This window comes from Apteryx mantelli, chromosome 14 (genome assembly GCF_036417845.1).
Source record: "Apteryx mantelli isolate bAptMan1 chromosome 14, bAptMan1.hap1, whole genome shotgun sequence".
NCBI lineage: Eukaryota > Metazoa > Chordata > Aves > Apterygiformes > Apterygidae > Apteryx > Apteryx mantelli.
Window position 1 is genome coordinate 7,437,816 of NC_089991.1, and position 133,963 is coordinate 7,571,778.

At 56.5% G+C, this 133,963-nt stretch overlaps 3 protein-coding genes across 7 annotated transcripts; all 3 read right to left on the reverse strand.

The window, feature by feature from the left end:
* Nucleotides 1-842: 842 nt before the first annotated feature.
* GRPEL2 (GrpE like 2, mitochondrial) lies at nucleotides 843-14,771 on the reverse strand. Its single transcript, XM_067304792.1, has 4 exons — nucleotides 14,689-14,771; nucleotides 7,868-8,036; nucleotides 6,873-6,954; nucleotides 843-5,189 (listed from the first exon to the last, which is right to left on the reverse strand). Exons 1-4 carry the CDS (start codon nucleotides 14,763-14,765, stop codon nucleotides 4,834-4,836), a joined length of 684 nt encoding a protein of 227 aa, XP_067160893.1. The 5' UTR covers nucleotides 14,766-14,771; the 3' UTR covers nucleotides 843-4,833.
* Nucleotides 14,772-17,852: 3,081 nt separating this feature from the next.
* On the reverse strand, nucleotides 17,853-50,068 carry AFAP1L1 (actin filament associated protein 1 like 1). Of its 3 annotated transcripts, XM_067304573.1 has the most exons (19): nucleotides 50,019-50,068; nucleotides 29,516-29,644; nucleotides 28,143-28,226; nucleotides 27,610-27,707; nucleotides 27,041-27,152; nucleotides 26,183-26,281; nucleotides 24,921-25,132; nucleotides 24,369-24,548; nucleotides 23,109-23,195; nucleotides 22,715-22,808; nucleotides 22,409-22,561; nucleotides 21,326-21,537; nucleotides 20,690-20,835; nucleotides 20,185-20,263; nucleotides 19,942-20,056; nucleotides 19,468-19,632; nucleotides 18,954-19,132; nucleotides 18,539-18,667; nucleotides 17,853-18,076 (listed from the first exon to the last, which is right to left on the reverse strand). In XM_067304573.1, the coding sequence occupies exons 1-19, from the start codon at nucleotides 50,032-50,034 to the stop codon at nucleotides 18,053-18,055; spliced, it is 2,313 nt and encodes a 770-aa protein (XP_067160674.1). In that variant the 5' UTR covers nucleotides 50,035-50,068; the 3' UTR covers nucleotides 17,853-18,052. The 3 variants fall into 3 exon arrangements, with proteins under 3 accessions (XP_067160674.1, XP_067160675.1, XP_067160676.1); XM_067304574.1 differs by lacking the exon at nucleotides 23,109-23,195; XM_067304575.1 differs by lacking the exon at nucleotides 17,853-18,076 and having other exon boundaries at nucleotides 18,556-18,667; nucleotides 19,468-19,616; nucleotides 20,021-20,056.
* Nucleotides 50,069-54,965: 4,897 nt separating this feature from the next.
* ABLIM3 (actin binding LIM protein family member 3) lies at nucleotides 54,966-119,903 on the reverse strand. Of its 3 annotated transcripts, XM_067305004.1 has the most exons (23): nucleotides 119,480-119,900; nucleotides 83,713-83,850; nucleotides 80,846-81,029; nucleotides 80,219-80,331; nucleotides 77,116-77,242; nucleotides 76,819-76,912; nucleotides 70,857-70,944; nucleotides 68,246-68,304; nucleotides 67,800-67,871; nucleotides 67,212-67,367; nucleotides 65,706-65,735; nucleotides 64,924-65,053; nucleotides 63,906-64,004; nucleotides 62,250-62,300; nucleotides 60,279-60,413; nucleotides 59,941-60,005; nucleotides 59,417-59,564; nucleotides 58,554-58,583; nucleotides 57,903-57,961; nucleotides 57,228-57,288; nucleotides 56,438-56,445; nucleotides 55,745-55,825; nucleotides 54,966-55,207 (listed from the first exon to the last, which is right to left on the reverse strand). In XM_067305004.1, the coding sequence occupies exons 1-23, from the start codon at nucleotides 119,490-119,492 to the stop codon at nucleotides 55,094-55,096; spliced, it is 2,055 nt and encodes a 684-aa protein (XP_067161105.1). In that variant the 5' UTR covers nucleotides 119,493-119,900; the 3' UTR covers nucleotides 54,966-55,093. The 3 variants fall into 3 exon arrangements, with proteins under 3 accessions (XP_067161105.1, XP_067161104.1, XP_067161103.1); XM_067305003.1 differs by lacking the exons at nucleotides 54,966-55,207; nucleotides 55,745-55,825; nucleotides 56,438-56,445; ... (1 more) ...; nucleotides 57,903-57,961; nucleotides 58,554-58,583 and adding an exon at nucleotides 63,413-63,495 and having other exon boundaries at nucleotides 59,448-59,564; nucleotides 60,279-60,398; nucleotides 119,480-119,903; XM_067305002.1 differs by lacking the exons at nucleotides 54,966-55,207; nucleotides 55,745-55,825; nucleotides 56,438-56,445; ... (1 more) ...; nucleotides 57,903-57,961; nucleotides 58,554-58,583 and adding an exon at nucleotides 63,413-63,495 and having other exon boundaries at nucleotides 59,448-59,564; nucleotides 119,480-119,903.
* Nucleotides 119,904-133,963: the final 14,060 nt, after the last annotated feature.

Below are 133,963 nucleotides of genomic sequence, written 5' to 3' on the forward strand. Positions count from 1 at the left end.
ATCTTTAACATAAAATATAATCTTACCCCCAAAAGGCCATTTATAAACAAACTGCAAAGGCCTTTTCGAATGAGAAGTGCACAGGGACATTCAGAGCTTCAGGAAAACAAGGAAAGTGAGGCCCACTGACACAGAAAAAACTGTTACTAGAAAAAGCCAAAATCAGGAATGGAGGCCTGGTCATTACTATACTGTACAAAGGTCTTAGAGAATGAGGAAAGGGAGAATCAAGTAAGTCTGTTGCAATCACACACCTACAGAGAGCACCTGCCACTCTCTCCAACAAATTCATGAAATCATAACCCACCAGTGGATACCATAAGCTTTAATGCACACTGTATATTAAGCCATCTGAAATGAGCTGCCGTGGAGTATGCCTGCTAAAACATACCATACACAAAATAGGGAAAAATGCAGTAAAGTAAAGCTATGAGAGAACAGAACAGTAAAAATAAATCAAGGTATCAAATATCTCAACTCTCAGCAGAGTTCTGCAGAATGAAGCATCCAATGCTGGCAGAGAGCATCACTCTACACAATGGTCTATGAGCAGACTTCTTAGGAGCAGAAATGAAAGCAGGCAAGGAAGTATCAGAGAATGACATGTCCTGTTGGGGAGTTGATCAGTGCAGAAATCTCTGACAACTTACCTGTGGAAGTAAAGATGACCCAAGCATGCATACGCACCTTTCTTGGAGACCAGCTAAAGGTTTTCTAACCAAATGTTCAGCAAAGGTGTCCACTGCCCTAGACAGTACAGCCAGATCTGGAATAGCTAGAAACAATCCACGGTCCCATCCAACTCAAATGACAGTCAGAATGAGAAACAGTTTGAGGCAAGGGAAAAAAAGAAAAAAGAAATAACTGCATTTTTTTTTTATTAGCAAATGGACAGTATCTGGACATCTAAAAGAAATCAGCCCATTCCAACATTAACTCAAATGTTGTTGTCAATTATGTGCACCACTCCCACACTTCAGTCCTTCTCTTTCATACAGCCAGAACCTTTGGGTAAATAAGAGCACAGAAACACAAAAACATACAATATATACAGGTTTCCCACCAATTAAGTGGACTTCGATTTTTGGAGATTAGCAATGCTTTGTTCATTTGACTTTGCAAGAAATATCAAAACATCTTGCATTTTAAAATAAAAAAATACTACAATATTCACAATAGAACTTAAATACATTTTTTTAAAAAAATTAAAGGACTGCTAATAGCCATTGATTTATCACAGCTGTTTCAACAGAAGCTCTACTGATGAAGCACTGAGAATTTAAGGTTCACAAAGTGACATTCACATTCTGTACTGCTCGTGATCAGAGAGTTAAGACGCTGCCACACATGAGACAGTGCCACTGAAGACTCATCCAAGAGTTCAACTCAAATTATGTCCCACTGACAGGATATGGTAAGGTCACAGAACAGGGCAAATGCCTGTGTACAGCATGGCTGCGTTTTCCAAGAGCAGCAATGTATCTCCACACATCACTGCATACATTTGTTATCTAGCTGCCTGCACTCCCAGCTCAAGTTCTTCAGTTCAAGGCTGGCCTAACAGAGTGGAAATGACTAACATGTATGCAAAACTTCCCCTCTTCTGGTATTCCGCCCCTTCTAACAAACTCCTGTGTTTTATTAAATAGTCATTGAATAAAGTGACTGGAGAGAAAAAGCTTATGGGCCAGATTCCTCTCTGGTGTAATTCTGGAGAGTGCAACAAGGAACCTGTCCCACTGTGCAAGCTTTACACAAACATGGAAGACAACAAGGGACTGGTATCTAGAAAAGAGAAATTTGATCCATCCTTAGACAATCTTATCCACAATAAAAGGGATCATTAAGTGTGCTTGAAAGGCAAGAGGATCAAATTTTGTCTGAGAAGTCTAAATTCTGTGATGGAATCCAGGTTTGGTTAGTTCATTTTCACTTCACAATTGAAAGGAAGCAGAAAGCTAGGACAAACAGCAGCAACAGCATTTCTCTCTTTGGTAGTTTCTGTAAAAAAGTCTTTAAGTAATGGGTAAATCTTACAGTAACCATCATAAAAGCCTGTTAAGATCCTGTAGAAGTTTCATAGGGTTATAAAGTTGGGGCATAAATTGGGAAAATAGCTTGCCCATGATTAAACAGGCCCTGTGGGAGGGTAAGGAAGAGTGTGCAGGAACCCTGACCCCTTAGATTTTTGTTCTAGCCAAACAACAGTACCTCAGTGAATTCAGATCCCAGAGGCAGACCCTAAATCAATAACCTCTCATTACAGATAGAAGGTGTTTCAGAGTGCATTTTAGGGTATTTCCTTAAGGCAAAAAATGGGTGATTACTAGTCAAGGTGACAGGAAGGCCTGGTAAATAGTCCAAAGATGGGCTAAGTAGATGTACTACACTTTAATAGTCAAGTGGCTGAGCGGGGTCAGTGTTAGAGAGGCTTTGGATCTGATCACTTTTAGTTGCACACTAGAAGTCTAGCGCAGATAAGTTGCAATCTTTTTATAACTGAAAACCACTTGTTACATGAAATGACTTTGGTTTTGCTCAGTTCCTTATATATAAAGGTTTACATTACATGTTAGTTTCCATAACCAGCTCTCCTCTCTTATCTGCAAAAAAACTCAGCTGATATACCAGGGATGGAAGAGGCAGAAGAGAACCTAATTGCTTTTTCCAGCCCAAGATGCAGTTTCCTCAGAGCAGGCTGCAGACAGTCATGAAGCTGTATGGCAAGGCTTGCACTGCCACTTTTCATATTGTACCTATCCTCTGTCTTGAGTAGCAGCATCACCTGGTTACCCAGTCACCATGTATGACCAGCAAAAAAAAAGAACAGAACAGAAAGTCCGGTATTTCTCTAAAATTTCCAACAATGTAGTAAGAACTGAACTGGAGACTTACTCAAAGGGATCTAATGCTGCCATGGAGCACTGTTCCGGGGTTGAAGTCTCAGGTACCTGCCTGAAAACCTAACTACTCAGAGGCACAAAACTACACTTCAAAAAGCATCATTAGAATGCAGGGCGCTCTGAGTCACCCACATACACTTGCCACTAAAGCAGCTTGCATGAGGCATATGAGAAGAGAAATGTCCATCTTTCTTAAAATTCTGGAATGACAATCAATAGGCTGCATATGTTCTACACAATCTCCCCACGTAAAAGATTGTTCACAGCTGCTAACTGAAGTCTGCTTTATTCTTGAAGTCCATCACAAGGATTATGCAACTGAAGCCTGCAAAGGAACAGGTGAAGAATAAGCTTCCTTCCAAACCAGTGATGGCACCCACCATAAAGAAAGCAGTTTTAGAAGCAGATCTCAAATAACTTTGTCAGGCTACAGATCTAGTTCCAGGAAGCAAAAAGGCAAGAATTAATGAATCAGTAAGAAGCAACCTGCAAACACAACCATTCCTGCCTTTTTTTTGTGTAATGCAGACCATAGTCAGGTTTGTATAATTCTTCTGTCACTGTACTGCTCATCACTCTCCAAAGGGTTAAATTCTGACTTTACTCAGTGACATTGAATTCTTTCAGTTTAGACGAATGGACTCCCAAGGCAAGAGGACCACTGGGAAATACATATGCCATACTGTGACAACAACATGCCTCTAACTAGGAGGATGGCTTCAGGTCAGCTTTCACTTTCTCAGCCTTCTGCTTCTCTGCTTTCTTGTCACTGTTGCTAAAACTGGTTCAAGGACACTTGAGACTTTTAGTAGAAAAGACTTTTGTCCTTCCTTCCTTCAAAAAAAAATAATATTTACCACAACCAGGCAAAAGTAGAATCTGAATGTGAACTGAAGTTAGTGTTATTTGAGTACTATTATTGGAGAGCTTGAGAAAATAAAATAAGTCCAGATTTCTTACTTAAGGGCATATCTCCATTCTGCCAGCAGCGTCAAAGAGTATACAGTTTATCATGCTTGGAGGCTGCACAAATATTCATCAAGGAAGAGATCTTACTCTCCTCCAAAATACACTTTTTGGTTGGAGAAGGAGATTTGAGAACAGATTTCTATGCTCCACCAAGGACCACGCCCTATTTTACCCTTCAAAAGAGGGAGGCAAGCTGAAATTTTACCTGGAGAACAAATACGAACACATTAAAGTTTGACATGACCATGACAACTGAATTCTCTTTAAAACCTCATCAATATTCAACTATAGTATAAAAGAAATGTCATTAATTCAGGACTGCTTTCCTGAAAAGAGAGAAGAAAAATTTGGCTCTAAATGCCATTTCAAGTGATCATCTTCATCGCCACCTGAGGGATCTGGGGACAAGGGAAGACACCAAAACCAGCCTGATAATAATACTTTGCACTTTGAGCTTTTCCTCGCCTGAGTGCCTTGCAAAGAAAAAGCCTCACCACATCCCTGTGAGGTAGGTCAATAATTATTAGTATAGCCCCTTAATACAGATAGGGAAACCGAGGCAGAGAGGTTACTTGCCTAAAGGCCACAGGAGGAGTCTGTCTCAGAGACAGAATTAGGAGACAAGATTCCCTAGCTCTCTGATAATTTCTCTTTCTCTCATATCCCCCCCTTCCCCATAAAAGGTTTAATGGAGACTTGAAATCAGCAACAGGGAGAGGGACTACAGTGCCACATCTATGACAGAAAAAGCAGGACTCCTACTACTCCACATGCTCCAAAAAGGAACATTAAATATACAAGTACCTTAGAATTAATGGCAAAATAACTGCACACATTGTAAAGAAGCCAACATACAATATAAACCTAGGTTAATAAATAAAGACATGCAGCTGCAGTTGTCACTGAGCGCCAAAGGGTCCTCAGCTCATTAAGGTCCCAGATGCCAATGGGTAAGCCCATGTCATTCCTGTGACTCTACTGCCACACCGACGAGTGCATGTCTGATAGTGCGCCCATGGAGTTTATAGCCATCCTGAGTCACCAGCGCTATCGTGCCTGGCTGCATTCCCTCGGCTGGTACATGGCAGACTATTTCATGGTCATATGGATCATATTTGCCACCAACAGGGTTCATCTTCTGAAGGCCATGTTTGGCAAACACACTTTGCAATTTGGCCTCTATGAGAGAGAGGCCTTCATAGATTTTCTTTAAGGTTGGATTTGGATTACTAGGCTCCGCTTCTCCTGCGGCACTCTCAGCAGTCTTCTCCAAGATATCGGCTACCTCCACAAGGTCCTTGCAGAAACTCTGGATCCCTACAGGCACAAAGAAGCAAGAAGTAAATGAAAGTTAGTTTAACTATGGAACATACAGAACTGCAGTACTAATGGCAGGCACAAAGCCACAGAAGTTTGAAAACATCTTGAAAGCTGTTAACTAGCTTCAGCTTCAGTGAGAGTGAGTGGTGCTTGCCTCTCCTGTAGCCAAAGCTTTAGTATTATATGCGTAGTATCCTAGTATCCTCCCCAAATTAAAGTATATGCAAGAAAGGTATATCTATAAAGAACAACAATTATATAGTCTGCCTGATAAAGCAGAGTAAGATTATTGGTATTTCACTTCAAGAAGTTCTTGTGACTAAGACTTGTGATTTAGAACACCCTCTTACACAGCTCCAAGGAAAAAAATATTTTGCCAAACAACTCACATAAATGTCCATGCACACAGAAAACAAATAAAATGGGGGGAAGCAAAAACAATGCATGACCATTCGAAAGTATATCCACAGATTTACTCACAAGTTAAAACTACTGTGGAAGGACAGGACAAAATGGTCCTTGGGTTGGCTGTTCTCAAGTTATGCAGTCTTTTTCATTAGAAAACAAAGTTTTTTAATATTTTGGATTCAGGTTGCACACATTTCCAGAAGCAGCATGTTACACAGTGCAATAATTTCAAGAAAACCAGCCTCCCTCAATTACACAGGTAGCATAACTGACTTATGGAAAAACACATAAGGAAAACAGAGAAAGAGAAACAATAACTTGGTGCCGTCTACACTTGCATATGCATGTTTAAACATGCATAGAAGGAAAAAAGCATGAAGGAGAAGGAAGTTGCATAGGAGCAGCCAGAAGCAGAAGCACCAGTGTTTTAATGCTCTACAGAGCCCCATGCTTCGCCCCACGAGCAACTTCTAATAAAGAACCTCATTTTTCTTCAAATCTAAAGCACATTACATATAAAATGTCAAACAGTTCAAAAAAACAAAACCAGCAAGGCAGGTCATCTAGGATGACCTCAACAGCTATTTTATAGCGCTGTGGGTGGAACAGAAAGAAAATATACAGCAGCTCTAATTTGAAGCTACTGGAATTAGCTAAAACTCTGAGATTAATGCATTATGGAGAATAAAAGTTTCTCATTCTCAGAGATGGTGCTGGCAGACTGCAATGATTAAACAGCAGTTTTTTCCCTCTTCATTTGTTTAGTACATCAGTTGCTAAAGCTACAAATCCAGCTCACTTTATCAATACCAAAACATTTATTAGGGAAATTTTAAAGAATATTTGATACAGAAATTGACAACCTTTGTCCCAGGCAGGACCTACCTCACAAAAACTAGAGCAGAAGAGGAGGGGCTCTTAACACAGTAAAAGAGACCACAACCTGATAACACAGCTGAGAGTACAGAATATACTCTCCAAGCGTCAATTCTCAATATACAGAAGAAACTGTGATTTCAGTTAAGTGCACCAGACCTATTTTAGTAAAATAAGATAACAAAACAGTCACTGAGGCAAACACAAAATGACACGGCTGGACATACAGAAAAAATAGCTAGGAAGCCCAGACACCCGTCAGCCAGGCCAAACATCACGCCAGACTTTAAAATGAACAAGGGCAGGAGAATGCAGAGAGAAAAGCTGTTGATCAGCGTTTTATGCTCAGGCAGGCAGGCCACTGCAGTAAAAACAGCTCTGCCTCACTTTGCTTACCAAAGAGTTTGGCATCTTCCACAAATTTCTGTGTTCTCCTCCGGACATTCTCAGAATCTGCCAAAGCTTTCCGGTATCGCTCCTGTAACCATAACAGTAAGAGGAGATGTCAGACAAGGAAGGAAAACTGATTTCCTGACAAGTTTACAATCCCTTAGAAACTGTTTAAAAAGAAGCCACTTCATGTAAGAAGATTGTGCAGGGCTCCAGAGTTCTCACTAGAACATGCACACCCAAGTTCCTCTCCTTACTGATTAATCAGCACAACTGCAACTCCCTCAAAGGGCCCAAGTCAAGGCCTGAAGCATTCAGGACACAGCTCGGCTGAACACTGCATTGTCAGGCTGATGCTTTTTGCATGACTCACTCTGCAGCTATTGAGATGCTCCTTTCTCTAGCAGGAGAATTGGCAGTCTTAGCAACAGATCTGCAATCAGCTGATTTATCTCTTGGTGCAGTAGATCTTATTACTCTCAGGGCAATTATTTCCAGAATTGTCCAGTGCTGCGATATTTAATCCTCTCTTCAGTTAAATCCTTTCTTGAAAGTCCCTATAAAACAATTCCCACCATTTCCACCACACCACTGTAACTAAGGATGATTTCCCTTCTCAGACTATCTGGATCCACGATGTCACAGTATGTGACTAATTAGGACAAAACTACTGCCATTCTCCGTGTACAACGACGTGAAAGATTTGACCAGACCATCTTGAGCATACAGTTTTGCCATGCAGGATCAGACTGTCAGGATCTGCCTCCTAGGAACTACTGACAGATGGTGTTTCTGGGGAAAGCAGAATGTAATTCTTTCACAGTGCACCCTCTCACAGCTAGAGCACAGCCACTTTTACGGTGCCACAGTGCAGTGGTGCTGGGTGCATGTTACAACGCTTACAGAAGAGGCTTGGGATGAAAGACAGTTTCCTGTATCAAGAGGACTGAACGAAAGGCATAGTGATGCCATCAGCAGACAGACTCCAGTAGCATACTCACAGTTAAATCACGGACTTGTTCTTCCAATTTGATGGCTTTGTGCTCTAAGGCACATTCAGAAAGCGGATGCTTCGGCTCATCATGGGGATCTTCTGGGCCACACTCATCTCCTGTACTTCTCTGCTGAGCTGCGGTGCTGAAGACAAATGAGGAACCCCTGAAATGTAACCTAGTGACAAAAAGAAGGAAAAAAAGTAAGTAACAATGGGTCAAAAAGAAGAATTCCAGTTTAGTGTCATCACTAACAGTAGGATCTCTTTAAATAGGTAGGTAGGATTGCCGATAAAATTTTAGCTCTTTTCAGTAAAGACAAGCAACTAGCACAAAAACGCAGAAAATGGATGTTTTGAAAAATTCTTTTAAGACTCACATGTCACTGCAGAAGCTATATGTCACTTCTCTGACATACTTTGAAAGGAGTCAGATTTTGACAGGAAAGTAAGCTATCAGTCGCATTTTAGGTAACATCCCAATACAGGTGGTCAATACAGGACAGTAAACTCCAGAAACATTTTTGCAAAGTAGTCTTGGAAAGGAGGCAGATAACACAGAGCTGGTTTAAACATGATTTCTGAAAAACAAGCATTCTGAGCAAAATTCAGCAAGATCTGCAAACCCACAGCACTTGTATAAGATACACGGGCAGAGCTGAGCCTACTTCTCTAAGAAGGTATGGTTACTGCAAAAGGTAACTCACACCAGGGGAGCGGCTGTGGAATTCAGTGAAGCAATTTAACAATCTTGGAAGGACATACCAGAGTCCCAAACTGCTAATTAACAGGATTCAATTCTGGGATGCTCTGTTATGTTTATTCTCCTGGGTGCACACAGACATAATACATGGGGTATTCAGTTTTCTTCCCCCTGAGTGAAGAGGAGGAGAGTTTTGAGCCTTTTGCCAAGCAGTTTCTTTTACAAAGTAACAATTGCTAGACTGTACCCAGCTTCCGTGTCCACTGCACAAAGAACAGTTAAAAAAAAAAAAAAGGGAAAGAGAGAGAAAGGAATTATCCAGTACATGATCAAGTTTTGTGCATCCTAGATGTTACTGCATGTATTCTGGAGCCTTCTGCCAGAATCTTCACAGCTCCATTAGCAGAGCATGAAAAAGGGATGGAATGCATCAACTGAAAATTGTCACTAATATACTTCAACAGTTTTAAGCACTTCAACTATTTTTAGCTATACTGGCAATGAAAAGCAGTCCTAAAGGCAAAACCAAAATAAGCTCAGACCTCAAGTGTTGAATTCTAACTTTGTTTCCAATGACATTTTCATGCCAGTATACTTTTCAGCTAAAAAGCATACTTGTCAATGGTTCGTATTGGTAGAGCAGGAGGAGGTCGTCCAGGAGATTGATTCTAGAACTTGCAGGTGAAATTACAAAACAACCAAGGAGTCAGATAATTAGACTGTGGTGTATGAACACTGCCTAGGTGCCTAGAGCTTATCCCATATTGTAAAAATCTCACAAATTCCCCCCAAAATAGATAATAGAAGTCAGGCTGAAAACAGTTTTGGTCAAAAGATGATGAAACAACAGCAGGCTAGACATTATGAAAAGTAAAGAAATATTTATCACTTCCTTCTGTACTTTATTTTCTCAAAGCACTTGGGTACTAGTAATAATGCTGTCAGTCCAAGAGGTACACCAAGAGTTTTCACTCCCCCTTCTACAGGCAGGATACCAAGACAGTGAGGCACCACCTGCTTTTACAGAACTGATCTAGACAAAACCCATTCACGTCAGAAAGAGACCAAAGCCTCAGCCTACCTCCCTCCCATACCTTACACCAAACACAGAATTTGCAGAAGAAAGTTCAGTTTACTTCCAAGACAGCTCCATTCAGGAAACATTTTAGTATCTGCTTAACAAGGAAGGGTGTCTCCTTTCTTAGGAACACCTGGCCTCTTCCTCAGAGCAGGGCTTTCAACATCCTCTTTAAGAGAGGCGTTTTGGATATACTAAGCGCATACCTCTACTGAATACAATGCAGCATGGTGCAGAAATTACTGCACTGGCACTGATGCAAACTTGTATGTTTATACAGCACAATTCAACACTGCATGGAGATACTAAGTTGGGCCTCTATCAATATAACTGAGTTCATGTTACCAGGCCTGCACCATTAAGCTTTCTTCCTTTTGGGGGAAGCTATATTGCTTGGGTACATTGTTGCAAAAGTGCACTACTTCTGTTTCTGGATCTATCAAATTGGTCATGAGACTTAAGTGTGGTTCAACAATTCAGCTAAGCTGACCTAACAGCCGCAACTGCAAAAGATGGGCTGCTGCCTTTATTCCAGTACTGGAACTGAGCAGTTTCTGCAGAATGAAGGTTCAGGGAGCTAAACCAGCAGAAAACGAACCCTACAAAACAATGAAAACAGTTTCCTGTCTATATCCCTGAGAAGGTTTGCTGAGAGATGAGTGCAAGTACCAGCAGAAAAGAGAAGACAAACATGTGAAGCCTGGAGAGACATGGGAGGGAGAGCAGTGGGAAGGGAAGAGGTGTTGACACCTCTTTTGGTTCATAGCCTGGGCTTAGACTGATTTATTTGGCTGGCCAAAGTCCAGTCTAAGAGATTTGTATCTGCTCAAAGACCACTAAGCACATCTTACCACTCCCTGCTTAAGTAGCCCAGATGTTTCCTCATTTTATCTTTAATACAAGGTTGCTAAAGGTCCCATGACACTAATGACAAACTTCCTTTTCCCACCTGAGTTATATTTGCATACGATTATTTATTAAGTAGGTGCTTAAAACACGATCTGTTTGTCAAACCACACCTTTTCAACACATAACACACCAACTACAAATCAGAAGATACTTTTGCTAAATCCATTTGCTCTGAAATAGAATGTTCCTTGCACTAATCTTTAAAGAACTAGGCTGCTTTCAAAATATGGACCCGCCATTGCAATTCCAGGTTCCAGGAGTGCGGACGCAGAAAACCCCCCTACATTTTAACCACTGCTGCAGAGATCTGTTTGGGGCACAATACTCCATCTTGAATGATTTTTAAGATGCCTGTCACTGTGGCATTTTATATGCTTCCTAAATATAGATTTGCTGGAAACTATCATCAACATACAATAGTTCAAGCTTTAACAAATGTTGCATAGGGAATCAAAAACTTTCACAGTATGTTCAAGACTTCTCACTGTACAGGTTTCATTTGCTTCACTGAACTGAACTTTTATTAAACATACTACCAACGGTGGTTTAAAGCAGAAAAGAGAACACATTGGGTTTTGTGTTTCTTAAAAGTTACAGAATGCTAAAAGTAAACAATTCTTTAGAAAAAAGAAGTATGCCAGCTAAATCTCTCATCCTGCTAGTATAATTGTCTAGATACACTAACTAGGTTTAGCTGGCTGATTCAACTTCAGATGTCAGTCATAAGTTACTGCACTCCTAGGTAAGTGTTTTCATTTCACTATATGCTTCTGAAGGAAGCGTCATATTATTTTTCTCATGCAAGCATCCTGAGTAACAATTTCAGTAACGTGAATTGTTAGGATAAAAGCAGCTCAAGGATTTTGTGCTGCAATGGAAACTATCTCAGTAAAAGATAGATAAGAAGACAGATCATGACCACTGATCCTGCCAGCAACGTTACAAAAATGTAGTTAGTTTGCCTCAGTTACAAGGCGAAAGGGAATACTTGTAAATAGCAGTGGCTCATTATTTTGGAATTCAAATCAACAAACAGGCAGCTGTTATTCACAGTTTAATTTTTAAAAATAAATTTTGGTTTGTTGATTTGTTAACATAGTACTTTTCCAAAGCTATAAAAAGGAGATTAAACCGGAGATGAGGAAAGAGAAAGTCTCCCTTTACCAAGCCTTCCAAAAAAAAAAAAAAAAAAAAAAAAAAAATCAATCAATGAAGCTTTAAAGAACTGTAAAGTTTCTTTGTAAAAAAAAGTCCATCGTAAGAATCAACTGCAAACTTTGTACTTAATCATCTCCCTTTTCATTTAAAGAGCTGCAGGGATGGAAATTAGTCATGCTACAGATGCAACAAGCTGAAACACAGCTGAGAAAGCAACTTTGCTAGACACCTCACAGGTGAGACATCTGCAGTTTTAGAAAACTATACAAATGAATTAACTCTTTTGCATCCAAGAAGCAGAGCTTAGTGAGTCATTTCCCTTTGCAAGTGATTTACACTACACAAATGGGTGTGTTTTAGCGTGTAGGAGGAGAAGGGCATGGACGAGCTGATGCTTCAGCTACAGGGACCTGCCTACGTGAAGCAGAGAGTTGCTTGCATGGACTCCTTTTTTCAGCTAGTGAAACCAAGTCACAAAACACTCCCCCATGCAAAAAAAAGCCCCAGCTATCATGTGTTGGTTAAACTAGCCTGCTTTAAGTGTTGCTGACAAGAAGCAAGAACCACAGACCGACTCCAAAGGAAATCCTTAAGAAAGACTATTAGGCAGAATTGAAAAGGCCGCTCAATTTACTCCTTCCTCAAAGATGAAGGAAATACTCTGCTAAAAAGGGCAAGCACTATTTACAGTGTGTCCACTGCACTGTGCTGTAGCTTCTAAACAATCTTGATAACAACTGTCCTAAAAATAGGCAGAAACCCCACTGGAGGAAGTCGAGACATCCTGAAGTGACAGACATGGGGAAGTCCCAGAGGGTGTGAAGAGACTATAAACTGAGCTGGTGATTCAAAGAAATTTATGAACTAATGTCAGAGAAGGGCAAATAAATAGAAGTAGAAGAGAACTTGATTGCAGCCATATGGTTTAAGACAGTTGTCCTTAAAGATTAGAATTTAATGATAAGAATAACAGGTCTGTAGTCAGAACCAGAGTATCATCTCACTTTCTAGAGCACAGGAATGATACCCCCAAATCCCAAACTCACTCTTTCATGTACTCTCTGAACACAAGATTCTATCTCAACTCCTCCTAAAGCACTCCTGCTCCTCCTCCCAATCAGCATGACAAACCACACATTGCTGAGATACACAGAAACACCTCCATTAGTGTTTAGATCAGATCAGGAGTGTGCTTTAGAGAGGAATCTCCTAATTATCTCCACTTACTGTGGTCTGTTTCATCATTGAACGATGTCAGAGAATACTATGTGGATTCCCTTCGCATGAAACCAAACTGGAGAACAAACTTCAGGAGCACACCTCAATGCATGATGGCTGTAAATGGGCAGTGACCCAGATTAAAGTTAGTCCAAAGTAAGAAGTCTCTGAAACATGCACAGCATGGATGTCTGGTCCTCACAACTGACTGTTTTGCTATAGAGACCTGCTCCTATTGCAATGCAGACACATCCAGAGAGTACTTATATATAAAGATTCATTTCACACTGGTGGTAGGTTTTGGCTGTCCTTCATGAATTATGCTTATTCAGCTTCCATCAGGCAAAGTCAAATCTATTTCAAACTTGCTGCATATTTAGAGAGGGTCTACATATTTAGAACAGTTTTTGCAAATATAAATCGTATGAAAGAAGATTTCAGACGCACATCTTTACATCTTGTCCCAAACATAGTTGCTTCTATTACATGCTCCAGGGTTATTTTTTCGTATTTAAATCCTCTTTTAGTTTCTTTCAGAGACAAAACTCTAGAATAAATTAATAAGCATTTTGTGCCTTTTCAGCTGCTTGCATTTCACTGAAATAACCAAAACAGCTGTTATGGATTTCACTGCTCTTTCATAAGCCATATTCCACATGGTCTGAAAATATGACTGGACACTTCTTTCTGTCTAAATATTGACAAAATTAAGTTGGCCCTTTTTCCTTGACCATCCAAAACACACTGAAACCCCTATTATGGTATAGGAATTGTATCATTACCAAAATTAAAACCTGAGGGGCACGTTAAATATACAGTACATTAGTACATAAAAATTAGACAAAACTCTATCACTCTTTATCAAAGGTCCAGGAGTTCTTATGAGCAACTAAGGGCTCCTTAAAGAGAAGGTAAGTTATCCATAGATATGTGAAACAGCAGGAAACAAGGGCAGAATGTGACTTGCTGCATTTACCACAGGGACATTTTCACCCGAAAGTTTTACCCTTCCAGGAAAGAGCCTGCTTACTGAGAACACACCACCCCTTCCTCCTTTTGCACCAAGTCGTTATGGGTCAGCTGAACAAACTGCACAAAGCATCAGGTTCTCCGCATCCAGGGAAGGGAAGACGTGCGGGAGGGCACTGAGACGGGTGGGCCATTTCTGGCTCCCTTTGGAAACAGCGCAGTTACACCTCTTCCAGCGATACCGGCAGATTCCCGGCGCTAACAGAGCTCTGATTTCCTGCTACCAGGCAAAGATTTGCTTCTAGTACCGACGTCTCCTACGGCACGGCGCTGCGTGCGTCAGGTTTCTTCCCGTTCGCTGGGCGCGGGAGGAGGCGTTTGAGGCCCTCACACGAGCCCCTGAGGCGCCTCCGGGGAGGCTCAGAGCAGCAACCCCCGGCACAAGCCGCCCCGGCGCCCTTCCTGCGGCGAGCACCGGGCACGGCCGCGCCCGCAGCACCAGCCCCCGCCGCCCGCACGGCCTCTGGCCCCGGCGGGCCGCGGCGAAGCCGGGGCAGCGCGGGCCCCTCGCACGGCGGCGGCGGCGGCGAGGCGCCACGGAAGCGGCCCGATCCGGTTCGGTTCGGTCCGGTCCGGCGCGGCGGCGCGGTGCCACGTCTCGCGCCGAGCGTGCCAGGGGGAGGGGTCAGCGGCGGCCGATGGCGGGGGGGGAGGGGGAGAGAGCCCCTCACACACACACACACAGACACACTTTCGCACACGGCGAGGAGAGACGCCCCGCCGCCGCCTCACGTACCTGCCGGGCCGCCGCGCGCCGAGGGAGAGGACGGGCCCGAAGCGCTGCCGCGCCGCCCGCAGAGAGCGGGCCGCCATCCTCCCGCCGCCTCGCCGACTGCTCGCGGGCGGGAGCGGCGCGCCGCGGCGTCGCCCGGGAACTACAGCTCCCGGCAGCCCCCGCGGCGCGCCGGCCCGCCGGCGCCGCGGCGACTACAAGTCCCGGCAGGCACTGCGGCGCGCGGCCGTACGGGGCGGGTGGGCGCGCGCGCGCGACTGCCTGGCTGCACGGCGCGGGGGGGCTGCACAGCCTGCGGTGGGAGGTTGCGTGGCATGGCACGGCCCGGAGCAGGGTGCATAGCCCCGGGGTGGGGCGATTGCATGGCCCAGGGGGTGCACAGCCCTGAAGGGATGCCCGACCCGGGTAGGAGGGATTGCACAGCCCCGAGCAGGGTGCATAGCCCCGGGGAGGGGGGGGATTGCATGGCCCAGGGGGTGCCCAGCCCTGGAGGGATGCACGACCTGGGGAAGGGGTTTGTACAGCCCCAGAGGGGAGGTTTGTAAGGCTTGAGGGGATTGCACGGCCCGGAGTAGGGTGCACAGGCCCAGGAGGTATTGCATGGCCCAGGGGGTGCACAGCCTTGGAGGGATGCACGACCCGGGGAAGGGGTTTGCACAGCCCTGGGGGGGGGGGTTGTATGGCTCGGGGGGATTGCACGGCCCCAGCGGGGGGGAGTGCATGGCCTGGAGTAGAGTGCACAGGCACAGGAGTTATTGCATGGCCTGGGGGTGCAGCCCTGGGGGGATACACGACCCAGGGAGGGAGGATTGCATGGCCTGGAGTAGGGTGCACAGCCCCAGGGGGGGATTGTGTGGCCCAGGGAGTGCACAGCCCTGGAAAGGTACACGACCTGTGGTGGTGGTGGGGGGAATGTTGCACAGCCCCGGTGCGTGGGGAGTGCACATCTTGGGGGGCATGCTGCGGCTTAATGGAGGGGAAGGAGGCCCCATGCAGCGCAGGCAGCTCTCCAACAGCGAGTGCACAGGGCAGCCCATGGCCAGGGCAGCCTTCATCCACCTGCCCGTGGTCCAAGAGGGCAGCTTGGAAACCGCCCATCACTGCGGCCACAGCCGTGGCCCCCGCTCAGCCCGTGGGGTTGTGTTGCCACTCCCGCTGGCCGAGATATGCAGCAACGACTAGCCCCGCGCCCAGCGTGTTGGGGCAGCTCACTACATGTAATTTATTCTTGTGTGAACATCAAAAATAGTCCTAGCACACTGCTGCAACATACATCAACACCTGGTACTCAGTGATTTACAGCAATAAAACCCAACTGCAACACAACAAGGTTTTGGGTTGGTTTGTTTTTTTTTAGGCTTGTTGCAGCCCCACGGTTTGATCTCTTTGCTTGCGCCTGCTGTGCTTCTGCGCAGGGACTGCAGCGCTGGCTCTCGGGATGCTGCCGGGCAGCACAAGTCCCAGAAGGATGCGGCCTTGACTGCGGCTGGGGCTGGACGCGGCGTCAGGGCCACCCCGGCTGCCGAGCAGGGTGAGGGGTGTAGCAGGGAAGCGATGTGACAGGGAGCAGGTTTTATCTCTTGATTAATAAAGAATGAAGAGGACTGATCTAAGGCAGAAGGAATAGTTTTTCTTACCTCACAGCAAACAAATGGAGTATTAAAAAAAAAACCCCCCTGCTGTTGGCCGAGCGTGCTTTTTAGCTGAGGACGACCTCAAAAGAGGCTCCAGGGAGCAAGCGGGCTCTCACAAGCGACGGTGAACTCGCTCTGCTGCCCTGCCTGGCGGCACAGACTCACCCTTTCTTGACGTGGGAGAGGAGATGCTGCGGGAGAGGCTTTTACCCGTTTCCAAAGCGCGAGCTGACGCGCGGGTTGGGGAAGGCAGCGGCAGCCAGTGCCGGGATGCTACGGCGGGAGGAGGCGCGCTGCCCGGATCTGGCCAGGCGGTCCCGTGCCCTGCTCCCTCGGGAGCCCCTCCGGGTCGGGCCGTTGAAAGCTAAACCCCCAGTGCAGCCCCTGACTCTGAGCTAGCTGCAAAACTTAGTCACTGACAATCTCCGCTACAGGCGGAGGAGAGATTCACCCAGTCACCCACCGCCAGCAGTCTTTGCTGATAAAGATGCAAAATGCACTTACCACGCTCCCCTCGCACCTACCCGAGACAAGTGCTGCCCTTTTGCTTTATTGCCAGCAGTAATTTAGCCAGTTTGCTCGCTACAGCCAGAGAAAGGGGCTTTCCAGTACCAGCGCTTTTATTAAAACCCGCTTACCCAGTTACTAAAAAAGAAAGTGCCTTGAAGCAGTGAGCACCAAAGGTTAATTGTGGCAGTAGTTGGCACAAACGGGTGAGGGGCCTGGTCCCTTGTTTCTCCCACAAAAGCCTGTGCTTTCCCCTTTTATTCCTATCCCTTGTTTCTGCCTGTGCTAAATCACCTTCCACTATTTCTTTTTTCAGTCCCCTGGTCTGAAAGCACTTTTTATTTTTCTTTCAAACATCCCTTTGCTCCATTTTGACTACATGCCTTGGCAAACGAAACGCCCGACCTCAGTGGCAGCACTGCGAAGGCACCGTGGGCCAGGAGACGGTCTCGGTCCTTTTCCCGCTGCCCAGAGCTGGCAGGGGGCTCGGGCAGAGCGCGCCGAGCTGCATCCAGCCTCGGCCCTTTGCAGCGCTGCTCAGCTGTTTAGCAAGGGTGAAAGCTGCCTGCTGCTCGTTTGCTTTCAAACGCTGACACCGGAGCTTTGCTCCCTCCCAAAGGAAGCAAGCTTGCCCTGACCCTTCCGACCTGGAGGACCGGGAGGAAATATTGGACAAGGTCGCTCAGTTGAAGGGCACGTGATCGGCCCCTCCGGAGCCTCGCGTCCTCGGCTGCTCATGAACCCCGACGCTGCGGCAGCCAAAATCCCCCAGAGAGAGTCCGTGGTCACTTCGGAAAGCCTCAGGCTGGCCGTCAGCCTCCCCCGGCCAGCACACACCGAACCCCGCAAATCCGAGAGCCCGAGGCAGCCGTGCCGACGGCCAGGCCGCCGTGCTCCTCAGCACCGGGGCAGACACGCGCCTGGTGCCAAAACCCCGGCCCCGTGCGGGACGCCCCGGGCGATGGGTTTCCCCGCTGTACGCAGCCCTGCCCCACCAAGGATTCCCCTTCCCCACCCGCCTCCCAAATCCCTCTCCCGCCCCCCTTCCCGCAGTTTATCATGTTGCCCACGCGACAGACGCTGCTGCAACGGGGGGGTGCGGGAGGGCGCCTCTCCCGCGCCCCCCTCCCAGCGCCCTCCGAGCTCCTCGGAGAGAGGGGGCTCGTGGCTCCTCGGCGAGTCCGGGTCCGGCGGGGCGCTGCAGCCCGGCGTTCCCGCAGCCTGGCCTAGGTCTGCTTCTTCTCCCATTCCTGCGAAGAGGAGGACGGAGACGACGTTAGAGGCCGACTGCTAGGGGAGAGGACGGGCGTCAGCCTCCCGCGGCCGATGGCGGCAGGAGCAGGTTCCCTTCGCCGGACGCTGCGCAGAAGGACCAAAGGACCCCGACCCGTTGAGCCCCTTGAGGCCTCCTCCCCTCCGCAGGGGCTTTGGGCCATCCCAGCATCTTCAAAGGCTGCGGTCACTGCTCTCATGTCCCCCAGGCAGCCCTGCACCTCCCAAATCTCTCTGCAACCTGGGCTCGGGCCAGCAGCGAGCGCAGCTGAGCCGGGCCAGCCTTGCCCCAGGGCACCCTGGCAGCACCCCTCGCTTCCGTGGTAAGGAGCAACCCGAGAGAGTCCCCCAAGTCCCCAAATTTCATGGTCAAGCAAGGGGGGGGGGGACGAAGGCTGAGATTTCCCAGGGAGGCGGGGAGGGGGGGAGCGAAGCGGGACCTTGGCCTTCCGCAGCACATTCCCCTTGTTGGCAGGGAGGATGGACGGACTCCTCTTCCTCATTTCAGCTGCACAGTTAACGGGGACCGAGTGCTCAGGGGCGCTCCCATTGGGCTTGCTGGCCGCTTCCTGTGGAAAAAAGAGGCAGAAGGAGGAGAACTTAGGAAAGCCGGGAAGCAGGAACAGAAAGAAAAAGAAAGAAAAAAATAAAAAAGATGGGAATACACAAACTGCCGCAAGGTTGAAGCTGATGCTGAAGCCCTGCAGCCAGGACTCTTCACTTCCCACCTCCGACCATCACGGGACGAAGCAGCAGAGAGGTGCCCTCTTCCCCACGCGCTGCTCCCCCGGCACCCCGAACGCGTTCGCCCTGGGAAGCCAGAGCTGCGGCAGCGAGGAAGGAAGAGCTCCGTACCCCGTTCTCCGCCTTGCCGGTCACGGCCAGCCCCAGGGCCGGCCCTCCCGCCAGCGACTGCTTCAGCCGCTCCTTCACTTCGGTCAGCTTGAGCTCCAGGTCGACGCGGCGCTCCTCCTTGTGCCGGCACTGCTCCTCCAGCTCCGCCACGCGCTGCTCCAGCTCCTGCAGCTTCTGCCCTGCTCCGCGCACGCCAACGCGCCCAGCTCAGCGCCCGGGCGGCCGAGGACGCGGGGACAGAGGTGCCAAGCCACCCTCCCGCGCGAGGACGCTAGATGGGGCTGCCGGCCCGGGCGCAGCGCTGCAGCCAGCCCTGCCGAGCGAGCGTCCCAAGTGCCACCGCCGGCACCTGTCCCCGTCCCACCCGGCCGGTGGGCATCACCCTCCCGGCGCGGAGCCCCAGGGCACCCGGGTGGACAGCCGTGGGGCCGGCTCGGCACGGCTGCGGCCGGGATGGGGCTCGCAGCCGCCCCAGCGCCTTCGAGCGTCCCAAACTCGGACGGCCCCCACCTACCCGCGCTGCCCTTCGCGGCTTCCCGCAGCTCCCTCTTCTCTTTCCGCAGCAGCACCAGCTCGCTGCGGATCGCCGCTTTCTCCTTCTCCAGCTTCTCTTTCTCCGTCAGAAACCTCCTGGCGTCCTCCTCCGCCCGGTTCTTCCCGTACCTGTACTGGTTGGCATCTGCGTGGACGGGGAGAGGCTGTCACGAAAGCTCTGGCCTCAGAAGGGGTCTGAGCGCGGCCCCAGCTACGTCGACGCCTCCCGAGCTGGGCTAGCACGGCTCAGCCCGTGAGCCGCCCGGCCCCGGCGTTGTCCAGCCTTGTCCAGCCCTGGCCCGGCCGCAGACGCCCGGGCTCATTGCCCCGCTGCGGCACGCGGGATCGCGTCCTCCCTGGGGAAGGCGGGCTGGAGGCTCGCAGCAGGCTCCCCGCTCGGAGGCCGTGGACCCGGCCGGCCACCCGCCCGCCCGCGCGGGCAGACCCCACTCACTCGACGCGTGCCTCTTCACTTTGACCTGCGGGTCCACTCGCCGCGACTTCTCGCTGCAGGAGGAGGCATGGCGCTTCACCTGGGCTCCCGCCGGCCGGGCCGGCTGCTCCTCAGCCTGGAACGGGGACGGGAGAGAGTGCCGAAACACCAGCGGGGCTGTCACAGCCAGCCAAGGCTGCGGGGCTCCCGGGGAAGGTCACTAGCACGGTGGTGGGACACGGCGAGCCCCCACGCCACGCTCACCTGAACCTTCTCGTAGGGGACATCATCGTAGACCACACGGGAGGAGTCCGTCCGGCTGTCCTGGGAGGAGCTGGCCCACCTGTGGGAGGGAGGAGGAGGGATGGCTGGTGTGTCAAAGGCTTCCTTTCCAGGCCATCTCCGCCGGTCCCTCAAAGGGCCCTTTGATCTCCCACAGCTTCCTAGATTGCTCTCCCAGCTACGGGCAGGGGCCCAGATCCAGTTGTGAGCGCTCGCCCTACCCTGTGCAAACATGCACATCCTTCATCAGTGCTGCTGTAAACATCTTCTGCCCTATCCTGCCCGAGGGAAGCTGCCCTGCTCTGGGAAGTGCCAACTCCTGGGACGCCAGCTCTCCCCTGAGACCAGGGCAGACCACCGCCCAGCCCGTGCCTTCTCTAGCGAGCACGCAGGGCTCAGGACCACCATCCCGGCCCCAACCCTCGGCCTCTCCTCAGCGCATCCTCCCCTTCGCAGCCTGCGGCATGGCGGGAGGAGAGCTCCTTACAGATAGGAGTGCCTCACGGCCGTCACGATGTTGGCGATCGTCTCCACGTCCACGTAGTCGTAGTGCAAGGCCTCGGGTGCTGTCTTGGAGCCCGTCTCCACCAAGAGGAGGCCCAGCCAGCGGCCCAGATCTTCTGAGCAGCTTGCCTGGGGGGGGGGGGGGAGAAGGAGAGGCTTGGGGTGTATGCCCGGCCCTGGGAGATGGCCTCTCCTTGTGGCCCCCCAGCCCGTCGGCACCCCCAGAGCAAGGTGAGAAAGGGCTGCAGCAGGCCCCCGCCTCGCTCCTTCCTCCCAGCACGAAACCCCACAGCGGAGAAGGGCCCTCCAGTAGCACGATGCATGTGCACGGGGGTTAGGAGGACCCGAGAGAAAGCAGATGCACAGGAGGACCCATTCCCCAAACCCCCAGCCCCCTGCACCCCCTACCCTGCTCCTCCACCCCCCGCAACTTGCCTGCTCTCACCCCTTCTGCCTCCAGCCTGCAAACACCAGCACGGCTGCCCTGCGCTTCATTAACATGCTGGGGAGGCGAGAGCAAGGCGCTGCACGCATGCAAGCTTTATTCATTCCAGGAAGGGTCCCCACTCTGGATCTGGGCACTCCCCCTCCTTTTGGGACCCTACCCGCCCCAACGCACCTCCAGCGCGGACACCTCCTGCCCATTGCGAAGGATGCGGAAAGCGAAGGGGTGTTTGGGTCCCAGTCCCGGCACCACCTCGCAGCCCCGGAGGACAATGGCATTCACGTGGGTCCGTAAGTCCGTGCGGTCCTTGTGGAAGTACAGGGTGTTGCCCTTCAGGCGACACCAGCGCTCCTTCCAGCACTGGTTAACCAGGACACTGAGGTAGCCTGGAGGAAAGCCAGAGGGAAGGGTCTCAGCACCTTCTTGGCAGCACCTGGGCCACAACTATGGCTGGTGGAGGTGGGAAGCGAGAGCCACAGAGTCCATGTGGGCAGCCCGGTTCAGCACCCCCCTGGCAGCTTCTCTCCATGCTCCAACCCTGCTGTGCTCACCAGGCTGTTCCTCCAAGGAAGGTCGGTGGTGAAGAACTCTGCTTTCAGCAGCGAGAGCTCAGGTGGGTTTTGCTTTCCCTACAGCTTGTCCTCATGCAATGCAAACCCTCTTTGCTGTACTGTACTGCTCTGTCCTGTGCTGGGACTGTATCTGAGGACCTCAGGAGATCACAGGATCTTGGTCCCTCTCCTTTTAGTTGTGAAACTCTAATCATATTCTCAGCAGAAACCTCTCCTGAGGCCCAAAGCGGCTTTGCCTGAGTGAAGACTGACAGATTTGGTTTGCACCCGATAAGCAGGAAGAGTGATGAGGACACCACCGTCTCTGGTGTGGGGCAGGGTTTAATTGAGACAAGGCCGTCTGGAGATTATGGCCCAGATCCAGCTCTCTACTCAAGGGCAGATCGTTTAGTGCTTGTGTGCCTCGGTTTCCGCACACAGAGCTGTGGACTTCTGGGCCCAGGTGACGTGCCAGCTCAGCGCCGCACAGTCGCACAAGTCTGTTTTCTGTGTCCCTGAGGACAAGGGGTGACCTGGACCAGGCAAAGCTCTCCATGAGCTTGATGAAATTTCCCTCGCCCCACAGCATTTCCCCCCTGCCCTGCCCTCCATACGGTCCTGCTGGCAAGGAAAGGAGGCCAGGTCTACACCGGCCCCCGGCCCCCGCGGGAACTGAGTGCCCGTTGCTGCCCCAGCCCGCACGAACCACAGCAGGGGATGTCCTCCTCCGTGGAGGAGGTCTGCGTGTCCTCGGGGGAAGGCTTCTTCTTGGAGAAGCTGATGATCCTGGTGATCTTCCTCCCCGCTGCCCGGCTCATGGAGCCCTTCAGGTCAGCCAAGCCGCTCTTCTTGCCTTTCCCTGGGAAGGAGAGCGGCCCCGGTGACGTTGTGCGACCGCGGTGTAGCCCGGCACCCCCTTGCACACCACCAGGCTGCTCCCAAGCATTGGTGCATGCAGCAGGCCCCACGGCCAGGAGGAGAAGCCCGTCGTGCCGACGGCATGGGGCCTTACCGTGCTCACAGGGCTCCCTGCGGGCCGCGGGGGAGCAGGTCTCACCCGTCGCCACGCTGTCCGAGTCGGAGGTGTGCTTCTCCTGCGACAGCCGCTGCGGGGAGGAGCAGGGCAGGCGCCCGTTTCAGCGCGGCCAGCCGCGTCCCACCGCCGCTCGCCCGCCTTCGTCCCTCCGGCACATGGGCTGGGACGTCCCCGATGCTGGGGAGCCCCGCGCCCTCTGCCCGGGAGCCCTGCAAGCCCCGCAGACCTGCCGCGAGGAGGAGGAGGAGGGCTCCTTGCCCTGCGCCAGGAGCTCATCACCTTGGTCCAACCTCGGTGACAACAGCCTCATACGGCACCTCGGCCGGTCCCCGACCCCCTCCCTCCTCGGCAGGGCAGTTAAAAACGCCACCTTGTCCAGGTCCATCTTGCGCAGCATCACTGGGGACGTGGGGGCTTCCAGCCCGCCCGCTCCCGCGCTGCTCGCCTCCTTGATCACCTGCGGAGACAGGCGTCTGAGCAGCCGCTCGCACGTCCCAGAGGGACAACGCCGTCTCCCCTGGATCGGCGAGCGCCAGCCTCCCTGCCCGAGCCGAGCCAAACTGCCTGGAGAGCGATCCCTGGCCCCGGAGCACCTGCTCTGCTCCCTGCTGCCATCCAGAGGGGATGGCCAGCCTCCGGGCACGAGGATGGGACAGCGTGCTCCGTTTGGGGCGTGAATCCCTCGGGTGAGTCCAGTTTGCCTGGGGGATCGGGCACAGTTTGGCCCCTACAGAAACATCACCATAGCTAAGATGGTCAGACATTGGGATGACAACTCGTCTGGCGATTTAGGAGGAAAGGGATTTGGGTGCCAACTTGCACAAAGCGCCTCCAGCACAGGAAACCTCCCAACCCCTAATTTAGACAGGCACAGCGTGGCTTGCCTGGGCCACATAAAATGACCGGGTTTCCCATGCTTCGGGCTAGCACCCTGCGTTTGTGGCCGGTCAGGAGGCTCTCGAGGAAACATCCTGGCAGGACACAGCCGGCACAAGGGCCGTCCTTCCCGCGCCACCGCAGCGCATCGCTTCCCATCCCCGCTGCGGCTGGGGCGCAGAGGGAAGTGGGGAGCCCCGAAGGGCGAGCGGGACGCCCTGTGTCTCCGGGCACGGCCCCGCAGGCAGCCCTCCTGCCCAGCCAGAGGAGACGGTGTCCGGGCAGCCCCCAGCTCTGCCCTGCAACGGAAGGAGCGGGAAGCAGGGGACGAAGTCTCCTGCTGCTGCTTGTGGGAGAGGCAGCACAAAGCCCTTTCGCACCCCACCGGCTCAGCCGCAGAGCCGGTCCCTTCTCCGGCAGGGCCTCCCGCCCCAGAACAAAGGCAGGAAAGGGCTGCGGGGAAGGGGAGGGGGCGAACAAACATCCCCACCCCGCTGCTGCCTCCGTGCGAGGGGCTCGGGCTGTCAGCGCAGGAGACGCCTGGGGCCTGGGAAGCGGCTGGCCAGCTCTCACCACGGCCGGCCGGCCGGGGCTCCCCGTCGTCGGGAGCTGATAAGAGATGAGACGAAAGCTCCTTCCCCCTCCAGGGAGATAAGGCCTTTCCCAAGGGAGCCCGCTCCCCGCTCCGGCCAGGGACGACGGGAGCCGTGTCCCTGCGGGACGACGAGCAAGGAGGGGAAGGCAGCCACGGTACCTTCAGCCACTCCTCAGCCTGCTCCTTGCTCTGCACGGCCAGCACCAGCGCCTCGGCCCCCGGCAGCGAGAAACGCAGCTCGTGCTTCTTGCGCCGCCCGTCCTTGGGGACGTAGATGACGTTGCAGGTGCCCAGGGGCACTTCCACATGCGGCTGCCGGTCTTTGGAGCTTTTGTAGCACTAGGAGAAGCAAAGGGAGCCGTTCTGGGCCCAGCCAACCCTGCCTGCCCTGCTGCCCTGTCCAGGCAGATCTGGGCTTCCCTTGCAGGCTCCCAAGCACGTGGCACAGATGGAGGCGGCTCAGGCTTTGCAACAGACAGTTGCAGAAGGGCTGCGGGACCCCCTCTCCCTTCCCTCTGCCTCCCAAATCATGCCCCCAAAGAGGGGAACCCTTCATTTGCTCGCAAGGGAAGCGAGCTCCTGCTGTGGGATAGTCTCAGTCTTAGGGCAAGCTCTTGGTTAGGGTATCGGCATCTTCCTTCAACCTCCCTTCCCAGCTCCCACGCCCAGGTTTCTCGCCCCTCCCTCGTGTCCCGCTGGCGCCGGGCTCACCAGCAGTTTGTTGTCCCGTATGATGGTGAGCTGCTTGGCCCATTGTCCAAAGCGCTTCTTACGCAACAGGAAAGCACAAATCCTACAGTCCTTCACCAGGTTCATGGAGGCTTCCTCTGACGGCCACTGGTGTGTCAGCTGCTGGCCCTTCCCCTCCTCCTCCTCCTCGTCGTACGACTCATAGGAGCTGCTCATTGCATCCGAGTCATTGTCTGGAAGGAAGCATGCACGCAAGTCACCCCCGCAGGGCACCCCAGAGCTGCATCCCGAGCAAGCTCTCGCACTACCAGGGTCCCCTCTCCCCGCAGGCTCCAGGACAGAGCTCAGGCTGCACACAGGGATGGAGGGACTCCACGTCATGCTCTGAAAACAGCAGCGTTTTGACCCCAACTGTTTCCATTTCGCCCATTTCCCTTCCATATTACTCATGACGCCTGTGGGCCAAAAGCCAAACCCAGATGCATCTGTCTGCTTCTTTGCAAGCCTCAAGCTTTTAAAATGTGGATTAAACCTTCCACCTGCAATGTAGGATCATGCACTTGCCCTCTGCCCCACGCCTCCCAAACACAGCACAGAGGAGCACCATGCTGCAGCCAGTGTCCCAGCCCACCTCCTCCGTGGCACAGGGAGCTCGTGGAGGTCACGGCAGAGCTGGCTGCGAAGGTAGGGACTCCCCTTGCTGATGCTGGGAACAGACAGAGCACTCACTGCATGCTTTCCGCAGGGCGAGAAGGAGCCCTGCTCGCGTGCCAAACAATACTCCAAGCTCTTTCCAGGCTGCTGGGCAAAGGGCCTCTGACATGCGAGAGGTCCTCGGAGCCTTAACCCTTCTGGCATTCAGACAGGAGCTGGAAAGCCTCCATTTGCATGCAAAGTCAGTGGCTAGAGATGGATACCTTTCCAGAAACTTGTATGTGGAGAACAGCTGTGTACTTATACACCAAGATAAGAGTCAGGCTGCTGGATCCCTGGACACTCTGTCAGACCTTTTATGGATATGACAGCTAGCATCATGGGGTCCTAGAGCAGCCTGGAGGCGGCTGCACGCAGGCATGACCAGGAGCAACCCAGGAAAGCCCAGCGTCTCCCCTGTCCTCTCTCCCTCTCTATATGGAGGCACTTGAGCGTCACAGCACAGACGCAGTCGGCCCTGAACTCTGGACCAGACCTGCAGGATTTGCTCCTGACTGCTCAGGCCCATGTCACAGGGCCAGACTTTGCCCAAATTCTCCCCTCCCCACTGAGGGCACCCAGACACTTACAGGAGTTTTTTTGCTCCCCGTTCATCCTGGTGACGGGATAGTTGCTGTCTGCATCCTCATAATATCCATCTTCGATCGAGTTGGGGGGGCTGGAGCTGTCTGCAGAGGAAGCAGAGGGCAGGCGGGCTCGTGAGGTGGGACAAACCCGCACCCGGCTGGGTCGGAGCAGTGGGGACTCCGCGAGAGCTGCGCTCACTAACACGCACATCCGCCCCCGGCACAACCAGTGCAAAGGAAGCAGGAACGTCTGCTGGTTAAAGCAGGATGTAGAGGGGCAGCGGAGGGACGTTAATGGGGATTTTACCCACTAGATACTCTGGAAAAGCCTGGGCACCTCTTCCCATTCCCCTGGGCCTGGCAGAGGAGCGCACGCTGCCCAGGCACCCCGCCAAGGTGCCAGGCGCAGCCGCGGAGGGTCCACGCACAGGGCCTGGGAGCGCGCCATCGCCCACCCCTCTGGCCACCTCCCTGCTGGTGGTGTGACCCCAGCTCTGGGCAGCCGGGCAAGGGGCTCCAAGCAGATACCCCAGCTCCCAGCCCGCAGCTGCCCTGCCGGGAAGAGACGCCTGGCATGTCAGAGCATCGGTCCTCCCACGGCCCGATGTCTCCTCATTGCTCTCTTTGCATCGAGCCAGAGCAGACAGCTCCCTGCAACAACAGTGCGGTGGGATGGAAAGGAAGCGGGACAGGAGGGACGTGGGGTGGGAGCAGCAGCGTTTCCTTCTCTGGGACGAGCTAACAAGCCTGCCGAGGGCCTCCTTGCTTTCCTATGCTGGGAGAGGAGACTCGGAGCCCCTCTGGGATGCAGGCATCCAGCTCATGGGACAGTTCCTCTGCCGTCCTGGGAACGGGACTTACTGCGGGATGTGATGTACTCTGGGGCCTTGCCCGGGCCCAGAGGCAGGGCTTCCTCGTAGTAATCTTCAGGTGGAGGAGTGGTGGGCAGTGGTGGAGGAGGGTCCACAGCAACCTACAGCAGATACACCACAGGCGTTAGCCAGGCTGCAAAGACAAGTTGCGAGTCCCCAGAAGGGCTGCCACCACGGTGAGGGGCAAAAATGGGCCATATCTGCGTGGCTGGAATGACAGCTTGTTCCCAGAGGGAAGGGGCAGGACAGGGATGCCACCCTGTATACAACCGCCACGAGCCTTTCCCCAGCAGTGCTGCTGCCTTTTACCCCCATGATGCTGCCTGCTCCTCCTCAGGCACCAGAGAGGTCCACCTGGCTGCGGAGCCGTGCCCGGCTGCAGCTGCTGGGGGCTTTGGCAGCACCCAGCACAGCTCCCTAAGGCTGCCCCAGCACCCTGCTGCGACCCTGCTCTCCGCCCCGGCCTGGGGTCTCAGCCCCAGCCACCACCACCTCCCGTGCTGGTGCCTAGGTTCTCCAAGCAGGTCAGACCTCGCAGGTGGATATCCAGTGACTTACATTTTTTGCTGGCTGGCTCCTCGCAAGCTCCAAGCCAATGCCATCACTGGCGTCCCCATCCTCCTCCTGCATGTCCTGGAGATCCCGCAGGTCACAGTCTGGCCAGGGGTAGGGGGAGACCATGAAGGGAGCAGTGAAACCCCAGAGCCAGCCTCCCCAGCCAGGCCCTTGGGAGAGCTCCCAAACCATGCTGGCACCTGCAGCCCTTCACCAGGAAGGTGCTAGGAGAGGAGCACGGCTGACAAACTCATCCAGGCTGGGGTGTCTGTGAACTGCCCCGGGGCCGCACAGCCCTGCAAGCAGCTACGGAGGAGCGGGAGCAAGCACCCGCAGTGACAGCGCCCACCCTGCGCCGGGCACGAGGCCACAGACGTTTCACCCGCTTCCTTCAGAGGCGCCCCGAGAGCTTCAGCTCCCAGCTGGAGGCGTGCGGGAACCCCGGGGTGAGCACGGCACCCGGCAAGCGCTGCGCCCCAGGCAGAGGGGGCACGGCACGAGGTGCCACTCCGCGTCCGCCACGCGGCCGATCGTACCGAACTCCTCGAAGAGAGACTCCACGAAGCTGGTGCCATTGCTCAGGGACGCCGTGTTCACGTACAGGTAGTCCACGTCCTTCCCTGGGGAGGGATGGGGGAAGCTCTCAGCATGGAGATGGGGCCGGATGGCTGGGGCAGCACCAGCACCTCTCCTCCCTGGCAAGTGCTACCCAAGGACATGGGCCAACTCATCCTCATCCAGACGGGTTGCGCCAGCCGCTCTGCCACGGGGAACTTCTCTGCATGAGGTGTCCGGGGAGTGGAGGAGCCGCCGGGGAGCGCTGCCAACCCCACCCGGGGAGGGAGGCAGGGAGGTGGGGAAGGCTTTGAAGCTCCCAGGTGCACGGCCCTTGCAGCCTTCCCATGGAAAGCCCTGCGCTCAGCAGAAACTGGGAGCAGGAAGACCTCTGCGAACCAGCATTTCCACAGGAAACGCGGAACAGCCTCGGGCCAACCGTAACAGGGCTGCACAGCCCGGCACGCAGCCCCTGCGCCGGGCCCGTTTGCTCCCGAGCCAGCTGATGTCGGCTCCCGGCGTGCCAGCCAGCCGGACGCACACTCGCCGCCAGCGCTCGGCACCCGAGACAGGGTGTGGGGGGCTCCCGGGAGGAGCAGGGGCGGCTGCTGCAGAGAGCGGCCAGGAAAAGGAGAGGGGGGCAAAACGCCCCTGAGGTGGCCGGGAAGGTGCTTGGCATGAGAACCGGAGGGCTTCGGCCCCCCTTGCCTGCAGCTCCCCCGGCTCGCCAGGTGGGAAGTGGCTGCAAAGACGAGGAAGTTCATCCATACCCAGAGGGCTCCCATAAATCACGGGGAGAGAGCCAGCGGAGCGTGCCGGCTCGCGTGCGATGCCGGCGTCTGTGCTGCTCAAGGGCAGCTGGAGGACTCCCTCCACCAACGGCACCGCCAGGGAGACGCATCCCCGCTGCCGCCGGACAAGAGAAGTGCTAGGATGCTCTCCGGAGGGGACGAAAGACAGGTGTGGGAGCGCGGCGTCGGCACCGTGCCAGGAGAGCAACCCGTGATCATTCCCACCACCTCCACCTCGCCGTCCCCTTATGCTCTAGCTCTGGTCAAATCCCACTGCAAATTATGCCAGAAGCGGCCCTTCCTCCTGCCGCGGCGAGGATCCCACGTGGCCAGGCCAGCCTCCTGGGACACCACGGCAAGAGCAGGTGTGGGCATCAGGCCTCCTCAGCTGAATAAGCTTTTCCCCTGCCCTGCTGTGGCTTTTGTGGCCAGGCCCTTCTGCCCAGGTTGCCACCCCAGCCGTGCGGGTGTGCTGCAGAGCTGCCACACTGGGGACACGCGCTGTGCTGTCCCTGGGGACGGCCGCCAGGCCTTGAGATGCAGCACGAGCCGGATGCACTGACCTGGGGGCGGCTGCAGCTTCTGCAGGATGGTGGAGACGGCCAACTTCTTCTCCTGCGTCGTGGAGCTCAGGTACTCATGGTCCAGCAGTTTGAGCAAGACGCTGAGCTCTGGGAGGAGCTGGTCCACCACTGGGAAAAGCAGGAAAAAGCCCGTCAGCTAGGAAGGTGTCGCAGCCCTGGGCTTCACCCCAAAACCCCCCGCGCAAGGGGCAGGGGCACAAGGAGCAAAGCAAAACAAGGCGCAGGGGTGTCTGTATTTCAGAAGCAAGAACACACAGCTTGGTACACAACCCAGACCCCTCCAGCCCTCCCTTGGGCACTCAGAGGAGCCCCAGCCTCCCCGCTGCAGCAGCGGAGGCACAGGGTTATGAGCAGAGGCAGCCGTAGGAAAAAGGGGATGCAGGAGGCCAGAGACACTTTCCAAGCCAGCCCAGAGGCCTGGCACATTTTCATCCACCTCCTGGCTCCAAACTGGGACAAGATCACGGATTTCGCTATCTTGTCCCTGGAGTGGGTTTCTCCCCTTTTCACACCCAGACGTGCAATGCACCGAGTGCCGGGGCATTGCCAGAGATGCTAAAATAAATAAGCAAAAGAGTATGTTCAGATTAAGACTAGACACAGCAGGTGCTCAAGAGGGGCTGCAACATGGGGAAGACCCCACAAGAGCTGCCCCACAGCGGCCGCCCCCACACAGCCCCAGCACAGCTTGGGCGGTATTTGCCAAGACCGCGCACACTTGTCCCACGCACACGCTCCTCCGCCTGCCCGTGGGTGCCAGGACACCGCCTGCTGAGCCCGCTAACGGAAACGTGAGCTCTCCGGGCTGTCGGATCACTATCAAAGGGCTCAGCGCACGTCTTCTTCCGTGCAGATAAAACTACGCCTCTGTCCCCCGCTACAGCATCTCATCGCTGCCTGGTGCCCCCTCGCTGTGACGAGTGCTGTGTGGTGACAGGTGGAAAGAAGTCTCTGCCCCAAACCCCTGCCCAAGGCGGGCAGCCCAAAAGGTGCACGGGGAGGGGACGGGGCTGCAGCAAAGGCAGGGTTCTCCCACCCCGGCTCTGCATTAAGGAGTATTAGCTACCAGCTTCCCAGGTAGCAGAGAAGAGCACTTGGCTGTTTGCGTGCTGGTGCCCGCCCGCGCTTTCTCCTTGCAGGAAGGCTCCCCGGCGCAGCGCCCGCACCAAGGGGCAGCGCGTGGCAGCTCCTGCTCAGCCATGTGGGTTGGCAGCCACCGACCTGCTCCAGGCTCCCTCAAGAGGCAGAGCTCAGCCCGAGGTCTCGAGCTCGCTCTTCAAAGCTCTGCCCCAAGAGCCACCCAAGGGAGCAACAGACCCACAGACCAGCACCGGTGCTTTAATGCCACCTATGAATAGCCCCAAAGCAAAGAGGTTCAGATGGGCTGAGCTTCTGACCTAAGAGGAACGGCACCAGAAACCATCTCTCATCGGCTTCCCAGTCGCTCTGCTGGGATCCAGGTACCCCCAAGCTCTTGGGAGCTAGTTTGGAGCTAGTGCAACTCGCCTCCTAAGTCAGCCCAGGAGACAAAAGCAGGCAGGAGGCAGGAGAGATGGTGAGAATCCAGCAGAAAGAAGGAAAGGAAGAATTTGCAGTGAATCACCATCACAGGCAGAACATGTATTGCAATGAGGATCTTCTCTTTGGCCCAGAGATTCATGGGCTTGCTTTTACAAAGCAAAAGCATACTTCATCACTAGGATTACGCTTACAGCACGGAAGGTTGCCTCTGCCTGTAACGCTTAATTCCAGAGAACATTTGGGTGTTTGCATATCAAAATGGGGATACAAAACTTGTCACCTAAAGCAGTGTTTTCTGTGCTGGCAGCAGCTGGCTGACAACGCGGGGAGAACGTGTTGGCCAGCGGTGGCTGGGGAGGGCTGAGCAGGTTGAATTCTGGACTCCAAATCTCTTGTGAGCTTCCCCACCCCCAGTTTTGCATGCGCATCGGCATCCTCAGCCCAGGCCTGTTCCTGTACTTTACTCTGAGATTAACCATTGAGAAATAACCCCCTAAATATACACGTTGTCTCCATGCCCAGGATCAGAGCCAGGGCTCCCAGGGGAAAGCCCTGGGGAGGGGAAGGGAAGGAAGGAGGAAAGGAAAGGCATTGCCACTCGCCAGCCACTGCCGCTGGCTCAGGGCCACGGAACAGCATTTTCTTGGCTTTCCCCGTCATGACGGGAAGAGCTCAGTGCACAGTGGGGCTCGGCAGCCCCCGAAGAGGAGCCTGCCCAGCCTGTGAAGCATCTCCCCCAGTCCTCTCCAGCCCAGCCCAGCCTCTCCGCTGCGAGGGCCGAGCGCCTTCCCCAGCCCCGTAACCAGACCCCCTGGAACTAATCCGGGACCGGCTTCTCAGCTGCTCCGACCCCCCTGCTCCCAGGTCTCATTCCCTGACGTCCTCCGAGCAAGACAAGGCAAAGCAGAGCTGGATCCGGTCGTGGGGACCGCACACCCTCCCGGCTGGGCCCTGCTGGACAACGGTGCCAGGCAGAGCACAGCCGCGGGGCCCGTCAGCTCATTGAGCGATGCTCTGGTGATATCTACAGTAGCTCTTCCAGGATCAAAAGCCTAAGACAGACAGCCCAGATCTGAGAGGCCAAGCTCAGGGACACCAGCAAACCTGCAGCTTTGGAGGCTACAGAAGGGGGTGTGTGTGTGTGGGGGGGGAACAAGCTGCTGTTTCTTCCAGTGCAAGCGTGAGCAAGATCCCTTCTCTTGGCAGGCAGCAACCAAAAGCCATCGCAGCAGAGCTGAGGCGGGATTGCAGCTGGCTCCAGGTCTCCGGGGACAGGGGTGGGAGGAGAGGCCGGGGTGACCGCAGAGGCAGCTCCGACGTGCTGACTAGCGGGGACGGTTAGCAAGGAGGGGAGAGCGCACAGGGAGCACCAGGACTGGGCTGGACACGCTTTCCGGGCAGTATCCACCCCTCTGCTGCCCCTTCTCCCTCTGCCCACACCGCTGGGGTCTTTCCATCCCCGGTGATGGAAACTGAGAGTGCCAGGTATGCGACCTACGGGCTTTTGGTGGCACGTCAAAGCAGGCAGGACAAGCTGCCCCACAGCTGTGGGGCTGCTCCTCCAGCAAAGCAGAGAGGGGCGGCAGGGAGGGCAGGTACCCGGCGCAGGATGCTGTGCTCTTAGACATGTCAGGATCCTCATTACTCATGTTCGTTAACGATCTCTGGCTACCCAAACACCACATCCACTCCGCCCAGCACCCATCCAAGACTGGGCTGCTGCGGATTTGACCCAGGATTTTGGTGGCGTGGGAGGGGACGGTTGCTTCCACCCCCGTGAGCCACAGGCCAGAGCAGGGAGCAAGTCCGCTGGGAACAGCAAGTGGAAGCCAGCTGCAAGTTCAGAGCAAGGCGGGGACAGGCTAACAAGAACGGCTGCTTTGCAAAGCTTTTTGGCTGAACAGGAGCCCAACAGGAGCGGGTCCCCGTTCCTTTCCGCAGCCAACCAGCGACCTTCCACCTGCCCCAGCACCTCGCCGTGCGAAGGCAGAAAGGGGGCAAAGCTCCTACGCCATCGTCGTGCCTCCCCCAGGAGACCGAGGGCAGCAGCGGCAGCCCTGCTCCCTGAGCGCTCCTGGCAGGGGGGGACATGAGGTTGCCACCCAGCTCCTCACCTGCCCCCACGGTGCAGCTGCTCCGCCGGGGCCCCGGCTGGCTGCACCGGAGGCGGCTGTGCCGAGGGAGAGAGCCCAAGCACCTGCGGCAGCATCGCGGACGGGGGTCTGCCGCAGAGCAGGCTCTGCCGAGCCGAGCCCCCGGGCTCTCCTCCCCACCGGGGCCGGGGGCCCACGGGTCACCTGGCGAGGCAGCGGTCTCCAGCCCCAGCCCACCGCCGCCCCAGGACGCGAGGCAGGATGCAGCTCGCGAGCCTCTTCCTGCCGCCAGGCCTCTATCTGCACAGACCTTCTGCTTCCTCCTCCCTCCCCAGAGCCAAGCTAAACATGAACATCAGCCCTTTCGTCCAGCTTCGCCACCATCCCTCTCCTACGGGTAGGCCAAAACGGGCCAGGTAGACACCCAGGGAGAGCGAGGAGCCTCAGCACAGCTCCAGAAAGAGCAGGCGAGGCTGGGGAGCCGGCAGCACCCGCCAGCCTGCGGGAAGGAGAGCGCAGCCGCAGAGGGACCAGGGCTTCCCGTCCCCGTGAACGCTGCTGAGCTCCAGAGCTGGGGAAACACCACCCAGCAGGTACGGAGCCGAGGAGCACAGGTCCCACTGGCACTCTGCTCAATGTCCCCGCCAGCACGTGCCACCAAGGGCAGGGAGCTGCTCCAGCCATGTGAGCGCCTCATGCGTGTGATGAGCAGGGAAGTGCTCAGCTGCCGTCGCCCTCTCCTTACCCCTGCGGAGAGTGAGGGAGGGAGGAGGAGCAGCTCCTCCCTGCGATGTTTGCGCGGTGCTGCACGCCAGCGCTGCGGGGGCAGGATGGGAGCACACTCCCCACGCAGCAGCGCAGCGATGGTTTCCAGGCCAGGTGAGACATCCGCCTCCTGCCTTCCCCAGGATGCAGCTGCAGGGCCTGGCAGGGTGCTGGGCTAGCAGGGGACAGGACGGGTTGAAAAGCAAGGTGCTCCCCTGTCCATCCAGCACCCACTTATTGCTAAGCCCTCTGCAAGGATCTAGGGGGGCACTTAGACATCTTCCTGGTATCCCAACGCAGCACAGCTCAACAGGCTCCCAACTGGCCATGGATTCCCCTGGAGGAGATGGGGACCATGCACGTGCCCTACGCACACCACGCTGAAGCCTAGGCCCTGCTGCCCATGGGCATCCCCATTCCCACTGCTTGCAGGACCTCTCCCATCACAGCCACCAGCTTGGGCGTCAGGGTTTCAGCCTAGCCGAGGGCAAAAGGGCAAATAAATTTCTATTAATAGTCACAAAGCTGGCACTGTGCGCTGCGAGAAGGGCTAGGAGACCCCCGCGCGCACAAGAAGCGAGCGCGCCCGATAAGCAAGGTTTGTCGCCCGGCATTGCAGGCTGGTGAGCTCATCAGCAATGCCTTGACCGACGGCTCCGAGCCGGGGTGCGCGGAGCGAAGAGCGCGGGGCGAGTACTGAAGGCTCCTTTGTTTTCCCCTCGCTGAGCTGTCCCCTCCGTCTCCCTTGTTAAACACGCACCGAAACGCAAGGGGGGTGAGCCAGTCAAAGGGGCCTGTGATCCGAGAGGAGGGCACGCGGACCGCCGAGCCGAGCCTGTGCCCGGGGGAGCGGAGGAAGGGAAGGAATTAATTTCCTATGCTCGTTAGGCTCCCAGCCCAGATAAGGTTAGCGAGGTGGCTGCAGGAAGCAAGGGGAGAGCGCTCAAGGGCTGCTGGGCTGGGGGGCTTACCCCCACGCGCATCCCTTTAGCCCCACAGTTGGGGCAGCGGCACTGGAGGCTGTAAGGGGCTGGTTATCTGCCATCTCCAACACGAGCCCTGCACCGTCCTCCTGGAGCCCTCCCGGAGCGGGCAGGGGGCAATGGCAGCAGAACACCTTCCCACTTCAAGGGGCACCGCTATGACAGCATCGCCCCTTTGCGCAGCTTTCGGGAAGCCAAGGGCTGTTGCCCAGAGGGTGGGTGCCTTTCCACTGGAGACCTCTCAAGAACTCGCCCAGTCCAAAATAGCAGGATCCCATCATGTTCGTCAAAGTTTGGGTGGGCCCCAACCCCAACCCTCCTTCTGCCTCCTCCCGGGAGCCACGCATCCCACATCAGGCAAGAAGAAACTCTGGTCCCAGCTGACATCAGCAACCTTTCCTGGCTGCCTTCTGCTGGCTTTGGTACCAAGAACAGCCCAATCCCCTACAGCGACACCAGCACTAGCTCTGGGGGGAGTCCACGTCCAGCCCTTCCAGGCAAGCCACCAACTCTATCTGGCATGTGGGCTCCCCACCCCAAATGCACCAGGCTGCTGGCTCTCCCATCTCCATGCAGGAACCCAGAGGTCACTCGGTGCCTTGCCAGCCCGTGGAGCTCCTGCAGCCCTGCCCAGGCAGTGGGCATGGTGCTGGGGGCAGCGGGAGCTGATGCAATATACCCAGGGTCACCCAGTGCACCAAGGACAGGGCTGGCAGGGGAACCGATGCGTTACTTCTGCCATACCTGGAAGGAACGAATGCCAGACCTCACACCAATCTGTCACCTTACCCAAAATGTTGCAGGCCAGGAGAGAGGGCTACTCTGAAGCTGGAGTATGGGCAAAAGGCAGTGTATGCCTTAACATGGCCAAGGCTCGCGCTCCTGGGGTGGATATGACAGCAGTGGTGTCAATACGCAACCCGGCCCTCAGGGGCTCAGTCAACCATAGCCGTGAAACCACAAAGCCCTGGAACGGAAACAGCAGCAGGACATCAAAGGGCTCCGCTGCTCCCCCAGGAGAAAGGCAACGCCACATCAGAGCGGCCACCGCACTGAGCAGGTGAAGCAGACGAAAAAAGACCCCGTGTCCCCCTCCCACCGAGGCATGGCCTTGCTCATGAGACGTCTCCGGCCCTCTGCCTTTCCCTGATGCTAACAAATAGGTCCCATTTGCCGGTTTCTTCAGAGCTTTCTCTTGCAACCTAAACCCAGTGGGATTGGACCAGTTTGCTGGGCTGAGCTGGGCTTTGGAAACAGGCATCCCAGGGCAGGGGAAGGAGGCCAGCTCTCCATGCTCGCAACTCACTCCTCTCCAAGTTTCCAGCCTTTCCGATTGCCACAGAGGGGATGGGAAGATGTTAGAGAGGTCTTTAAGCCTGGGAAGGCCAGGAGCTGTGGCAACAGATGGTTTTAGCGTTAGCTAACTCGGATGTGCTGGGGGGACAGGCACTGGTCAGGAGTCCCGCGGCTGAGCAGAGCTGGCGGGGGGGCCGCTGCTGCTCGGGAAGGACAGTGTGACAGTGCTTCTTCTGCTGCTACAGCCCGCCCTGGAAGCAGCGCCAAGCACGATGCTGGCAGCTCCCCGTCCCGCTGACCGCCGGTCCCCCGGCCCGCAGGAGCTGCGCCCCATCCTCGTGACAGCCTCTCCCCACCTCTCACCCAGGGCGCCTCTATTTTTAGACCCTGCGAGCGCTTCCCTCTCGGGGACCCGCTTCCACAGCGCAAAGATAAGGGTCCCGGCGCAGCCTGCAGCTGCAGAGCCCATCTTCCCTCCTCCCCGTCCTGTGCTCGGTCGTGGGAGCAAAAAGCAGGTCTTGCTCCAGCAACCTGCAAGGAGGAGGAAGAGGCTCCAGCTGGGCTGATGCAGGAGTTTCCTGGTGCACGGACGCTGCTTTCGGAGGGGGGAGAGATGAGGACACGCACGTGGGGTTGTCACCCCAAGCAACGTGTGTCCACACTCATGGCCTGACAGAGAGCCCTGGGGAGATGCTGTCTCACAAGAAGATGTCTCACATCCGCCCCGTAACAGCCCTCCCCTGCTCCACCGGGCAGCGCACAGGGACACCCACGCCGCGGCCGGCCCCGGCCCCTCCGCTTGCCCAAGGCAGGGCCACCCAGGTGCCGAGCGCCCCGCTGCTCCGGCTTTTCCTGCCTCCGCCTGCACCCAGCCGCGTTTCCTCCCGGGCCAGGTGAAGGCTGATGGCGAGGAGGGGGGCGACGGGGGAAATCGGATGCTGGGAGTGACAGCCATTGTTTGTAGCTAAAATAAAAACCGAGCAAAAATAAAAAGCTTCCTGCCAGCGCAGGCAGGGCCCCAAGACAATCCGCCGGCCTGCGGAGGGCTGTTCAGAGCCGCCGCCGGCAGCAAACAAATATTTATAGCTCCTGGGAAGCCGTAAATAGGCGGGGTGCGGGCCGAGGAAGGGGCACAGCCGGGGGCTACGGCGCGGGAACTCGCCCACGCCACGACGGCAGCGGAGACGGCACGGTGCGGAGTCCGAGCCGCGGCCACCGCCCTGGCGGGGAGGTCCCCCCGAGGGCCCTGGGCACCGGCACCGGGACCCCCGGCATCCCGAACGCGCCGCTTCCCGGCCGAGCGGGGCCAGCCTTCACCGTCCCCTCTGGGCTTTGAGGAAGGCGACGGCCTCCTGAGCATCCGTGCTGAGGGACCGCGCTAGTTCCCGAGGCCTTTTCCATTCACACGGAGGTTTCTTTTCAAGGGGGAAGGAGGCAGCCCGCGAGGAAGCGCCGGGCGGGGGGAGCGCGGCTCTCCCAGAATTGCCCCTTTGTGCGCGGGTGCGCTGCCGGGGGGACCGCCGGCGCGCACAAAGCCTCCTGCCGCTCCTCCTCCGGTGAGGGCTGCCACCACGAGCGTGCCGCGGGGGCACGGCCGAGGGCTCTCGGCCCCGGAGAGCGGGGCTCCCCCACTGCCCGAGTCTTTGCGGGGCTCGGCTCCTTCTCCCCAGCTGTTTGCGGAGCAGATGGGGACCAGACCCCGCTGCGGCACAGCCTGCTGGGAGAGATAACTGGGAACGGCTGAGGAACGCCAGCCTGGAAAGTACCTCCTCCGTATCAGCGCTGTTGGGTATATGGTTACAGAGCAACTTGGCATGCACCAGCCCGGAGGGTTTCAGAGAAAAGCCAACCATTAATTATCACACTTGAGCTCTGGAAATGTCCCATAACAGTGGAAGTTTTGCTAAGGGCCACTTGATGCACATGAATCATCTCCTCCCTGGAAACAAGGGCCCCTTGAGCAGGCGGATGAGAAAGGAGTGTCTTAGACTCAACATCAACCCTGGTCAGCAGCATTAGCCTGAGCAGGTCGGTCTCGCTCCCACGTGGCTGGGATCCACCCTCTCCCCAGCTCACCAAACACCCTGGCCAGCCCCCCTTTCTGCACCCACGCGACGATTAACCCTGTCGCCGTTAGCATCGCCAGCCCAGGGCTGGACAAACTGCCCTGCTCCTAGAGCAGATCGCAGCTGAGATGTCACAGCATCCCCAGGCGTTGCTGAACTCAAGGTAAGCTCAAGCCTGCTGACCTTCCCGTCGCGCCCACAAGAGGAATTCATCCCCCGGCTCCCTGCACGCAGCCGCCTCCGTGCAGCCTTCCCAGACGGGAGGGCAGCACGGGAGCGCCTCGGAGCACACCACACACCTCGCAGAGCAAGGCTGCGCAAGGCAAGGCAGGGACACACATCCCCGGGGGATTTCTTCATCGTGACCTTACAGTAATTCATATCCTTAGCTGATAACCTCGGAAAATCAGTGCTGGGAGATGAACGTGAAACCTGCTTGCTAAGGGGACAGAAGATCCTCCACCCGTTCTCCCTCCCGGTGTAATTGCTCCCTGGCTTCTCTTCTTACACGAAGGAGCCTGCAGCTTTTGGAGGGGCCCCGCTACCCCTTTCTCTTTGCCCTGTCCCAGTGCAGGGGGAGGGGGAGAAGAGCAACCAGGGAGATTAAATAGCAAGAAGGCTGCCCTAGCAGTGTCTGCCGAGCCTCCTTTATCTCAAGCCCCATCTACTCCAGAAGCCCAGCCCAACACTCACAGCAGCTTGGGGTGGCTTGTTTTTCTAGCACTAACCCTCCAGCATGGACAGCCCAGAGCCCTGCCTAGTGGCACTACAAAACAACCACCATCTCGGCTGCTTTCGGCACTGTTTGGGAGAAGGGTCCTGCTCGTGGCCCATTTCTTTCGCCAGCAATGTCACATTTTCCCCTAGTATAAATAGCTCTGCAGAAAGCCTTATCTACTGGCCTTGCTCTCAGCAACTCACCCAGAGAACAACCGAGCAGCAAGTCCGAGCTCGGGGAAGAGCAGCAGTGCCATGCTTCCAGCCGCTCTCTCCAAGCCCTCCTGCCTCACACCAACGCTTCGGCCATCGCACCAGCGCTCTCCCCACCAGCCTGGCCCTCTGCACAGAAGGAGCTTCTCCGAGTCCTCTGCCACCCCACGGACAGGGGAAAGGAGCAGAGGGCAGCTCAGTGCAAGCAGAGGGCTAGCTCTCTCCCTCTGTGCAGGAAGGCCAGGGCAGAGAGCCCGGGTACATGGGAACTGGCCACAGGAGGAAGACCCCAAATGTCCCCATCCCAGTCCTGGTCAAGCCACTCTCTCCAGGAGAGGAGAGTTTCACATCTTCCACGTGCTCTTAAACCTGACAGAAATAGGAGCCCAGGGTGGAGAGAAGTGTAATTACAGGCTGACAGAGCTGACACGGGGTGAAGGTTATCACCCGCGTTCATGCTGCCGCCAGCTTGCACATCCGAGAAACCATCACTCATGCTGCAGTGAAGTCAGTCAAGCCTCTTTTCTGCATAACTGGATTACAGCAAGTATTGGAGAAGAAGAGATCATGGTGGTTCCCTCTTCATTTCACACTGGGAAGTGTGGGACCCGGCTCCGGCCAAGCCCCGCTGGCAAGGCCCCCCCCTCCCAGCGTTGCCCAGAGGGATGGGTGCTGGTCTGTAGCTAAGTCACCCCAGGCCAAATCGAGGAGATGCCCATGCTCAGAGCTCGGCTCCAGGCCTGGAGGAGGTGGTGGAAACCCTCCCGTTGGCGGCAGCTGACTGCAGGGCTGCAGCAGAGCGCGAGGAGCCTTCCCTCTCCACCCCTTTGCCTTGCTGGTGGGGGGCTGCCCAGTACAACCCCATCAGGGCACCAGTCCTGATGAGCAATAACTCACGCGGGGCAGGGGGATGGGGTCAGACCCCACGCAGCCCCCAGGCACGTCGGAGGGGCCAAAGCTGTTTAAACCAGCATTGCTGCTGGAAGAAACAGCCCGTGCAGCCCTTGTTGGATTGTAGGACACGTCTTTCCTGCAAAATACCTTCCACGCTCCCAGAGTGAAGTGTGCAGCTCTAGAGCACCACGTGCTCTGGCTCTGCACATCCTCAGATAGCAGCCAGCAGATCAGGCTGCTTAACTGCACCGCCCCGGCTAAGCTGCTGCAGTCGCACCTCCCGGTGCCAAGGGGCCAAGGACCAGCGGGCCAACCGGCTTTAGAGGTCTCTGCTTCGCACGAAAATACATTAAACATCAGGCTGGAAGCAGCCCAGAAAGTTGAGGGGAGAAAGGGGCAGCTTTTGGAGCCAAGCACATAAACAACTGCTGAACCCAAAGGGGCTGCAGAGGGGCCCGTGGTCTCTCCTTGTGTCTCTCCGGAGCAGGTGCAGACACTGTGCCGGGAAAGCTTCCCCGTGCTGGGTGCTTCTTCCAGAGCTAACGCTCACCTCCTGTTAACAGAGGCTTTTTGTGAACGCCAGCACTCTCTGTCCCTTGTTCAGCCACAGGCCACCAGCCAGACGCTGTCGCTGCAGCTGCCCTCGAGGTGCCCACAGAGCCGGAGCCCTTCACTGGGGCAGCAGGAGAGCATGCACCGACTTCGTGGGGGCTCAGCACTCCTGCCCTGCCAAGGCGAACAGCTGCCCTCTGCCCCTCGGAGCCGGGAGGCCTCGGACGAGAGAGCCTGCTTTAAATTAGGAGCTAATCCGTCAGAGTCTGGCGGCGGGGCAAAACACGACGTACCAGCGCCAGCAACCTCAGCAAGCCCAGACCTGCGACCCCGCTCCCGAGGAGGGGACGCGCACCTCGCCCAGCGGCCCAGGGGCCGCTCTCGCACGCTCGGCGTGACACCGGCCAGGGCACAACTCACCATCGCACCGCAATTAGGTCGGAGCAAGGCAGCAGGGACCAGGCCTACGGAGGCGTCTCCTTTTGGGATGCAAACGCGACTCTTGGTTGCCTCCCCTGCTTGCTTGGGGGTTTGGGCGCTCGCAGACCGAGACAACCCCCCCGGAGGAAGTCCCGCACCCGGCACCGGTTGACGAGAGATGGCCCTTAGACAGCGACAGAGATTGCTGCCAGCCGGCACAAATCAGATTCCCGCATCCAAACCCCGGGAGAGCGTAACCAGGCAACCGATCACCCGATCGTGGTGCTACCCGGCAGGAGGGTCTCCCCAGCACTCCGGAGCGAGCGGGAGAGAGCAGCCCGCGAGCAGCGAGGCTCCGCGGCCAGCCCGGGGCAAGGGGCTGGAGAGGGGTGCAGGGGAGCACCTTTAAAAGCGCTCTGCAAAAAACGTGACGGGAACACCTTGCTCAGATCACCCGCGAGCGTGGCGGCAACAGGCACGCTGGACACCTCCGGAGCGAGGAGAAGGAGCTTGCTGCAAGCAGGGAGGAGACGCGGAGCCGGCTTGCTGCCACCCAGTGCAGCGGGCATCCGGCGTCCTGCTGCGGACACGCAGCCCCTCGCCTGCATGGCTGGGACGCCTCCAGGCACATCTGCAGCATGGGGAAGCAGATCCTCGCTGCGGGATGGGGTCAGGGCAGCAGGCTCCCCAGCGACCCCTGATCGACTCGCCAGCCCCTTCCCTGCTCCCGGCCTCAATTCTCCCGCTGTTTCCAACAGAGGCATTGCAAAGCTAGTCCATGCAAAGTGCTTAAAAGCCAGAATAAAGGAGGGTTTAGAAGAGCTTGTTACGTTTTCCATAATTTTAAAAGTCAGGCAGCTCTCCCTTGGCCCATTCACCGAAAGCAAGGTCTAAACAGATATGCCCATTCAAAGGAAGGGAACCAAAAGCAGAGAGAAACCTAGTGAAAAGGTGCACACAGGCCGCGATGCTGGGAGAGCGGTCGGCCCCGGTTCCTGGCCGGCCAGACCGCCCCGTGGCACGACCCTAGCTGCAAGCCCACGGCGCCAAGCAGGCAGAGGCCCCGCTGGCAAACAGCTGCCACCGGCACCCCAGGCCCGGGCAGCGGTGAGCCACCAAGGGGGACGCGGGGAGGACCGTGAGCGCTGCCCCAGCGTGGCAGGAGCAGCCTTGCCAGGGTCCTGCCGCAGGATGGTCCACAGCAGCAGCTAGCACCGATGGAGAGTGCCTTCACGAGCTGGAGCGGTGCAGGTAATAATTAACAGGCCGACTGAATCGCACACAAACACCTCCTGTGGCCGAGCCAGATGAAGACCCTGCAGTGCCCCACGCTGCAGCTGGACCCCATCGCCAGGCGCTGCCCTGCCTGGGGGCGTCCCGCCTCTGCTGACGGCTTAGCAGCAGTTTCTCCGTCTCCTAGGGATAATTGTGGTAGTTTGTTTTAGCTCACCAAAAGCAAACGTCATCCCTCTAAAACAAAGAGGGTTGCAGCTGACCCCAGAGGAGGAGGGGGTTTCTACATCACTCTCTTACTGCTGAGCAAAGCAAGGAGCAAAGCAAATAAAAGCACACGGGCACTGCTGTTTGTCGCTGCCCGTAGTCGAGGTATTCCCGACTAACCTCTCTGCTTATGCCCCCCGGCAGGACACGGGGCAAACAGCCCAGCCTTCAGAGAGCTCCTACGCCGTCCTGACCCCCTGGCGCTGCAAACAGGCCTGGGGAAGGACCCCTGCAGCCCAGGGGGCCCCCAGGGCCAGGGACAAGTTGTTTCCAGACGCAGCTCAGACTTATCCACGTGCTTAGCTCCACAGACACGCAAGGACCAGATTCAGTTGTTAAAGGCTATGTTTCAAAATCCGTGCAAACCAAAGCGGCCACATTGCAGGATGCTCTGCAGAGTGAGCCTGGGAGCCCAGAGATCGGAGTCTGAGGACGATAAGAGCTGCTGGCTCAAGAATACTTTTAAATAATGAATGAAAAGAGAGGTCTGCGATGCCCTTTTAAAGGAATAGTCAGGCAGGGGTGAGACCTGCTGAGTAATGTATAAAAAACAAGCTTCAGGCAGAGGAGAGATGTTAGGATTAGTCAGAACCCAGAATAAACTGTGTTTTTTCCAAGCAAAACTCTGGTGTTGGCCTCTTCAAAATAAACTGTGCAGAGAGCAGCAGGTTGGCCCGGCCACTCTGCCGACACAAGGAAAGGCCTCTGGGACCAGCTCAGCAGCCCGGACCTGGCAGCAAGAGGAGCCGCGGCCGCAGGAGCAGGGAGATGCTGCCTGTCTCCCCGCAAGCCTTTCCAGCGGCACTGCGAGGGCACTGCACTTCCCCATCGCTGCTGGTTGGGGGGCAGCACGATGCAGGCGGCTCCGGAATAAACCCATAGATAAGAGGCTTCAGAAACCTCTGCGAGCTGCAGCCAGGCAGACAGGAGAGATTGTGCACTGGGGCCTCCAGAGGCGAGGGGACAAGCAGGAACATGCCGCAGGACAAGGAGCTGCCTGCGCTCAACAGCAAGGTGTCCTGGCCCAAGGGGAATACAGAAACCAACTGTGGTCTCTAGGCCATGTGCTGAGAGGTGCCACCCTGCAAGCAGGGGCCACGGAAAGGCTCAGGGAAGGAAATGGGTGCTCGCGTGGGCTCCTCATGGGATTGTGCTGCAGTGATGGAGCAAAGAGGGTTGGTCCGGCCCTAGGGTGCCTGACGCAGGCCAAGCTGTGCAAGCCAATGTTTTGTTCATCCCTGCAAACATCCACCTCTGTAAGCAGTGCGAGAGCCCGAGCAGAGCTCCAGGAAGTCTCCCCAGGTCATGCTTTCCTGTTTGCGGAGCCGGAGCTGCTAGCTCAGATCTGGGGGGATCCAAAGCCCACGTCTTCCCTTGCCTCTCTGCAGCCCTTTGTCTGCACCAAACCTCAGCCTCCAGGACAGCAGAAATTATGACTAATTGCAGTCACAGTGGTGGGAAACCTGCTCACTCAGCACTCCGATGCTCATTATAGCTTTCCCACCAGCATGCCCTCCCCACTGCCCTGTGCGGAGAAGGACACAGTCTATGTGGTTACCACCAAGGGCTGGGTAGCTTCTCTGGGCCTGAATACTTCCAACTGGGACTACTGACAGGGATTGAAAGCTCTCTGCATCCCAAAAGGCCACGCTCTCCCTGTCCTGTACATCATCACCCTTCTCTGAAGCCAAGCTCCGAAACATCTCAGATTCAATAATCCACCCACAGGAGGAAAAAAAAAAATGAAGAGGAAGATCAGCAGATCAGATGTGTTTCTAGTAAAAGGAACCACACACAGCAGTTACGACTGGACCCTTGAAAACAGAGGAGGGAGAAGGGCTGGATACAAGACCCTCACCTGGCAGGGTATGCGCAAGGAGAGGAAAGGATTTGCAGGAACAGAAGGAATTAGCTGGTAGATCAAGCACCCACCAGCCTAGAGCAGGCTCCGCTTTTCCGAATGCTTTCAGCCACATTGCACGGCACAGACACGTCTTTTCAGGGATGTTAGGAGGTGAAAACACAGATCCTCTCCAGGGGAAACATCCCGGCAGAGTCGGGGGGAAGGGAGATGAGTCCCCAGCATCGGCACCCCCCACGCCAGCAGTGGTCAGGGGCACCCCTGCCCCGTACCATGGCCGCGGAGCCTGAAGGCTGCTCCGGGCAAGACACATCCCACCCACCCCACGTTCCCAGGCCCGGAAAAGCCACCTGCCTGGGGGCAGACGTGGGACACGCTTATTGTCCCCTCAGGAGAGATGGTTTGTTGAAAAGGCACCAAGGAAAAGCAGTGGGATGTGCTTGGGACAGGGCAACCGGAGCACGTCAGAAAGGTCTCGGCGTTTGGGAGGGGACTGGGACGTGCTGCCCCGTAGGATCCCTCTGAGGGCAGGATAAGCGTATTTTCTCAGCTGAGAACAGCCCTTCCGTTTCCTTCCATTGCCAAGCTCCATCGGGAGCATCAGGTGCAGCAGCAAGGCCACGAAGCCCAACAGCATTTCCTATCGGCTTAACCCTTTTGCAGCTGGAGGGGAGAGTCAGGAAAATCGGCTTATCACAGCAGAAAAGTTTACAAGCTTGAGCACATGGGAAGACATGACCGCTCTGGTTATTGAGGATGACTCCCTCAGTGACTGGACTGATTTACAACACCTGCTTTTAACGTCAAGATACAGAAACCAGGTATCAAACCCATTTCTAAACAACTTCTCTTCCTGGCTCTGTCCTTTATGACCTCGGTTTCCCAAAGTGTAAAATTACACTGGGAATCACATAAAACAGGAGACTGAACCCACTGGACAATAAGCCAAAAAGGGACTCATCACCAGGTTTGGTGGTTTTAATGTTCAAAATAGCCGGGGGAAAAAAAACAAAAACACAAAAACAACAAAGCCATTATTCAAGCTGCTCCTTACATATCTTCCAGGCGCTTTCCATGCTAATCGTCAGCAATCAGAGCAAACCAGTGTCACCCAGAAACCCCTTCCTATCACTTCCAGGATCGCATGCACATGAAAGCCACTTCAAAAAAAGATTCCGAAGCATGGAAACTCCTTCCAGCAAAGATCTGTTTTTGTTCCAAACTCCTACGAAATGTCAGCGTTTTCCCCTGCCTGCCAGAGAGCCTGCCTTTGATGCGATGGGAGACGTATCAAGAGCAAAATCGAAGGGGCTGCAGAACCGACTGCCGTGGCGGGATCCTGGTGGGGAATGACTGGGAAATAAGTTATTTTCATCCATCCCCACTTGGGAGGCTGCAGACCATCAGCTTAGTGTCTGCAGAGCGATTCGAGCTCCCCGAATGCCACAACTTTTAGCACCGCCGGGTGATGAAAGCCAGGCGGCTGTGGGCTGCGTGCGGGTGCCCTCCCCTCGGCTGGCAGGGATGAGCGCTGCTCATCGCGGGCGCCTGTTTACCCGGTAAGGGGCAGGGCTGGCCGAGACAATGCAGAGCTCCTTGGGAATCTTCCAACAAAACTGTCCTGCCGCTGCCTTGGAAGAGTGACGTTCAATAGATATTTTGCAGGACTGACAGTTTTGCCAGTTATTTTCCCTGGAAAAAAAGGTTCCTTACAGGCAGGAGGAGATACCTGTTCTTCAGGAGAGATCTTTACCCATGCCAGACTGGACAGTAGCCGGTGTAGGCGAGAGGTAAGTGGTCAGGACATGGGTCTGGGATGTCAGAGACCACTTCAAGTCTCCACTCTGCAAAGTCTTTATCTTATGCCCCAAGCAAGTTACTTGGCTACTGTACAACAGGAACTCTGGGGTGAAGCCCAGTTTTCACTCCCTGTCCTCTTCTTAAAAGGCTTCTGATTATTTGGGGTGAGACAACTTTTTTAAAACCTTAAAACCAAGTTTTCCTGGGATGAGATAAGAAATGCCCACCTGCCTTCAGGCAAGAGAATTTCAGCTTACATCACTGCTCGATAGCAGCGTGCACATGAGCCTTGCAGCTCAGCACATTTGCACCGGAAAACAGCATTTCCAGGTCAATAGCAAACTCTGGAAAGAGGCAGATTTTCCAGACAACCCAGCGAGATAGGACAGTCCCCAGGAACATTGGCTGGAGGATACTAACAACACAGCAGTCAGTAAGGGGTGCAAGCCTGCTTTTTCCCTTTGCAAGTAGCCTCTTTCTGCTGTAACAGAGACACCAGCAACATGCAGGACAGTTCAGGTCTCTCCAGAACAGGCAGGCTGCTTTGAACATAACGCTCCAGAGAAATGCACACTGCCTGGAGACCGCAGGTCACCCTGGTTCAAAGCAAGCCCCCAGGGCAGCACACGCGAGATACAAAGCAGGTTAATTGTTACAGATCTAATACCTACAGCCAGCAAGGAGGCAGGACTGCGAGACCCATCTCCACTGGTTAAGGACAGCATTGCACATGGAAAGACATCTGATGATATAGGAGGCAAGTAACTCAAGTGCCTCCCTGCTCTGCTTGGTGTCACCCCCTGCCACCTTCCCAGCCCGGCGGGTGGAGCACAGTGGGCAGCTCGAGGAGGGCTCCAGCCCCTTTCCCTGCACGCTCCCCGGCTATAAACGGGCCCACCGCCGCCTCCGGCTGGACCCAGGCGGCTCAGTTTCCAGCGGAAGGAATGGCTGCAATGCGGGGGAGAGCGCCACACTTGCCTCGCGCGCTAACAGCTGGGCCGATATGCGTTTCTCCCACTCCACACCCCCTTCCACCGGCTACGTGCGAGGGGTGGACGGGATTCCTGCTGCCAAGTTTCAGGCAGCAGATCAAGAATGATCCGGGCTCCCTCCCACCATCCCTGATGCCTCCCCATTCCTGTGGGCGAGCTGGAGCCAAGTTTATCCCTGACACATCTCCACCGGCTTTGCTGGATTTAGACCACAGATAAGTTTGGTGCAAGACCTAAATTCTGGTGGCACAAAAGGTCAGAGAAGAGTCGCTGACACGGAGGAGCCATGTGCGAGCACAGCCCTGCTTAGAGCGAGGGCTCATCGCACCGAACAGCAAACCAGCACAGTCCTCCCAAATCACACACAAATACAGAGTTCTCCACCAACACAACCTCAAACCGCCCTGCAAAGAGCCTACAGCACCGAGTTCCCCTGGTTTAGCTGATGGGGGAGCTGAGTCCAGCACAGCTCGCTGCATGGCCTGGAAGGAAACGTATGGAGCATGAAAAGCAATAAAAAGAGCTAGAGGATCATAAAGCAAGAGCAAGGCAGAGCACACGGGGGCTGAGCAAAGCCTCAGGGGAAGAAAGGTGCTGCCCCAGTGCAGGAGCAGGGAGAGGCTGGGAATGGGGGATGCCGAGCTCCTACGCACCATCAGACACAGCATCCCTTGCACTAGGGAAGGGAGCCCACTGAGGCCTCCACCCCTCCCCTCCACACATCGCAGCCCCTCCGAGGGATCCCAGAGGCTCTGGGTGATGAACAGAAGGGTCTGGAGGACGTTTACATTAGCAAAGAGCAACGTGGGTGCCAACAGCAATTCATCATAAGCACTCCGAGCGAAGCAGGCAGGCACTGCTGCTGTTACCATAGAAGGCACCTATGAGGGGAAAAATAGCGGAACGGCTCTCCCACGGCAGGACCAGTGCTCAGAGACCAGGACCACACAAAACCACGGGGTCCAGCCGCTGCAGGCTCACTCGCACAAGGGCTCCCTCAAGCTAAGACCTGCCCCTAGGCCTGTCCCCACCAAGCACGCTGACAGCCTCCGCCAGCAGCGCTGCCCCGTTCTCCCTGCACTCCTGGTCCCTTCCTGATCCCTCAGCCAGTCTCTGGGGACGGGAGGGAGCATGCTCACAGGAGGGACAGCAAAGGAGTCACCCAAGAATTCCCAGCTACTGCAGCATGGTCACATCCTCATCTTCCTCAGGGCTCCTGCAGGAGTGGGTCATTCCATCAGCAAACAGGGCACCTCACCATACTCTGGGATGGGGACGCCACACAACTGAGTGCTCATTGCATCACGCCAGGAGCACCAGGTATCTCGCATCAAACACCCAGCCGCAACCTGGAAGATCTGTCTTTCAGTTTGGTCATTTGACAGCTATGGGATTTGGTCTCCAAAAATTATCTGCTGCAGGGAGGAAGGAATAATAACCTGCCATAGAAGTCTGTTTTAAACACTTCAGACAGTTTTATAAAACCAAATAATAGTAATAAAAATAAAAAAAAGGCACAAAGAAGGGGGCCCAGTGGCCAGTACAGCATCAGCTCTGAACATTTCCCTTCCCTGCCACGTTTGACTGTCCATGTTTCAGGGTGGATCAAATGGGTGTCCTCCCCCCACCTCACAGAGTTGAATGGGGAAGCCAAGAGCAGAGCTGAGTCCTGACTGTCTGCTCTCCCCTTTATCCATCCATCATGTGCTCTTGGATCTTTGAGGACAACCCTAGCACCATGTGCCATTTGCCAACATTCCCTCTCCGACAACAGTCCCCTCCTTTGGAGCCAGCAGAGCCATCCGTCCCTTTGGCAGCACGCAGGGTGAGCAAGCAGGGCGAGTGGCAGCCCCTGGGGAGGGATGTCCCTGTCCCCCCAGGCAGCTGGGCACCAACGCTTCTCTCAGAGCACAAACATTGCAATCTGTGGCCAAAGAGTCAAAATCCTCATACAAAGTTTCCACTGTGGAAATACCACCCCATCCTTTTACATTAGGAAGGGGAACTCCAGACCTTCAGGTCTTTCTGGTGCTCGTACAGAGTTGTGAATACAGCACAACCTTCAGGACTTTCAGCATCTTCACAGCTTGCAGACCTGGAGCTGCTCCCCTCATTCTCCAACTACTATTTTTGGCCGATGCTGCTATAGCACGTACAAGGACAGGCCAAGGGCCAGGAGCTCCGTGCTACAACCTGCCACCGCCTGTGCTTCCTCCACAGCCCCGGACCGGTGCTCGGCAGCAACCCCCCGAAAGCCCCCTCTGCTCCCCGCCAGCCCCAAGCAAAAGCCAGACCCTTCTTCACAGAGTCGGCTCCAGGCCCCAGCAGGTTTATTCCCACCCCAGACCAAAGGCTGGAGCTACACGAGCGCGATGCCAGAGGCCGTGCGGAGCCGCACAGGTGCGAGCGCGGGCGCTCCCCGGCGGGACGCGACGGGACGGGACGGGGCTCCGCGGCTCTCCCGGAGCCGGGGCCGGCTCTGCCGCCGTCGGGAAACGCCAGCCGCCCGCTCCCCGCGGCCCTAAGCGGTGCGGGGCTCGCACCCCGCCGGCTCGCTCACCGCACGGCCGGTAGCGGGGAGCCGCCGCCGCCAGCCCGGGCAGGGTCCCGCCGGTAAAGCCCACCCGCGGCGTTTCAGGCTGTATACTATAGAATATATATCTATACTCTAAAACCGCACCTACGGCAACCTCACAGCCCTTATACGGGAGGGGAGACACGACCCCCGGCCGCCGTGCCGGGGGGTGCCCGAGCCGCGCCCCTGCCCCTGCCCGCCCGGAGCGCGGCGGGTGCCGCTGCCGCCGCTTACCGCTCTGCCGGTCCATGGTCGGCGGCAGGCGCGGGCAGCCCGGGCGCCGGCAGGCGCGGGCGGGGAAGTGGCCGGGGCAGCGGGCGGCCCCGGCGGGGCAGGGCCTGAGCGCCCGGCACGGCCAATCGCCGCGCCCGCCCCTCCCTCCCCCCTGCCCGGGCGCCGGCAGCGCCGAGCACCCCGCACGCCTCGGCGCGGCTCCCTCCCGGCGTTTTCCTAGAGGGGCTTCCGCTGAGAGCCGCCGCGGAGCTGCCCGTCCTGGGCTGTCCCCAGCGGAGATTTTGGGCCATCTCCCGCCTCCCCGGCTGCTCCCAGCGCCGCTGGTGGCCGAGTCCCCGTGGGCGCCCTGCAGTGCCCGTGGTGCATGTACTGCGGCCGGGGCCAGGGCACTGCAGGCAGCCAGCACCAGGGGCTGAAGGCAACCCTGACTGTCCGCAGCGGCCGGGGGTGCTTGCGGGGGCCAGCAGGTCCAGAGACAGAGGAGTGGTGGGTGTAAGTGGGAGCCTCTCTTCCTGCTAATGCCCCTGTGTGCAGCCCTGCTGTGCTGCGTGTCCCTCTCATGCACACCAGGGGCAGGGACCTCCGCTGCTGGGTGAGTTGGGTCCCTGCACCTGGCCCGAATGAGAGGGACACGCAGCCTCATGACTCAGGAGCAGGATTCCCTGCAGGGCCTGGAGGCTGTTCTCCATGTTTTTTCCCTTGGTGCCCCACCACAAGTTTCCCAGGTGATACCTCACACTGAGCATCTCCACTAGCTTCACTGCCAAGAGCACGCAGCTCCCCTCTGCACGGGTGGGGGCACAGCCGCAAGCCTCCCTCTGATCTAGAGCAGGACACCTCCACTTGCCTTCTGCTGGCCCACAGGGCTGGCAGATGGTAGGGGAAATTCAGGATCCCCCACCAGCCCCATGGGTTACCTGTGGAGACATACCTGGCAACATTCCCTGACTGTGCTCTGACATGGTATGAGGTGTTCACCACTCAGCTAGTAACACAGAGGCTTGCAAACATGACAGCTCTATGAGCACCTTATGATCTATGCCCTTGAAAACAGATTTGATTTGGTCACCCCTAAGTGAGACACACCACCACCTGGTGAGGGTGGCTGGATGGGAGCCCAGCTGCCAGGACTGGTGGGAACTCAGGGTTGTGCTGGGCGCAGTGAGGGGCAGCTGGTGGTATTTGCAGAGCTTTGTGTGAGATGAGATCTTTCACCTGCTGGGAACCTGGGAGGGAGACTTCCTGCAGCACTTCATGCACAAACCCCAAGCTTGTTCCACATGGGGGTTGCTGGTTTGGGAAGGGCCACCTGGGGCAAAGATCCAGAACTGATTTCCCCACCCAAAGGCACCCCCATTAGCAAGCACCATTCCCCTATACCTCCTTGCTCCCGGGTGGAGTGCCACAGTTCCCCTTGCTCCTTACTTCACCAGTGCTGCTGACTTGCCCTGCGTAGCCTTCAACCTCACCCCTGCTCCAGCCAGCCCACACCCAAACTCCTCCATATCTGCTCCCTCCCGGTGTTCCTCATGTGCCCTGGCTCTGCCTCGCCATGGTGCTCATGCCACCATCTTTGCTCCCCCTATGAGCACCTCGGAGGAGCCCGGGGCCTGGGAGATTTGGGGTGTGCAAGGGAGTGTCCACACTGCAGCATGGGTAGTGACTCCTGTTACAACATGCTCTTGGCACCCCAAGGGCAATTTCTCACGGCCTCAGGACAGCAACTGAGCCCTCCTCCAGGAGCCACAGCCTGCCTGCCGCTGTGAGAGAAATTTGATTAGGTTTCACACACAACTGATTATTACTTGTGAAAGCAATAATTGAAACATCAGGCAGGCGTTAGCAATTCAATGGCTTCCCCATTTTCGGGTACTCAGCCTGGGACAGAACGGAGGCTGGGTGCAGGGAGCAAAGCTCTGCATCCTCTTGCAACCCCTCTGTCCCCAGCCCCGAACCAGCCCAACCCTGCTCTTCCCAGTCGCTCTGCGACACAAATCAGCCTGGTTCCTCCCCGGCTGGTTGGTGTTCGCTGCAGCTGATACCTCCCATCTGGAACAAGCCCTGTTTTCCTCTTTTTCCTCTTGTAACATGCAGTACCAGGGTCATCTCCCGGGCTGTGGTCAGGGCACAGGGCACAGGCAGACCAGAGCCACGAAAGACGCAGCCCGCCAGACTCCGGTTGGTTTGTGGCTGGGACTTGCAAAGCAGTCAAATTAGCAGTGTGGGCTCAGCCAGAATAACGGCTTTCAGGAAAGGCTTTAATGCCCCTGTCTCTGCTCTCCAGGGCTGAGAAAGGTGCTGTCCCCACATTTTCCTCTGTGGTGAGCAGAGCCCAGGCCAGACACGACTGTGACGGTCCTGCTGGATGTCTGCTGCCCCCGAACGGCCCAGCCCAGGAGAGGCTTCCTTGCCAGCAGCTCCCGTCGCGGCAGGTGGTCCAGCGCTGGGTGCTTGCTCCACACTCTGCCCTGGCCTCTGGCCTGAGCCAACGTTCTCCCGTGGTGGAGTTGGCACAAGGGTGCCATCTTCAGTCCCTTGGTTCTGCGCCCCCAGAGCACGGCCTCCGTACCCAGCTCACGGCGAAGGTTTCCCCTCCCCGCTTTGCCTCGGGGTTCTCCAAAGCCAGAGGGCTCCTAGTATGCAGCGGCAGCAGGCTGAAACCGTGTGCTCTTGTATCGAGCCTACAGCCGCTGGGAGCAGGGGAAAGGAGATGGCAGCTGTGTCTATCTCACCCTGTCAAATGGAGTGAGAGATAACCCCCAGACAGAGGGGAAATACTCAGCCAGAGAAGAGGGGCAGCAACCGGCTATTCACTCTCAGCCAAACTGCTGGACCGATCCCGGGGCCAGGAGCTGGGGGTTTCAAATCACAGCTCTTCTCATCACAGGCACTTGGACAAGGGGCACCACAGCCCCCTGCCTCAGTTTCCCCATCTTTGCCATGCAGGGAGTTGTGAGGAACAGTTAGTTAATGTCCATAAAATACTTTGAAAATGAAAAGCCTCTCTAAGTGCTCCATGTTGTTGCTATTGTTATTATTATTAATATTATTATTATTAATACTTTGGAAGCACTGGATCCTCCAGTCTTTATCACTGAAACTGCTGCTGGAGATGGAAGTTTCTTATAGTCCCAAACAGCTGAGCATGATTTAGGGAGCCATCGTTTATATGACTGAAATCATTATAAATACAATTGCTTCATTTACTGCTGCACTAAAGTAGACAGAAGCAATTACCGGAGCAGTATTACCATCCCCGCTCCATTCCCCAGCCCATTCCACGCCAACAGAAAAGCTCGTAGAGCTGCGGCTGCTGCTGAGGAGAGATCTCCTCCACGCTGCCGCCGGCTCCTGCCCTGAGGACCCTACAGACTGAAAAAACAAGGTCCTGAGCAAGGCGCCATGCAGGTACCTCTCCTGCCTTGCACAGGAACCCTGTTCCTGCCCTCTGTGCGATGAGCTGGGCAGCCTCGGCACTGAAGGGTGGTGGCACTAATGGCAGGGAGGGGATGTGATCTAGCTGATGTGAGATGTGAGGACAGGACATTCCCAAAGAGGGCTTCAAGGAGGACCAGAACAGACAGAAGTAGAGCTGGCCCTTTGCATGGTGAAGGCAAATGAGATCTTCACTGCCACCCAGAAGGAAACCTGCCTACTCAGCTGTTGTGGAGGTGCCTTGTAGCTTGCTGGCCTCCTTTGGGATGGCTCAGACCTGCAATATTGCTGAAATTTGTGCCTAACAATCGAGTAGAAAACCAGAGCACCACAGATGACACCAGGAAAGATGTTTGTGTTGAAACAACATAACAGTAAAGAGAAAAAATAAAAATAAAAAAATTAAACAAAGCACAGAACCAAGAAAACCCCAATAGTTTGCATTGGAATAAATGCAAAATGTCCCTGGTAAATGCCTTCATTCTTGAAAGCTGCCAGAGGGATTTGATCTGGGACAGATATACTAGGGATGGAGTAAATCAGGAGAAGCTCAGGAAAGGCCCAGCAGGAGATGCAGCAGTTAGCGTGCAGCAGTGTAGCTGGTGTCCCTCTGCCTTTTTGCTTGTTTTCATTGAAGAAGGGCTTTGGTTTTGGATGTCCTGAAAAGCCATCGTTACAGCACTTTGGGAGGAGAAATTGGCTCCTTGGCAATACCGAGTTTGCAGGGAAAGTCGACAGCTTGCAGGGCTCAGGAGTGCACTTTGGGGTTGCACACTTGTCCCCATGGGGAGCCCTGCCACTGCTCCTCTCCACGTGTGACCCCTACACCGGGGAGGGCAATGAGCACCGGGGAGCCCACAGCGGGATCCCCTTTTCCTGCAAATATACCCAGGACATTTTCCAAACTTGTAAGTAAATACATAGACCAGCTGGGTGAAGGGTGAGGGGGGACAGGACCTCCCCCCCCTAATTTCTGTAGCAGCCCAAAGGCAGGTTTGCAACCCCCACACAGCTCCAAAGTGTCAGGCCATGGGAGGCTGGGGACCCTGCTGTGCTTGGCTGTCTTTGAGGTCCTCCTTGGTCAGGTCCCTCCCTGGCAGGGATTTTGAGGAGACCAGAACTGGGCCTTCACCCGCCTAAGGAGGGAAGGAGGGAGCAGCCCCTGGCATGGGGGTGTCATGGCCCCGCTGTCACCCGTCCCTGGGGACACAGCTCCGCGGCATCCCGGCCAGCAACTGTCTGTGAATCCTGCCGCTCCTGCAGCTGGAGCAAGCCGCTCGGGACAATGTGTTGGGGAAAATCCTCTCCCCTCGCCATGGTGGGTTGGCAGCGAGACACCAAGTGCTTAGGGCTCACGTGGCTTTAGCTCCTGGAAATTGCCAGGGGTTGATACAGAATCAAGATGCCCTCCCTGCCAAGGAGTACTAAAGGAAAGACCCCCACCCCAGTCTCCCAAAGGGCATTTTGAGGTCAAAAAGAAAAATAAATAGCTTAAAATTATCTGCGAGACTCTAATTCACTCTCAGACGTGCAGATGGTGCCTCTGTCACATCCAGCATTGAGAATCATACAGAGCTGCAGTATAGAGATCTTTCTATGTATATATTTATAGGTATGTATATATTTATAGTGCACTGCATTTAAAACAGCCGGGCCTGCTTCTTCAGCTCGTTCCTCTTCCACAGGGCCAGGCGGTCGAACTCGGCGATGGTCATGCCGAAGATCTGGTAGAACTCCTCCTGGGAGAGGTGGCGCTGGGGAGAGAGGGGCTGGTGGGCCGGGGCCGGGCGCTTGGGGGTTTAGGGGGCCAAGGGCTCGGGGGGCCAGGGCCGGGTGCTGGGACCTTGGGGGCCGGGGCTGGGTGCTGGGCCATGCAGCTACAGCGAGGTGGGAAGGCATGCGAGGGAGTTGGTGGCATGCCACCCCCACCTGGGTGGCGGCAGGGCTGCACAGGGGTGCTGCAGCCCCAAGCAGTGCTAACGACAGAGAAAGGGAGCTGCCTGGCTCTCCCCTACTCCGGCCAAATGCCCTCACGCTGCGGACACAGGGAGCAGCGTCTCTGCCCCATGCGTGGAGCAGTGGGGCTGCAGCACCAGCACGCTGGCACGGGTTTGCTCCTGGGAGCTGGTGGGGATGCTCCTCCCATGGAGGACAAGCAGCACACGAGTGCCTTGTGGCTCCATGCGGCCTGCTGGGGTGAGCCGCAGGCGGGCAGCCTTGGGGACAGCCTGCAGGACCAGGTACCTCCGAGCCCCAAGGATATTCTCTCCAGTGGAAAAGGCTTCCCTCACCTCTAACCGAGTCCTGTCCACATCTTTGGGTAGCTGGTTCCTCCCTCTTGTCTTCACCAGGAGCAGCTCGTAAGGGTATATCTACATGGAGAAACGAAGACCTCTGGCTAGCTCTGGAGCTAGAAGAGCACACCAGCAAGGTGCTCCAGGGAAGCTCTGGGGCTGTGGGGCCACCAGGGCAAAGGCTACTCCCAGGGCACTTGGCAGGGCTTGGCTGGCACAGCCGCCCACCAAGGCTTCGACAGGGCATGGCTGAGATGGGGACTGGCTTGCAGGGTGACTCTAGCCCAGAGACTCTTTTGAACCACCTTGGTGGCTCTTGAATGGCAACCCAAAGGTCTTCCACTCACTCTGTAAAGCCAGGAATGATCCAGAGATACGCGTGAGTTAGAGCTGAGCAGGCAATAGCCAACTCAGCCACCCCTCTCTGCTTCTTCACCAGGGTGACAATACTGCTCTGCAAAGAGTTTGGGATCCTGGCAGGAGGGGAAGGACTCTGGTCCGAGTCCCACGGTCCCAGGATGGAGCTGTCTGGTGGGGGGCTTAGAAGAATAGAGGAGAATGAAGCCTCCATCACAACAGGGTTTGGAGACAAAAGGGAGCTTCTCCGGGATGTCCTCTGGGTGGTACTTGGGCATCTCCAGGTGGTAATTGCTCTTTGGAGCAGGGACCCTGCCAGCAGGGACATCTTACCTTGTACTCTGCAGGGAGAGAGAAAAGACAAGAAAGAGAGACATGAGCACTCTGATGCCTCCTTTGCCAGGATCCCTTCCACAGAGCTGCAGAGACCCCGGTCTGTCCCTCTAGCCTGATCCCATTTTCTGGAGCTCCCTGCTGCAGGGTAGGTGACCTCACGGTATCTGGCTTCATGCCCTACCAAGGCACCAGCCCCCTCGATGGTGGGGCAGGATGGCCTGAGAGAGCAGTGGGCTGGTGGAGCTTGGCACCCTGCCTTGGCATTGCCTCCGGGGGAGCCCCGTGCTCGGCCCCGTGCAGCGCAGAGCCTCGGGAGGGCTTGGTGCCTGAATGGGACCAAAATGGGCCTGGCTGAGCCCATCACCAGAGCAGAGCCTGAGAAGAGGACTTCATGCAACTCACACCCAGGAGCTGTGCCTGGCTCCACTGGCAGTGGCAGGGTGGACAGGTGGGGAAAAAGGGGGAAATTAAGCCCCCAGAGACACTGAGGGATTCAGTCGGGGTGGCCGGGGCCTGGGTCTGCTGGGGTGAGGCTTGGGGAGGACCAACCACCACTGCGCCCTTTCTGTAGAACCTCAGAAACGGTTTCAACCCCACTCCTAAGGAAACCAGGCTGCTATAGGGCAGCAAGGCCAGCTCCCTTCTGTCTTTTGAGGAGGCTGGAAGTGACTTCCCTGCTGTGGGGGACTCCCCCAAAGCCCATACTCCTGAGTCCTGGCCAGGAGGGCTGTGTCCCTCTGCAGAACCTCCCCTGCCCTGGCAGCTCCCCAGCCCTCTGCCAGCTTACCTCGCATGCCCCAGTTGACGGCATTTGTGCTGTCGTAGTGGAAAAGTTCAGCACTGGGAGGCTGCAAGGCGGACACACGGAAGAAGGGAGTGAGCAAGAGGAGGTCCCCTCCAGACGCTCAGCACATCCACAGTGCCTGCGCCTGCACCTCCCAATGCACCTGAAGGGGGAAGGCATCCACTACCCCAAAGTGAGACCTGCTCCCCAAACTTAGCAATGGGAAAACAGGCATAAGGAGGGGAAGCGATAAGCCCAGGTTGAACAGAGGCAGGACAGGGTCTCCTGACCCCCAGCAGTCACTGCCCCAGGGTATAAAGCAAAGCCCTCCTGTTGGAAAGCAACATCAGCGTCCCTCTGAAATGTGACCTGCAGGACAGGGGAAGAGATCTGCTATTGGGGGCAGGCACCTGTCCCTTCTGTATTGCCTGGACAGGGCACTTCAGTTCCCAGTAGGGACTATTTTGGGTTGGTGCAAAACAGGAGTGAAGGCTGTGGTGCAGAGAAGGTGGGGAGCAGGACACCCTAATCCTGAAAAGTGCTGGGAGAACACAGAGGGCTTTGAGGAGCCCTACGGGGAAGGGCAGAGGGAGGGACGAAGGGTGCAGAAATGCCTGGCTGGAGCAGACCAAAGCACCACTAAGTGGCAGCAGCAGGGCACAGGCAGGAGGCGCTTACCCTGTGCAGCCCGTTCCTCCTGTAGGCAGGGAGGGAGGCCGACTTAGAAATGAGGGGGTCTGAAAAGAAACCATCAAGGTGCATAAATGAAAATGCAGGGGCTGGCCCCACACCACAGGATAGCATCCGCTCGGCTGACCCTACCCCTGTGCTCACACATCCCGTCTCTTAACAGCTCTCCTCAGCCCCTTGCTCAGGTCCTTCCCCACACATGGCAAATACATGCTCTTTTGTCCCCAAATGACCTACTCACAGTCTGTTTGCCTTTCCAGCTACTGCCTCATCCCTATCCATTTCTGAACTCACCTAGCTCTGTCTCCTCTCCAGCTCCATCTCATTTCCAGCCTGGATTCCCCCCACACACACATGCTGAAATTTCTCTCTCCAAAATCCCTCTTCCACGGCAGCCCTCCCTTCTCACCCTTCACCCTGACAGGTAGCCAGGCCCTTCTCAATCTCCTCCTCTCTTGGTTTCTTGGACCCTGTCCTCTCCTGGCTCTGTTCCCAGCGCTATACTGGTCCCTTAGCACACCCTTTCAAGGAGGTCTTTCTCTCTCTACTTCTTCCTTGCTTCATCTGCAATGTCAAACTCTGGTCCCTGCTGCCACATGGGACCAGACACAGAAGGGCCATGAGGGATCACAGACTCACCACTGTCAGCCAGGTAGTGTGTCCGGGGAGCTGCAGGAAGAGCAGAGCAACGGGTCAGAGGGGAAGAAGTGCCCTGCGCTGTGCAGAGCTCCCCACCAGCCCAAGGCCCCCGCAGGTGCCGGTCCCACCTTGAAGAGCCCCAGATCAGTGAAGGCACGCACACCATGAGGAAGGAGAGCACAAAGTGGGCACGGACAGCTGTGCTTGCTGCCAGGCTCCCAGCTCCCCTAGGTACCTCCTGCAGCCCCAAGGAGAGAGGGGCTGGATGCCCGGGGTGCTACCTAGTGATAGCATTGCAAGCGAGGAAAGGAGCTGGGCCAGCCAGTGGGTCTGGGGTGCCTGGCAGTCTTGGACGTGCCGTTAATAATGTACATACACAGTGAAGTGTATGGCAGGCTAGGTCCCATATGCACCAAGGCTGTCCCAAAATAAGTGAAGGTTACTACTTATGCATCTTAAGGTTGGGGGTTGGTTTGCATCCCTACATACAGTTCTGGAGCCCAAAACAACACAAAAAGCCCCATGTGGTTGTGTTGTGAGATTTCTAAAGGACTCTTCAACCTGCTGTTGCACTGGGAGGTGTTTCATCAGGCTGGCCAGAAGTACTGCAGACACCAGCTGCATGATGTCCCATCCCCAGCCTCACACTGCATCCTCGGTTGGGGGGGTCGGGGTAAGGGCAGAGCCCTCCAGAGAGGAAAAGAGTTGCTCAAGGCCAACCCTGGAGTTGAGCCCACCTCTCCCACCCACACCTTCCCAGTCCTGTATCCTTCCCTCTCCAGTTCCCACAGTGGCTAGGGCCCTGCCAAGGTGGGATGGATGGGGACTACAGCACAACAGCCAGGGGCTGCTGTCGTCCTTACAGCCGTTCAGGGAGCCCTCGTAGCCAGCCATGTGAAGGGCTTCCCTGCTGCTGGCCGAGCTGCGAGGAGGCGTCCAGGGGTCCGTGTAAGAGTTGGACCGGGCCTTCATCTCCTCCCTCAGGATCAGCCTGCCGATGCCGCTCTGGATCTGGGCACCGAGGAAAAGCTGCTTTGCACCTCTCCTTTCATGGCGCCGTCGCCTCCCCACCAGCCCACGTGTCACGGGAGGGCACAGCACCTCCTGACATGGGCTCATCAAATCCCATCTGCTCCCCCTTGCCCAGGGCCAGGACGGTGGTGGTGCCTCAGCAAGGGGCCATCGAGGTATCCGTGAGGGGAGGGATGCCAGAGAGCCCCAGGGGCCGCAGTGGTCCCTCTCCAGCAGGGAGCTTGGTGCAGCATGGAGTTAGCCGGCAGAGGCTCAGTCCCTTGCAGGGCTCCTCCGCACACGCACCCTCCGCGGGCACCTTGCTGCCCAGTCCCCCACCCTCCCTGGCAGGCTGCAGGCAGAGAGTGTCACTCACCTTGTGCATCCCCCGCTCGTACCCGTCCTCCTCGCCTCCCGACGAGAACCTCCGGGCCCGGGGTGCTGCAAGGAGACACACGGTGTGCTCAGACGGGGGCAAAGCCGGTGGCAAGTGGGGAGCAGACAGTCCCCAGTTGGATGAGGACAGATGGTTCCCAAGGGTTGCTAGGACTTTGGGGTGGCTCTGGCAGGATCTCCGCCACCCCTCCTTCTTAAGCCCACCCTCGGGTCCAGGCCCAGCACGGAGGTCTCAGGGGAAGTCTCTCCCCAGATGTGGCTCGTGTGGGGGCAGAAATGGGTTCCTTGAGTTCAGCACTGCTGTGGCTGGGCCATTACCTTTGGGGGACACTTGGAAGGACCAGTACTCTGACTCCGAGTGGTAGTACGGGTCCGGGGAGTAGGCAGGGCTGTACTTGGATGACTGTGCAATGTCTTCGCTGGTTTTACTTTTTGTGGCTGCAGGGAGGTTGTCTGCAAAAGGAGCGTGGAGAGCTGTAACAAGGACACCTCATCCCTCTGGCAGGACTTGCAGAGATCCACCCTGGGATGAAGGCAAATCCTCTTCCCTCCCCTCTCCCTACTGCCTGGCAGCAATTGTGTTCGGGACGGCATGGAGCAGAGCTGGAAATAATCTATTTTCAAACTGCTGGGCAGCTCCTGGAGATAAGGAGGCAGAGGCAGCTGGTGGGGACAGTCACAAACACAGGGTCTGTCGCCGGTGTGGCTGAGATGGGACCCAAATGGCTCATAGCCTCAGGCCCACAGTACCAAGACAAGCTCTGCGTCCTGCATAGCACTCGCCCCTGCCCCAGGTACCAGTGCCCCTAGTGTCCCCATGCCAGTGACCTGTGCCCCTTGGGCTGGCCTGTCACCAAGAGATGGCAATAACTGCACAGACATCCAAGCGGGACTTCAGAGGGAAGAGATGGAGGAAGGCACATTCCCCGCAGGGAAGGGGATCTCAGCAGGTTATCGCCAGGGGAAGGCTGAAGTGGGCTGCGTAGCGGGGCGGGGGGAGCGGAGGTGCCAGCCCCAGCATCTCCATCTCAGGCAGGGGCTCAGCTCCCCCAGGGCAAATCCATGGCTCTGCACGGCCACAGACCAGGATCCTCTGCATCTTCTGCCAAACCTCCGTGGCATGCATGGGAAACCCAGCAGTGATCCCGGTTCCTCGGGACCCTCTCCGCCCGCCCTGGCAGGGGAGCCACTTGTGCGGCACCCTGCTCCGTCCTCATGACACCCTGCCCTGTCCCTGGGGCTGTGGGCAGCTGCCCTCGGTGGCTGGCAGGCAGGGGCATCCCAGGAGGGGCAGGCACAAGGAGCTGGGCATGTGGCAGAGGCAGGGAGATGCAGGCAGAGAGCCACCCCGCCACCTCAAGCCCTCGTCCCCGGCACAGGGTCAGCACAGGGGACTCAGCAAACGGCAGCTACTTACAGCAGCGGGTGCAGGCAGCCAGCGGGACATTAGGGGAGGTGGGCAGGTGGGAAAGGAGAGCCCACAGAGAGAGAGAAAGGAGACACAGAGTTATTGCTTCGCGGGGGAAGCTCCTCTTCCCCTGTGCATGAACGCAAGCCAGGGAGAGCGCAAGCCAGCCTTACTGAGAAAGGCCCAGGCCAACACCAAACACCCCTACGCCCGCACCCTCCCCACCCCTCAAGCTCCCCCTCGGGGCCCATTTCAGCCTGGAGCATCTGTCCAGGAGGGGCGGTGATTTTCCTCATGGTTCCATGTGAAACTGTAATTTACTTTCTTCATCCCATTCCTGAGGCTGCTCTGACTCCTGGCCGCAGCAAGCAACGGCCACCCTCATCCCTACTCCCATCGACCTCTGTGGCCTCGTGCCCTCCCACGGCTCTCCCAGCCCTGTCCCCCAGGCTTCACCTCTCTGCTCCCCTGCTGCAGCCCTCCATGACCCTCTTCTGATAACCCTGGGTGAGAGCATCCCCTGCTGTCACCCCTTTCAGGCATTCCTCGCACCAGGGATGAATTTCAAAAGCCGCCTTTTTTTGTGCTTAAGCTTGTGCTTCACTGCCTAGAGGAGAGGTAGGAGCATCAACCCCCCCCCAAACCCCCAGTCCCCAGGCTCTCACTTTTCTCCCTGCTCACATCTGCTACCACATCCTGCTGATTCCTGCCTCCCTAAGCAATGCTATCCCCGCTCCCTGTGCAGTCCGATCTCACACCCCTGCTGGCCCCACTCCAGCTCAGCCAGACCAAAACCCACACTGTTTCTCTAGGATCACGACCAGTGCTCTGTCCAGCTTGCCCAACAAACTAGAAACTCGTGAGAAGAAGGCAGACTATACCGTGTCGTTTATAGATGGGGGGTTTCCGGTAGATGTTACTCTCGCCGGCAGCTGGTGGAAGAAGAAAGAAAGAAAGGGAAGAAAGAAGGAAAGAAGGAAGGAAGGTGAGGTCAGTACGAGTTTGCTGAGAGCAGACAGAACAGAGGTCCCGCAGGAGATGCTCTGCCCACGTTGCGTTTCCATCACGCTCGACTGCCGCCGGGTCCAGGCGTCCTACACCGAGCGCAGAGCTGGACCAGGGCCAGGCCGGCTCAGGAGACGGCAGTGAGGAGCGCGGTCCCTCGGGGCTGAGAGCATCGGTGCTGTGGGGGGGGCGGCAAGGAAACCCTGCGGGGCAGCGGTGTGCGCACAGAGGACATGCAGCGAGCACCCGAGTGTCAGCATGCACCTCAGGGCGGCAGACCCTTCTCCTCCCGGCCCTGCTCATGGCTCTCCTCTCAGACCAAGGGGCCGGGGAGGAGACGGAGGGGGTGCAGCTATAAACAGCTGGCTCTGCCCTGGGCAGGCACACAGCACCACAGCTCTTTCTGGCACAGTGTCTCAGGGGGTGCCAGAGCCTAGAAGAACCGTCCGCGATCTACCTGAGGGCAAAACAAAATTAGCCAAAGCCTCTTTCCACAGCAGAGAGAGAAAAGAGCGAGCTGGGAGGAGAAAGCAACCTGGAGCCTTGCAGTGAGGCTACCGCCCCCGCGCAGCGGCCAAGCAGCTGAGCTGGCGGAGCAGCGAGGGGGCCATCCATAAACGATCGACCGTCAGCAGGAGGGCAGGCCAGGCCGGGCAGCGGGGCCAAGCCCTGACGGGGACGGGGTGGGAGCAGGGTACTGCAGTGGGGAGCCTCAGGGTGTCCTCCTGGCCGGTGGTCATGGTGCTGTCCCAAGAGATCGGCTATATGGCGGGGTCCCACCCAACTCTGGTGCAGCAGAGTGCCTTGGAGGAGGGAAGGGGCAGCGGGAAGTGCCTACAGCTGAGCAGGGACCAGCGTGCATGGCTTGGGGCTAGCCTGTGCCTGGGGCTGCCACAGGACACGGAGGGTCCCTCCTCCGGCCCCCCGTGCACACTGAAGGGTGGCTGTGCCTGCTTCCCTCCCGCCTCTCCCCCCTCTGCCCGCTCCATCCCCTGGCCCCGTGGGCTCTGCGTGGCCGGGAGAGGGTGGTGGCCCTTACCTGGTGGCCCCCTGCAATCCCTGCAGAAGGGGAGCAGCCATCTGGCAAGCCCAGAAGACTCTGGGGGGAGGGAGCGGCGGGCCCTAGGGGGAGTATAAAATAATCATCTGTAAAGGATGGGTGTGGAAAGGCTGCTGGCAGACAAGCTTCACCTCGTGATCCTGGGGGGAAGGCGGGGGAGGGGGCAGGCTCTCTGCTGGGGACTTGTCTGCGTGGGGAGTGGAGGAAGGTCAGGGAGAGGAGGAGGAAGAGGGACATTGCAAGGATCAAGCAGACTCTGGAAGGCTCTGGGACGTCTGGGTGGTGATGGGGAGGGAGGAGAGTTCAAGCTGCAGGTCCTGTTTATGGATGGCCTCTACCAGGGGGTAGATCCTGCTGCCAGCTGGCTCTAGGCAGGCGGTGGAGCTACGCATGCGACACACGGGGAACAGCACATGCGGGCATGCGACAGACACGGCGCTTCCCCACAGGGCCGGGGCGCTCCAGAGCCTACCTGGAATGTGGAAATGCTTGGGCGCTTGGTATGAGGTTGGAGTAGAAGACCTCACATCTAACTGGCTATAGTAGGGGGAGCTGCGCCCACTCTCTGTGCCTATGCGGTGCCGAGCAGAAGCAGCCATAAGTGACCGAAAGAGAGAACAAGAGGCAGAAGAAAACGGGTGTTAAATGCAGCGGTGTTAGAAGAGCAGGGAACTACCCAAGTGGTGGGCAAGATGGGGACGTGTGCCGTGCCAGGCCATGGTCCAGGATGGGGTGTGATGGAGTGAGGGGAGATTTGCTGCATCTCTAAACGAAGGCAGGATGCAGAGGAAACCCCGCGGATGGATGCTGTTACAAGGCAGCAGGTTCCCCCATCATTCGTGAGGGGAAGGCTGAATACACTGCAGTCGGAAGCAAAGTGAAAGGCCCTTGGCTGTGCAATGCAGGAATAACTCCGGGGATGCAGGACCTCCAGACTTACTGACCTTGGATTTTCCTGTCCGTTCCTCCCCAGCTCTGAACGTCAGGAGACGCAGCACAGACACACTCTGCTTCCTCTCCGGAAGTGCTCCAGGGGTGTGTGCACATGCATGTGCATAAGGACCCCTTGCAGCACTGGCTGGGCACAAGCAGTCCCGTGCATCCCCCCTCCTGGAGTTACCAACCCAGCTGAGGGGCCTTCTGTCCTCCAGACTTCACTGGCTCTTGGGGCCACTTCCCTCACCGCCCCATTCTCCACAAGCCCCAGCTCAGGTCTGGGCCAGGACAAGGCCCCCTTTGCCTCTCCTCACTGCTCGCAAGGTGAGATTGGCAGAATTGGAGGATGCACCGAGCAGTCAGTCACTGCCCACAGCTCCCGCTCCTGCTGGTCCTGAGGAACCCAGCAGGCAACCTGTGTCCTTGGCCCAGCCGTCTTAACCAGGTCACAGACCACAGCGGTCCCCTGGGAGAAGTGGGGGATGGTTTGGTGAGCCCAGCGCCATGGGGCGTCTGAGCTTGGTCCAGCCTGAGGGTGCAGCCGATATCCTTACCTGAGCGGTAGAAATGGTGCGGGGATCTCGGGATGGTGGGCGACATGCCCTGCCGACTGTAGGTGGGAGAGTCGATGTAGCCAGGGCTGGAGGCTCGCCTCTGCCGGATGTCAATGCTTTCGTAGATGTCCTAGGGGCAGGGCAAGGTGTGGAAAGAAGGCCGAGCTTAGAGCAAGCGCCTAGGCCGATGGGACACGGGGGATGTTGGATGGAGGCTGGGAGGTGCCAGCAATGGCAAGACTAGCGCCTTGCAGGCCCCTCTCCTTCAGGGGAGTGTCCCATGGCCAAGGAGCCCGGTGTCCCCAACAGCCCGGAGGCTGCAAGGTCTCAGGTGTGACATGCTGGGCAGTGTGCATGTGTCTGTCCTCGACAGGCTGGAGGAGCTACCTAGGCTGTTCCTCCCGCCTGCCACTTCTTCCTCCTGGGCAGTGCTCCCCCACCAGCGCACTCAGCCAGCCCAGAGCCTGGGGCCAGGCGATGCATGTCTGGCTGTGGACCATCTCCCTCCTTTACTGCCTGGAGACCACCCCTTTCCCCCTGAGCTTGTTCCCAATTACAAGTGTCCCCCTCCACGGCACAGAAACTGCCCACGGGGCTGCTCTGCCGCAGAGCGGTTCCACTCTCCCTGCCAGATGGGAGCAGCCCTCTTGGATGAGGGCTCCCACGTCTCCCCCACCCACCCGATGTTCAGCAGAGCTTCTGCCTCTGCATGACACAGCAGTCCTGGGGCATGAGACACTTTGCTCTTACAGCAAGAAGGATGCAGCACCGCGGGCTGTTACCTGAGAGTAAGGGGACAGGGCTCCCAGGGACTGCAGGCAGCAGGAGGCAGAGGGGAGAGAGAGAGACGGCATGTGATTAACGGGAGCGATGACAGGCCAGCGTCATGGAGCAGCTCATTTTCCCCACGTTATAGCCCACTTGGTGAAAATATAGCCTCATTACAGCTGTCAGGCACCGAGGGTGGCTGGTGGGACAGCAGGCTCCAGCAGTGGGTGATAAATCACAGCTTGTCCCCACCTCCACTGCTCAGGGTTTGGGCTGGGGCTCAGCCGGGCTCCATGGCTCAGCAGCCTCTGCTCCGAGAGAAACGCCCAGCAAAGGCAACTGCAACCCCCTGCCAGCCATCGGCAATTCCAGCACTGGATCCCACCTGCCTGCACATGTCCTCAGCCTCCATCAAGGCCCAGGGAGCTGGAGGGAGCTCTCTTCTCTCCCCACCACACAGGGCATCACCCACTGTTAAACACGTCAATCCTTTCAGCAGCAGCACAGTGGAGTTGAACTCCAGAAGAAGCAGCGGCAGGCCCTCCCTGGCCTGCGCCTCCCTGGCGGTGCTCCCCCACAAGCTGTGCCCATGCCCTCCAGCCTCGGTGGCACTGTCACTGGGTAGGCTGCAGGAAGCAAGGCTTGTGACAAGCCCTGGGACTGGAGATGTAAGGGATGTTGCTGCTGGCCATTACAAAGACCTCCTCCAGGACCACCTCAAGGGGCCCAAATCCTGCCCTCAGGGCCCCTGATCTCTGTGTGAGCTGTGCAGACCCTCTGCTCTCATTGCCTTGGTGAAATCACCCAACAGCCCCCACCTGCCCTGGGAAGTGGAGAAGGGAAGCCCCACGCTGGGTGCCGCTTTGGCATCATCTCATAAGGTGCTTCACAACAAGGCACCAAATGAGTCCACTTCCCTGGCTCCAGGACCAGCACCCGACACGGGCATCTGTGCTGGGGGCAGGAAGCCTGGGCTAGCCCTGCTCCTCCCTCCAGCTATGGAGGAGTAGGCACCTTGCACGCAGGTCACAGGACGCTGGACTGCTCGAAGTCAGGTTTTGAGCTGAGCCATTGGGCGCACACAGAGATCTGTTGGAGTTATAACCTGCTGGAGATCTGTCCCCCCATCCCAGAGGGATGTGTGCTTCTCCCATGGTCTAGGCTGCAATGGGAAAGCCTCCCTACCACACCAGTCCTGAGGGTGACTTCTCCTCCCTGAGCTGCACCGCCTGTATCTGCCTGTTGTGTTCGCGGCACAGCTTGGGCAGAGCTGTGTAACCAACAGATGAGGTTGCTGGTTTCTCACTTACTCCACAGCAGCAGCACCAGGGTCTCCCTCCTAATCCAGGCCCTATCCCAGCTGATGCAGTCTCACCCTCCATCCTGCCTTGCTGCAGTATTTCCACTCAAGTGAGTGGAGCCTCGTGCAATTTGCCCCACCACCCCAAATCGGGGCCCTATTCCCTGCCCTGCCCCTGGGGCTCCCGCAGCTCTGCATTGAGCGTATCGAGACTCAGTACCTCCCCATAGCTATATCTCTCCAGCGTTTCGTCCGATGTGTATCTGAGATAGGGCTCGTACGAAATGAGGTCAGGACGCTGCACTTCATAGATGGCTTTAATCTTGGGAAGAGCTGCCAGGTCTTTGTAATTAAGGATCTCATTATCCACTTTAGCCTAGGGAGAGGGAGAGACAGAGACAGAGAGACGGAAAGGAAGAGAAGGCGAGAGGGAAGAAGCGCACAGTGCGGAGCCGAAAGCAGAGCAAACAGAGCCGGATCGTCACCGCAGCAGAGGGAAGAGGTAAGGAGAGACCCTCCGAGAGGCAGCAGTGGGAAGGGGCAGAGGAGCTGGGATTTTGGGACTGTGGGACAACATCCCTCCGAGCACTCCTGGTCCGTTCTAATGACAGTGCCAGCAGAACGCCTCACTGGGACGAGGGCAGCGTGGCTTGCCCACTCTGTCCCCAAAAGCCGGGCTTGTTCCCTGGGGACACCTCATGCTGCAGACCGGCATTGGGAACTGTTGCTCCCTTCTCTGATTCTACCCCAAATCTGTGGCAGGAGCTCTCGTCCTGCCTCATGTTAAGAGGAGCAGAGCTGTACTTACGCAGATGACTCGGTTCGGGGAGCCGATGCTGGAACCGGGGGGTGAGATGGAGGTTTCTGATGTTCTTCTGTGCTGTGGAAACAGAAAAGCAGGGAACAGATGAGAGCCCAGGTGGCCCCAGTCATTGCTTGAGTCAGTCTGACCGGGGCAAGGTGGGGAAGGACCTGCAAGCAGGCGCAAGGCTGTGCACAGCGAGGAAATAGTTTGTATCGTGGCTCTTGCAGGCTGCCCTGCCAGCCAGCTTCACACAGCCAGCAAGGCCCCGGCCTCTTTCGGGGCCAGATCCGGATCTAGCGGGACAAACCTGCGCTTGGGATGCAAGTGGCCTTGCAAGACACTGCAGGCAGCTGCTACACTAACATCTCCAGCTGGGCTGAGAGCCTGGGGGCCAGTGTCACCAGGGACGTGCCACCTCCCTGAGCAAGGCACCTCTCCCTGCCACCTACCTTCAGTTTCTTCTCTGCTCTTGCCGCCTGCTTGCAGATTGGGTGCCACACTTCAGAGCCTGAAACGCAGGGGAGGGAGAGCGTTTTAGTGCCATATGCAGCCCAGGCTGGCTGTTAGGGGATGTCCAACTGCCTCTGCCACGAGCGAGCCCCATCCTGTCCCTGCAGACTCTCCTGCTCCTGATGTTTTAGTGCGTGGCCCCTCTGGCAGTGACCTGGAGCTCGGCTGTTCCTCCTGGGGAGGGCCGTGCCTGTGCTCTCCCAAGCAGCAGCTACACTGAGACACAGGGGCAATTTTCACTCCACCTAACCGGTATCGCGCATAGGCGTGCAATTCCCTGCGTTAAGCAGGGGACGGCTCCTGGAGAGGGGCAGCTCTGCAGGGGCAAGCAAACGGCTGGACATAGGATTCGAACCATCTCTCCACGGAGAGTTAGGGGTCAGACAGTGCAGGCAGTGTGCACACTGACAGCACAGGGGGCCCTCAGGATCGGGAGAGATGCCCCCGGCTTGGATGCAGGCTGGATGGTGGAGCCCAAGACTCCAGAGCTACTGTAGCCCCATGCAACCGCTTCTGGGAGGTGCTGGGATCCTGGGGGGGTGCCAGGATCCTGGGGGGGTGCCAGGGCCATCCCACGGCAGAGGCAGACAGCACTCTGCTCACACAGCGCTGAGGACCTTGCTCTGAAGAGATGCTTCGAAGGCTGCCCAGACACTGCTGTCCTCACCCTGCCTGTGGGAAGGGTGGGAGGGAGGCAACGGGCGCTGAGGCCCCACAAGGGGCATTGATCTGCTGGGTCCCACGGGCTTTTCTGGGAGCCTCCTCCATCGCGGTGCGGCCACAGGAATGCCCTCAGAGGGAAGGCAGGGCAGCGCCGAGACGGCGCCGGGTCTGCAAGGCTCCTCCACCTGCCGCTTTAGCCCCGACAAACCGCTCCCTCCAATCTTTGCGCACGCTCCCCGCAACCGCCCAGGTCCAGTCGCCTTTCCCAAGTCCCAGCGGCTCCATCCCCTCTGCATGCTCCCCTGCATGCAGACAGGGACCAACGCCGGGCCCGGGGGCTGTAATTCACCTCCCGGGGAAGGTAGGGCAGGGGGAGAACTGAGTCCCCTTGCAGGCACAGAGGTGGTGGGAAAAGCAAAATCAGCGCAAGGGCCCTTTTACCAGCTGGTCAGAGCTCAGGACTGTGTCCCCACTAGTAAATTAAACAGTTCCTGAGCACTGGAACTTAGCGGCCAAAGCCAGTAAATTGTGATGACAGACCACGGTGTGGTTTTAGCCCAGCCAGCCTGGCTAGCGTTCAGCCAACAATTCCCAGTCACGGTTCGGGAGACGGCGTGGGCCAGGGACCAGGCACAGGTCAGAGCCTTTGGGAGGCTGGAAGAGTTTAACAGCGCGGATAGGCACCATGCTGTGCCAAAGCGGCTTCAGGCACTGCACCAGGGAGCGATTCGGGGTAGGACTCATTTACTAGCAGAGAGGAGGTGTCGCGGGGGCCGCCCGGCAGCAGCGCAGGGCAGCCGCCTAGCCGCGGGGTCGCACCGTCCCTCGGATGCTCCCCGGCCCGAAACCGGCAAAGCCGAAGAGCTTCAGCGGCGCTGCTGGCTGCAGCCCGGGGACGAGCAGGTCAGGAGGGCCGGAGGGCTGGGCAGAGCCACCGGAGCACGCCGGCCCCGCCGCCCGCCGAGGGGGGCTGGCTGGGAGCCCATGCCTCCGTCCCCGTCCCCCCCCGCCCCGGCCCTGCGGGCGCGGGAGCCAGCCAGCCCCGCAATCGCCCCTTTCCCACCCACACGGTAATGAGTGACTCAGGGTGTCAGGCAAGCACAGGTTACTGGGAGAAAACGAGCCCTCCCCCCGCACCGGCAGCAGGCCCGCAGGCAGCTCCGGGTTCCTGCCGAAACCAAACCGCCCGGCTGCACCAGCAAAGGCTTAACCCCTCCGGCGCCGCTCTCAGCGTAGCCCCGGCAAGGGGAGGAGAGCAAGGCGGCAGGGAAAGGGTCCTGGGCCACATCCCCTGGCGCTGGAGGAGAGCTGGGAGCAGGGGCCTCTGCACTCATCGCCGCCTCTGCTCCCTGGACACGGACCAGGGACACATCCAGGCAGCGCTCAGAAGGTGTTTGGGGAGACTCTGAGCGAGCAAAAGGCCACCTTACAAAAAGCAAAATCTCCTCTAGGGAAATGCCTCCAGGCTGCTGAGATCGCATGGAGCTGAAAGGGGCAGCACCGGTCCTCTCTGAGCAGTAAGGACGCTGGGCGGACAGGCGTAACCCAAGGAGGAGCTCAGGGCTAGGAAGAAGTGGAGAGGCGTCTCTGGTGGCCCCAGGTCAGCCAGACCTGCGGGAACAGGCTCAGAGTTGCTGCTGCATGAAAAGACCCTTCTGACATTGATCACCACGAGGACCCGAACCCCAAACACCAAACATACCGCTTCCCACCCGTGGCAGAGGGGCAACCTCTCTCCCACAGCTAACACATCTCTGCACAGCCATGCTGGTGGACGTCTGCCCTGGCAGGGTGACACAACAGCTGTGCCCGACCCGCCGGCCACCCCAGGATGGCATGGGAGTCCCCACTGCAGCAGGATCCCCCTTGTGACAGGGGTGTCCCTACCTGTAAGGTACATCTCCTCTCCTTCCGTGAACATCTGGTGGCAGCGGACGCATCGGGCACAGGTGGGGTGGTAATGTTTCCCTCCTGCCTGCAACGGCGAGCAGAGAAAAGAGGCCCCTAAGCAAGGCGCGGGAAGTTCTGAGCTGCTGTCATGCCCTGAGGGCGAGAGGCCCTGGTGTCCCTCTCTGCTGCAGGCAATACCCAGGTGAACGTGGCAAAACTCCTGGAGCAGCCTCAGAGACCACTGCAACTCACAGAGAAAATCAGAGCCTGCTTCATCCAACTAATACTTCTGACCTGCAAGACTACGAAGCACACTGGCAGCCTTTCACTTTCCTTTAACTGTCCAAAATAGCAGAAAGCAGAACCAGGAGGTCCCACATCCCAAAACAAAGTACTTTGACAAATCTCACCCCTAGTAAATTGTCGTTGGACTCTAGAAATAACTTTGATCCTCTGAAGTAATGCTTAGCCAAGCAACCATGACTTGCACGTGCTCCTTCCCTCTATAACTCCAAGGCTTTGAAGAAAACCAGCAGGATTAAGGGCCCTATGACTACAGACCATGGCTGGGAAGGGAGAAAGATAAACCTCGCAAAGCAAAGGGAACCACAGGCTTCATCCTGAAGCTCAGCCAAGCCAGAGGGAAGCCCAGCCCTGAGGCTGGCTGTCAGAGCCTCCCTGGCTATCATTTCTAGCTCCTCTCCCATGAGCTAAAGAAACTTTTCTGCTGCCTCCCTCCTTCTGTGAAGCCATGCCCAAACTCCAGCACTAACAACATGCTGTTTTCCCAGATGAGATGGAGCTGAGCTGCTCCCTTTGCTCTTTGACAGGGATAATAGGTTTAATTGGTAGCTTGTTTCCACTCAAAGTGTCTGTTAGCATTTCAATTATAGGCTCGTTTTCTGGGCTCTGGAGCTCGGAGGTAGGAGCTAGCTCAGGGCTAAGAGGAACCTTGGTTGTGCTGTAAGAGCAAAACCCAAAGGGACATTTTACCCTGATGATAATCTGAGAGACGGAGAAGGATGATTTAAGGTGGCAGAGGGAAGACGAGGCTCGCACTGACAAAGGGAATAGTTATGATATATAGAGCGTGGAAACAGTTTGAAACGGGGAGGATCAATAAGGAAATTTGCTGCAAAGATTGCTAAGAGTCTGCCACAAGGGAAGTGTTGATTGCCCAGATAATCAACCGGGATTCATCACGCAGAGATTCTCTTCAGGGATGCAGATGGCAGCTAGGTACTAGCCAGGGGCTTTTTTCCTGCAGTTTATGCAGGATATGAGTGGATGGGTCTTCGGCCGGGCAGAGGAGAGGAGTGGGAGATTTTGCTGTTTCCAGAGTTTAGCAAGGATCCCTCTTCCTTATGTTACAGTGCACCTTAGTGCAGGGGAGTCGTAGCCTCGGCTTGCCCCCCAGGCATGACCAAGTGTGCCAAGGTGGTGGAGAGGGTGTCAGTTCCCTGAAGTATTCCCTGGCTGGCCCAAGTCAGCCCACAGCCCAGACACCACTAATCCAGGTCCAAAAGCTTGATAACGAGGTGGGAAAGCCACCCGTGCGGTGGCAGCAGGGACAGAACCAGCACTAATAAGCAGCAACAAAGGGCCCAGTTCTTCTTTCCTGCACTGTCCGCTGACTCCAGGGGGAAGGAAGAGGTCCCTAAGGCAACGCAAGCAAGGAGCTTTCCTGAGCATGTGGCCCCATCCGCAATTTCCAAGGTCAAGATCCTTCATTTAACACTTTGCCGGTCTGAGCAAATCAGGCCGACTGATTCCGGGCCATATGCATCCTAAACCAATTTTACTGCTAAAAACCACCAGGACCTTGTCTGGAACCTGCTGTGTCTTTGACATCCTTCCAACAAGTTCATCTCATTTTATGCCCGATGCTTTGGGGAGGCGACTCATTTGTACTGCCAAGGGAAGAGGCTCATTAAGAAAAGGCCAGTTCCTCCCAATCTAAACTCTGTGCACATAACCCGGCCGGGGCGTCTGCTCGCTGCGACAATTGCAATGCACACTCCTCCTCGCAGCAGGCTCCAGCCAGCGAGCGCTGAAAATCAATGGCAGTCACGCTAAACTCTGTCAATCTGAAGAGACAGCTGTAAACACAGGGAAAAGAAAGATTAAAAACAACCTGGCTAAATACCAACTCCTAAACACTACAGGTCAGTCTTCTGCAATTCCAGTTGCTTATATTTCAAGATGTCTAGAGACACCTAAAGTTGGAAACAAAGACCCTTGATAAACTGATCTACTGCCTTCTCAAATCCTTCTCTTTGAATCCAAGATGGGTTGCAGCAAGACAGTTTGGTGTTCTCGGACCCTCCCATAGCACCTCCTACAGCTTGGTGCACTGACAGTAAGAAAAAAAATACATATATATATATATATTTGTGTTTTCCTATCTAGATCACACAGAATATATGAGCTGCTGCCACACCATGCTGGAAGGGAAGCCTGAGATGTTTAGCAGACTGGGGAGATACAGATGTGGAGCAAGGCTGGCTGCTCCCCAGGCAGTATATACCAGCTCTTCACACAACAGACCAGCTCCATCTTTCTTTTAAATGCAGACCTTCAAGCACCCACCACTCCTCTTCAAGGAGTAATCACTCTCCAAACTGTACAAACCTTGTTTATTTTATATTGATTATTATTACAGCTCGTAAAAGGCTGATAGATGCTGTGAGTGAAGAGACCTGTTCATTATCACTTGGGGTCCCTTAAAGACTCATTAATCATTCAAGCCTGGCTGCACAGCTCCGAGTCATTTGGAAAGCCCAGAGGCTCATGGGATAGCATGAGAAGGCTCATTAAGGCCTAAAATTATTTAAAGGCACCCTTTCCCTTTTGCGCTCTGCCGGAGAAGACTATTAAAGCCTCCAGTTTTACAGGAAATCACTCAATATCGGCTAGCAGGCACGCGCCCGAAGCGGGTGCGGAGCCTGCACCTGGCCCTGGCCGCCGGAGGAGGCAAGCAGCCGGGGCTCACGGTTGCCAGGACAGAGAAGGGCCATGGCCAAGCAGTGCCCACAGGCTCCATAGTGCTCTCCCTGTGCAGCCCACCAGGACATGAGCCCTATGTTCATCTCGGCTCTGTGACAGTATCTGAAGGAAGGTCACACCTAGGCTTTGCCTGCAGGGAACCTGGAGCCAAACTGAATTACTTCCAGCCCATCCGAGTCCTCTCACGCAAGGAGGGTTTGCTTGCCCGAGCGCTGGTGCAGCAGAGGCGCTAATGCGAGATGACTGGTGTTCAGAATGTCTCATGGGATTCAGCCAGCATCTTCCCACGTCCTGGCACAGGGTGGGCAGCGCTCACAGTCCCCTCTGGCAGGTAGGAGAGCCAAGGCTCAGAGGAGAGCCAGGGATGGAGGGCAAGAGCCCAGTGCTGTCTCCAGTTCGCAGGCAGCCTGTAACTACCCATGTGGAGCTACTCCTGTGGAGCTGCTCTCCTTCTATCCTCTGAGATGAGCCCAGGCAGGAAAGTCCTGTGCTCATCCGGACTCACTGCAGCTCAAGCAGGTGAGCGAAGGCCCCCAAGAGCAGTGCAGTGAGCGGCTCCGAGGCAGCAGTGCCCACCAGTGCCTGCCAGACATGGCCCCCGAGCCCGGCCCTCTGCTCTGGCCCCAGTGGAGGTCCTGCAGACCTGCCCCATGCAGGAGTCCCAGCTCTGACTCCTCTGATCTTCCTCACACACACTGCTCAGGAGGGGCAGAACATCCTGCACGCATGCATATCCATAGCCCCTGCTTTGCCTTGCTGTCCCTGACCACCTTTCTTGGCTGGAGGATGGGATGCGGGAGGCGGCTGAGGATGCGCCTGTCCCGGTAGAGGGTTACTGGGGACCAGGGGCAAGGATTCGACCTCAGGGGAGTCTCTGGCTGCACCCTGCTCCGCTCAGACACTTGCTAAGTCAGGGCCCCTGTAGTGGGCAGCTGGCCCATGGCAGCTGCTGCAGTGCTGAGCTCACAGTCACCACAGCCTGTGCTGGGATTGCTGCCGAAGCCCTAAGTCAGCAGAAGGCCTTTCCAGGCAGAGGGAGCTCCCTGAAGAGGAGTGTAGGGAGGAAGCGGCTGGAGGACTTTTGGGGCTCCAGCTTCAAAAGAGGTTGTCCAGGCCAGGTTTGGTGCCTTCAGGCCAGCCCAGCCAGCAGGGACCAGGAGGAGTGACCACTTCTTGGCAGGCTGTAGTTGAAAGGGGCTAGAGATGTCTCGGTGCAGCTCTCAGGAGGCTAAATATCTCTGCCTCCAGGGTTTCACAAGTTTGTGTCAAAAGAGCTCCCAAAAGATAGCCCAGCACAGACACTGTGCTGGCTCCTTTGAAGCTCAAGGTGTGTTGCATCTCCCCTGACACAGCCAGCCACTCTCAGGAGCCCTCTGCTCTCCTCGATGCTTCTCACACATCCCCTTGACAGCTGCTGAGACTCCCCTCTATGGTGCCCACTCTCACCCAGGCAAGGCGCAATGGTGGAGGATGCACAGCTTTGCAGGGCTGGTGCTAGGGCTGTCCCCCGAGAGCGGGCAGCAGGCTCTAGCACAGCATGGAAACATGCACAGGTGAGCTCTGAGCACACTGCTCTCCCACGGTGCTGAGCCCCATGTGGGCCTGCACAATTTCAGGAACAGCAGAGCTTTCTCCAGCACCTCTAGGAAGGTCAAGCTGTGAGCCCAGGCCACCGCAAACTCCGGTACTGGGCAGGATCCACCAAAAGAGCAACAGGTTCCCCTTTGCTTCCTGATGTATACCCATTGCTAAGGCTGCTGGCTGCCTGACCATCCTTGCTGCAGCTGCTCCAGCCCACTGCCCCTGCTGGCTGGCTCTCCATGGAGCCAGCGTACCTCTGATTTTGGGATACTGCTTCTTAATCACAGCTGTCTGGGCATGGCAGAGTGAAACAGGTGCCGGTGCTGCCCTCGGAGCACTTGTCCTCCTGCCCAGCCGTGCAGATGGGAAGGTATCAGGAGGGACTCTGCAAGCTTTCGGCATTGCTGCCTCTCTGCCCGCCACAGCCCAGCCCCGCAGCATTGCCAGAGGGGCCAAAAAATCACAGCATGTTTCACTCTGACATCTTTTTCTCTGCTTCCTGTGGCTTCTGAGCCTTTAAGTTGCACTCAGACCAAGTTTTCCAGATTTTTTCCCCCGCAAGTGTCAGGGCAGAAACAGAAAGAAAGAATGAGCTGGGAGCGTGACAGAGCATCCCCCATCTCCTGGCGTTGGGAGCTCGGGAAGGACCTGACCATGCGGCTGATGGGAAGGACAGACCTTGCCCTGAAGAACCTCTCCGGCCTTCCTGGAAAGCAATCCCACTCCCTCTGGCTCTGCTCCGGCAACGCAGGTCTACCATTGCCCAAAATGCTCTCGGTGGCCGCCCGTGCCAGCCTCCTCCCTGCCCGGTGCAGGTGCCCCTGCGGATCTCTCGGCCAGCCCTGTGAAGGACGGCCGGCGGGCTGCGGGGACGGCTCTTTGCAGGCTCTGCTGCAGCTCCTGGGCCCACACCGCCGCCGCTGTGTTGGATGTGTTGCCAAGGCAACAGACAGGCGGTGCGTGTGCGTGTGAGGGATGCACGCGGGGATGCGGCTCGGGCGAGCGTGTCTGCGAGCGAGCTGGTGGCACTAATGAGGAGGGTGCGGTGACGGCCGGCTATCGCGGGTGCCACCAGCTCTCGGGCCCCGGGCACGTCCCACCCCGTGGGCACCCGCCGAGGCCACCGCGCGCCCTGGTTCCTGCCTCTCCAGAGGCCTGCAAGGAGGTGGTGGGTCCTTTCCGCACTTTCACCCTCCAGATGAGGTGACCACACCGTGTCCACACCTGGCTGTAGGGACGGTCCCGGCCCCGAGTGGATGGGGGTGGCACAAGGGTGCAGGAGCATGCAGCTCCCCACGGCACGCACCCCCGGGGGAGACACACTGCATCCCTGCTGCCAACCAGGATGGGTGGTCCTGGCTGTGAGACTCACCTCCAGGACCCTGCCGCTGATGTACCGGTCGCAGGTCTCGCACTTGATGCCGAACTGGGCATGGTAGTCGGACTCGCAGTAGGGGATGCCGTCCCTGTGAGAGAGGGGGAAATGGGGCATGAGAGGGGGGTCGGGCAGCCGAGGTGTCTCCCATCGCGTGCCTCACCAGGACCCCAGTGCCCAACGCGGGGCCCTCGCGAGCCGTGGGCCCGCGGCTGCTCCCCGGCTGCCCAGGGCAAGCACCAGGACTGACGACGGCTCGCACGGCAGCCCGGGCTGCGAGGGGCCGGCACTCACTTGCTGATGTACTCGCCGGTGAGGATGATCCCACACGTTTGGCACTTGAAGCAGCTGACGTGCCACTGCTTCTCCAGGGCCAGGAGAGACTGGCCTTGCTTGATCTCCTCCTTGCAGCCTGCGCAGTCTGGGGAGACAGCGGGAAGGGGAGCACGTGAAACCCCCCCGAGCTCCCCACCAGGAGGGCTCGGCAACGCTGCGGGACAACCCACGAGCCGCTCGCGTTTGCTGGGCAGCTCAGGGGTACCCTGGCCGCTTAACGTGGCCCCCGCGCGAGGCAGGACAGGAAGCGGAGCTGTGGATTCGAGCGTGAACAGCAGGAGCTGAATGCACACGGCCGCGCGAACGGGCTCACGTGGTCACCCACGAGCAAGTGCACCCCTCATCCGCTCCGAGGAAAGCCCTGCACCCCTGCCCCAGAGGATCTCCTTTTCTAGGGGATGATCCTGCTGTAAACACGCTGGCCCTGACACTGCTCCACAGGCAGCCCCCTGGGGATGACTCCTTTCCTCTGCCATTTCCCTGGATGGGAATATACCACCTCGGCATGTTCCCTTGTCCGGAGATTTGGCAGATGAAGCATCAGGCCATGGAGTAAAGCCTTTGCTGGGGGTGGGACCGCGGAGCAGCACCTGGCCACCCCGGCGGGCCACCCCGGCTGAGTGCCCGCCACGGCAGCCCTGGCACAGGGCAGTGTTTCCCTGCCGGGCGCGAGCTTAGCCCAGGGTTACTGCGTGGGCTGCTGGCCGTGACAGGTCCCCGTGTGGCTCTCGTCGGGGGGCAGGAGTGGTGGGAAGCGTCTGGCAGCGAGCGGAGCAAAGGAAGGGCTGTGCTCTCCAGCAGCCGCATCCGGCCCCGCTGCAGTATTTACGAGACTCCCTTCCTTTCCCCATTTCCCCTGGCTCCTGTCAAGGCTGGGAGCAGGAAGCACATGGGCCTCGGACCCCTGACCTTGACTCCTCCTTGTCCTTTTCTCTCCCTGGCCTCTGGTGCAGCAGGTTTTCAGGCCCACAGGGCTGGATGGGGTTTCTCCTTAACTCCCTCGCTGCCACATCCCTCCCTCCCGCGATGCCCATGGAGCACAGCAGCACCTTGCAAGCTGCCTGAGCAGGCATGCTTTTCTACTCACTTCGTCCTCAGGAAAATGCGCACCAAGTCCCTGCATCCTGGGGCAGCATGCTTGGCCCCATGCTGCTGGCCAGCTCAGCTCAGCCAGGATCCATTCCGTGTCTCATGCAACTGCCACAGCCCTGATTTTTGAGTTGCTCACAGCTCTGGGGCTGCAGCGAGAGGTGCAGCATCCTTTTTCTAGGGACAGCTTCCCCTCAGAGGGCACCAATGTGGGCAATGTCACCAGCTGCTTCCAACATCCACCCTGCAGAGGTGTGCCTCCCCTGTCACCCCTTCTGGGGTGGCACTGCCAGTGCCACCTGATGAAGAGCATGCCCAGCTGGCAGGAGGGGAGAGCCAGCAGGCTCACGTACATCTGGCTGCTGCCTGCAGCTGCCCATGAATAAACCATGGTGCCCTCAGGCAACCTTGCTCTGCAGGCTGGGGAGGAGCATCTGAGCACATTTCAGGAGGAGGGGATGACTGGCAGGGAATGGGAAGGGAGAGGAGAGGAGGCAAGAGGCAGAGTGTGTGGCTGCCTGTCCCCTCCCCGTGGCCAGGACCCTGTAGCTCAGGCCCTGCGATGGGGCAGGGTTTTGGTCACCATGCGGTGGCACAGCTCCTGGTTCTCCCTGCCTCCCACATGTTAGGCAACTTCCCCGGTGACTTGGAGGGCAGTGAAGGCGGGCAGACAGCAAAGCATGGGCCACATGTTAACCCTCTGCAGTTCCTTGCCCTGGACACCGTCTCAAGCTACTCTCTCTGCAAACAGCAGCTCAACACCCAAAGGATGCTCTGCAGGCCACTACGTTTAACCTGGCAGTGGCCCGAGGCAGAGAGCCAGCTGCAAGGAAAGACTGTAGGGCAAAGGCCTTGAGATGGGTATGATATGAAAAGTGTCATAAGGAACAACTTGGGGTAAAAACCAAGGCCATATCCCTCCAGAAGAGCTTTTCTATTGCTCTTGCTGAGTTTTAGGGTGGGATCATCAGTGTAAGTCAATGAGCATAAGAAGCTTTTCAAAGCCAGCCTGCTTGTACAGACATCGAATAACTCAAGCCCTTGGGAAAGCCTGGTGTGTGTTCCCAGGCTGCTATTCACATACAGAGAGATCTTGGAGCCCAGCACACAAGGAAAGCCAGGATCCCCCTATGGGCAGCCCGTCTTTAGCAGCTGGAAGCACGAGATCCAGCAGTTTCTTGCTGCCAGGATCTGCTCTCTGATGCAGCAGCGGTAACTGGTTCAGTTACTCACATGCCGCCTGGGATGTGCAACGTCCATCAGGAAAGCAACCTCCTCTCCCGCCACTTGCTGCAAACCCACATCTGGGCACTGTCGCAAGCCCCGTCTCCAAATTTTCAGTTGCTTCCTCAGACAGCAAAAGGCTTGGTGGCAGCACCCACCCAGGTCACAAACAGGCCAAGGGAGTTTCCGAAACCCGAGGTGAATGTGCATAGCATGAAAAAATTTTGGGTGGAGCTGAGGGGTTACTCCGTTCCTCCTCCAAAACCTCCATGAACGCTCAGTGCTGTGCTGCATGCTGGTCCTGAAGCCCTTGCAGGCACTTCCCCAAGCTCCGGTCTGACCTGGCAAGGGGAGCTGTGCCTGGGAGTACCCCAGCCTCGGTCAGTACTCAGGCTAAGCAGGAAAAGACTGAGTTGTTACCCTATTAGGAAACTCAGGTGACAAGCCTCCCAATAGCTTAAAAATACATTTAAGGGATGGCAAATGCAAAGTAGGAAACTCAGGTGACAAGCTTTCTAATAGCTTAAAAGTACATTTAAGGGATAGCAAATACAAAGTAGACTGTGCATCACAACCAGGGTGTCTGGCTTTTCACCCTGGCTGGTTTTCCTGAAGGCTCAGCCAGCCCCAGTACCACCAGCTGGGAGGGAACAGCCACCAGTAACCCCGATAACCCCAAGGATCAGGGTCTGAAGAAGGCTCATGCGATAACTCTCTTTGCAGACGTACATGAGAGCGGTCAACTTACGGCTGGGCCCATGGATCTTGATGGGTTTGGCGCTGATCAGAGAATGAGAGCAGTTTTGGCAGACACAGTCCTTCCCACTGAACGTGACTTTGTCTCCAATGGGGAACGGCTTCCTGCGGCCAAGGAGAAGGTGGCGGCATGTGAGAAGCATGCTCCCCTCCACACAGTCTCCAGCTGCCCCCAGCTTGCCCAGCCTTTCTGCTGCCACCCGTGAGGCTCTGCTCCTCCCCAAAGTGGAACCTGCTGCCCTGGGCCATCCCCATGGGGGACCAGAGCAGCCCCAGCACCCTCCTTGTGCTCAGGTGAAGGTGCAAGGGGAGGCAGTGAGCATGCACATGGACAGGGCTTGAGGATTGATGTAGGTATTAAGGCAGGCCTCCAGGCTGCGAAGAGAGGGCTTGGAGCTATTTCATTATCTGTGAAGGATTTCCACTAAGAAAATGCAGTGGAGATGTCTCCTGAGGTGCCAAATTCTGGAGAATGGACTGAGGAATTGAGGGCGAATGAACAACCCTCTCCCCCAATGACCAACCAAAGGTTGCGTGGGGCAGGGCAGATCTCCCTTGCCCCACTGCTGTGACCCCATGGAGAGGGGCTGCATGTCCTGCAGCTGCGACTTCAGCTCACCTGCACGTGCTACACACGAAGCACTTGGGGTGGTAGGTCCTTCCCAGGGCAGAGATGACCTCCCCAGTGATGAAGTCCCCACAGCTGTCGCAGCGGGTCCCGTAGAGCTGCTGGTAGTCGTGGGTGCAGATGTACTCCTGGTTCTTAAAGAAGAAGCCTGACTGGGCCAGGTCGCAGCCGCACACTGGGGAGGAGAACATGCACCCATCGGGGGCAGTGTCACCTCAGCGCCCCTCTGCCACCCGCCCCTTCCCACCCATGCCACTGAGGGGGCCCATGACCGTGCAGGGCAAGCGAGGCTGCAGCAACGCAAGCACATCCAGCAGGCAGATCCCAAGCGCACGCCGGGGCAGCTGGGACCAGCGCCCCTCCGTGCATTCCCCATTTTGGCAGCCATGCCACATGCTGCCCAAACGCGTGGCAGCCTCGTGCTCGCGCAGGTCGGTCAGACCTGAGGAGGCTTGGCTCCTTTCAGCCAGCAAGGATGCAGCCCCTAGAGCCTGTAGGACATCCCTGAGGACGAAGCTTTTTGCAGGCATCTTGGAGGGTTTTTCCTTTCCCTGCAGGCCAGCTGGGGACCTCCCCCAGCACCACAAGATGTCAGTGTTGGGCTGCGGCGGGGTGCGGGATGGGGCTGTTGGGACAGCAAGGATTGGGCACTCCCGGGGAAGCCCCAGAGCTGGGAGGGCAACTGGCTGGAGCCTGCACACCTCGGCGTAGACGGGCTGGGAGGGCCCGGGGCATCCCCGCCTGGCTCCTGAGAGGGCCCACAGCACCCCCCTGACCCCGCGGCACCTGGGCAGGGTTTGTCTCTCCTCGGGGTGTCAGGAAGCCAAGAGCAGGACTGCACGGTGTGGGGCACATGCTGTGGCGCAGGCCACCTCCAGGCCAAGCCGCTCGCTGCATGGCCGGGGCCTCTCTGGGGGCTGCAGCACCGCGGCCACGGAGCCGGCCGTGAGGCGGGCACCCGCAGGGCGCTGAGCACACGCTGCACTGCCCACCTCCCTCCTCTCTGCTTTACTCCTCGGGCCTGCAGGCACGTGCGGGTCCCGGGACACAGAGAAGCCGCTCCTGTCCCTTGCCTCCCTGCAGAGCACCCCATGGCACTGCTCTGCTCCTCCCCAGAGCCGCTGGCAGAAGCCCCGGTGGGCACAGGGAACAGGACCTGCTGCCCTCGGCAAACAGGGATTCAGTGCTTCCCTTTGAGCATGGATGGACAGACAGACTGGCCACCAGCTCTGGGACAGCATCGAGAAGCAGAAGCAAGACCACTGGAGGCAGGTTGAGGCCCCATTTGCTCTGGGACCCAGAGCACATCTTTGCAGGCTGCACCGGTTGTGGGTCAGGCTCCCAGGGCAGCGGGACAGGGGACGGCTGCAGCGTGGGGCAAGCCCTGGGCTGGCGTGGAGCTGGGAAAGCGAGCCCGAGGTGGCAAGGGGTACGAGCTGTGAGGGAAGGTGAGACAAGAGGATTTCCGCTCATTATTTATTCCCTTTCACTTGGAAATCAGGCAGCAAACACCGCCAAGCCCTCCCCGCCGGCTCCACGTCCCCTTTGAAGCCAGCGCCTGTCTGAGCTCTTTGTCTGGATGAGCAGTTTTCTGCTCCTCGCAGACACTCGAGCCGGGGAAGAGGGCAAAGGGGGTTTGAGCACCAGGCTGTGCACGTGTTGGCCAGTCCTGAGGGCACCTGCATGCCCACATGGAGGTCTGGGGCTGGCCATGCTACAGGGAGGGCATGGGTGAGGAGGCACCCATGGGCTCCTGCAGGGATGGTGATGACCCCAGAGGGGGAATCCCCCGCAGCCAGACTCTGTGGCCAAGGGGACAGAGATTTATGCCCTACTTAGCACAAGGTGATGGGAGCTCAGGAGACCAGAGACCTTTAAAAACCCTGGTAATTTGATGCTTTGCAATCTACAGAACGGGCCACTGGCCTTCATAAGACCAGCTGTTTTAACAAACATACTAAGGAGACCTTAAGCATCAGTTCTGGGCTGTTAGCTTTAATGGCTCCTCAGCTCACCTCCTCCTGCATCCAGCTGCAGGGAGGTCTTGAGCAACCTCCATCCTCCGGAGAGGGCATCAGGAGCCTGGAGCTCCCTGGGTGAGTGGCAGCATGGCCCCGTTCCCCTGCCAGGAGGGCACAGCTCCTGCCACCCTCCAGGATCAGCAACCCCTGCATCCCTCCAGGCCCTTCGCATCCCCAGCACTGCCAGGGCAGGGGAGGCTCCTTCCCATGCCCAGCTCGCCCGCTGGATGCAGAGGGCCCAGGCCAAACTCTCTGCTGTTTCTGCAGGCCCCAGAGGCAGCCTAGCCCCAGTTACAGCTCTCAGCATTGCAGCACCTCCATCTCATCCCTGCCTGCCAGTGCGAGGGTGGAAGCGATCAGCCACCCAGCCCCAGCCCCAGCCCCGTCATGAGCAGCTCAGGGCTCTCCCCCACCTTGCTTCGCCTCTGCCAGGCTTGCAACAGCTCCTCCTCACTCGTCGGGGGCAGGTGGCTGATGGATGTGGCTGCCCTTTGGATCACACATGGGCTGTGGGTATATCTGGGGCTGGCACGGCACAGGCTGGTGGCATTCAGGCAGCCCGTGGTGACTGTGCCCACGTCTTGGCCACCGCAGTCCATAGACTGGTCTGCTGGTTTTGGTGTGGCGCAGGGGCATCGCTGGCCCCATGCCACTGCCAGCTCCTTCACCTCCCCACCTGCACAGCATCAAATCCCCCCATGGAAAATGGCCACCGCCGGGGGTGCAATCACATCTCTGCAGGCTGGGCTGGGTTCTCCCTGGCCCTTTCCCTTCCAGACTGCGCGCAGGGCTTGTGGGACAGCTTGACCGCCGGCTCTTTGGGCTGCGCCCTCCTACCTTGGCAGGTGAAGCACCTGATGTGGAAGTGATTGCTCTGGACGCGTACCACCTCCCCCTTGCACGTGTCTCCGCAGCGGTAGCACTGGATAACGGTGGAACTGCTCCCAGGGGTATATGAGTTTTGCTGATAGGGAACTGCTGGCAGAAAGGAGGGAGAAAAAAAGCGAGAGAGAGGAAGGGTCCATTAGCATTCAGAGGACAGCCTGGGTGGTTGAGGGTCATGGCACCGACCTCAGCCTGGCTGGAGAAGACCCCTTCTGTGACAATGACAGTGCAGCCAGATGTTAGGTATTGCTAGGGAGAGGCTGTGTGGCAAAGGACAGCCAAAAACATGCTGATACTCCTCGACTCTGACCCGGGCTTATGTCCTCTCTGTCTGTCTAGCAGGTTGGGCTCTCCCTGTCCCCACAGAAGAGCAGCCACCAATCTTTGGCTCACGGGTAACCATCTGCAGGCTCAAGTGTTGTTTCTTCTTGGTGTCCCCCAAATCCAGGCAGAGCTCCCAAGGCCTCTCCTATGTCCAAAGCACGAACAGCAGGGACCACAGAGGGACCAGCTACCTGCGTGCTGCCCGGGTCTGCTCAGCCCTTGGCTGGTTGTGGGTTGCTGATGGTGCAGCCAGAAAAGCACCAGTAAGCGCCAATCCAGCAGCAGCACGGGAAGGGACTGTTACTTTTTGCAGTCTCCCCTTGTTTGGTTAGGAACTGGATGAAGAAGCAATTTCCCAAAGAGCTTTCAAGGTTAACAGCATTTGAGGGGTTTGGCCCAGGCTGGACTTGCAGCTTCTCCATGAGCCAGAGCGTCCCAGCACCGCTGCTCTTTGGGGAGCAGCACTGCAGAGCATGCAGCCACTGCACACAAGCCTGGGGGCCACAGCGGATGGGAGCGCAGTCCAACCTCCACAGTCAGCAGATGGGCTCCCCATGGAAACCAGCACTAAGGGCGTGAGCCAAGTTCTCCTGCCGCAGACAGAGTGGGAGGACAGCCTGGGATTCACCTCCACTCCGCAGCCCTCCTCCCACAGCTCTGCAGACCACCGTGAAGGGCCGGTACACTGCAACCTCAGCCCACGCTCCAGTGGAGGAACTGCACAGAGCAGACAGCCTTTCTGCTGTCTCAGCACCATCTCCAAATACATGCACATACAGAAACACTTTGAAGAACAGCTCCTGCCTTCCCTGGTTTCAGAGTTGCTAATGCACATGCTGCTCATGGGAGCTTGGGCCGCCTGTCACTGAGCTAATCGCTGCACTCATGGGCCAAGCCGTAAAGGACTTGTTTGCTGTAAGATCCCAGAGAGAGCTGCGATCTGGGCAAGATGACCTGTAAAGGGCAGGGATTTCAATAGACCTGAGACTTGTTGACCCAGTGCTGAACTGCCTTCCCAGGAACAAGAGAAACAGCTGATTGAAACCTGGTACACAAACAGCCTTCCAGAGTAGGGAGGAAGGGATGCAAAACAGAAGAGATCACTCATCAGAAAGGCTCTTCATTTACCATGGGGCAGATCGTATGACGAGGAAGAGAATCAGCCCATTATTGGTTTAAAAAGCAAAGAAAGAAAAATCAAAGGGACATTGGAGACTACCCCACAGTAAAATCCCATCCCACCTGCCAAGTGCCCAGAGGAGCCAGTTTACCAGTCGCCAAAACAAGCTCTATGAACATGCAGTGCTGCTCACTGCTGCTGCCTGCTGGGACATGGCAATGCCAAAACAGGCCAACCCCCCGAGCACTGCTCCAGCTCTTGGATTTACAGATCTGTGGGACACAGATTGGGGGTTACCACCTCTCGGCTGTGTTGTGAAGCCTGACCTGAGGGCCACACGAAAAGCTGAGAAGCTTTCCTATGGGTTCCCCCCGCTTAAGCCCTGCTGTGAAGCTCAGACTCCAGACTTGGAGTGAACTTTCAAGAGCTGCTGGGATTTCCCTCCTGGGCATGCTCTTGTAGACTAAGAGCTCTCATGGGCCAGCAAAGGCACTTTAAGCACTAAAGGGTATGGTATCAGAGGTACTATAAGATGGGAGTCAGGCCTGGAGTTCAGACCAGTAGAGACACTCTTTTCTGTGCCTGGCTCTAGATTTAAGTTACCTTGAGGTCCCAAATATGGTGAAGAATCTCTGTAAGGGTGAACAGGGTGCCCTTGCCCATGCTTTTGCAAGTATGTGTTGCAAGGAGGTGCAAACTCTAGGAACACTCCAGGACCACCTGCAGCTGCTGGTGGGAGCCCGTGAATGCTGCAACACCCTTGCAGCAACCTGGGGGAAGATCCAGGGCTGATCTCACCAGGATCCCCCCAAGGCTGGGCCTCCTGGTTGTGCTGACCTGTTGCAATAGATGGGGAATTTCTTCTGTAGGGGTCTCCAGCAGAGCAAGAGTTACAGCACTGAAACTTTTCCTCCCACACATCCCATGCTCGCACCCTCTTGGAGAACAAAGCAGAAGCCAAGCCCTGAGACACAGCCATGTCAATTCACAGATCTTGGCCCGAAAAGCGCAAGGAAGGTGGGGAGAAAGTCCAGGAATTAATCAACATTTAAATAAACATTAATAATAATAGTAATTAAAAAAAAAATCAATGGCAAAAAATGCAGGCATCACTTGTTCTGGGCTTCTGGTCTCTAGGGGGAACTTCTTGGTGTCCATAGCAACATGCCACCAAGCCCCTGTGCTGACAGGTTTGATGACAGAAAAGGAAGCAAAAAAAAAAAAAAAAAAAAGAGTTTAGGATGGAAGAGATGCTTACAGCTCTATTACACTTCTGGCAGAGATTAAATCAATACAGTTGCTCCTGATTTGCACCCGTCGAGGTGGGTCAGGACCTTGCTTAGGGCACCATCGCCCTCCTGCCTGCTGGCTTTGTTCAGCATTAAGCAGAAAGCTTCCTGACTTGCAATTAACCTCAGGCCCATGCTGGAATTTTTCTCTGGAAACATTAATGCATTGTTTTGCTGGGGCTCTGCTTGTTTCCGAGCAGCCAGCTGCCCACCTCGTGGCCTCGTGTAGGAAGTATTACGCATCACAACACCCCTGAGCAGAGAGACAGCTGATCAGGGAAAAGCTCATTACCCCCAAATAATCCAGTAATAATGTAAGTAGCATTAGTGGCCTTGCAGGCTGAGATACAGCAGTTAGGGTGAAGGGGTGGGAGCTGCCCAAGGAATGCCTTAATCTCACCCCAGTTTGTCCCTGCTCTTGCTTATCTAGCAAGAAATTATTCTGGCTTTGCGTAGTGATGAATGCATTTGTGCTCCCAAATGTAAGCACACAAAAGACCACCCCAGGCCGGACTCTTCTGGGGCTGCGTCCATGTGCCGGCTGGTGTTGGGGTGGGCTTGATTCACGGTGCACATTGCAGCAGCTCCATCCCAAGGAACGGCTGCAGCCAAGGCCGGGCAGTGAGCTGCCACGTGGGCACGTGACAGATTTCCCAGTGATCTGGATTAAGGTGGCACCTCCGGTCATGGATCAGTGCCCCGTGCAATCCTCGAGACAGGCAGGAACGGCTGTATGCAAGCAAGAGGGCTCGTGGCTTGAGTGGTTTGGGTGGGGGTAAGACAGTGCCTCCAAAGAGCAACCAAAGCTGTAGAGAGGAGCTCGGTCCACAGGGAGGGCGGAGGGACAGCATGCAAGCACAGGGCCATCATCAGCCCAGGAGGGAGGCGCGAGGTGCTCCGAGCCACCCAGCCGCTGACCACCTCTGGGTTCCCGCTCTGCATTACTGGGCAACCCCCTCCTTCCTTCCCAAAGCGTCCACCTTCCATTTCAGGAGGGTCAGCTTTGTTTGTCTTCCTGTCCGGCCTTCCTGCCCTGGACGGCAGCGTGCTGCATACGCCGCGACATGGCGCCTGGCCCTCTGCCGAGGGGCGGCAGGGCGGGGAGGGAGCGCTGCACCCTCACGCCGCCTCCACAACCCTTTGAGCGCTTGGGGATGGGGGACAGATTGGAGATGAACATCTACCTTGTAAAGTAGAGGCTCAAAGACGACGCAAATCCAGCCCGGTGCAGCAGGGAACGGGCAGAGGAGAAGAGCTGCGATGGGAGCTGCTGCCCGCGGGGAAAGGAGAAGGGAAGGCAACCGCAGCAGCGGCCGCAGCTCACGCGGGGCTGAACGGCTGGCGTGCAAGTGAGCGCCACTGGCTGCGAGGCGCGACGGAGCGCAGGCTGCTGGGGAGCTGCTCAGCCCTGCCGGCACTGCTCCTCACCCATCCCACTTGGGGCAAGCCAGGACCGACTTTAGAGGAGCACAAGCTGCAAGGAACAGGAGACCAAGGCCATTTCCAACATCCACTTATTGTCCCTTACTGGGATAAGGCCCAGTCCTGCTGGTTTTCCTCTACTCACCCCACTCCCTCTTTTAACTCATTAGCCCTCCGGGAAGGTCTATTAGGTAGAAACTGCTGCAGGTGAGTTTTGTATCATTAGCAATAGGTAATTGCAAGCTCCCACCCAGCTTGGAGATCCTGCCTTGACGTGATGTTTGCTATCAGCATGTTTATGAGACAGCATCTCCACAGGGGATGGGGAGGCCTGATTTAATTAATTACCAGTAATTAATATTTGCACAATACTTGGAGAACCACAGGTGAAGGGGACTGTGGAAAAGCAAAGCATTCACCCTCTAATTCATAACAAGAGGTGGTGCCACCATGGGAAGCTGAGGCGGATGGGTGCCAGCGGTGTGGGAGGGGGGTGTCGCTGGGGGCCGAGCGCTGGCACGGCCGGTACGTGCAGCGAGGGCGCGACTGCGTGGGGCTGGCCGCGCTGCTCGGGAGACATCTCGGCCGGGAGACATCTCAGCCGGGCACCGCGGGTGTCAGCACAGGGCTGGGCCCCGCTGCGGCCACCTCCGAGGGGGATGCGGCAGCGGTGCAGCGGGGCTGGACGATGCCTTCGGAGGGCTCCCAGCGCTACCTCCAGGGGCTGCTGCCTCCCGCTCCTCCCTGCTCTTTCCAGGGCGGGCGAGCGATGCATCACATGAACCCGCCGCACATTTCCTGCACTAATTGACCTGTAAATTGTCCGCTCACAAAAACCCACCGGCGGTGGCAGAGACGTGGCTCCCCCTGCTCGTAGCACGCCTCCGGGGCCGGCTCGGCAGGGACACGCGGCAGCCGGGGCACGCGCTGTGCTAAACCCGACGCGGGGAAGCAGAGCCGCCACGAACACGCCGGAGCCAGGCACCGGCCACGGCGTTTGGCTGAGAGGCGGCGGCAGCAGCAGATCCGAGCAGGGGCCGCTGCCGACGGCAGCCACCCGGAGCTCGGGCAAGGCGTGAACGGCTCCGGCGCTGCCTTTCGCTGAGCCCGGCCGGGGCAGGCGGGGTGCGAGGGAGCCTTTCCCGGAGAGGCGGTCGCGGGGACGGCGGCGGCGGCGAGGAAGGGGTTGGGAGCGGCAGGACGAGCCGGGAGCCCCGGGGGGGCCGGGGCGGCTCAGGAAGAGGAAGCACGGCCCGGCCAGCGCCGGCCCGCGGAGGCGTCGAGGCCGAGGGACAGCGATGACTGGCCAGAAAGGAATTTCATTGGAAGCACATTATGTTGAGGGAGAGGCTGAGGTGAAGCGCCGGGGTTGGGACACACTGTGCCGGGCTGGGGGCAAACAGTGCGGGAGAAACCCCCGCTCGGAGAGGGATCGGTGGCGCTCCGGGACCCCGGGGGCAGGAGCCCGCATCCCAAATCCCCCCACATTGCCTCTCTGCGGCAGGCAAATCCCGGAGAGGCAGCCTGGGGTGGCAGGGGACGGGCTTGCGGGGCAGCTCCGAGCCCCTCCGGAGGCGAGGGCGAGGGGGAGGATTTCCCCTCCGGGCCGGGCGCCTGGCTGCGCCCCGAGGGCGGCAGGGCAGGAAGGGTGGGAGCTCCCACATGGACAAGTCCATGCGGCGCCACGATACGGGCTTCTCGGCAGCAGCTGGGCTGAGGGGTCCTTCCTACCGTCCAGCAGCGTGAAATGGCAAAGGCAGGAGGAGCTCGGCTGCGGCCATAAAAACGCCTTGGAGAGGAAGGGAAAGACGGGCTCGGAGCCAAACAGAGATGCCCTTTCCCAAAGGAGCTTTGCATCTAATCCAGCCGTCCAAGGCTGAGAAAGTGGGCAACAAAACGAGGCTAAAGCATGCTCCTGGCCCGGCACACCAGCCACGTGTTGCTGGTATCCCACCAGACCGGCCTCGGGAGGAGGAGCGCTTCCTCCAGCCTCTGGGTGGTCGCAGTGCCTGGCCGGGAAAGGACGATCCTGCCGCCCCCCGGGGCAGCATCACCTTCAAGCAGATGGGATGGCTCACAGCAGCAGGTTGGCACCTGGCAGGCGCTGCCCAAAGCCGAGCGGCCTTTCTTCTAAGTAAAATCCAGAAGCGTCTCATGATTCAGTACTAATATTCAGGTTTTTAAACAAATTCCTGTGCACGTCAGTTTCTAATTCTAATTTTTCATCAGAAAAGCCCATTTGCAAAAATCAGCAGGTCTGTTTCTAAAAACTTGAACCAGTTACAGATTTTTCAAAATTTTGCAGCAAAGATCACGGGACTCTGAACTGCCCTGATCAGCAGTGTCCATTGCCAGGGGGCTGGAAGGCGGCTCACCAGCTCCCTTTGCAGGTAGTCCCATGATGGGGTCACGCAAGGCTCCCTTCTCTTTGCACCCACAAGAGGAAGGAGTCCGGGACAGGACTCCCTCCTGGAGCCTCATGGCACAGAGCATCGTGCAGGCAGGATTACGAACTCCCGGCAAGTCCACGCCAGCTTCTTCTCTCCCTACTTCCAGGCAGAACCATCTGCAGCTTACAGCTAAAAACCCTCTACTGTGTCACCGCTCCTAATCTAGCCCTAGGCTTCCCTAATTAGATCACGACCAATTATTGCTTCCACCTGCCTCCCGCTGTCCCCTTGTCCCCCGCTGCTGTCACTCCTGCACCATGTCACCTCCCTCGGCGTGACAAAGGACATAAACAAGACATGGGTGACGGCGAGGAAGGCGGCCAGCAGAGCTGAAGCGGCAGGTGCCTGCTCAGGCGAGGGCACCTCGCTGCCAGCAGCAGGACGGGCTGGGACAGGCAGCCGCGACTCTGCACAGCGCCGGGCCGGCACTGGCATTTGCAAAGGGGGACGGAGTCCTCTCTAGCCGGGGTATCACAGGGAGGACCTGAATGAGCACGGCTGAATATCAAGGAGGACAACGCCAGCTAGATCCTTCCCGGCTAAGCTCTGTGCACGTCCTCTCTTTGCAGCGGTAGGTCAAGGATCCGCAGCAGCGCAGCCTTGCTAACGCCAGCCCCCGTAAACCACGCAGCGCTGCGTGATGAGACGATCCCATCTCTCAGCACCCTCGCTTCTCCTCCGCCAGCACTGCGGCCTCTCCTCCCCTTCCCCAAGGCTCTGCCGTGTGTCACCATCCAGCCTGTCAGCGCCTCCTCCCATCCGCTCCCTCTCTCGGGAGCACTGGCAACTGGGCTGAAACACTGCAACAGGCTCCCAATGAGCTCAAACGCGCGCTCTGGCCTTGCTCCAGCCCCCCGACCTTGGGGCTCGCTGCAGATTTGAACCTAGGGATGCAGAGCCCAGATGCTCCCATGCTGCCTGGGCATGTGGGAGAAGGGAAGGGAGGAGGTCAGATGCTTTTGCACAGCCTGGAGAGCCGGCAGCACCTTGCTTTTCACTGAGCGAGCAACAACACCCGCACAGAGGAGCCAAAAGGGCAGGACCGGGCTCTCCTCTTGCTCTGCCCCCAGCGCTCCCAGAGGCTGCACCGGGAAGAGAAGCAGCCAGCACTGGGGCAATTTCTTCACTGAGCTTATGTCAAGTTGTAGCAGGGAGGTGGGTGGGAGGCAGCAAACTGCCAAACAGACTCAAGTTGCGGGAGCAGCAGTGGCTGGCCATTGATGTGGGAAGGCTCCCGCGCAGTGCCAAAGCCTCATGCTAACAGGCAGGACATGCCAGGATCACGTGCTGGGGTGGGAGCTGGCCCGTGGAAGGGAAACATTGCTTCTGCTCCAAAAAGAGAGGGAGGAAGGTCAAAAAACAGAGCCAGGGGAAGAAAAGGGAAAAGAGGAGATGGAGGCAGAAGGGGAAAGAAAAAGAGAGAAGGAGAGAAGCAAAAAGAGGAGAAAAAGAAAGAAGGCGGAAGGGAAAGGACAAGAAAAAAGACAGGGTGCAATGAACAGCGAGGGCTCTCGTCTGCGCAGCAGAGTTCATTTCTGGCTGGGTTCATGGAAATTATTCTCTAAACGCGAGTGCTGAGGAAGCCGGCGATTGTCTCCCTGCACGGAGTAACCCGGCTACCTGGCAGCCGCCCGTGCCGGGACCGGCCCGCGGCTGCCTGCAGGATGTTTACTTCCTAAGGCTCTGGCAGGCTGGGCAGAGCCCTAACGCGCAGGGGAAAACCCAAAGACCCCACTGACGCTGCCAACTGAGGCTGCAACAGGTTTTGCCTCCTTCCCTGCAGGGCAGAAGCCTGCAAACTGCCTGGGAAACCTCCACCACAACCACCCAGCCTCAGCCTCCTCCGGAGCGGCCCCACTATGGGAGAAGCAGGGTTTCCTGGGCTAAGGGCCCCAATATAACACTGGTTTGCTTAAAGCACCAGCTGCTGGAATCATGTGATTCTAACAGATTCTCAGGAAAAAGAGGAAAAAGTTGCTCTTCCAGTTCTTGCAGCTGCAGAGAAATGTGAAGAGCTCAGTGCTGAGCAGCAAAACAGTAGGGAGCCTTGTTCAACACTCACAAGCTTTTTCAGCCTGACAGCTATTCCTTGGCCTGCTCGGAGCTGGCAAGCCAGGGAACACCCTGTCCACAACCCCCCGGTGACTCAGCCATGCCGCAGGGGCTCGCAAGCTCTCAGCAGCGGCCAGGGAGCACAGCTTGACCCCAGGACCACAGGAGCAAGCTTGCACTGGCTGCGTAGCAGCATCACACGCAGGGTCATGGGGACACAGTAGCACCCAGATGCAAGAAGTAGCACCCACCACTGATGCAAAAGTTCTTGTTCAGGGAAAGAGGTCCTGTGGCCACCCACAAGGCAATGGGAAGAGCATGGGCAAGGCACCCTGCAGCGGCTAAACCTTTCCAGCACCCTTGGCCCACGTTTGTCTGGGTGAGCTGGCCTTGCATCTGCAGAGCTGGGCTCAGCTCCCTCCCCTATCCTCCAGGCAGCATGTGCTGCCTGTAGCTAGCAAGCTAAAGATGCTCTCAAACCAGAAACAGCGACCACTCAGAAATGCTGGGGTTCTTAACAGCATTCGCTTTCCAGTGCAGAACCATCCTTTAAAGTTTAATTGCCGCTCACTAATCCCGGCTACTAAATAAATGAAGAGGCAGAGGACTTGGTGAGCATGAGGCTGGGATGAGCCTCCCACCACCTGGCAAATGCTACAGCTTCGGGCCGGCGCCTCCAGAGAGATTCTGCTAATATCTTCCCTTTCCAGGAATCAGCCTTGCCGGGAAAACTGCACTCCGGTCTGGAGGAGAGCGAGCCCTGGGGAGTGCACATGCACACATGTGGGCTGGAGCATGGTGGGCATGGAGTGAGGGAGGAGGCTGGAGCAAGGCAGGACATCTGCGGCACAGGGCTTTGATGTGTGATGGTGAAAGACGATGCATGTTAGAAGCAACAGGAGTTTAATGTGTGCAGTTGATCACATGTGCTAACAGCGACATTAGTGCATGACTTGTACTGTGTGTACATGCTCTCTGTGCCAGCACTGAATTTCTCGCGTCTCCGACAAGCGCTGCTGGGGTCTTTTTCCTGGATAATGCTTGTACAGCTTGTCATGGCAACACGGTCTCCTTGAACTGAAATTGCTGCTGGGACGCCTGGCGTTAGCACATTTGTTTGTCCACAGCCATCGTGGAGCCTGTTGCAGAAGAGCTTGGGGCTCTGCAAGCTGCCCCTCCGTGCTGGGTGCGAACGGGACCCGCGCGGGAGGCCAGCAGCCCGCCACCAGCGCCCGCATCCCTCCAGCGCCCGTGGCGGCCGTCTGGTCTGCGGACCAGGATGCTCTCAGGGTGGGTTGGGTTTTATGTAATGACTAACGAATGACTCGGGGATGTTCCTCCCATTTCAAGCCTGCTCGAGAAGGGTCCGTGGGATGCTCAGCCAGCTTGCCGCGGGTTGGCTGCCCGCTGGTCCCCACCTCGCACGCAGTCTCCCAGCCCCACAGCAGAGATTTTCAGCAGGAAGCGGAGAAGGGGGCAATGCAGGAGAATGACAGCTGACTCTCTCGCAGGAGGAGCACAGGGGCTGGTGTGCGCTTCCCCTCGCTGTCACCCTCCCAGGCAGAGCCCGGCTGTGCACAGCGCTTGGAGCTGGAGGTAAAATCCTCCAGCCGCTGCCCACCTCTGCTCCCAGCGTGGCCGCTTGCACTCGGGAGACGGGCAGGGCCGATCTTCCTCCACCGCGCGCTCGCCCTCGCAGGAGGAGGGAACTGAGCAGCCTGGCTGGGAGCTGCCGTCACAGCCCACGCGTTCCTAATAGCATCCAGACACAGAGACGCCCCTGGGATTTCGATAACACTGTGAAAACTGCTCTCCACAAACAATATTGTTCTTCTCGTCCTCACATGCGGTATCACACCCAGAGTGCCTGGCCCTTAGGGACCCTAGCCTCCATCCCAGAATAGCCGTAATACTGACACTGAGTGCTGCGTGCTACAGATTACCGCTCAGGCCAGAGAGGAGAAATGCAGCCCCTCTAACGGCTCATGCAAAAGAAATTCCCCCAGCACCTAGCGTGCAATATCTGCGCGCAGGCTGAATGCACCGCAGTCCCTCGTGTAGGCATGCCGTTGCTACCGAGCGTGGGTCTGGATACGGAGTACTCAATGGGGAATCACAGGCTCCAGGAGCGGCAATAAAACTCCAAAAGGCACAGCTCAAATTTCACAGTAACTATTTAATTCCCCTCCGTATTATCCCCGAGAATAGTTTAGCAGTTCTTGGCATCTTGGGGAGAGGAAGAGAGAGGATAGATAGCATTTTAATTAATAATGGCTGAACTGCATGGCCTCCCAGGGCAGGAGCTGCAGTGAGCCCTGAGCAGTGAGTTACACCGAATTGGGGGGGGGGGGGCACAGTGGTACCTTGGTGGTGGAGGGGTCGCACTCGGTTCTGCCCCTGCCTGGACAGCTGGTAACAGCCCCCTCTGCCCCCTCTCCAGGTGGAAGCAAGGATGCTCCACACCTCCACAAGTCCATCAGCCGCTTTCCATGCTCCCTTCTTCATTTTAAAACCTTTGCGGAGGACATTAGTTAGTCACGGCCTTGAAGCTCTGACCCGAGGTCAGGCTGATGAAGGAGTCCCAAAATAGCCCAGTTAAGAGGGAGACGCCCCGAGTATGAAGCTGGGGAGCGGCGGCCGTCCACCAGGTCAGTCACAGCGGCAGCACCCAGGGACGGCGGAGGTTTGCGGGGCTGCAGGAGCGTGGGCTTAGCAGGGCTCAGGGCAGGACTGGCAGCCACCAGGTCGGACAGCAGGCATCGTGGCAGTCCCAAGCTTGCTTTCGGGGGTGAGCGGGGCTGTTTCTTCCTGGTATGGCTGCCTGTGGGCCAGGCTCCCATAAGCAGCTGGGGAAGAGATGTTCCCCAGCATTTGGCTATCCGACAGCACCAGATCCACTGCAGCAGTGCAAAGCCCCCACCAGCAATTTGGGACCAGTGGTGCTGAGTGCACCCGGGAAGCGAGACGCTTCCCCCAGCACATGGGATATGTGTCTCTCCATCTCCTCATGGCTGCGATGTGACTCATCCTGCCAGCTCTGGTGGTTTCCCAAAGCCCCTGCAAGGAGCAGCCCAGCAGGAAAGGGTCCTGGCGCGTGCCTGTTTCAGGTGCAGCAGTAAATCCCTCCTTGCTGACAGGGAGGTGGAGAGGACTGGATCAGGGCTGCTCTGGCTTATTGAGCAAACCTCCGAGGCCCAGGGAGATGGTTGGGGGGCTGCAGCAGAGCTGGACCAGATCCCTGTTTCATTTCACCCTGCTCCCTGCCCGTCTCCAGGCAGTTTTGCCCGAGCTTGGGTGCCTGGTGGCCTCGGGTGCTGGAGGCTGGTTGCATTCACTCTCAGGCAGCTATCTGATCTGCTCAGCTCCAGGCTGAGCCAGCAAACGAGCTGGGAAGCAAAACTCTTCAGGGTGGACCAGAAGAAAGCAGGGAACATTAGGCCAAGCCCTGGACCTGATAGTTATGTTCAACACACCCGAAGGCAAGCACGGAGGCAGAGGAAAACTGCAGGAGCAGGTGGGAGGAGAAACAGGAGAACAGGCCAAGCCAGAGAGGGGAGAAATGCACTGGGGGTTTTATCCTAGACCAGCAGCAGTCCAAGCAAAGCATCTCTTCCCAGCACTACTCCTGGCAGCAAAGTCCTCTAGAGAAGGGTTATTTACATGCATAGGCCACTCCTCAAAGCACGTGCAAGGCCATGACGGAGCAAAAGAGCTAGATTCATACACCATGAGCCACTCGGGAGTTCCTGATGCCAGGGCCAGGAACCCAAGTGCCACTGCAATACGGGAGCAGACCTAGCTGCGCACAGGCTCCCTCGAGCCGGTCCTGCCGCCTGGGATGAGCAGTGGGCTCACCTGCACCTCCTGGCCCCGAGCAAGGAGGGGGTTCATCCGCAAGGTTGAGCTGGCACGTCCCCAGTCCACCCACAGAGTCGTTGGACCTGGGACTCGACGCAGGCGAGGCTCAGCTGGAGGGCGAGACTCCCCAGGAGGCAGAACAGCCCGTACGCGCCCTCCCCTACCTCCCACACCTCTGCCGGCCGCTCTCCGGCCAGGATGCGAGCTCCGGGAACGGGTTCGGCCAGCTCCTGCTCCTCCCTGGGGCGTTCACGCTGCTGCCCTAGCGCAGAGCTGGCACCGGGGCTCAGGCGCGCCGGGCGGCACGGGACTGCCGGCCGAGCTCTCCCGGCCCCTCCTCGCTCTGGGGCTGGGCGAGCCGTGGGGCTGCCGGGGCAGCGTGGCACGCGCCCGGTGCGTTGCGGTGATGCAGAGCCGCGTGCCGGGCGAGCAATGCGCCCGTGCCCGGAGCAGGCAGTGCAGACCACCTATCAACCTGCTTTGCTTTTGAGAAAAATGGAGCACGACGCCGTGGGGGAGAAGGGCTGTGAGGCACGTGCGTGCGGGCGAGCGAGGAGAGACGAACGCAGCTGGCACAAAGGCATTCCCAAGGGTCAAATCCAACGCACGGGCGCATCCTGGGAGCTGAGCTCTTCTCGCTCCCCTTCACCCAAGCAGGAGATGACAGAGGTGCCTAACCCCCGTGGGGGACGCAGGCTGTCAAATGCCCCCAGGCAGATGCATGCATGCATGCACACACATCAGCACTTCAACTCAGGAGGCTGCTAAGATGCTGGATCCCAGCCCAGAAAGCCAGAACAGGTTTCTCTTGAGGGGTTACATCGCAACGCTGAAGGGTCAGCCGCGATTTAGGAGGTGGGATGAAGCAATAATCACCCTGCAAAGGAGGAAGGCTCTGCTTGCAGGCCTGATCAGACCCGTCCCTCCTACGGTGAAGCAAGCCACAGCCCCCGCCACCCTCATCACCAGACACTGTGGGTCAGTCCTGCTAATCTCCCAGGGCCACCTCACCCCATCGGAGTGTTGCTGCTTGCCAGCAAGGGCCACAGCATCGGTAGGAATCGCTGCTCACGGTCGGGCAGACCCCCTGCAGCGAGCCCAGGGCACGGGGTTGCACGTCCAGCGCAGCCGCAAAGCACGGGGTGACACGAAGATGCAGGAGCCAGTTTGGAGCTCACGGGAGCCCCCGGTCTCACCCTCCGCAGCTCAGCGGGGGCTGCCACCCTCCAGGTCCAGAGACCTCTCAGCATCTGCCAGGAGAGGACTGAACTCCTACGGAGCTGCACAAACCCTCAGCTTTTACATACAAGAACAACTACGATTTGGTCAGGAATAAAGCGAGAGTGGACAAGCGCGCTCCTGCCCCTGTGCGCCTCCATCCGTTGCTTTCCAGACCTGACCTACTTCAGGAGGAATTCACTGACCGCTGCGTACGGCCTCGGGATTGCGCTAGGGCCGCTGCGGCTGCTCCTTCCACTGGCTTTTTGATGCTGTTCCCACCAGTCTCCCCCGCCTCCCTGGCAGATGTGCAGCGCTTTCTGAGATCAGCATTTTGGGCTGTGGAAAGGTTTATTTGAGGCGGGTGAGCAGGGATCCCTGCTGAGAGAGGCTGAAGATGGAATTTCATCCTTACATCTGTTTCAACTTAAAAATCTTGCCCAAGCCGCTATAGATACAAACACATCGTATATGACTGAGGGGGCGTGAGGCAGATCATCGTGTCCTGCACAGATATACAGCAACATCTACAGCTTGCTGGGCTTGACGTCCCCATGGTTCCCGAGCCACGGGACTGGGCAGAGGACTATCCCAGGAGAGGGAGCTGGGTGAGCGCAAACCCATGCATGCGGTCAGGAGACATGCGTTTCGCCTTGGTGGCTCTCTGCGGAGCCCGGGGTGCAGGAGGAACATCTGAGGCCACATCCTCTGGAGGACCATCAGAGACCTTCCCTCTGGGACCTGGGTGAACGTGGACCCGGCAGGGTGAAAGGAGCCCTGCTGTCGAACTGCTGGCAGGAGGGGTCCCAGGGAAGGCAAAGGGACACTCCGCAGGGACCATCACCTCCCCGGCGGGCCCAGCCTCTCCTCAGGCCTCGTGACATTTGCTGAGGAGGGGCACGAGGACGGGCAGGGTGGCCTGAGAGCGGGCCAGCCGGCTTGGCAGCGTGATGCTGGCCAGAGCACATCTCCTCTCCTCCCCCGGATTTTATTCATGAGGCATGACAAGTGGGTTTGCTACAGCCAGAGAAACAACTCACCAAGCAGCTTCAGACAGCTAGGAAACAGGAGGGGGGAGCCCTGGCTGGGGATTTAACCCAGCCCCAAACCCACAAGGTGCTGTTTTCTGCTCTGTTCTGCTGGGCTGGACAGGTCTGGGTTGCCCTGGCGAGCAGATGCCCTTGGGTCCTAGAGTCGAGGGGTGCCAAATGTGCAGAGTAGAAGACTCTGAACTTAAGGCACTGATCAATCAGTAAAACTACTAGCTTGTAATTTTGCTTAGGCCAGATTTCTTACTAAACAGAGTCTGTATTCAATCCGGGGAGGGATGTTGCATGGGAGCGTAGCAGGCCTCTGACTGGGGACTTCCTCCCCTCTGCTGCTGGTTGTCTGAGCAGACCTGCGACCACCAGCGAGAGAGCTTCAGCGGGAGGGATCGGTCCCAGCCAAAAAAGAAAAGCCAAGAGAGCGGTGAGGAAAGGACTGGGCAAAGGAGCGGTCAGGCTGGCGGATGGTCTCTGACATGGTGGCATCTCGTGCTAGGCCTTGGAGGGGACGGTGGAGTCAGTGCCAGGGTGTCAGGGACAAGAGTAGACACAAGGGAAACATTCAAGCTGTTTCTTTGCACGCACACAAATGTGCTGGAGGCAGCCAGGACAGAAAGGAGCTTATTCCTGGCTGATGCATTGAGGGATTTTCTGTTTGCTGCTGTGTTTTGTATTTGTGGCTTCCCGTATGGAAATGCTTTTTCCCTTTAACCTCCACCCATGAGCCCAATGGATTTTGTTACAGTTTTCAAAACATATGGTACATACATCAAAAACATAAAGGATGCTATATTTAAAATATTACAAAGCAAGTCAGGAGCCAGCATTTTTAAACTAGGGCAGTGTCTGAGAGGGAAAAATGTGGGGATTTAGGATTTTCTATACCAGATCAGAGAAACAGCCCCATTAGACTAGAGAGGCAGAGACAGGTTGGCAACCTGCCACCATGCAACAGACTGTTGCTCACGTAGGCTGGTACCTGCTTCTCGGAGAGGCTTCACCAGCTAGCTGGGGAGTCTGCACCCTGCTATTTCAGCCAGACCATAGGGCCTCTCAGTCCGGCGTGTCTCCTGTCCTGATAATTCAGTTTAGCATCTTGCCAATACTTGGCAATGTGGTCTATATGTGATGCTCTAGAAAGGCAGCCTGAAACCATAATGCACTAAGCTCATTTCTTGCTGATTTCTTCTTTGATCTGTTGATTCCCTGATGGGCTGAATACCTCCTGTATTACTCCACTAATCGCTCTGTGTGTAACATCACTCGTCTGGCCTATACGAGCACTATGAGAAAGATAAATTTGCGCTTTCTACAGGCACAGGTTAGAGAACCAGAGTTTCCTTTGTGTCATTTCTCCAGACTGGAGCTTGTTCTCTCATTCTGCAGAGTAAGTGCAATGCACTAATTTGTTTTATTTTAAACCATATTCATGCTGGCATTGTAATTCCAACCTGGGAAACTGCGTCATAGCCAGGGAATGAGGGGTCTTGGATTTGCTATTTTTAACTCCTTCTACTCCAGGGAGGGAACTGAAATCAAATCTCTATCCAGAGACACTGTACAGATATTAATGCAATGAAATGGGAATTTGGACTGGGGGTGACAGCTGGCAAAGTGAGCCCTGGAGTCACAGAGGGGACAATCACCCCATAAATAGGATGCACCAAAGGGGTATATGTTACAGGGGCAATCTCAATACCATCAGTGCATGCTCAGAGAGGCAGGAGGTTCAAGACCAGCCGCCCTGCAGCCAGTCCCATTCCAGGGGATGAATTACAGCTCAGGGCTGGTGGCTAAACAGCGTCAGGAGCTACCCCAGCAGGCTCCACATTCCAGGATCCACACTTATATCCAGGATGCTGCTTTCTAAAACAACTGGGATTTCATCAGCTGTGCCTCTGGAAGGGGTGTAACACAGCCCTGGTGCTGCAGTGTGAAAGGCACTTGCCATGTCCCTGTGGAGCCCTGCTGAAACCATCAGACCGCCTGCAAACCACTGGGCCAGAACAGACAAAACATACACCTGTGGTCAATTAATATGGACCGTCCCATGCAAAACCATGCAAGCCTTCTTTCAATTAAGGCGCAGCAGAACCCCAGGCCTCCTGGCCCCAACAGGGTCCTTGCAGCTGGGAGCGCATTACACACACGATGCTTACCGCCTTTCTTAAACTACTGTAATCCCTACTCTAATTCTGTTAAAGGTAGAAAATGGAGCCTTTAACTGGTCATAAAAATATCATATCCCCCTACAGAGCTTATGTGAGACACCTGAACATGCATACGAGCGCATATGAGAGGTGACAGCAACAGGCTCCAGGGCTGGCCAGGTGACAGGGTGCTGTGGGGCACGCATGCCAGGGAGAGCCCTATGGCCACCAAGAGTCTTTGGACACCACAAGCACTGCAGGATGGCGCAAGGCATCAGAGAGTCACCCATCCCTCTGGACTATGCCAGGAAACACCACGTCAGCAGTCTCTCACTGCCTATTTGTCCATCCCATCCCCCCGGTCATTACTGTCTGGGGTTAGGGTAAAAACGCCACGAGGCAGAGCGTCTTTTACAGGCTTTGAACCTGGAAGAGCAGAGCCCCTTGGCACTGCGAGGACAAACAAAAGACACCCCAGAGGGGACATTCCCCTGCCAGCAGCACCCGCAGTCACGGTGACCGGGAGCCAGCAGGCAGATATCAATGGTGACCAGCGACCGATGGCAACATATGAGGCTTTTTTGTAAGCCAGCACCCTCGCAGGGAGGTGGGTTCATAGAGGTAAGAAACTGCCTCTCTGCAATACAGGGACTCAGAAAGGAGTCCCTGCCTCCATGGGACAGGGCACGCTGGAGCGTCCATGGGCCACCTCCAGCGTGGAGCCAGCTTGGTTGGACGTTGGCAGTGGCAAGCCCTGCTCTCAGCTGCCCATTAGCATGCGTAGCATGCTCACACGAGCGTGTACGGCCAGCCGTGGCCCCAGCATGGGCTCCCAGCTCATTCGCGGGCAGCCGGTTTGGGCTCACGTCCATCCTCCTGCCCAGAGAGAGGCTAATCCCTCTCTGGGCTTTGCAAGCACTCAAAGAGCTCCTGAGCAGGCTGGCGGTGCACTCCAGTCTCACCCAAAGCTGTTAGCATTTATCTTCTGCCATGTTTTGGTTTCAGTTGGCCAGAAACAGAGCTTTCAATATTAAAAGACAGCAGTTTTTGTTCTTCTTGCCATCTGTATGTTTGTGTATTTCCCTTACCACCGTAATTAGCAGGCTGGGCTCCAGCCAGGCTCAGGAGGAGATCTTAGTAGACGTCTTCCCAGCAATTCAAACAGCTTCATCATTTCTTTTATGGCTCCCCTAACGTGGCCCCCGTCACCAAGGTCATCACAGCTCAAGCTGCCACTCCGGGTGCTTTGGCAGAGGCCGTGCTCCAAATAGCTGCTGGCCCACAGACCTCCAGGCCTGCACCAGGAGGAGCAGTGGGGAGGTCTGAAACCCCCACGCCACGAAAGGCGGCAGGTGGTTTGCTATGCCATCCGCACGCCCCCGCCGAGTCCCCATGGCAGGGACCCACGGCGCCAGCAGATCGGTGGAGGCAGCCCTGGGCTCTGCCTGCCGGTTCTCCAGCCCAAATGCACCCAGTTCTCTCTTCCCTCTTTGTGGTGTCTGCCACTGCAGTTAGCTGCGCATTTTTTGCAAAGAAAAGAAGAGGATGAAATAAATCAGCGTGGCCCTGACAACAAATGGAGCCCAATTTGCGTCTGGAATCTCCCAGCAGCTCCGAAGGAAGCCGGCAGGAACGTGTCCCGCTAACCCAGGGCCAGCTGCCTTTTCTCTGCATCACGCCCCTGTGCTTCCTTCCACTCTGACCTATCAACCTGCATTAAGGCTTAAAAAGTCACCCAAGCTGGCCCAAGGGCAGTAAGGACTAAATGAAGCCCAACAAGACATCAGTTTCCATCAAAGCCTCATTGAATGCCTACGGAAAGGCACAACGGAGCAAGAGGAGCTGGGAGCCTGGAGTCGCGCTCCCAGCCCTGCCACCATGGCTGTGTCACTCAGACTGGCACCATCAAAAGTGTCCACATGGGCTTGGCACCTTCTTCTCTCTGCCTGTGAGATGAGCATATCAGTGCTTTGTGCACCTTGGAAAACAGGCTGCTCCGGGTGCAACTTCTCATATGGTTGCTCTTGCTTCCCCAATTGCAAAATGCCAGCACAAAGATAATGACGGGGAAGGGCTGTGTGTGCCCATGTTTGCAAAGCACTTTTCTTTGAGCAGCTCTGCCAGAAGGAAGCAGGGATTTTCTGGGTTCTCCATGTAGGACCACAGGAGAGAAGCGTTGTTGTTGCTCTAACTGCTCCGCCTTGGCAAACCATATTCTGGTTTAGGGCTGTCTGATAAACAGACTTGAGCTAGCACATACACAGACATCTGCCTAAAGCAAACAGCAGGACAGAAATGTACAAGCAAATTTGGCAACTTTATGCAAATTAAATGTGCATTTAATTGAGATTTATTGGTGGGGGGGGTTGCAATAGCAATTGATTATCAAAACCAGATTATTTATGGGGGTTTAGCAACGACACAGGAGATTAATGTCGTTTCCAGAATAAATCCTCAGTAAATATATTTTTCCCCAGTAATCAGCTAATAACACGTCACCCTAATTATCTCATGAAAGGGGCACAGCAGCGCTGACAAACAGTGAAAGGATATATTGTTGTCTGCAAAGCAGCACCAGAGAGCCACAAACCACACTCTGCCTGCCGAACCACGGCTCGACTGCTATCCTCCAACACCCGAATATGGCTCACAGGAGACACCCTCCTGGGCCCGGGGACGCGGCTGAGTCCCTGCCGCCAGTCTCTGTCCTCCGTGTCCTGCCCAGGGACTGGATGTGGGCTCCAGGCCCTGCTTCACCCAGAGATTTTGGGAAGTTTGCACCCAGGGGCCTGAGCCTGGCCAAGGCAAGGTCAAGTCACCGCAGTCACTTGCCTGGTGAGAACGATGATATTGAGAGGAGCAGCAGCCCGGCTCCTCGGCTGGGAAAAGGAAGCTTATTCCCAAGAGCAAGAGGAAAGGCGCGTGTGTCCTGTGAAAGCTGATGGGGTACAGCCAGGTATTTATGCAGTTTTATACTCCTCTCTGCTGACAGGCAGTGGTGGGCCATCAAATCTAAAGGGATGGCCCGTGCTGCAGCAGCTCCTCTATTTTCCTTAAGTAGCACTCGCTCATTAAAAACGTATTTATCGAAGATTAACAGCTCCAGTGACGAGAAGCTAGCAAAGCCGTGCTACGAAATCAGCCCTGCCGCTGCAGCAAGACGTTGCAGGGCCCCATCCCAGGCGGGCAAGGATTGCCCACAGCCCCGAGCCGTGGCCGCCGGCGGGAGAGCAGCCTCTCCCCGGCACCAGGACGTGTCCCAGCCAAGGGGAGCGCGGCGTCCCCAGGGACTTCCATCCCCGGCCGGCAGGAGGGGGATCTCGGCAGTGGGTGCCCGGGGCGGCCGGTAGAGCTGGCTCGTCCCTCCGAGGGGGCAGAGGGGTGCCCTGCCTTTCCCCGCACCCACGGCAGGCGCAGGACCGACCACCCCGGGGATTTTCATCTTTCGGCAGAGTCGCCATGGCAACCCCGGTATACAGCCGGGACGAACAAAGCTGACAGGAGAGAAAAGGGGAGAAAAAAAGGAAAGGAGAAAGAAAGGGAAGAAAGAAGGAACACAAAACAGCCCAAAGTCATGGAGAGAAGGCTGGTGCAAGAGGGCACGATGGGGTGGGAAAGCACTAGGGCCTCTGGGGAGGGGGACGATGAGGAGGAGGAGGAGGAGGAGGAAGAGGGTCACTTCCCCTTCTTCTGCTCACCTTGGGATGACCTTCGGCAAGGTGACCTGGCAGCCGCTGCCTCTGGGGGTGCCAGGGTTGTGCCACGGGGATGTTGTCTGTTGGACCTGGTCTGACCTGTCCCAGCCCAGAGCATCCCCCTGGGACTGGGCGCTTCCCTAGCACCCTGCCATTCCCTCCGCTCCAGGAGAGGAGGCACTGCCCTCCAGCACCAGGCCGGCAGACCAGCACCATGCTATGGACAACCCTTCGCCGCAGCAGGCAGTGGAGCAGGGTGCTGGAGACCACGGAGGCTGCAGAGGAGCCCTTGCCATGCCCTGATGCAGCTCTCCAGAGATCCCAAACCAAAGAGATCCCATAGATGAGGGATTGAGGGGTGCCTGGCAACAAGGACAAGTTATTCAGCACCTTTATTCTTTTACCAGTGCAGATAGGTTGGCCCAACCTTTGGGTGACTGCATGTCATGTGAGATGCGCTATCTCAGGGCAGGTCTCTGACCACCACAGCTGCAACAAGCCATCCATGCTCCACTCCCAGTGCACCCCAATTTTGGGGTCCAGGTGCATTTCTCAGCCCATCTGGGCTGGCTGTTTGACCTGCTGGTTCCCAGCAGGGCAGGACTGCCCGCATCCCCTGAGGCCCCATACACAACGTGTGTCAGGGTGGCACACAGGGCCAGGCTGTCAAGACACCCAAGTGGAGCATGGGCTGCCTCAGAGCAACACCCGCACTGCTTGGAGGGTCCCAACACTGCAACCATGGGCCATTTCGACAGCTGGTTGTGGAAGAAGGAGTCTGGAGACAGCAGAGTCAAAGTACATTTTGCTGCATGGTTTAGGGCTTATCTGAACCCCTAATCCAAGGCCAGAGTAGGAGGTAGAGATGCAACCACAAATACATTGACATAATCCCTTGCACTGCAAAAACACAAGCTTTTGCCATTGCCAAAGCATGCTCAGCTCTTGCCTCTCTGTCCCACTTCATTAAAGGCAAAGAGAATTAAAATGCAAACGTCAGGGGTGGGTCAAAAACCAGCAACTACAACCTCTCTCAGCTGGAATGGAAAATAACATCCCACTTGGCTGTTTATTCTAATGAAATGACAAATCCCAAAGGGGAAGTTCCCCCTTCTGCTGAGCTGCCCTCGTGATAGCTGATCAGCAAACACAGAGACAGCCTCTTGCATGGCAATAGCAACTGCCAGGGCAGCGGAGCCTCGGGTCTGCTGACGGCGGGGGCACGAGCAGACACTTCTGGAGGAGGAGGGCTGTCAGAGGGGTGGGTGTCTGCAAGAGCATCCAAGAGAGCCCTGGGAGCCCAGAGCATCGGCTCTGACAAAACTCCTGGGGAAAGCACTGCTGCCTGCTAGCAGCCACTGAGTAAAACAGCTCAGCCATTTTAGCAAAGGGGGAATGAGAGAAGCAGCAAAAGTAATCGGTGTGGATGCTAGGGAAGCAGCCAGAGATGGGCAGCAGGTGATGGAGCACCAGAAGAGCTGGTAACGGCAATGGCACATCTGCACCGGTGCTCGCGCCGCCCCCACCAGCCTGGCCGTAGCACGGGCCCCTCCTCGCCAAGCACGATAGCCTCGGAGGGGGCTTTAGTACCCCCCCGGCCCGTCCACAACGCCCTGGCCCCCGCTTGCAGGGTGACCCAGCAGTCAGGCTGCAACATGCTGAGTGGGGCAGGAACGGGGCTCGGTGCCGGGGGACGGCAGGTCTGGAGCAGCGGGGTGGACGCGGCAGAGTGAGGGACAGCGGGCAAGAGGCACGTCTGGAACAATAAACTCCCTTGGATGTAATGCAGGGGTTTCGGCACAGACACAGTCGTCTCCCCTCCTCCTTCCCGCACTCGTGCTCTCCTTGGCTTCTGCATACACCCAGAAACCTGACTTCAAAAGCAGCGGGGGGGGTGCCAGCATGGGAAGTGGCAGGCAGACAGACAGATGCGGCGTCTCCTGCTAAAAGCCCTCGGTGCCTTTCATCAGAGTCCGAGGGGGAAAAGAAAACGCGAACTGGCTGGGCCCAGAAGCAGACAGCCAAGCACCAGCATCAGGTCCCACTGCCAGGCAGCGCCACGGCTGCAGGGCTTAGCCCTCCCTCCCGGACAGGGCAAGGTGAGCCCTCCCCATCCCCGCCTCCCGGGAAAATGCTCGTAAATAAATCCACCTGCCTACAATAAGCACCGGAGATCCTCTTAACACTCCACGCTCCGCGTGCGAGCCGGAGCGAAGCACTGCCTCCCCGCGTGGGCGGCACGAGACGAGCGCCGTTCTCCCGTAACAAACCTGTTCACGCGGCTAAACGCACCCAGGGCACGGCTCCCGCCCCCTCCGCGCACCAGCCACCACCCGCTGCGACGGCCCTCCCGAGCTGAGGCAGCAGTTTGTCCCCAGCGGACCCTGCTCCTCATTAGTGAGGATTAACGGGTGGTCAACAGGCCCAGCAGAGCCAACGTTTTCCGGGGAACAAGTCCTCTTTCGGGGGGGAAATCAACAGGTGCTTTGTTGCGCTTGTTTTTGGCTTAAATGAGCCAAAAACTGCCTGCCAGGGAACAGAATGATTTCCTCAATCATATGCTTTATGGCATCTAACTAACCGGGCTGGAAAGGAGAAGTTTGGGACAGCTGCAGATGACCCACACCAGCACCGCCAGCATGCCACCTCCTGCAGGGTAGTGGGAGCTCACCAGGGAGGACTGGGCTGCTGGCTCAAAAAGCACCCATGCTCCTCCAAAAATTATTTCTCTGTAGCTGATGCTGAGTCCTTGCAGCACTGCAGGACCAGACTTGGCACCCAGTCACATCCAGCACGGGGAGCTCCGGAGCCCCCAGTCGGGATGGCCAGTGACCATCCCCTAGCACAGGACATGGGAGAACCCACGTGGCCGCATGTCCCCTACCGTGGGTCTGCATGGACCAACACCATCTGAGCAAAGAGCCCTTTTCACAGCAGAGAAGTTGGTTAGAGTCACGAGAAACCACCAGGGAAGTCACCATGCTCAGCCAGGGCAGGAAGGCATCTCTTTGCCCTTCCCCAGACTCCAGCTGGCACCTGGGGCTGGCAAAGGCAGCAGGGTAAAGACCTCGATACTTCACCTCTGAGCCCCAGCAGTAAAAAGCAGTGAGCTGGAGAAAGGCTGTGGGAACCAGCGCGCAGACCAACAGCCTCCCTCCACGAGCGAGGCCAGTGCGAGGACCAGAGAGCACGCGCTCTCGCTGGCATCCCCATTCCCCAGAGGGGAGCTGGGCAGGGCTAGCCCATTTCCAGGCCAGCCTTTGCTTCTTTGCTTTCCCAATTATTTGCCTAACTGATGAGGAAGAGGGAAAAGAAAAAAAAAAAAAAAGAGAGAAAAAAAAGAAAAATAGCAAGCAAGGGAGAGCAAGGGGGTGATGGCCTGGATGTGACAGGCTGGCAAGCCTGACAGAGGAGTCTTGTTTGTGGAGCTTTCACTGCGCTTCGAGCGTGGAGAAAGCCAAGGAATGCTTCCCAACAGCCAGCACCAAACGCGGCCCCGCCAGCCCAGCTTCAAAGGGTTTTAATTGCCAGCAGCACAAGCAGAGCAGGGGAGGGTGGCGGTGGCAGAGGGGTCTGGGGAGGACACAAGGCAGAAAAATGCTGAAGGCTTCTGCTGCAGCACGAGATCTGTTGTGCTCAAGCCTTTTCCTCGGAGAAGGGGAATTCCTGTCATCTCTCCAGCCACCCTTGCTCCAACAGCAGAAATGCATTTGATCCCACACTCTGCCTGCTAGGGGTTGAGCTCGTGGTGCTTCTCCCAAGGCCGCAATGCTGCAGGCTCCAACAAAACCGCACCGTGCTCTGCCTCAGGGGCGTTTGGGACTGCCGGTGCCTTGGAGGCTGGGCCAATCCTGCGTGCAGGCCTGCAGCTCAGCTGCGGTCCAGGCAGGTGGTGATCAGCAACAGCATGTTTCGGACCTCTGCTAGTTTTCTGGGGGAAGGAGAGGAAGGTTCTGGCAGATCTCTGAGCTGACTAAGAGCTCTGAATGCCCAGTGGCTCTGCTGTGCAAGCCAAAGCAATTAGCATTTCTTGGAGACACTCCGTATAATCTTCCCTGAGCGATGGGGGAGGACTGCCACAAGCACAGCGACGGACCCAGGCTGCACAGCGGCTCTGGAACCACTTCCCGGCACCGGGGACACGGCATCAGCAGTGACGCAAGGCAGAGCTGAGCCTCTCCAGCTGAAGGGGACCTTCTGCCAAGGGCCCTGGGACCACTGCGCCAGCTCAGCACTGGAAAACTGGGCCTTCACAGGAGCCACCACAGATCTGCCAGGGCCCCAGATCAACCAAACCTTGCCTTTGGATCCCACAAGCTGTCAGATCATAGAAACCCAGAAGACGGAGCAGAGACCTAGCCCTTAGCATGCCTCTTTCTTGTCAGATCACTTCAGCTCAGCCCGGGTGTGAAGGGCCATGTTTTGGGAGGGCCAGGGCCAGCTTCATCTGTCAGCTCCCTGGCCAGGCTGATGCCTCGAGGCAGGGGAAGAAGCACAGATCAGCCTGGAGACGTTCAGGGAATCACGCAAAAGCAGCAGCAGAAACGAGTCCAGGCCAGCTATCTAAAGTCAGGGATTACTTTTAATGGCTACTTGTAGAATGAAGTGAGTGTGTGCAGCAGAGACAGCCGAGCTGATGCTGACCCCATCCCTCTCACAGGCACGTGCTAGGAGCATATCTCACATCCAGGCTTTTTATAGGGTTTCCAGTTCCTGCTGGGCACACAGTGCAGTAGCACAGTATGACCACAGCACTCCCTGCCCCCAGTAATCACTCACATGCCATTCACTGAAGTCTTTCCATTCCCTCTCTGGCTGTGTTTCCTCTTCTCTCCTTATTAGGGATACACCTACCCATCCATCTTCTCGTTCTCTCCCCCTCTGTGGCTATTTTTAAAATGCCATAAAAGCTTTCAACTGGTAGCATCCTCAGGGATGCAAGGGATTTTACATGTAACCCATCACTCACCATCATCACCACATCACTCACCATGGAGGCAGTGACTTTTCTTTTTTAAAAAGCAGGCGAGGGAAGAACTTCCCCGTTCGCTGTACGGGTGCCACCTGGCCAGTCTGGGAAGCATCCTACGCTGCCTCCGGCAAGGTGCTGGTGCCTCTGCTCATCCAGGACCACCCTCCCACCAAGGAGGAGGATCAGAACCAACCCGCACCCCTCCAAGGGGATGGCTGCAGCAGAAGGCTGGGGCAGCAGCACAAGTCCCCTGAAGTAGGCCATATGAGGAGATCATTTTGTTCACTGAATAAAGGGCTGTGAGCTGGGGAATCACCTAGCTTTGTGCCTCAGTGCCCGCTGTCTGCGGCTAGATGAAGGGAGGCTTCCTTTCTAAGATGGCTGTGTTTCTCCACTTGTTCCCATGCACACGTAAGCTAGGAAGCTGCCTGTAGTGCTTGGTTCCAACACTGGTGGTCAAGAGGTATGAGATACTCAGGAGGTAGGAGATATTTTCTTGTTGAAAGCAGAACTCCCCCTGAAAGGCACGAGACAGCCCCAAGATCTCAATTTCTCTGGAGACAGTCTGGATGAATAGGGAGGACCAAGGGTTTTTGACCAACCCTAACCTACAGCCCAAGCTAGGAGGAGGGAGCGAAGGAACATTCAGGGACCATGGAGGCACTTCACCAGTGCCAGGGAAACCACTTCTCTCTCCCTGAGCTGATTATTCCCTACAGAAGAGCCACCTTCCCCACCCTTCCCAAGGGAAGACCTGACACGCATACCAAAGAAACCTCCGTGCCTCCATGGCCCAGACCCTGCCACACCTGTGTCCAGGTGCAGCCTGGTGCAAGCTGCAGGTAGACTGCTCAGCCTTTGCTGCAGGGTAGAGGCTCCCTGTTGCAAGCTGCCTGGCTGCCTCTGCCAGCAAGGTACACACACGCAGACCTAGCTGCAGGATGCCAGCCTTGGCTGTTGCCAGATGGGATTACGCTGTGCATAACCTGAGAGGCGTCCCACAGCGCGCTAATGCGATGACACGCTCTGTGTGACAGGCGGGACCTGCAGGAACCCTTTTCCATCAGCTCAAATGACCAAATGTTGGGTGTGTCTACAAGGAATGTGGCACATTGCCCAGTGCCTGGACTCCGTCACACCACTCTCAGACGATACTTGGGTGACGTGGCTATTTATAGCACGTAAGCCGTTAAAAGGAACTCATCTTACCTTGCCCCACCTTCTTCATCCTCTGAGGACACGACACGGAGGTGACGCAGGCGGCGCCGAGGCAGACAGGAGAGCAGTGATGAGGAGGGTCACCCCCTGCCCCCCCAGCCCCACGGAGCGGGACCGCGCAGGGCAGAGCTGTTTGAGGCAGAGAGGGAGGAGTTTGCAGGGACCAGCGCTTTGCTGTGATCCGTGCAGAGGCGAGAGAGGCTGTGCGAGCGCAGGCGAGATCCCCGGGAAGCCTGCACTCTATCACACTCTGAGGACTGCTGCGATGCAAGCAGAGAGAGGGAAAATCCGGAGCAGAGCAGCCTGCTCAGACAGCAGGAGAAGCTGGCACCGAGCCACGCAGCACACCTCCGAGCGCTTCCCGGCCCCGGCGCCCGTGGCACAGAGCAGCCAGACGCATGGCACGGGCTGCATTTGAGCTAAGCGGAAAGAGAAAGTGGGGTCTGCTCCATCTGCCAGGGTCTCCATGCATGAGCTGGAGGTTCTCTGGGAAGAGGGCCTTGCCTGTCCCAGCCCCCATTTCACTGTGCCAAGCAAGGAGAGTTTTTCCATGCCTTTGCTGTACTCAGTACCAGGTTGCTAAATTGCAGCAAGCAGGGCAAGCATGAACCACGGGGACCTGCTGCAGGCCAGAGACTTGCCTGCGAGCCTATTCATACACAAGCATCCTCAAGTCCTTGGATGAGGCAGACTTTGCAGCCACTGGCAGACAAATCAGCTGGGTGACAAAACCTTCTCTCACAGTGCTCCCAACTATGTCCCAGAGCTCCCAGACCACCAAGACCTTCTCTCCTGAATGGTTTTTGTCCCAGCTGGAACTGAAATGGGGCAACCAAGCTCTGCAAGAGCTGCCCAATGGAGGACTGGCTCCCCCCTGGCTGCGAGTGATTTGCCATCCAGTATCGAGCACCCGAGCTACATCACAGCCCTCCATCTGCTCCTATCCCCAGCCAGCCTTTGCCTCCCATCCCAGCTCTCTACCAACTCCGAGCTGCCCACTCCTATGATATCCTTGGCTCCTCAAGATTTATCAACCTGCTGGCTCTTTAATGGCCCAGAGCCAAGACAAGGGAAAAAGGAGTAACTTCTGGAGAAAGAGCAACCCCAAACCTATCCCTAGTTAGGTGCCATTGTGGCCAAGCTGGCTGGGGGATTATTTTGCCCAGGAAGAGCGTTCAGCGATTTAACACAGCAGGTAACAGGCTGAGCAGCAGCAACAGACAGGTGAGTCTCGATCCACCCCTGCCTGGTGTGCAAGGCCATGAAGTCTGGTCATTCGCAAAGATGCCGCCAGCATGAAGGCAGCCACCCTCCTCGCTGGCCAGCCTGCGCAGCACCGCACTCCTGAGAGGCTTGGATGGGCTACACCTTCTGGACACACAAGGGAAATGAGTTTCACACACAGCTTCCTTCCCTGCTCCTCCCAAGCTTTCAGTAAGGGAAAGTTCTTGACCAGGGGTGAAACAGTCCCCTGGCCTGGCTGCCCGGCAGGGCTCTCCCCGCCTCCACCGGGAATCCGGGCTGCGCAGGAGCAGCTGTGGTGCCAGGAGATTCCAGCCGCGACGCCTGACATGTCCCAGCAAGTGCCGCTGAGAGAGGGGAACAAACCACCACCAACCCCGCCAGCTTCTCAGCTGCTTTAAAAATAGCTCCCCCTTTGCAAGCGCCCCTGGGCAGGGCAGTCCTCCCAGAGACACCTCTGCCCATGGGTGTCCCCAGGTTGACAGGAGGATGGTTGCCAAGAGGAAAGGGGCAAGATCTTCAGGGTCAACCATTGCAAATCACAGGTGGTGGGAAGGACACGCAGGGCCTTAAAATGTACTTTTGCGAATGAGAGATGCTACAAGCATATTTGTGAGGGGTACTGTATTGGAGCCGTGCACTTCGGGAACTCACACTCTGAGTCCTGGCCTGGGTCCAGCTGCAGACTACAGCCTGGCTGTGCATATCTGAGAAAGCTTCCTACAATTCATTGCTATGATAACAGGTCAAACTCTGAAACGTACGCTCAGGGAGATCTGCCAAGAGGTTTGGTTGGGCTAAGGAAGGGCTCTGGGTTTAGCATCACATTAAAAAAGCCTTTCATGCCCCAACAGCAGTGTGGGGCTCCCCACAGTCTCTCTCTAGAGACTACTGTTCTCCTAAGGATTTTTCCAGTTGTTCAGGTCTCCAACAACAGTTCAAAATGGAGAAGGAGTAAAATGTGCATGAACAGAAAAACAAGTGATGCTTGGGGCTCAGAGGACTTTGCAAGGGTAGAAAGGGTAAGAAGAAAGGAAGGTCAGACAGGCTGCATAAAGAAACCATAGCATTGGCTCCTTTTTCTTTCAGATTTCAGCCCCAGGCAGCAGATCAATTCCCAGCCCAGGGCTTATGGCTGATATTGATAAAGGATTCAGTAGACCATACCTGAAACTGAAAAATGCATGTATAAACTATGGCCTACCAAAAGCCATACCTGAGCCACCAACAAATATACGATAACTGTGTGCCTGAGATTGCTGCCACACCTGATCAGTTTGGCAGCATTAAGCTTCAGATAGCCCTTTTCTAGACAGAAAGGCATGTCCATCAGGGTTGTGCATCACAGCACTCTCAAGCTCTTCTGCTTCTCCAGTGACTCAGAGTGAGCCTGTGGACACAAGAGGCAGAGGGGCTGGACAGGGGAGGATTCAGGACAGTGTACATGTCCCCCAGCAAGAACTACCTTCTCCAGTGCAGGCTCCCACCACCCAGCTGTGCCTGCCCTTAGCTGCTCACAAGTAGACTTCCTGGGGCTGAAATATCAGAACTTGGGCTCTGTCTTTTGTTGGGCTATTGAGATCGCTTCTAGTACCCCTTCCCTTTGTGAAGCCCCCTTCTTCCCCTGTTGCTCTCCTCCTGAGACCTTGCCATCACCAGCCTACCCCCAGGATGCTTTCTGGAGGTGCTGCAGTGCTCACAGCTGAGAGGCGCTGATGTATTTAGTCTAAAAATATCTAATTAGATGTTCCAACCACTTCATTATGGCACCATCATGATAGGACTACAGGGTCTGGCAGCAACTGGGTGGGTTTGCTTCCACTCCTTTGCAGTTTTGCAGAGAGCAAAGGCAGCACCACTATCCTTGCTGATAGCAGGACAGTCTGTCATTAGTCCAGCCTGCTGGCATCACAAATACAATTATCTAGCTAAACTGATCGTCACTCTGTCATTAGGAAACTTGCTATTTATTTTATAAGAGCATGGCAGGCCCTTGAAATAATTCAATTGCTTCGATTGACTTTACAGCACGCGCTCCATTGGCCTGCAGGGCCACTTTCCATGGCTGCTGCTCTTTGAGGGGCAAACTGCCAAGAAAGATGGTTTGCAGGAAAACCTGAACGTAGCTTGGTGAGAGGAGAGAGTCTATCCACCAGCCTGAGGACAGAGAGAAGCTGCTAGGCTCTGTATTTTCTGGGTTGGCACCAAAGTGAATACAACAGACAACTGTCCCTTTCCTAGGCTGCCCCAGGAGAATGGAGGGGATGATTTGTAGAAGGTTGGTTGTGGCAGTGGAGTCAGGGTTCAGTGTTAACAGAGGGGAGCAATACGTGGGTGGAGAGCCTCGAGCTCCCCTCAGCACCCCAGTTCTGCAAAATTCACTACTGCAGCCCTCTCTGGAGAAGCATGGACACTAGGCAGTGTTCATGGTTAATTTTGGAGACACATACTAGGAAGGTAGTTTTTCATCTCTTACAGTGCTCTGTATAAATCTCTCCCCGCCTACAGATGCATCTGCATCTTTCCTCTTTGTCCCATCTCCACGAATGCTTTGAACTCCTAGTCTAGCTAGGAGTCTAGCTAACTTCCTTAACGCTCTCTCACCCTTTTACAAACCATCTCCATATTAATCTGCCCAGGAAAGACGACCTCTGCTTGGAGACCAGCCTCTTCCCTGTCATGCTGCTGCATGTGAGGAGCCTGCCCACCTTCTCAGCAGCTGCTAGCAGAGCAGGGCATGAGGAACATGAGGTGAGGGGCATGAGGGCTCACTCAGTGACAGAGCCCATCTCACCAAGCCCTCGGGGGCAAGGCAGTGACACCACTGCACTGGGCAGCACCTCACCCTGCTGGGTCCCCCTCGCTGGAGCCATGCTTTGTCCCTCGTTTGCTGCTTGCATGTGGTAACCTCCAGCATTGCAGAGACTCCTGGAACAGGGAGCATGGCTGGGTATTGTGGCACAGCTAAATGAAATGGGAACCATTGGTGCTAAGGCAGGAGAGACTCATCTGAAGGCTCACGTGTACCAGAGCCCCCCAGGCCTGGTGTCATCCCTGCAAAAAAAGAGAGCCTCCTCAAAGGGAAGAGACTAACACCGCTCGACACACCGATGGGCTGATCCCTCTGGGCTCACTGCACTTCTAAACACTGGAGCAATAACATGTCCTTAGCAGGTCCTACCCCACTGGGTGGGGAGACAAGACAGTGAATCACTCTGGCCAATGAGCTGGAAAGGGCAGTGCTAGATCTCCTAGAGACATGCAGCACCATGTGATTCCTCTTTAATTACACAGGAACTTAACAGAGTTTTCTGGTAAACACCTTGTAACCACATGTGCCTAGAGATTACTGGGTAATTATACTTAGTGGATCACCATGTAACAGGGAGTATGATTTAGAAGACAAAAATAACCGAACAAACATGCTGCATTCATCAGTATCTGTCAGGAAGCCTTCCTGCCCAAATGCTTAACCAGCCAGCCTTTCCTCATGTCTCCTTTCCCAGTTTTCTGAGATTAGGGGAGCAGGATGGTTGTGGAGCTTTCTACCTCATACATCAAACCCTCTGCAAGATCTTCCCCTGCTCTAACAGGCCATCAGCTGCTCAAAGGGAACAAGACAGAGGATAGGTTACGCTTGTTTTTTTTTCTTCTGAATCAACTTGGCACAGGGGCAGATTTTGGTTTTCCTCTTCAGGGCACTTGCTGGAGACAAAGAGGAGGCTGAAAGATCTTAACTTCTGAGCCATTTTCTATCTCCCATTGCAGCCCTGGTCCAGAGCCTGCCAAACCAGATTTGACCCAGGAGTTTGCCAGGGTTTAACCTCCTCTGGGAGTTTTGCTGCGTCTTTGCTTAGACAGGAGTGGCCCATAACGGCAAGGGGCATCTTGCTCCCGCTGAGACCAGTGCCAAGACTTCCAGCAGCCTCTATCCCACCCTGCCAGAGGTGGTGTGCGAATGCCAGCTCCCACGGGTCCCGCTGGCACAGCCCATCTTTGCAGGCTGTACTCACTGCACAGACCTGCGGCACCCAAACACGGTTGCTACCTTCAAAGCGGCCAAAGAGATTATTCACATTAATTTCAGCGAGCCTTAAATCCCCAGGGCAGTGGACAACTTCAGTCCTTTACTTTCTAGTGACTACAAACCTAGCGTCCGCCACATTAGGCCCTCTGCGCAGGGCCAGTTTCTCAGGGAGACGCTGAAGCCCAGAAACTGGGGGATTTTAAAAGGTGATTTTAAGGCACCTTCTCTTTGGCAATGGTTTGTACCACAGGATCCAGCTTCAATGAAAGTGCAGCACGGCACTGACGGACCTGTTTGTAACCTTATGAATCCATTTGCAACCAATTAGCAGTGCTAACTGGAGTGGGAGGTATAAATAGTGTAGCTAATGTAAATATCAACATAGCGCCCTCCAAAAGCGTGCTGCGCACCTGGTGCGCTGGGAAGGAGAGGCTGCTTTCCTGGCCAGCACCATCCTCACACCCTCAGGCCTGCTTGATCTGCTCTGCAGCCTCAGGACATGAGTTTACACCCAAGATCAGGGGCCTTTTCCTCTCCCTTAAAATTGTCATTTCCATATGGCTTTGCCTTCCCGGCATCACAAGAGAGGATGACGCAGGGCATCCAGCCCTGGGACATGTTTGGAGGTGGAAAGCAGCCCCCCTCCTGCAGCAAGGGCATCCAGGGTGCCTGTGCGCTGTGCCAGAAGCGGGGTCGGAGACGCACCTGCGCCGCCTGGCCCAAGGTTAGCAAATCCTGCAAAGAGCTCCCTGGAGGCCTCACCAGAAGCTGTGCACAGCAGCGTGGCTTGAAGCCAGCACAGTGGCCCACAGCCCCAAATTCCCTGACTCACGTCAGCTTCAGACAGGATAGAGGCGTTATCAAAATCCAGTGATTTAAATGGAAAGAAGGCGTGGGAATTCACAGATCTGATGTGCAGCTGGGGACAGAAAGCCACTGTATCATTGATTTGCCAGCTTCAAAACACCGGTACTGCAGCCGCAGGTGTGCATGGGGCTATGACCTAGAGGCACACTCCCCACAACATGGATTCATCATCCTCACAACCCTGCAGCTAGAGTCTCAAGCACCAGGAGAAATCAGATTTGAGAGGCTGGAGTGTAGCTGAGCCAGCCGGGTACGCGAGCTGGACCCTGTTGCTCCCGAGTCCTCAATCATTAGTGACACAAGTGCTTGGAAATGAACGCAGAGAACAGCAGAGGCTGGTCAGGCCCTGCAGGCAATGCTGCGCACACTGGCTCTGCAAGCAGCTCGCCCCTCTGACCAACAAGTGGCCCCACGCACCTCTCGGCGGCCAGCCACTAGCAAAGGGCTGCAAGCCAGAGCCATCGTGGGCTGCAGCCAGACGACATCGGCAGGGCAAAATCAAAATGGCACGGAGGACACCGGCACGAGGCTCCTGTGCTGCCCTTCCACTTGCAGGCGCGCGCGGCCCCGAGGGATGCAGGCTGGGCAGGGCAGAGCAGGGCTGGGTGAGGCAGCGGCAAGAGGAGAGACGCAGCTTTTGGCAGCGTCCGCTCCAGCCGCAGAAAATGCTGACGGAAGGGGTGGCCTCGTTCCCCGTGCCTTGCTCACGGTACCAGCTAGGAGAGGAACACGCCATTGCTAAGAACAGACATAAGCCAGTGCTTGGGCGTGGAAAGCCCCACTCTGAGACCCTCAGCTACCTGGAAGGCTGAGAGAAACCTGGGAGTCTCACAGGGCGGAGCCCAATATCCCCCAGTATTTGCACAACCCTTTTACAAATAAGGTGATTCCCTAAGGGTGCCCACTGTAAATAATCAACCTACAGCACTGGAAACGAACAGCAACAGTTACAAACTTCCCAAACCTTAACTAAAACACATGGCTACATAGAGAAAGGTAATGGTAATATTTATGCAAAAATTGCAAAGCCCTACAGAGTGCTGGGCAAGAGCCATGGTACGAGCCTGCTGCTGGGAAAACAGAGTAGCCAAAGCAGAGCAGAGTGATGTGCCTAAGGTCACAGAGCAAGTCAGTGGCAGAAGCAGGAGCGCATCCCAGGAGACTCCTGGCTTTCTGCTCTCACCACTGCCTGATGGCCTCCCTCTGAGTCATGTCACAGCAACAGGCAGGCAGCATGCCTGGCTTTGGTTGGCACCTCTGCCCACATGGGGGAGGACCCAAGAAAGGAGTTCTGCAGCGCAATCGGATGGTTATGATATGCCGGCTCCATTAACAGTCCTTATCATTATCAGCATCCAAGCTGGCTATTAAGAGCAGGAAAGGAATCCCCAGAAGAAACAATACATTTATCAAAATTTGCTTAGAAGCCGCCCTTTTGCATCCCTTTGTGTCCTACCCAACCACACGGGTCACTGAAGCCAGTGAGCACCGTGTGCCATCCCACCTTGCCACACCATCTCTACATCAGACCTGGAGTTCATCACCCAGAGAGACAGAGAGAGAGGAACCTTTTGTTACCATGCATCCAGCAGGGTTAGGAAGGAACTGGTCCCTATTGTTTCCTACCCAAGCACTGCTGGCCTGGAGGCTCCCCCTAGAAAGGGCACAAGCCCATGTTCCAGGTGCAGCTCGTGTGGAGGGCACCTGGAAAGTTTTCTCGCCTCTGACGCAGTCCAACAGATCTGGAATCACCTGTTCTGTTGCCTGCAGCGTGCCAAGGAATTTTTCATGCTGTTCTGCTTGGGAACCACCCCACAAACCCTGGGGTTGAGAAACCTCAGCATACAGATGGGATGGAGAAGTCCCTGCTCTGCCACTTTCTGCCTGGGGGAGTTCTCCTTGCTTCGCACAGCCTGTAGGACCCAAAGGAGTGAGGGCACCTACCCTAGGAGAAGAACACTCAGGTGGCAATCAGCATTGACTGCTTTGGCCAGGGGCTTGTTGGGGTGTTTTTTAGAGGAACGGACCAAAGTTCTGCTAGCAAGGTGGATACAGCTATCACAGATAATAACAGGGAAGAAAAAGAAATTGATTGTGACTTGATCAAGCCTGATCAGTCTCTCCACACTTTTTAAGAAGGACACAAAAAAAGCAACCAGACTGTTAATAGGTGCCAATTATGCTCTTATGCAGTATATTTCTAAGCTCTGCTTCTTCAGGAATTCATACATAGTGCATGAGAGTTTCTGTCCCTGTCTCACACATGCACAATAGAAACACCCACATCTCCAGGTGCAGGAGAAGGTATATATTTTTCTGTATTACACCTGTGCTTTGCTCAGGTCACTGGTTTCTGGGTCTCTCCTTGCCCTGATCCTGCTCCTCCTTCCCATTGACTGCTTCCCCCAATGTCTGTTTATACGTAGGCAGTGGCATCAGCAAGCGAGCCTACTGCTTGTCAGAGTGCTCCTGGCTCCCCCTCATCATGTTGCATATCGACATTTTAGTCCATGATCTGCCCTCCAAACCCCAGAAATACAACCTAAAAAGTACTCAGTGGAGACAAGCACCATGGCTCAGCCCACAAGAAAGAAGGGCCAGCAAAGCCACACACTGTCAGAAAGCAAGAAGCAGGGAACAAAAAAATATATATCCATCCCATTAGGCTTGTCAAGCCTGGTGTGACATTTTCTTTCTGATTCCATCCAGCCAGACCCATGCAAAATCAGCCCTGTTCCCATAGCAAAGGTAGGAGAAAGCTGTACTTACTGCTAGTGCTCATCTTGCTGGTCCTCTGTCCTTCTCATTCAACAAAGATGCTCTTTAAATCCTCTTTTTCTTTCTGCTTTCTTTTTCCCTCCCCGTAAGCGGGAGGGGGTTTCCTCTCTCCTTCCTAGGAGAAATATTTCTCCGTGATTCCCTGGCTAATTCATCCCAAGGTAGCTCCCCGATCCAGCACTGCTACCTCCCCCGGCTGCCTTTGCTCTTACTCCGGAGCTGCCGGATGGCAAGGTCACGGGCGGGGGCGGCTGGGGAGGGGGCAAGGTGAGGAGGAGGCCTGGGAAGAAGCTGTGCAGGGGGCGTCTCTGCCCCAGTAAGGGCTCCGCGGGCGGCGGAGCCTCGCGGCGGGGGCTGCGCGCCCGGGGAAGGAGCTGTCATGCAATGCGGAGCGGCGCCCGCCAGCGCGCTCCTTATAGCTGGGGGTGGGAGCCGGGGCGGGGAGGGGGCACGCACGCAGCTCCCGCCCCGCTCCGCGCCGCGCCGCGCCGGCCCGGGCTGCCGCGGGCCCCGGCGGGCGGAGCGCGGGCGCGGGGCTGGCGCGGGGCAGCGCGCGGGGCGGCGGCGGCGGCGGCGGCTCGGCCCCGGGGCGGGCTGGCGGCGGGGCCCCGCGGCCACGGCACCGCCGCCATCTGCTGGGCAGCGCTGCCGCTGCGGCGGGCACCGCCTGCCGCTGCCCTGCCTGCAGCCCTGCCCGCTGCCCTGCCCGCTGCCCTGCCCTCAGCCCTGCCTGCTGCCCAGCTGTCTGTCTTGCCCTCAGCCCTGCCCACCACCCTGCCCGCTGCCCGGCCTGCTGCCCGGCCTGCACTCTTGCCTTTATCCCTGCCTTCTGCTCTGCCTGCGTGGTGCTTTGCCTTCTCTCCTGGCTGCAGTCCTGCCTGCTGCTCTTCCCACTGCCCGGCCTGCGGCTCAGCTCCCCTGCTCTGCCTTTCAGTCCTGCCTGCACCTCTGCCTTCAGCTGCTGGGGCCCCCAGCCCCTCCCTGCCATGGTGATTCCCCACATGCATACAGTGTGGGGCACCCGCTCACCCCAATCCTGCCAGGGAGCTGTTCTCATCCAGTTCCTGGGCCTGGCCCGCCTCCTGGGGCAAATACAATTTATGCTGAAGAAATGGTTCTCCTCTGGCACCAAAGTTCCCCTCAGGTAGCTCCCTAGATCGTCCACTCCCTGGGTCTCATGGCTGGCCCATGCAAGGCACCCCAGGTGTCTGTCCTGCACAGGGAGCAGGGAGAGAGCTAGGGGTGTCCTTACTGCACCTGGCTGGAGGATGGAAAGGAGGCTCTTCCCTCGCAAACAGCAAGGATCCTTCTCTGCTGGCATCACAGGATTCCTGGAAGGACTTCAAAGCCACTAGCTCTTTGTTTTGTGTGTAAGACGCTATCTATCAGAATAAAGCGTTACCCAGCAGAGCTGCTCCCAGGGTGCAGACGGCTGCGAAGTGTGAGCAGAGATGGGGCCTGTGCCAACCCTGCCTGAGGAGCCACCGAGAAGCTTTGCTGCAATTCAAAGAGCTGAGCTATGATCTTGCCTCTAATGAAAGGAGTTTCTTTACGCAGCGTGACAAGCACTGCATCTCTCCTGCTCCTCGGGCTGGAGTACCTCCCAGAGAGGGCCTTTTGCTTTTCCTTTCTTTTGCTGTTTTGTGGAAGCAGATGTTTGTGGTGACATGACAAGGCAGGTAGCAGGTCATGTGAATTATGCCTGTGCTGTTGGTGATGCAGCCAGCTTGCTGGCAAAGCCTGCTGCTGATCCTCTTCAGCTCTGTGCCCTCAAGAGAGGGCTGCTTGCTTGGGTGGGAATGGCAGGACCAGCAATGGGAGGGAGAGGAGCTCAGGAGGCTGAGATGGCCCTGGGAGACTGAGGGACAAACCAGGAAGGGAAAAGTCATGCTGCCAATACAGCATGGTGGGATCGCTTGGCCCATCCCATGGCACTGCTTTGGTGTCCTTCATCTGTAAAGTTTCCCTGTGTTTGACAAGCACCCGGGGTGTTGCTTGCTCAAGGGAGAGCACGTGAAACCAATGCAGCGAGGCTCCATGTCTGTCATATCAATAACGTCCATTCGTGGAGTCAATAAAGCAGACACAATGTGAGCTGGTCCCCACGGTTCAGTGAGCTAATTAAGCTTCTTCCGCTGACCTGGTTTCCAAATCTTGTTAACTTGCTGCCTTCAGAACAACTTGAAATTTCCAGTAGAGACAAACTGGGATTGCAGGGAGGGCTGCAGAGGAGGACAGAGCTTTGGCAGAGCTCAGGGTGGACCAGAACATCCCTCTTCCCATTTCACCTCCTCCCTCAGCAGGCAGTCCAGGCATCGCTGAGCTATGCCACAGGGAAGGCACTGCAGCTGCAGGCCAGAAGAGCCAGCGAGCCAGCACGTCCAGTGCCCAGCGCCCTGGAGCACTGCCAGTTCTGGAGGTGTACGCCATGGCGAGGTGGTGTGTGTAAATGTAATGCTCCATGCATGAGACTCTACAGGGCTGTAGTATGAGGTCCTGGAGTTATTTTCCTCGAGGCTGAGGAGTTTCCGGTGGAAGGGACTTGTCAGGACCCTCTAAGCAAGAGCTACAGGAAGCCAGCAACAGGATTCATTGACGATAAAGTGTTTGGTGGAACGGCCACAGCTCATACAAAGCACGACCTGATCATACAGGTTATGGAGAAGGAGAATGCTGTATATGTATGAAGTATTAATTTTCCCCCTCCATTTTACCTAGAGGAAAGATAGTGCCCCTCTCTCACAAGAACTACTTACAAGAGTGGGCTGTTGTGATACCTGCAGGTGCTGCACATCAGACTGGGTAAGGTGCTGGAGCAGGGGCTCCATGGGGGCAGATCTTTTCAGTGCATGGGCAAAGAGATGCTTTCTCCACTGGCAGGTTGCTAGCTCTTCCTCAAAGGGCCAAGCTGGCTGTCTTCCACCACCCATGGTCCTAAGTGGCAGAACCTCTGTGAGCTGTTCTGGGGTGAAGCCACCTACAAGCAGTGATACCTAGGCTCCCCTTACAAAGCCTTGCTTCCGGTCACTTGTTATTGTGTGAAACCATCACCACTTGAGCTGATGTTTTCTCTGCCACAACCTTTCTTTCTCTTACTCTCTCAGTCTGAAAAAAGACCAGGGAGCATTTGAAGGAAGGACATGCATCTCACCAGCAGTTACCCCAAGGTTAGACTATCCCCAAGAAAATCCACCCAAATTTGTCTAATTGATACAGGTATGGAAAATCATGGTTTGTTCAGGCTTCAAGGCTTGATGGCAGCTGGCAACTTCACTCTTTTAACTAGTCTCTGGAGCACATTCAGCAACAAGGGCTTGGGTCCACTTTTACTGCTGCTGCTTGGGGCAGCAGACACTGGGACTTGGACTGGTCCCACTTGTGACTGATACCCAAAGGAAGGTGGAAACAGGCTGAATAGAAGCAAGAGGAAGAGGTGCTGTCTGATGGGGCTGGAGCATAAACATTTCCTTTCTGGTCCCTGGAATTGCTTTGAGATTTCTGGGTTTCAGCACTCGTGAGCTGACAGCAGGGAGCAATAAACCCACCATCTTCCCGGCTCCACCAGCAGCTCCCACACAGGGCTGTGGCAAAAGCCTATGGCACAGTGGTCTGAGCATTGTGCCAGGATTTTGGGGAAATTCCATTTCTTTGACTAAGGAACCTGCCTGTAAGAGCTGTCTCAAAGGGTGTTAGGGATGCATGAGACAAACTCAAAAATGAGAAAATGCCAAGATGTTAATGCAGCTCGTTTCATCCCTTTGTGTCCAGGCATTACAACAGTCTTTCACAGTAATGATTACATTTGTATTTTTCCCCTAAGATGCCTGCCTCATTCAGTACACAGCATGTACAGAAAAACACGGGTTGTGCAGTGGGAACTGTTGCCTACATCATTCAGTGGAGACATGGCAGTGATGGAGGTAGGAGAATGGAGAAAAAGCAGCGCTAATTTCATTTAATTTTACTGACTGCTGCCCTGGGCACTGGGTTTCTTATCCCTGCCTCTGCCCCCTTGTTCTTGTGAGATACCAAGGGAGTCACTTGAACCAAACTTTTCAGATGTGGTCGATACCTTTCTGATTGTTATTTCCTGGATGCCTGACTTGAACACTGGCTGCCTGATTATTGGGAGACATGCATGTGAAATCAACGGGTTCTGGGGTCAAAATATATATTGTGCTATAGCAACACTGGAAACTCAGAAAAATCAGGCCCACAGCATCTCAGGCCGGTGATCCAGGAAGCCAACACCTGAGTGTTTCCGTTCTGGCTATGCTCGTCTGCTCTCCCGGGGAAGGGGGTCCTGTCACCGCATGTCTCAGACTGGCAGGCCCCGTCCCATTCCCACAGTGTGGGGTGCCATAGCAAAGCCCTCGGGGAAGAGAATCATTCCTAATTCCCTGTGTGACTTGGGAACCAGGGCACTAAGTAACAGAGCAGCTATAAGGGAAAAGCCAAAATGCAATTCCCAAGGCTAAGAGAGAGGAGATCAGAGAGTTAAAAGATCATGTAAGCATCTTTATACTCAAAGTATATGGGGATGGTTCATTAGCAGCCTTAACTCTGGCGTTTCCAAGTGTTCTATTTGAAGCCATAACATCTCTATTTGCGCAGCTAGATGCAGACACATGCATACATTTATGTTTGCAAACACATGCATGTGCAGACATACAGACTAGCTTTCAGAGGTCTCTCTGTAGGAGTCACAGGCTTTGAACCCTTTTCCTTTTCCTTTTGATCCATGGTGATCTTGGTGAATAACCTTCACTGCTTGGCCCTGTGAATCATAGTTATAAGAGGACTGGAAACGCCTTGGCCAGAGATCCCAGCTGTAGCCCTTGCTCAAGGGTATCATAGCACAAATGTGTCTGTTCGTCCAAGAGGCACCGACTGGCTGAATGTGTCTGTCCCGGCCCAAGCTCCTGGCAGACCTGGTTGCATAGGCACTGGCAGCACAGTGCTCTCCTTCCTGAAGAAGATTTAAGCCCAAACAATGGCTGTGTGATGTCTGCAGGGATGCCGGCACAGCACCGCCTGACGCCTTGCATGAAGCACTGGGCAAAATTGCAGAGAAGCAGGACTCTGACTCATCAGAAGCTGGTGACATTTAACAAATAAAGCCGGTAAGTCTAGGGCTATAAAGTTCCCATCCGGCAGCAGAGAGGGCTAAGTGGTCTGGACCCCCCATTATACCACGGTGCACACAGTCTGTGTCATGGGATGGAGCAAGTTCTGCAGCACTAGGGGGTTCCCTTGCCCAATTTTCTCTTGTCTCCTGCCTCTTCCGTGAGGTGGGATCTGCCACAGGTGAAGTGAGGAGTGGCCAGATGCTGCTGTCCACTGCCCTGGTGCGAAGCCAGGCTCACTCTTCTGATCAAGACAGAATTAATTTCCAGGTGATAGAGATAGCATTTGGCTTTAGGACTCCCTGGAAAACCTAGCAGCTAGGACCAGTGGCAGTAAATCAGACGGTGTTTTAATAGAGCAGCTGGGCCTGGAAACTTATGGTGAGGCCTGACAGCACATTCGGTGCTTTATCCAGCACAGGTCCCTGCTCCTGTTCCTCAGACACAGCGACTACTGAGTCATTCACCAGTGGTTTGGCTTTCTTCCAGTTTACACAGCAGCACAACGGCTCTTCCCAGCAATTCCCAGTGTCGGCAGGAGGAGACACAGACAGAGGCAGATGTTCCCCAGGCTGCTTGCATTAAAGCGATAATCAAATGATAGATTATTTTCAAGCAAACTCACATTTTCAGACATTAATTTTAGTGCTGTGCAAATGGTTTCAGGGAAAAAAATAATACTGCTCAGACCATGGAGAATGGTGGTGTGAGCCAGATCTGCTGCAGGCGATGCTGGAGCGTAGTTTTGGATGGCACTGCTACGCTCCACATCCTGGAAGCCACCTGTAACCTCCATGGTCAGGAAGGGATGTACACGCAATGTATGGGAGGAGCTACAGGTCCTCTGGCATTATCCATCTGATCATGCATGTGGGCAGAGTCCCTAAGTCGAGTCTCATGAATGTTCCCGTATAGAAAGCAGATCAGTGAAAAGAGAAGTGCTGTGGAAGCTGAGGCATCTGGAGTGTCTTGTGCTGCGTGTGTCATGAATGTTCCCGTATAGAAAGCAGATCAGTGAAAAGAGAAGTGCTGTGGAAGCTGAGGCATCTGGAGTGTCTTGTGCTGCATGTCTCATGAATGTTCCTGTATAGAAAGCAGATCAGTGAAGTGAAAAGAGAAGTGCCGTGAAAGCTGAGGCATCTGGAGTGTCTTGTGCTGCGTGTCCCATGAATGTTCCCATATCGAAAGCAGATCAGTGAAAAGAGAAGTGCCGTGAAAGCTGAGGCATCTGGAGTGTCTTGTGCTGCGTGTCCCATGAATGTTCCCATATCGAAAGCAGATCAGTGAAAAGAAAAGTGCCGTGGAAGCTGAGGCATCTGGAGTGCCTTGTGCTGCGTGTCGGGGCTGCTGGGCCTTCATCTCCCCTCCTGAAAGGTCAGAAAGCAGGAGAGAGGTGCTGCAAGATGTGCCTAAGGGAAGGGTGACAGCAGAGTTTGACATTACCTGAGGCACTGGAGATAAGCTTTTGTCCTAAAGTCCGTAAGAGTCTTCAACCTCTAGCCTTCTGGGTGAGATAATGTCCCTGGGCAGCCACTGCTGCCTCAGCACTTCAGAGGAGCCAAGGGGCACGCAGCGAGGCCAGGGCTCCCCGGCAGCGTCAGGGCGTGTTGCTCGAGGTCAGGTCTTCTGGGGCTGCTGTGTTTCCTCCCCTCTGCGCGTGCGATGAACTTTGTGTGCATCCTGCTCGCGCAGCCTCAGCTCCGGCCCCAGTTCCTCGGAGGTGGTGGCACACCGGCGGCAGCTGCCCCGCAGAGCCTGGCTGCGAAGTCGAGCACTGCTGGCCTCATCAGCAGCTCCAGCGAAGCAGCATCAGCAGAGCGATGCAAAGGGAGATTTATACCAGCCGAGGTTCTGGCCCCTGAGGTACCTGACCTGCTTTCCCATTGCCAGCTATGCTTCAACCCATTAAAGGTCATAGGAAGTTGGGTTTATTTTTAGTTTTCCCTTTTAAGTTGCCCTGGAGCAGTAAGGGCTGATGGAAGGAAGAAGCATCCTCCCTCCCGTCAGCCGTTAGGTCAAGATCCTAAAATGTTGCTAATGGCTGGCCTTGCCCATCGCAAGCTCCCTGCGAAAAGCCCAGCCCTCGGACCATTCCCTCCCTGAGGAAGCCCGCTGGCACACGTCCCGGTCTTCCCAGAGCTCCGCAGGGATCAGCGCTGACCCGTACTTATCAGCAGGAGCAATTTAGCCTTGGCAAATGCTGCTGCTTTCTCATTGCTGCAGTGGCGTTACCCCAAGCACTTGTTTTCCCTTTTGTTCCTCGTATTGTTTCATGGGGAAACTTGGAATCAGGGTGATTCCTGCAGAATTTGGGGTGCTTCAGGTGGGAATGATGAACTCCTTGCAGGGCGCAGGCTGGCCTGGCGATGCAGCAGGAGTTTTCCTTATCCTCCGACTCAGCCGGTCTCAGCAGGGCCCTCCTGACCACTGCTCGGGGTCCCCTTTCCCAACGGGGCCGGCTCAGGAGTCCCCCCGTGCACGTGGGGGAGTGCAGTCGTGTCGCCCGTCGCTGCCCCGTCTGAGCCGAGCAGGATTGCTAGGCCTGCATATGCAGCAGGTTCCCTCTTTTGTAGGAAATCTCACGTTTTTCTTTTTTTCTCTGTTCTATAAATGGAATGAAGACGCTTAAAATAAATTCACAGAGAACACTACTGAGACAACACAATGGGATTGAATCAAAATGTTTGGATTAATTAGCTTAAACTGAAACCTCTCATTCTGATTTCAGCTTCAGCTTTATGTACAAAAAATTAAAGCAACACAGCTCTGTGAGTTGAAAAATCTAAATGTTCCACCCTGAAAATATCAAAAAGAGACATTTTGGCCTCACTGATACGCTTTGTTTCTTTTTAAAATGAATTGACATCAAGACCAACACCTTTTCATGTTGCCTGGATCATTAAAAGAGCTTCAAAACAAAATCCAAATCAGCATGAGCAAGTAATATCTTAATTAGTTTTTCTCTTTTCTGCCAAAGGAAAGTCTAAAAATACTGATCTTTTTTTCCACCCCCAAACTATGAGCTGGCCAAAATTATCGAAAGGTTTCTTTAAATATTTCCCCTTACTTTATGGTTGATACATGGAGCTTGAGCTGAGCGAAACAGATGAAGTGATTTATATCAGTCATGTCATTGCTCGGGCTTCTTGGTGGGTGCTGCTCTTATCAGAAGATTTCTGGTGTTATTGGCTGTGGGGAAAGTGACATTAAATTTGCTTTTTGGGGCTGTTTGTGTGGGACACATTTACTCAGCCCCTTACAGCTCATATCATGTGAATATTGAAAGGAAAAGTAATACGAAGGAGGCTGGAATTTTGTAAATGCTTTTGTGGTCTCAAGGTGAACAAAACAGAAGTTTTAGTGAACATTTTCCTACTGGATGAAATTGAAAAATGAAAAATTGGTGATCTGGGAGGGGCTGTGCTCAGTTTGTCATTTTTCATTCTCCTTCCTTGTCCTTTTTATTTTTATTTCTATTTCAATGGCAAAATAGGAAAAGGGTAAAAATGGAGGAAGGGAAAAATAAGGAAGGAAAAAAGAGGCTAGAAGGGAGAAAAATAGGGAGATAGCGAAGTTAAAATGAAATATTTTGAAAATATGATTTTCTAGACATATTTTCAAATAATATATATTTCCTTCGGAAACCTCTCCAGCGGGCACAATTTCGACATTTTGACCAATTTTTTCCTTCTCATTTTCCAGCGGCTCTATTCAGTGCAGCATCTGAACCAACCTTTGCTGCGAACCTCAGGCGGGGTTTGCCTGGCGTGTTAGCTGACCCGCAGCGCCTCTAAAGCAGAGACAGTCAAAACGCCACTGGAAATAAGTGTGCCTTTCATTGACTGCTCATTACCGCAGCGCACGGAGGATGGGTTTTGCAAGTCAGCAACCAGCGGCTCCTGGCCCCTGTGCTCCCAGCAGGGGAGGGAGCCCGGCGGGTGCCCGCTAGATCCGGCCGGTCGTGCCCGTGTCAGCGCTGAGTGGGTGTCAGTGCTCAGACTCTGTTCCCGTATAACAGAATCTCCTCTCATTTTCCCTTGCAAGCCAGGTTCCTCGGCTGTAATCTCACAGTGCTTTCCCCATTGAATGTTTTTTATAAGGTGGGAACTAGCTGGTTAATGACAGTTTTACCGTTTCTCTGTGATGTGGCACTGGTTTTTGCTTGGTTAGAGGATGGGGTGAGACTGGGGCGTTGCATGGACTCATCCCGACTCCTGTTGTGGTACTGGGTGACCTTGTGCTTTCCAGGGCTGTGCTGTGCCGCATGCCCTGACCTGTGGCACAGCACAGCATGACATGGCATGGCTCGGCACGGCATGGCACAGCACAGCATGACATGGCATGGCTCGGCACGGCATGGCACGGCACAGCATGGCATGGCATGGCATGTCACAGCGTGGCACGGCATGGCATGGCATGGCATGGCATGTCACAGCACGGCATGGCATGGCACGGCACGGCATGGCACGGCACGGCATGGCACAGCAGGTCTCCCATGCTGCCTAGGAGCCCTTGCTGGGCCCACATGGAGAAAGCACAGCTCTCCCGGCTGACAGCCACACGTGCCTGGCATGTCCACATGCCATCGGCAGAGAGCCGCGGCCCGCTCAGACCCTGTGGCAGCCGCCGTGCACCGTGCTGCAGCCCACGGCCCCGTGGCAGCATGTGGGCTGCTGGTGTCCGTGGGCTCCGGGCAGCCGGACTGCAGCCTGGCTCCAAAGTGGTTTTTGCAGGGCTTGGTCGGCGCTGGGCCCAGGATGCTGATGGCGCGGTAGTTGCTGCCATCTATTGGCACTGGCAATTAATATCCTGCAGGGAGAGAGCCCTGCTGCTTGGCATTTTGCACCTCCATGGGCTTTGTGGCTATTAGCTAATGAATTCTCCTACGGGGCTGCGGCTGGGAAGCAGAGATGGAGAAGCAAGGTGACTCCCGTAAGACCACAGTGAGCACAGCAGGCAAGACAGAGCTCAGGCGTTCCCGTTTCGAGGCCCGTGCAAAGGTCACTAGAAGAGATGCATGCCTGTCCCTGCAGCTCCCAAGCTCTGCCCTCGATGGGGCAGTTGAGCCCAGCAGCTCCTTCCCTTCACCCACGCGAGCCCCCCGGCAACGCCGGAGGCTCCTGCTGAAACAGCGGGATCTGCATGCCAAGGGTCTGCATCCTAAACCCACCTTGGGAAAGGGGATGGGAGCCTCCGCAAAGGCTGATCCCCCTCTCTGCCCTGCTAAACCAGGCTGCATGGACCACGGCCAAGGCTCAGACCCGTCCCCGCACCAGAGCGCCCTGTCGCTGCTCTGAATTCACAGCTCCCCGTTCCCATCCCCTTTGCTGGGCACGGTGACCACAGTGGTGGTCAAGTCCAAGGCAGGGCCGTGTGTCGTGTTGCTGGTGTCCGTCACTGCGTGTCCACGCACGGCAGACCTGGGAGCTGGAATTCGACAGCCCCTGCCACGCTGCTTCAGCCTGGAAGCAAGGGCAGCAAACGCCGGCTGCGGTGCTCGATACGGCCCGGCACAGACCCCGCAGGCACTCTCCGGGGGGAAGCGCTGCCGGCCTGTTTTTGTCGTACGGCCCAAGAAACAATGGTGCTTTTGGTTGTCTGCCAGGAGCCGGGCACCAGCCCTGAGCCGGGGCCTTATCAGCCGCGTTTAATGAGGTCCGTGAGCGTCTCTTATCGGAGTTCCTGCCAAGGTGTCCGCAGGGTGCTGCCCGCCAGGGAGGCAGCAAACAGCTGGCCGGATCCTGATCCCCTCGGGCCCGTTTCGTCGCCTCCCAGCCAGGCAGCCCCTTCCCGCGGCACGGCCGCCCTCCCTCAAGCGTTCCCACGCCTGGCCGGGGCAGGCAGCGCCTCAGCCACTGTGCCGTGCCGCGGGTGCCGGGCCTGGGAGCACCGGGCTGGGACCGGAGCAGGAGGGACCCGTGGCCTTCGGGATGCGTGGCTGCACCGCAGAGGCTGCCCTGCAGGGAGAGGTCGGCACCCGGAGCTGACGGCAGGTCACCGCAGGTAAGCGGAGGAACTGATTTTCAGTGATTTGTCCCTTTGCTACAAGCCTGCACAGCCCCCTGCTTTCCCCTGCAGCTGCTAAACAGCCCCGTGATTAGTGTTGCAGCCACATCCAAGAAAAAGCAACGTGGGAGCTCTGTATTCTTAGCCACCTTCAGCAGGACGAATGTTTTTATAAAGCTTCATTTTTCAGTATCCCTCTGTCCTTCGGTTTGAGCCTTGCTTTTCTTCCCCCCCCCTCCTCTGTCTCTGCTCACTTTAGCAAGCAGAACTGACCTTTGGCATCAACCAGTTTCTGCAGAGCACGAGCAGCTCCCAGACCAGTCTGTAACTTGCAGGAAACCGGCTCAGATTTGCCTCTCTCGGGCACGTAGTCGTAATGAAATGGCTTTCCAAGCTTCTGTCAAAGAAAGGCACAGTGCCTCTTTTTTTTTTTTTTCTTTTTCCAGTTTATTGGACTCCCCAGTGCCTCTGGGCTTGGCAACAGCCCGTTGTGCCCCCAGGGGACACATCAGCTCAAGCTTTCTCTACTGTCCCCAGCACAGTCTGGCAGCAAAGGGCTCCTGGGACCTAGGGAAAACCTACCCAGCACACACAACCATGGTGCAAAGGCTAAAACGGCCACTTGCCCACAGTCCTTGTCCAGCTGCTGCTCTCCCTTTCCCTTCCAGCCCTGTGGTCAGTGAGCAGTCAGCTCGTGTAGGTCAGCAAAGAGGATCTCCTTCAGCTCGCTCCGGGTCTGGAGAAGTGAGCCAAGCCAGGAGGGCTCCCACCCCAGTTCCTGCCTGAGCTCCCCAGCCTTGATGTGGGCAGCAGACATTTATCCGCACCCCCAGGCCCCTCCTGGTGATGTTCAGGGAGGCCTGGGAGTCCCTCAGGGGCCAGCGTCTGTCTCCAAGGAACCTGCCATCAATTCTCCTGCATTATTGATAGGGTTAAGGCCGTTTAATGCTCTGGCCAGTGCAGGGCAGAGATATATCCAGCCTGGGAGAACAGCAGGGATGAGCAACCAAGGAGAGAAGCCATGACTGGATGGGGACAGCAGGAAGGGTGGAGCTCATGGACCTCTTTGCAGTAGCTCTTCCATCGGCAAAGAGAAATCAGGCGGCCAAGGGAAGCTTTCCATCAGCTGGGGATCGTCTTCTGCTGCTGTAAGTGCCAGAAGTATCCCATCCCACCATCCTTGCTGCTAGCCAAGCGTCAGGCTCTCAGGGGAGAAGGAGGAACCAGAGGGAATTTCCCTGCTGGCTCCCAGCACAGGCAAGTCTGTGACGGCACTGCATGGGGATCTGGGATGAGCTGGGAATGTCGAAAGCTCATGACATATTGTCATGTCCATTTGTGTCCTCTGCTGGGGCTGAGGGGTCCTTGTGCAGGATGGAGTGAAGTTGCTCTGTGGCGGAAAGCCTGGCATCACAGTTCTCATCCCTGTAACCTTGTCTTAGTGCAGGCGGGGAGAATCATGACAGGAGACAGAAAGAGGTGGGATAAGTGTCTTGAGGGTATGCTATGCCTTCGTGAGCTATTCGCCAAGATCTTGCAGAGGACATGATGTCCAGGCCACCTCTCTGCCTCTGTGACCTTGGAAGAAGCTGCTCTAGAGGCAGAAAGGTTTTCCCAGGGAGTCTTGTGCCTAAAAACTGCTGTGGGGTGTGAGGCTGTGGCTGTCCCCCCAGCTGTCCCCAAAGCAGTGCTGGCACCAGCAGGGGCTATAGCTCTGCCACCACCCAGGCTGGGGTGCCCCGGCAAAGCAACGCGCCGGAGCAGAGGCTGCAGGCACGGCCCCAGCGATGCTGGAGTGGGATATCTAAGGGAGGTGGGCAATAACCGAAAGCTCTGGAAGAGCTCAGTGTCGGAGAGACACTGGGAGACAGAGACTGTGGGGGCACACGCTTATTGCTGCCATTCCTGGCTGCCTCCTGTGCCTGATCATTAAGCAAAGCCTGCCTCTGCAAGACACCTGCACGTTGTGTAACACAGCGAGGTTTTCCCTGAGGCCCCAAGCCTTCCTGCAGGCTGAGCAGGAAAAAAACCCAAGCCGTTTGCACGGAGGCGTAAGCTAAAGAAGGATACTTTCAGTAACGCAGAGTGCCTGGCAGGGGCTGCAATGATCTTCAAACCCTTGAGCTCAGCTGACCGGCTCTGGTCCTTCCTTCTTCCTTCCCGTGCCTTATCTGCGGTCTCCACTTCCCTGCTCTGTCTCCGAGAAGTCTGGAGGCTCTTCTGGGCGGTGACGGTCCGTGCTGCTGCCTTTGAAGCCGTGGTCACGGTCGGAGAGCAGTATGCAGGAACGGAGAGGATGCTTGGGGGTTCATAACCAAATACCAGTGAGAAGATCTCAAAGCAGCAGCCCAGACTGCTCCCTATATGCTGCTGAATCCCAGACGTTATCAGCCTGACAAATTAGTCCAGGAGCAGTTGCCGGCTGCATTATTTGTTGCACCAGGGATCGAAGCTGTCCTGACCCGCAGAAGCACAGCTGATACACACAGTCTGTTTTCCAAGAGCACTTACTTCCTCCGCTTCTGGCTGAAAACAATGCAGGCTGGAGGAGAGGAGCAAGCCTCAGCACTTCTGAAAATTAAGTGCTGGAGTTCAGCTTAGTTCAGCCCTAGAGCCTGCTTAACCCTTTGGTTACTGGATGAACCAAATTTCCCTATGCAGACAAGTTTTGGATTGCCATGTGCTGCACAGAATAGAGAAGAGTAAAAGGGGTCTTGGAGGAGAAAAAATTCTTGAGGGAGGGCCATAAGTGAAAAGAAATGTCTTTAGGATCAGGCTTGTCTGCCTGCATTTCAGTGACTTGCCATGCAGGTTTTGCTGTAGAATAGCTGCATTTCCCCTCTGGACCGCATCTGTGCAAGAACCCCCTCCTTCCCCAGCACCCTCCGGCCAGCCGCGTGCCAAGAAAGACGTTGTCCTGAGGCCGCCTGGTGCCGGGCACCCCACGCATGCAAGGGCTCCCATTAGCGCGCTGCGGTCAGGGTGCCTTGGGGAAGGCACCCCTGCCCCGTGCACCCATCGCTGGCAGCAGCCAGGTCCTGGGCGCAGCCTGAAGGGCCAGGTTTGCAGGAGGGGGCCTGCTTGGGGAGGGTCTCTCAGCAGCTCTGCACCCATTTTACAGAGGGTGAAAGCAAAAGCAGAGAGTCAGCGTGAGAATGAGAAAACGACCCTGCTGGTCCTGCTCACTCCTGCCACGAGAGGCTCGGGACTCCGTCCTCCCTGCGTGGCAGCGTGTAGCGTGGGCTCGGTGTCTCCCAGCTGTACCCTTGCTTGGCCTGGCTGAGTTTGCAGAGGATGAAGGAAGGAAAACACTGCCCCAGCTAACACCGAAACAGATCTCCCT

Bases quoted from the DNA above. Each gene is read 5' to 3' on its own strand.
- GRPEL2 (XM_067304792.1), bottom strand. From the start codon at position 14,765: ATGGCGGCCCGCTCTCTGCGGGCGGCGCGGCAGCGCTTCGGGCCCGTC. The intron at 6,955-7,867 runs GTGAGTATGCTA...TTATGGTTACAG, and splicing joins AACAAGTCCGTGATTTAACT to GAGCGATACCGGAAAGCTTT. The intron at 5,190-6,872 runs GTAAGCAAAGTG...TTGTGCCTGTAG, and splicing joins GGAAGATGCCAAACTCTTTG to GGATCCAGAGTTTCTGCAAG.
- AFAP1L1 (XM_067304573.1), bottom strand. The intron at 25,133-26,182 runs GTAAGTGTCTGG...GCTTCCTTCCAG, and splicing joins CGGGGAGCAAAAAAACTCCT to ACAATGACTCGGATGCAATG. The intron at 21,538-22,408 runs GTTCGTGCGGGC...GCTTTCCTCCAG, and splicing joins GGAGGACATCCCCTGCTGTG to GCTACCTCAGTGTCCTGGTT.
- ABLIM3 (XM_067305004.1), bottom strand. The intron at 76,913-77,115 runs GTGAGTGCCGGC...CCTCTCTCACAG, and splicing joins ACCGGCGAGTACATCAGCAA to GGACGGCATCCCCTACTGCG. The intron at 59,565-59,940 runs GTGAGTGACACT...CTCGGTGCCCAG, and splicing joins ACGAGCGGGGGATGCACAAG to ATCCAGAGCGGCATCGGCAG.